General features: G+C 47.7%; 3 protein-coding genes and 1 long non-coding RNA gene across 6 annotated transcripts in view; 2 read left to right on the forward strand and 2 right to left on the reverse strand.

Moving 5' to 3' along the window:
* eif2b3 (eukaryotic translation initiation factor 2B, subunit 3 gamma) overlaps positions 1 to 3,655 on the forward strand; it is a 45,087-nt gene extending 41,432 nt beyond the window's left edge. For both annotated transcript variants that reach the window (XM_064341686.1, XM_064341685.1), the window contains one exon: positions 3,430 to 3,655. In XM_064341686.1, coding sequence (XP_064197756.1) covers positions 3,430 to 3,482 — 53 coding nt within the window. In that variant the 3' untranslated portion in view covers positions 3,483 to 3,655. The remainder of the gene's footprint in view (positions 1 to 3,429) is intronic.
* Positions 3,656 to 12,944: 9,289 nt separating this feature from the next.
* ptch2 (patched 2) lies at positions 12,945 to 53,639 on the forward strand. The gene is made up of 22 exons (XM_064341687.1): positions 12,945 to 13,535; positions 16,534 to 16,726; positions 29,479 to 29,668; positions 29,779 to 29,848; positions 30,073 to 30,164; positions 33,814 to 34,009; positions 34,494 to 34,615; positions 35,686 to 35,833; positions 36,743 to 36,874; positions 37,188 to 37,343; positions 37,444 to 37,536; positions 37,840 to 37,965; positions 38,764 to 38,882; positions 39,080 to 39,849; positions 41,172 to 41,314; positions 41,447 to 41,627; positions 42,089 to 42,369; positions 44,313 to 44,450; positions 44,809 to 44,951; positions 49,540 to 49,948; positions 50,234 to 50,768; positions 51,166 to 53,639. Exons 1-22 carry the CDS (start codon positions 13,389 to 13,391, stop codon positions 51,198 to 51,200), a joined length of 4,419 nt encoding a protein of 1,472 aa, XP_064197757.1. The 5' UTR covers positions 12,945 to 13,388; the 3' UTR covers positions 51,201 to 53,639.
* Positions 53,640 to 66,911: 13,272 nt separating this feature from the next.
* kif2c (kinesin family member 2C) lies at positions 66,912 to 79,391 on the reverse strand. 2 transcript variants are annotated; one of them, XM_064341688.1, is made up of 22 exons: positions 79,185 to 79,390; positions 78,072 to 78,166; positions 77,670 to 77,762; positions 77,488 to 77,536; positions 77,284 to 77,322; positions 76,208 to 76,315; positions 75,666 to 75,791; positions 75,458 to 75,558; positions 74,902 to 74,997; positions 74,687 to 74,741; positions 74,396 to 74,558; positions 74,069 to 74,159; positions 73,913 to 73,976; positions 73,730 to 73,821; positions 72,071 to 72,213; positions 71,353 to 71,557; positions 70,297 to 70,407; positions 69,744 to 69,811; positions 69,341 to 69,461; positions 68,206 to 68,289; positions 67,593 to 67,686; positions 66,912 to 67,123 (listed from the first exon to the last, which is right to left on the reverse strand). In XM_064341688.1, exons 1-22 carry the CDS (start codon positions 79,258 to 79,260, stop codon positions 67,050 to 67,052), a joined length of 2,148 nt encoding a protein of 715 aa, XP_064197758.1. In that variant the 5' UTR covers positions 79,261 to 79,390; the 3' UTR covers positions 66,912 to 67,049. The 2 variants fall into 2 exon arrangements, with proteins under 2 accessions (XP_064197758.1, XP_064197759.1); XM_064341689.1 differs by lacking the exon at positions 77,284 to 77,322 and having other exon boundaries at positions 79,185 to 79,391.
* An 18,958-nt stretch (positions 79,392 to 98,349) lies between these two features.
* Positions 98,350 to 110,000, reverse strand: part of LOC135258294 (uncharacterized) — a 19,798-nt gene continuing 8,147 nt past the window's right edge. Inside the window, exons 2-3 of the long non-coding RNA XR_010330947.1 lie at positions 105,165 to 105,216; positions 98,350 to 98,963 (exon numbers count right to left, since the gene is read on the reverse strand). This is a non-coding gene — a long non-coding RNA (uncharacterized LOC135258294). The remainder of the gene's footprint in view (positions 98,964 to 105,164; positions 105,217 to 110,000) is intronic.

The raw sequence follows: 110,000 nt of genomic DNA on the forward strand, positions 1-110,000 counted from the left end.
GGTCTGGAGATGATTACCCAGGCACACAACCTCATTGGAACATCTCCCCAAAAATCCCCAATCACCCGGGGGACCCCCCCCCCCCACGGCCTGCTGTTCCAAGCACACCCCGAATCAAAGGCGAACCCCGTTTTTTATTAGCGCTCTGGAGGAGCGGGTCTGCCAGCTCCGGGGTGGTGTGCGGAGAGGAGGCGGCCTGTTATTATAAAAGCATTCATTTCGATACTGCGATGGATTTCGCTGGGTTTCGTCCCGAAATAGTGCTGAGAATTGAAATTTTCCGCCCGCTTTTAATGTGGTGCTGTAAGAGGAACATGTCGGTTTGTTTTAAAAAGGACCAGCAGTTTGATCAAGGGGGGCGGGGGGGGGGGGGGATGTAAAACCGAATTAAAATGCTGTGGTGACTCTTAGACTTGGGTGGGTTTGTGGAAGATAAGGTTTGGCGTACTGTCGGCTGCCTCCAGTGCGAGTTTAGGAGATTTTAAATTCGTTGTAAATAACGCGTACCACCTTTTCTCTTTTGCTGTCAATTGTTGTCCAACAGCCGAGTGAACTCACCCTGCTTTATGCAAATGTTGTTTTTTATGGCCAGATAATTACTGGCAGATGTGTCGCTGGGGTTTTTAATTGGGGTTGACAGGGCCTTTTCTCTCTCCAGACTGCAGTTTGCATCAACCCCATTGGGCAGAATGCACGAGAGGCGTTCATTTCACCGTGTGATTATCATTCGAGAGAACCAAACCTCTGCTGAACGGCGAAGTGTTAAATCAACTCTTAGAGAGTACATTTGGTCCCAGTTTGACTCATATGTACTCTGTTGGAGTTGAATTAACACTGGACACATGTTACTGCGTGGGCTCTAGCGTTCATCTTCTGGTATACTGTAAGAGCTACACTGGTCCCTTGCTCAGTGGCTGAACACAGGCTTGCTGGGTCTCGCTACAGCTATAGACAGGCAAAACGCAGTAGGCTCAAGGCAGTGGCCAGTCCATCAGCTAGGGCTGCGGCTGTTAGCCGTTACCATGACGATAACCGGGCTCATCCACTTGCGGCTAGGTGGTTTTAAGTCGAACCGAGTCACATCAGTAGTACGTTCCTAAGTGATTGGCAGGTGTCCCCAGGCTAGCAGCTGACAGTAAGCGAGTGATTCTCCTCTGAACTGTGATAGCTCTCCTGTAGTACTGCAGGAAAGGGCATGCAGTGAGGGTAACAGACTGTGGCTTGTTCAGTAGTGACTGAGCGTGTACATACAGTGGGGTCTACTTGGTGCCTGTCCCGTTAGAACACTGTACACTGGTTGTCTGCTGCTCGGACGATAAATTTCGAAACCAGAACACCCAGAGTCCAGTATTGCCCAACTTTATTTTTCGAAGCAAGTTATATTGCTTATTTGCTTTGCCGCTGACCTTATTCGGAGTGAATCTGAAATGCATTCTGCCCGTTTTATGACCCGTGTCTCCAGCTGGGCTGGGGTCGAATACGGCACTCGAGGGACCCGAACGGCAGTGTCCCGTCGAGGATTCGAACACGCAAACCTCAGGTGCGCGGCCCGCCACCTTCTGGTTGCGCGGCACCGGCCCATCGCTCCCCGTTAGCCGGGCGGGGTGTCGTCCCCCACGGGCCAGAGCGCGGTCCCTTTCCCCAGGACCCCCCGAACCCACGCTCTAGTGTGCAGCGCCCCCCCCTCCCTCCCCTCCCCCCCTGCTGCCGGATAGGGGCCGGGCTCCCCCGCTGGTAAACGCATTAGGCCTCTCCGCGGGACGGAGGGATGGGAACTTCCGCCGGAGACCACCCCGGAGGGCGGGCCGCGAGGGCAGCCCCACGGCGCAGCTCCACGGGGCAGCCCCACGGCGCAGCTCCACGGGGCAGCCCTCGCACGCGCGCGCCCAGCGACAGGCGCGCCGCGCAGGTGCGAGCAGGGCCGGGAGCTTTCTCCGCACGGTGTCTGCCTCTGCTAGCCCTGTTCTTGTCTCATTTCGCCCCCTACTTGCTCCCTCCTCTTTTCTCTCCCTGTCCTTTCTCATCCTCATTTATCTCTCTATTTCTCTCCTCTTTTTTTCCCCCTCCATCTCCTTCTCGCTCTCCCTCCCCCTCTCTCTTTCTGTCCCTCTCCCCCTTTCTCTCTCTCCCTCTCCCTCCTTCTCCCTCTCCCTCTCTCCCTCTCTCCCCCTCTCTCTTTCTCTGGAGGTGAACTCCCCATTCTCCCGTCGCTCCACACTCGATGTATCTCTCCTTTAAAATGCAGAAGCGGCCTTTTGTCCGGATCCCTTTTCACTGGGATGCGTGTTGTTTACACGGGACAAGAAAGCCTCCCTCCCGGCTTAATGCAGCCTGTGTGTCTTTCTCCAGGGGATTACTAGCTCGCGTCCTTATGATTATTACTGTTATCATTTTCAATGGACTGTTGGACTGGTTGTGCGCGTGTGTGTGTGAGTACATGTCTGTGCGTGCGTGTGCGTGTGCGCGTGTGTGTGCGTGTGTGTGTGTGTGTGTGTGTGCGTGCGAGTGTGTGTGCGTGTGTGTGTGTGCCATTGTTTCCAGGTCTTTTGTGGTCACGTGTCTGTCGACAGTGTTGAGAGAAAGAGAGGAAAAAGCAGAGCCATGTTGTCTTCCAGTGTCCAGAATGGATTGTGGTTTGTGAAGCTACGCTTACGAAATGAATTTAATCGCATAAACGCGTAACTAAGGGGATATGTTTGCCGTTGCTACGGGAAGGGTTGTTGAAGCAAGCCCTGAAAATCTTCAAGTGAGAGAGTGAGGCAACTGTGTCTTATGAGCTATATTTGAAGTCAGTCTCCTTATACTTTTGATCCCAGAAGCAATTATAGCTTTAGGACCAAAATTAATACTCTGAATTGCATACAGGGAGGGTTGTATCGAGGGGAAAAAGAGAAGTGACTACATATCCAAATACCTACATCTGGGCTGCCCAACCTGTTCCTGGAGATCTGCTGTCCTGTAGGCTTCCATTTCAACCCTAACTTGGTGCACCCAATTCTACTAATTAGCAGCTCAATTGGATGAGGTGTGCTGAATATGACAAAAAAGATTGGCAGTGAGGTGAGAGAGTATTGCTAATTTCACGATTTGCCACTGAGGCAAGACAATTTCACCTGTCAAGCAAAAAGTAACTTGACACTAATATTTTCTAGTTTCTAGAAGAAAAAAAAAAGAATGAAATACTTTTTTTGCTTTGTTCGGGTTGGAGTGAAAACCTACAGGACGGTAAGATCTCCAGCAACAGACTTGGGCAGCCCTGGGCCTAGATAAAGATTAGCAACAGGAAGGCGAGCGTTCTCATTGGCCGACGGTTTGACGGTCTGTGGTTTTTGCAGAGATGCTGTGCGGCGTCGGGCTCCAGAGTGAGGACTCCAGGGCACTTAGCGATAAACGAGCTAACGCTAACGTTGCCTTTTCCCTCCCCTCCAGCTGAAAGAACCAATGAGGTCATCGTTGGAAGTGACCAGCTGATGGAGATCTAGATGCGCCCAGAATGCACCTGAGCGACGCGGAAGCTTCCGGAGTGGAGTCTGAGCACCTGCCGGCCACAGTGAGGGCCCTGTAGTCATGGACACTCATCCCCGTCAGCCTCTCTATTTTTTTTTTTTTTTATATATAAGGTGTCCAAATAAAAGCAGATTTATTTATCTCAAAATTACTTTTCTTAGTTCTTTCTTTCTTCTGTTATTAATGTAACAGATGTGCAGTAGAGCTGTCTGCGATTTGACGGAAAGCAGTTTTTTTTTTTCCCAGGCGGTCCTGTTCATCTGAACCGTTCTCCGCGTGAACACCGCCTGTCAGTCAGAGCTAGCTGTGCTGCTGCTAGGATCGGGCAACCACAATGGAGCTCATTTTATTTGTTCTTTGTGCGCACACACACTCACACACACACACAAACACGCACACACTCACATGCCCGCACAGACTTGCGTATGCAACACACAAACGCACACACACACACTCACACACACACACACAAACACGCACACACACACGTGCAGGTACACACTCTCATACACACACACACATGCCCGCACAGACTTGCGTATGCAACACACAAACGCACACACAAACACACGCACACAAACGTAGAACAGCCTTTGAAATATTTCTCCTCTGCAGACCCACACACACACCCTTACGCACACACAACCCCCACACACAGACACACACAGACACACACACACACACACACTCAGACGCACGCAGACACGTACTCTCACGTGCGAGTGCATACACACACACACACACACGCGCGCGCACACACAAACACACACACACACTGAACTGGAGCGACGGACCACCCAGCGAGATCTCAACAAGAAACAGCGATCCCTCCCTCCCACTTTTACAAAATGCTAGAAAGGAGTCTACTTTTTTTTTTTTTTTTTTTTTTTTCTGTCTCTAGATTTATGGCATTCCTTCCCCTGCGCAACTCTTAAATTACAGGTCTGAGGTTCCTTAGTCACGAAAGAAGCCGTCGGAGGAAGATGCTCTGCTCGCGTAATTGTGTGATTTACAGTGCCCGCTTCGTATTGTTTCAGCGCCGGGCAGGACGCCGGTGTCATCTGCAGCATAATCGCCACCCTTTCTTTTTCTCCCTTTTCCTTTTGTTTTTTTTTGTTGTCATCATTAGCAGCAGCTTGAAATAATTACCCCAAAGTTCCTTTCTTTCTGTCCCTTTTTCTTTCTTCCCTTTTCTTTTCTTTTCTCTCGTTTTAATCGAGAAAATTTAATCGAGTTTCCTCATTTTAGTTTATTTAACCTTTTTCGCACCACTGTGGGAAATGTTACCCTTTTCCCAGCTCACATAAAAAAAACAATCATTTAAAAAGTCTTCTTATGAACCCCATTTTTTTTTTTCTTTCAGAATGTCTACAATGTAATATTCTTTTATAGCTTCCCCCCCTCTCTTCCTGAGTCCAGTGTGCAGACTACATGTGTTCATTTTTAAAATGATTGCTTGGCTCACTAACAGATTTGTAACGGTAGATTATTTGTCTGAAATATTATAAGAGGATATATGGTCTGCTTGTGTGTCCTTTGCCACAAGCATCTGAGAAAAGAAAGTTCCCTCTTTTCCTAGAAATTGGGAGGACTGAAATCTGCGATGGCCATTTGGAAACGCGCTCCCGCGACTGCGAAAGCGAGCGAAGAGCTCGGTAAACATCTGGTGGCCGCCGTAATCCAATTTAACAAGTCCCGAGCGTGCTATCTGATTTGAAATCGTAGAAAGAGAGACCCGACCGGAGACGTTCAGATCCGAGACAGAATCGTGCGCTTCGAGTCAAATTAATTAGCGTCTGATTTGCGTTCCGCACGACCTGCAGCGGAGAATTACGCGTTCGGTAATTCCTGTAAACAGAGGAAAATTGGACGGTCGTAGCTGCTGTTTGGATTGGGGCTGAGTCTTCGTGCTACGGGATGTATGTATTCTTCTCTTTTAACTTGTCCCAGAAACGCTGGTCGCAGTCTGGATTTTCCTCTTCGGGCGCAGGGGCGGGGGGGGGGGGGGAGAAATGGCGTTCCCGAGGAGACGCGACCCCCACCTTGCGCGTTCCGCTGCGGCCGCCGTCGGCCCCCCGTTGTTTTCGCCGCAAGTCGGCGACCATTTTTGCCCCCCCCCCCCTTTCGAAAGGCGCGCCGGCTTCCTGCTTCCCCCCCGACCCCGCCCCCCTCTACGCTCGTCGTCTCGAACCCGTCCCGTCGCGCTCGTGTTTTGGTAGGGGCGCGCGTGTTTAGACGGGGTGTCGCGGGACGCGGGGCCTAGGGGGGGGCGATTCGGAGCGCCGTGTTGAGTGTCGCTCCGCGCTCGGACCGAACGTGACAGATGCGCCTGTCCTCCAGCGCCGGGGGTCAGGTGTCAGCCGGCCGATCGTATATCAGCCCCGGCTGCGTCCGGCCCGGGCCCGGAGTGGGCTTCCAGGCCCTGTTTGTGAGTGCGCTGGGGTCACACACGCACCCCCCCACCCCCACCCCCCGGTCATTTGGCATATCGGACGTGATGCTCGTCGTCTTTCGGTTGGGTCTGACGACGGCCCCGGAAATCCACACCAGCCGTGAAATTTATGGATTCGTTTAGGGGGTTTTGATCTCACTCCAGCTAATCAGGGTCGTGCTCAGCACATTTTGTTTGCGAGGCTTAGGACATTATCCTGATGAGCCGGTGCCTGTTTGTGTGTGTGTGTGTGTGTGTGCGCATGTGCGTGTGTGTGCGTGCGCATGTGCGTGTGTGTGCGTGTGCATGTGTGTATGCGCGTTTGTGTGTGTTTGTGCGCATGTGCGTGTGTGTGCGTGCATTTGTGTGCATGTGTGTGTATGTGTGTGCTTGTGTGCGTGCGTGTGTGTGCGTGCATGTGTGTGTGCGTGTGTGCACATATGTTTGCTGTTTGTTGGTGTGTGTGTGCGCATGCGTCTGTATGTGTGTGTGTGTGTGTGTGTGCGCGGGTGCATTTGTGTGTGTGTGTGTGTGTGCATGTGCATGTGTGTTTATGTGTGTGCCTGTGTGCGTGCGTGTGTGTGCGTGCATGTGTGTGTGCGTGTGCACATATGTTTGCTGTTTGTGGGTGTGTGTGTGCGCATGCGTCTGTATGTGTTTGTGTTTGTTTGTGTGTTTGGGGCTGTATTTTTGGGTGTGTGTGTGTGTGTTTGTGTCTATGCATTTGTGTGCGCGCGTGTGTATCCAGCTTCTCTCTCTCTTTTTTTTTTTTTTTTTAACGCCGCACTTAAGACACGGACAGATCTCGGTGACGTGAAAATCCAGCTCACTCAAAATGAAGATGCTAATGTTTATTGCCGGCGGCTAAATGCGTCTTGACTGGCAGTTACTGTAAGGAGCGTAAGTGCCGAGGTGCTTATGAAGCTCGGGGTGCAGTAAATCACCGGGACAGTGATATAAATACGCTTCTGGAGGCCGGCCAAATGGCTCTGCCACCAGCTATAAAGCGGGCTAGCCTGTCTGCTCGTTCTGCCCTGGGGGGGTGTTGGGGGTGGGGGGGGGGGTGGGGGTCAGGCTGACCAACTGACAGGCAGGGGGAAAAGTTCCAGGGAAAGAAGCTAAAGGATTGTGCCCCCTTGCTGTGGGTGTGGGTGGGTGGTGGGGTTGGGGGGAGGGTTTGTGGGGGGGGGGGGTGGTTTGGTCGACGACGGGTGGGGGGTCCGAGCCCGGAGGGCGGAACGTGCAGGGTGAGAGGCTGGGTGGCCCACCCAAGTGGCGGGGAACCTGCGTGTTTGCTGCTGACCCCTGCACATTAACAGAACACTTCCTCAATTTGTCTTCTGTGTTCTTGCGCCACAAACTAATTTCCTCTCTTTCCCACTGGCTTTTAAGGCTCTGTGTGTCCGTCCCACCCCCCACACACCCCACCACCTCCCCCGCCCCCCCCCCCACACACACACACACACACACACACACACTTTCTTTCAAGGCTTTTTGGAGCATCTTGCTTACTGCAACCCAACAAAGGGGCTGGGAGCCAGAGGGCACAGTGTGGGGTAATAACTTCCAGAAGAACTCCGATGCTGGAGCTCCAGCTCCACACTCTCGCCTGCTTTTTCAGCTGAGCATGCTGGGATGTCCCCGCCGGTCCGTCTCTCTCTCTTGTCATCATGCCGGACCGCGTCGGTTAAAACGCGGTCAGTGCCTCTGATTGCGACCGTGAGAATTTTTTTTTTTTTTTTTTTTTTTAATTGAGGGTAACTTTCATTTTGGGTCTCCCCTCCAATGTCTCAGTGGGACGGAGAAAGCTTTTGTATTAATGTTTTGACAAGGTGAAGGTATTAAGTACCCGTGCTGCATGTTGCCTTTAAACCATGGTTGAACCGTGTTTTCACCTTGTGTGGTGCCGTTTTCCCCCGGAGAAAGGTTATTACCTTAAATAACCTGTAATTAGTCAACTGCATTGGTAAATTTATTGCATTCAAGCTGCATAAATCACCTATGATAAGAAAATCAACTGAGCAGCTTAAAGTATGCCAATGAGACGACGCATGGACATTCGATGTACACAGTTAAAAATGACATTTTCAGCATTTACATTTTCTTTCTGGATATTAGTACAGCCTTTCTCTTAACATCCTCATCTTTCAGTTGTTTTTTTTTAAACTGTATATGAAACCACAGAGCTGCAATAATAAGTACACCAACGCATTTTGCAACCATGTTTCACGACCACTCAGATTTATGAATCTTTGACAATCTGGGCCATTTCATTTGCCTTTTCTTCAGCCCAATGTTTGCAAATGGTGTGGTTTGTTTTAAGTACATTTCCTGTAACACAATTACTGACCCGTTCCTTTGTAGCTGTGTGTATCTGCTCTGGACCCTAGGGAGGGTTTGTCAGCATTGTGCGGACGAGTATATTTCCTGGTGGTGGTGCTGAGGAATTTTTCTAATGAAAAATTTCTGGTGATCTAGAGATTACTCTCCACCCATAATGATCCCACAAATTACTTATTCTGTTCTTTCCAGATCAAGATATAGTAACCAATGTCCACTTCCAGTCAAATTTGGAGGGGGAAAAACTTTGAGTCGGTCTTGTGTGGTTTTCCACCTTTAGGTGGGAAATGCTTAAAACAGTATGTTCTGTACAGAAATCTTTCTCCTCTTATTGAAGTGTAGCTTTGATCACCGCCTGTCTCGTGATTTTTGACAATGTTTTGATGGAAAGGTGAGTAGATTTTATGTTTTTTTTTTTTCCTCGTTTCCAAAGTTGAAACTACACAAGATGATTGATTGTATTTTTTTGCGGTTTCCCTTTTCGCCAGACACTAATTTCTTTGCAAGAACAGATTATTTATTGTTCTAAATGACGGTGGCCATGAATTTATTCGCTTCGATAATACTTTAAAAGCTTGTTTTGAATTGCACAGCTGCTTTCCCTCAGCGGAAACGACCACAACAATTCCGGTAATACAAATAACAGAATCACTTCAGTGCAAATACTGCACAAGCTGCATAGTTAAACATAACAAAGCATCTTTCCTATTGCCCTGAACGTAATCACAGTGCGTGGAAAACCAATATTCTGTACCGATCTAATGTGATTCTAAACCTGCTGGCATTGATCTTAGCACAATAAATCAAAGAACAGATAAACGAATGAATAAATATGTAAGTTCCTCGTGGAACACCCCAAAGACAAAGGGCCCTGATTTTGTTCTACCACCTGCTAGCACTGGTCCAACAATACCTCCGCAACAGAGGAACAAACAAAGACGCCCGAAAATGTCTTTAAGGGACCCCATTCATTACGGTGACAAAAGGGGGGGGGGGCAGAGAAATACATTATCATAATTAATCTTATCTCTGGCCGTGGGTGGCAGGCCCTTTCCTTCACAGACTGTCGGACCTTCACAAAGCCTACATGTACACTTGCCATTGTGCTATACGGCACTTTGTGGGGGGGGGGGTGCTTGTGACAGAGAGGCTCTCCCTAGTGCCCTTTTTAAAATAGATATATATTAAAATAGAAACTCAGAAGTCCATTTGAATAAAGCCTTGACTTCCTTCTGTTTGCTTAGGCATTTTTTTGTGATTGCAACCTCCTCCCCTCCATGGATTTTCCACCGTACACACAAGTGATGTGCAGTATTTTTCTTCTGTTGTATATGTTTATATGTAGCCCTAGCACGTGCTATTGGAGATGATTAGGGTGTCCCTATATGAAGCGCTGGTCCCCAAGCCTAGACCTGGCCACCTATGACGGCTTTGCAACAGCGATTTCTCAGTAAATAAGGGATTGGTATGGTAATGTAAATGGACTGTTAATAGCGCTTTTACCAGCGCTTTACTGATGCTTCTGCCAGAGCAGTGGTTAGGTAGGCGCTAGGACACTTCAACATGCCGCGGGTTGACGCAACCTCGCTGCAACAAGTCTACTCTGAGCTAGTCGCATATGTCGGATTGAGCTGATAACAGAATGCTAATCTTTATCTGACACCCCTGCATTCAATCTGCTATGCATTCTTAATTGCATAAATTTGGCGTTTTTGGTGGTGCACGTGCGTCTTTTGTCTTGTTGATGGTGAATAAACTGGTATTCAACATGCTTTTGCAACAGGTTTACCCCCTTCATCGGGTTTGGGTAGTCTAGTTAATTTTATCCATTTTAGCATTTCCATTAATCCTGTCGAACACAAATAATTAGAAGCTCACGCATGTACTTTTTCGACTCTGTGTTGGGAGTGTTTTGTGACCTTGATAGCTGCACAATCTGTTTCACTACATGGACACTGGATGACCTGGTTTTCGGACAAATCATTTTGTGAGGGCATATGCCAAATTCATTTGTAATACTGCATGTAAGTGTAGTTATTCTGTTTTTCTATACATGTCCGTCATTTGTCTTGTTATTCATGAAATAGTTATTTCTAACTAATGCTCAATCCAGATTTGTGTGATTACCTAAGCTTTTTGAGACTTTAGGTTTCTCTCAGTTTGGTAGATGTGTGGTCAAAGTTTCTTTTTTGTCAATTTCTTCAAGTGTTTCATAAAATGTAATAATATATCAATACATGGAAAGTTTTTTTATTCCATAAAGCAGCAACAAAAAAGAACACTTGATGGCCTTGTATGTATTTATTTTTAATGTAAAACATCAAAGAGAACGAAAGGGGTGGTCTTGGGTGATCGGACTGCGACTAATTTGCAACGAGACCACAAACATGGGGATTTACCTAAACTGAAAACAATACCCTTGTATTTTTATGCGCTTTCATCTGGTTTGATCAATTGCAGTGATTCCGAACGGTACGAAAAAGCGACCCAAGACGTCATTCCCTATCTGGGATCTAGCTGGGGGTGTTCATTCAAACCCCACCCCCTCTTTTTTTTCTTTTTGGTGGGAGGGGTACAATAAATAAACTTGGCCAGAACAGCTCCGCTGTTGCGTGATGGGTGAGCGCGAGAGCCGTTCCGTGTTTTGCGATTTCACATACAGAAACGGGGCCGCGGCAGCATCGGTTTATGTTTGCAGGCCGCGTGATGGCAGATTTCTGGACAACGCATGGTCATCTCCCCGGTTTATTTACCCAAGGCCTCCAGACCTCGGCCCAGACCTCCCTCAGTTTGTTAGGCTTAAAGGGGCCCCCTTTACCACACAGGGCAATTCTTCACATTCCACATTAGCTCCAATTTCCAGCTGCCTTTTTCCTCCTCGAATTAAACAAATTGAGATTTCAGAGACGTGGGGTGGCGCATGCTCTGTGAAGAATATTAAACCCGTCATTGGGAAGAGTACAATTAACGTTTCCCCCATCAAAAGTAAGCTATTTACAGTAAAGCTTTTTGAATATCTTAGCGTGTAAGCTTTAGCCTATTTTCCCACTGGCAAGAGAGGTTGTTTTGCATGTGTTTGCATTATCTGAATCGAAACGAGCAGATCGGATTAATAAACAAAGAGGAAATGTGTAGACTGTGTGTGTGTGTGCGCGCGCGCGTGCGTGCGTGTGTTGAAAATGTAGTATTCGAATTACATAATTCACACAGTGCAGATAAAATATGATACTACTTGGCTTACAGTTATGTATTTGTAAAATATGTGGTCTCTGTGCGCCGTGGACATCTGAAGTATGCCTAAAACAGATTTATCTAGGAAAAAAATGGACAGTGACTGCACCACCCACTGGTGGGTTAGCCTCGACTGATACTGTTTCTCTGAGCTGGTTCCAGACTTCTTAAAGGGGTGTGATATAATACATTTAAATAATTGTTGGAAAAACATAAAATGTTAATTCGTCTCGTTATCTGAAATCATAGCACACTCTAAATGGTGACCCAATTTGATAAATCACTATGCATATTGGGACCAAAAAAAAAAAACTTGGCATGAAATATGTCTTACGTTCTTATAATGAAACCCCTTTAAAAAGCGCTTTAAAACACTAGTGACATGTATCAGTCATGTGAACTCCAAACATGACTGATACGTTCCTTGACTGAGATCCAGTTCTGAGATCAATACACGAAGAGTTACATGATGTTTCTCTGAAACAGTACTATATTGGGCAACTATGACAGCTGGAACAATTGACTACCTGGGAATTGTAACGGAGTAGTCTAGACCCATTAGAGGCAATTAATGCCCAGTGGGGGTACAGTTTCCCTGTGATAATTCTATAGTACTGTACCACACATGCTGCCATACTGCTGTGCAGGCAAACAGCACCACGGTGCCATTTGAGTTCAAATGTAGGGGATATTCTCCGTGACAACTAGACCTCGGTAATTGTAAGTGTAAATAATCCTATAAAAGGGAACCGTGGATGCAGGTCTGGTTAATCCTTTGCTATTTGCGATAGAGCGGACCCCACCTGCGAAACGTGCACTTTCTGGTAAATGAAGTGACAACACGAGCCTTTTGGTAGATCAAATTTGTTATCGTATATGTTAAATTAAATTAGCCTCTATTTGAGGGGGGGAAATCTTCAGAAGTGTAGACTGCATTTCGTCTCACCGTGTACATATCCATTTACTCACTTAAAATGTAGTACAATTTAAAAAGTACACACGATAGCCTATAACGAAATAATTAAGAATTTTCTGCCAGCGTTGAACATAGGTTCATGCTCCTCGCGCGAATAAGCTGGATGTATGGTGTATTTTCAGTCCTAAAGAAATGTAACTTTTTTTCTAATTCTTCGTGTAGAAGTTATTTTATAGACTTCGACATAACGCGCGGATAAATTGTGCTGTGTTTTTTTTTTTTTTTTTAAATTCACTTTTGTTTTCTATCAGTTTGCGGAACGTAAAAGAATATTGCAGGATCTGTTGTATCAATAGATGGTATGTGCGATTGCTTCTTAAAAAGCGACTTGGAGCATTTGGAAATGTGCAGAGCAGGGCAGCAGTGTGCTCGGTTTATTGAAAGAGTTCCTCTCTCTGACGCCCCCTCGCTCTCCCCCTCCCCTCGATGATTTGAAGGACTGCCTGGGTGGTCTCCCTCTCTCTCCACTTTGGCGAGCTGTTGCTTAGCAGCTAATAATAGGAGATGTTTGCAAAGTAATTTGCCTCTTCCTTGGCCAATGAGAACCAGAGCACTTTTCCATCAAACCACCCTTTTCAGGATTTGCAAAGGGGCTCTCTTCTCCAAATGTTACTGCAACGGGATCAGAAGCAGACTTAGAGATCTGCTCGAGACTTTCCTCTGGTTTAAAACTTTGTTTTACAAGCTATCAGGACGAATGAAAACTGAAGGATCTATCAGGATTTGGACACATAATGTTGGGATGGAGTTGCAAGACTTTGGCTCAAGGAAAGACTAGAAAATATTCTTTAAACTTTTACCCGCTGGATGCGCTTGTTCTTCTTGGATTATTATTTCTATTGCTGAATTCGCAGCGTTTGTTCTTCATCGCTTTCTTGTGCGCTTCGTTTTGTTGTTTGGACTATGGCCTCGGATCCCAGAGTCCCAGGGGCCGGTGTTTTTGGAGATTTACCCCCAAGTTATACGCGTTCCCCGCCGGCCGCGAACTCGGATCTGCTCCGGAGACCCAGTTACTGCCACGCTGCTTTCGCATTAAAACAGATTTCTAAGGTGACAAAACACTTCTCTTGGAAACACTGAACAAAGTAGCCTATTTAGTTATATATTATTGTATATGCTTTCCGAGCCGAGCACGTGAGAAGAAGCGTTTTAATTTCGTATTTTGAAAATGTGATTAACTGTTAAAAATGATGAAGTAGCTAAATGGTTTGCCTGGGAAGTCCGTGAATGTCATAGCATGTCTCTGTTCGGTTATAACGTGTTTAAGCTTTTCTCCCACATACGTTAGACGTTAGTTCACCTCAATATTCAGTGCTTTCAGACTTTTTCCCACAACTGTTAACTTGGCGGAATAATACGGTGTAAAACGCGTACACGCTTCTTTCGCACCGGTAATGGAAGTTTTTCCTACAGTTTTAACTTGGACTTGTTTAGATGGCAATAACTACACTGTGCGTAGTAGCATTGAAACACATTCCGATGTTTTCTTTGCATTTGTCAATAATGCTATTTGTATTTTAAATTTGAAAGAAAAAAACGGCAGATTCCTTAGAAGCCTGTATCGTATTTTTGAAGATGTGGTGGGTCTTACTGAGGAATTCACTGATTAAGTTTTATCTGACAAAGCATCAATGAAGCGCAGGAACCTTTTGGATATGTGTCAAAACTGCCGAGTGAAATAGAAATCCATGTTCCTGTAGTTCACTGTACCAGAAACAGCGTTCAGAATTGTTTTGGTCATCTGAGTACAACTGTAGGCTACATTTAAATATATCAGGACACAGTTTACTTGTCTGTTGATAAGTACTCTATTTTTTGAATAATTGGAAATGGCTGAGTACGGCGACATGAGGTGCACTGAAACTTAAAGTAAAGGTTAGAAATTTAACTGAGGAGAATTTATATCGTAATATAACATTATGCATTACGGCTAACTCCGTATTGCATTGTGTTACAACTCACACAGACACAGAGTGGTGTGTTTATGGAAAAATGTAATCACCTTCAAATAATAACACGTGAGCTTCTACTGACAATATCGTCACCACTGAAATCAACCGCCGTAAAATGTTCGACACACTACACAGTCAGGTGAATTTTCAAACAATTTCATTTTGACGTTCAGTGTTAAAACAAACCGTGAATGGCCATTGGGTTCAATGGCAGTCATGACCAGACAGTTAATTAAAGTGACCTAGTTTCGGTGTACTTACTGATCTGACGACCAGGGACAGATATAAGTAACCAAGAGGAATAGACAATTGGCTGCATTGGCATCTCTCAGTGGTTGTTCGTTTTAAGAAGTCTGGTGAAGCTTGGGAGGTAAATAGACATCAAAGACTGGGGCCTATAGTCATGGACAGAGCACAATGCAAGGCATAGATTTGGGATGATGTAAACTGAAAAACTGGCCGGCTTCATCTTCCGGCAGTATCGATGATTTCTAGTACTGTAACCCTTTGAACATGTATCAGTGGCGGGAAGTTGTCCTCAGAAGGTCTCAAATCCAAACCAAAATGCACTCTGTATGATCCCGGTTGGGTCAGGCCTCTACATCCCGCACAGTAGACCATCGGAAGTCGGAGGTTTTTCCTCGCGCAGAATCAACCTCTGTGGTTCCCCTGGTCTACTGTAAGAAAGAAGGATGTTATAAAAACCTGTGGAACACCCTTTCTGATCTGAAAAAGTTGACGTTCTGAATGTCAACTGCGTTAAATTCCAGTTGGAATTTGGAATATCTGGAGACATCTTCCTCTTACTTCACTGTGGTGATGCTCATTTGTACTGTGTACAAGGAAGGCTCTTGAGCTTGTTTCGAAGATAGTGTAAAAAAGTAAAAGTGCTGTCCAGTTTGGAAATCTGGATAGAATACAGTTAGAGATCCTGTCAGGCTGTCAAGCTGCTGGAGATTTTCAGGTGATGGCCCTGGAGACGAGAGACTAGAATGGATGAAAAATGAGCAGACTTTCATGCGGCAGCCACAGATGCCGTGCAAACCGATCTATCGTTAGGCTTCATCACTCCACATCTCGTAAATGGTTAATCCCGTTCAAGAGCTCGCATCACCCTGGCCAGATTCCTGTCATAATGTGATGAGTGTGAAGTGAGAGATCAATTGAGTCATAGTCTGCAAAAAAAGCAAAGAAAAATCTGTGGACTGACAATGCCATGGAAAAACAGATTCTTTTCCTGACTTTTCACATGAGTGTTTAACTTTATCAAACCAAATTAAATAGGAAAAAGAGAAAAAAAACATATCAATATCAAAAAGTTATCATTTAATAACTGAGAATTGTCATATAGGTCAGGAAGGCGAAATGGAGGTAAAAATATTTTCAGATAGACAAGCAATTTCTTTAGACTCTCTGGAGGAGCCACGGGTGTGTTACTGTGGAGTAATGACGTAATTCCAGTTGATTGGCAGTTCTAGTTCAGAGTAAGCCATGGATTTGAGCTTCTCTCCATGAATATAGCCCACACTGTGCAGAGATAGTACCAGCTCTTCTAGAGCACGAACAATGGCAGAAGACCTTCAAAAATTGTGTCGTGTGACCAGTAATGGCGAAATACATAGGCTATGTTGAGTGTAATATATTTTCAAAAAGAACAGTCTCTTTTCAAACATTCTAACAATGTCAGAAGTTACATTAGAGCATGGCAGCTCAACTCTCATGCAGACACTCACAATAGGTGAATGCATTTTTTTTGTGTCTTCTTTGGGGGTGGGGGCTGGTACATGTGTAGACACTGTAGGGGTCAAGCTCTCTGTTCCAGAAAACAAAATAGCTATTAATGCTAACATTCGTGTTTTTTATGTTTAAGAAGGTTTAAGTAGCCTATTTTGGTAAGGAGAAGAGATGTATGTGTGTTCATATGGAAAGCATATGGACTGCACACATTGTTTATAATGAAGGGCTTCAGTGTATTTGCCTGCCACAAAGACGACCAGCGTGTTTTTCTCCAATAACACCCCGGCGCATATTTGTGTGTTTTTCCTCCTTCCCCTTCACAACCCCCCCCCCCAACACCCCTACTCCGGCTCTCTCAGGGGAAGGCCGTGGGGCAGAAGGCCCCGTTGTGGATTCGGGCCCGGTTCCAGGCCCTGCTCTTTTCTCTGGGGTGTCAGATCCAGCGGCACTGCGGTAAAGTCCTGTTCGTCGGCCTGCTGGTGTTCGGCGCCCTGTCGGTGGGCCTGCGGGTCGCCGCCATCGAGACGGACATCGAGCAGCTCTGGGTGGAAGGTGAGTCCGTCAGCATCGGTTTCTGCGATTGGGTGGCATGGTGGTGGTGGTGGGTGGGTGGGTGGGGGGGGGGGGGGTGTTGCTTGGTTGGTTGGGGTTGTGGTGAGGAACAGGCCTGCGCACTTTATGCCATCAAGGTGGGGGGCCAGGAAAGACACAGGATGCCATCTTAGTTAATCTGTGCTTGTGGTCTTTTTTTAGGGAGTGTGGTGGGTGGCTGGGTGCCTGGGTGGGTGGATGGGGGGGGTAAGAGTTAACCATTTGTCATTGGTGGTCAAGTTGTCAATCACTTTCTTGTCAAGTTGCAAAATGTGGGCTGTCATGCTTGATCTTTGTCAATGGTTGGAATTTTTTAAAAATTATAATAATTTTCGTGAAAGAACAAAAATATAATAATTCTTTACAGTATACACGATGGCTTTTTTTTGTCTTGTTGGATAACAAGTCCTCTGGGATATGTAGTTGTTTGGTTTCGGTGGCTCAGGTATTCCGTATCTTATTTTTTCCCTTGCACATGCATGCCTTCTCTTGTTCTCTGGTCGGCTTGTATTGTTTGTGGCGGCTCTTCTCTCCCTTTCTCTCTCTCTCTCTCTCTCTCTCTCCCCCCCTCTCTCGCACTCATTCTCCGTCTCTCTCACACACACACACACTCTCTCACTCATTCTCTCTCTCCCTCTGTCTCTCACTCTACTTTTCATTCATTCTCATTCATTCATTCATTTATTTATTTATTTATTTATTATTTTTTATTTGACGTCCGTCTCTGTTCGTCTCCCTTATCTGCGCTCTTTCCGGGCAGGCCGGGGCTGACGGGTTTTATTTGGTTTTCACACTGCCGAATTCCTTCTAAGCCCCCCAGGCTTTCGGCGTGCTCCTGATCCCAGGAGCAGATGGGCTCTGTGAATCGTTAGCCATCTTTGAGGCCCTGACCCAACCCCCCGCCCCCACCACCACCCCCCTCCCCTCCCCTTAACCCCCCCCTCCCCCTTTTCCCTCCCTGTGTGGTCCTCAACTATTCTTGGATTCCATTCAACAATAAAGGCACCCCCTTTCTTTAACAAAAAAAAAAGCAGTGAATGCCGCTGAAGTTTACCCACCTGTTTTGCACACACTAAAAGAGTCACAGCAGTTGTAACATAAACAGACCTTCGTTTTTTTTTTTTTTGTTTGTTTTTTTAAAAATCTTCCCTGCCGCATTTTGCTGTTTATTTAAATCTTAACCCTTTTGCCGGGGTAAAGCAGAAAGGGGCTCGTCGTTTGTCTGCCTGCCGGAGTTTTATTTTAAAATGTCAGCGCGCCCGTCGCCGTGCCCCTGAAAACTTGTTTTTTGTTATTTTTTTGTAGGTTAGTTAGTGGTTTGCGCTGTTTTGGTCTGGTTGTTCGGCGGTCCGTCCTTTGCCTGTCTCGTACGCGCCTGGCGGGCTTTCGTGCCTCTCCTCCCTGGCAGCAACGTCGACGGAGAGTTAAGGGTCTCGGGTGAGGGAAACATTCAGATGCGGCTGCAGGAATTGTGTGTTGTTTTAAAGCGGACGTCGGCCGAGGAAATCCGAGGACAACACGAGAAATAGCTGAAAAGGGACGCTGTGCCTTTAAGAGGCAGGCCCTTGGTTTCTAAAGTTTCTGCCTGCGTTGTTTCCCCCAATAGCCCATTGACAAAGCTGCTCAAAGCTGAATGGAGAGTAAGTGGTTTGGTAACAAGAAGAGGTTAGTTCTCACACACACACACACACACACACACGCACACACACACACGCATGCACACAAACACGCATACACACACTCGCATGCGAAAAAGGGTGATATATTCTCTTAGGGGAGTCTGAAAAGCAAGTTGTTGTACATATAAATTCTGCACTACAAAGTGTGAATGTAAGACTTTCTTCTGAAGTACCGAAAGCAATTCATTAGCAATTAATTTGCTCTGTACAGTGTCATACAAAGACAAGCTTTGCTTGTTTTCTGCGCATATTTAGGAAGTGTTTGAGGCCTTCAACCTGGCTATTTCTTTGAGCTTTGAAGTGCTTAAAAACTCAAAAGTTACCTGAGCAATTATTACTTTTCTAGTCAAACACACTGCTTGGGGATTTGGCTAACGTCGAGAGTGTCATGAGCATAAATGTGGTTACTTCATTACTCTTAATAATATAAGCCACATGCTATTGCTAATAAACGAGGAATTCACACTGCTTGCATTTGCAGATTTACATCTAGTACTTGGTGTGATCTTGCCTTCATCATTAAATACTTCATTAGGCTTTGAACATACGCTTCTGACAGTGACTAACACTGAGGTGGATGCAGTCGGGCCCCTTACAGTGAGTGGATAAGGGGTTTTTGATGACATTCCTGTTCAGTGAATCCAGTCAGCATGAGTGCAAACCCTGACCAGACCTTCTGACCAGGCCTGAGTGTGGTGGCTTTGCGTTTTTTGGAGGTGTCGGAGGGAACGGGTTGGCCGTTTATCGCGTGTCCACTGAATTTTTCGGCTCCGTTTCCTGTTTTTTTTGCCCCCCCGCTCTCCGCGCGACACTTCTGAGGTGGTTCGGTCGGTGCACAAGGTGGAGTCGCTCGCGCCCCCCAGCTGTGGTTTTCGGGAGCATATGCCCCCGTCACATTCGCAGAAGGCCACATTTGCCCATTTCGCCCCCCCACTGTCTCAGCCGCCATCACGCTCGCCATCCAGCGTTGATGCTCGGCGTGTGAAGCAAGACCACCAGGATATTTTTTAAATTGCTTCCTTCTAGCCCCCCCCCAATACGACGCGTGAACCGCAGGAACAGGCCGGCGGAGACGCCAATGTTGTTGTTCTTTAGCACCACTGCGGAGATACTTTTGATCCCAACCAACACCATCGTAGTTTGGCAACTGTGTGTCTTCTTTTTTGGTTTTGTTTTGTTTGGTTTTTTGTTTTTGTTTTTTTTTTGGGGGGGGGGGGGGGGGGGCAGAGGGGTGGGGGAGTCCAGTGACTGGGAGGGCGTCTAAAAACAGGGAGCGTCCTATGCGACCGAGTCCTTGTCTCTGGCTGGGAACATGGCAGTCCTGTTCTTTCCAGCCAGCGTTGCGGGCTTGAATTTTTTAATTGGGTACAGCTTGTTGCTCGCGGAAGGAATTCCACCCGGATGATGTGTGTTTTTTCTGTTTTTTTTTCGTTGTTTGTGGCAGTTCAGTTTTGAGCCTTCCCCCCCTGTAAACATTGTGGCATGGAGTACGCGCGGTTAAGGGGAAAAAAGCGGGGGGGGGGGCGGTGTTTGGGGTAGAAAACGGGACGGTTTTTTGGGGCGACGAGGGGTGAGAATCAAGGACACAGAGAAAGAATTTGCGGGGCTGCAAGGATGAATGGACAGAGTTTTGGGGAGAATGGGACTCTAAACGTATTGTCTAGAGGAAGAAAAGAGGAAGAAAGAGGAGTGTGGGGGAGTGAGAGAGAGAGAGAGAGTGCTGGGGAGAAATGATAGGGCCTAGCCTTCCACATTGGGCTACTAAATGCGACAAATTGTGTCTCTCGTCCCAGGACACATTATATTAGGACATCACACTCTCTTTGGTACCTGGAATGCCGGAGGCACACTGACAAATCAGGCATGGGAAAATAGACTGTGCGACTTCAAGGCATGAACAGTGGAGCATCTTCTGGATTGCTGGTGTTGTTTTGATAATAGTAGTGGCCTGCTCTGGATAGGTTGCTGTAATTGAAAAGATACTGGGGAAAAAAACTGAAAGAAAATCAGTTGATACATGTGCTTTGTCAAGATCAGGAAGAGTCAGCACCCCCCCCCCCCCAAGCTCCTGGTCCATCCCTGGGCCCAGGTCTGTGACATTGCTTCAATGTCACGGAGATTCATATGGGAATTTCTGCTTCCCTGCATGTCTTGGGGGGGTGGGGGTATTTCATATTGACAAACTGCCAATCAGAAGAGGAGCACAATATTTATCCACCTCTACATCTGATGGATTTTGAAAAATGGAAGAGTAGCTAGATCTGGGGTTCTGAGAGCTGAGAAAAGATGAAGGGAATGGCTGAACTTTTTTCGAGCTGGGAATGAGTGCTAATTTACATTGGTTCACTATAGGAGAAAAAATGGCTGAATAGTTTGGGAACATTAAACAAGTCTTTATTTCTGTACAAACAAAAGCAAGTATCAGATGAAATTTAGCAAATAAGTAGGTCATTAAAAGACTGACAAAAATCCAAACGTTAACAAAGAAACTCTTTCAGCAATGAATTAAAATGTTTTTTTTATTGCCAGTTTAGTACATATTTTACTGATTAATTTTTCTTCTTCTACGTTTTCGTAGTCTCTTTTTTATTTTTTTTTGCTTGCGTGAGGTGAGCTTGACAGGAATGTACACACGGGCAAGCTGAGTAAATACTCCGCGAGGTGGACGACGATGTGTTGGTAGTAGGCCTCTGTGTGTTTTATAATGAGACTGTGTCGTAGAAGAAAGAGAGAAGAGGCCCTCTCTTCCTTTCATGCACATACAGACCGCATGAATGGAGGGCTCCATCCCTCCATCTGGAGGGCTCCGAGCACCTTTCCGTGCAGAAGGGCCTGGAACAAGCCCCGGCCTTTTTTTTTCGGAGGGAAAACCTGCAGATACGTCGGCCTGCGATCGCAGCCAGGTCGTCCGAACAACAAAAAAAAACAAAAAAAAAAAGAATGAAAAAAAAGAAAAGCGAAGTAAATGCAATAATTCATTAAAAAATACACAGTCTTCCAGTGCGGGCCCCGACAGAAGAGAAAGAAAGCTCTATGAAGCATTATTGGAGGTGAATGGCAAACCACAGGGCCCCAGCTACATAAATAAACTCTAACTGCCGAGGCACAGACCTCACCAGCAGAAAGAACAAACAAGACCAGAGTCAGCCTGGGTCAGATGAAAATGTTTATTTCACCACCCCCACCCCCCTCTCCCCCCCCCCCCCTCCACCCCTCCACCCCTCCTCCCCTCCTCATTCCCCACCATCACAACTGCAGCCCAGCCCCCACCCCCTCCCCAGTCCTCCAGAGGTATGGCTAGGCTAGTTCAAAAAATATACTTAGCCAGCTTCACATTTTTGGAAAACGAATTGAGTCTGAACGTGGGACGGTTCGGTTCAGCACTGACCATGTCTCCCGCACTGTTAGCTGTCCAAATTTGCTGTGTTCTGTTCTCTACAGTTCTCTGTGTAGATTAACCTCTTGAGAAAGACATTGCCCAGTTGAATCCTATGGAAAGGTACTATAAACATTGAAGCATAGGATTTTTGGGAATTAATTTATGTATCATACATTGTAACATATTTATTTTCCATGGGTAAATGCCTGTTGTATGTGGAGGTGAAACTGTTAGCAGATTAGCGTGCATCAGCTTACTCTTGATGAGTTCGCTTTCCTGCATTTGCTGATTGTTTCAAAACATCGACATATGAGATTTTTTTTAAATATGAGATTTTTTTCCTAAACCTCCCCACTCCCCCCATCCCCCCCAAAAAAAGAAAAAAAAACTGTTTTCACATCTTATGGAAAGCTCTGTTGCGCCCATTTTGACAGTTTTTATTTCCTGCGAAGAAAGATCGTTCGCTTTGGTTCGCGTCAAATAAAGCGACACCAGTCACCTTTTTGGGTAGGATTTTGCCCGTTTTTCCCCTCTGCACCATTTGCCCCCTCCAAAAAAAAAAAAAAGAGAGAAGGAAGAAAAACATTTTCTTGGTGCTCCGGGGAGAAAAAAAAAAAAAAACAGCCCTTGGGCTCAATAAATTCATTTCTGGTCTGAATGAAACCAGCAATGTGGAAAAATTTTGCCTTTCACCAAGGGATGAATGTATGTTTCAACCACACATTAAGCTGCATTAACAGCCACTGGAGTGCCTAATGTGACCATTTTTCACAGCAGCCAACACTGGGGATGATTAGCATAATTAGTACAGGCAAGGCTATACATATGGAAATGGTCAGTGCCTAAATGCCAACACCAGTGGAAATTTATGTCAACGCTGACAGAAGTATCAGGTCTGAATAGGTCCTGACCGAACAGTATTTTTTGTTTTAATTTTATATTTCGTCTTGTTTTTTTTTTTCAACTTAACCATACCACTTTTCCCTAACATAAATGTCTAAATTCATCTTATTTTGAATTGTTTATTTCTTTATTTGTTCTTTTTTTCTTGGATGGGGTCAAATTCTCCAACCTTCCCAGTAATTGAGTCTTTTTCTCTCTTCTTCTTTCACCCTCTTGTTTAGTCTCTCTCTTTCTCTCTCTCTCATCCTCTGACACACACACACACACACACATACATGCGCGTACACATACAGTAATGCTACGGCTGAGGTATAGAACCAACCCCCACCCCCCCACAACCACACCCCCCACCCTACACCCCCAAAAAACCCAACTCCTGTTTTGCATAGTTTCATTTGTTAAGAAAAAGGCTCCTTTTGCTTTTGTTGTTTCACTTTATTTGTTCCCCTTGTTTGTTGGGGAAACATCTGAAAGACATTCAGGAGGGGAATGACAAAAGCCCACATTCATTCTCCAGCAGTCTGAGTTCTTTCTGTGGGGTGCTGAGGTGGAATCCCATCTGCCACTTAATTCTGCTGAGACAGGGAGGTGCGGCTGGTAGTAGGGGGGGCACTGCAGCAGCGAGCGGGGCGCTAAAAGATTTATTTTAAAAGAGTGTTTTTTTGCTGTGCAAGGGCCAAATCTTTCCCCCTCTTGTTTTTGTAATGTGTTCCTGAAAGTGTTTCCAGGGAGGCCTGATTTTCTTTAAGGATGACAAAAGCTGGGGTGGGGGGGGGCTGGGGGGAGGAGGAGGGGGAGTGGGTGGTGTAAAGGATAAGATGAATGGGGTTGGGTGGGGTGGGGTGGGGTGGGGTGGGCTGGTTGGGGGTGTTACAGGTCCCAATCTATAGAGCTGGACTAATGTAACTTTTTATGCGTGTGCTCTGTGTGTGTGTTTGTGTCTGTGTGTGTGTGTGTGTGTGTGCACGTATATATGTATGTGTGTGTGCGCGTGTGCATGCATGTGAGTGTGCATATGCGTGTGCATGCGTGCGTGTGTGGGTGCGTGAGTATGTGTGTGCGTGCATGTGAGTGTGCATATGCGTGTGCATGCGTGCGTGCGTGCGTGGGTGCGTGAGTATGCGTGTGCGTGCGTGGGTGCGCGAGTATGCGTGTGCGTGCGTGGGTGTGTGGGTGCGTGAGTATGCGCGTGCGTGCGTGGGTGCGTGAGTATGCGTGTGCGTGCGTGGGTGCGTGAGTATGCGTGTGCGTGCGTGCGTGCGTGGGTGCGTGAGTATGCGCGTGCGTGCGTGTGTGGGTGCGTGAGTATGCGTGTGCGTGTGCGTGTGTGGGTGCGTGAGTATGCGTGTGTGTGCGTGGGTGCGTGCCTGCATGCAAGCGTGTGCCCGCGCGTGTGTCTCAGTGCATATCCCTGCTCTGTTGTGCTCCGGCGGCTGAAACAGGTAAAAGGGGTGGGGACTAAAAGGGCCCTTCTTTCAGGACTCTCTCTAGTGCCACTTCCTCCAGAGCCGCATGGGTTCTTTCAGTGGCCTCTTAATCCAGCTAATCTGGCCCACAACACTGCCAAGGTGGCCGGGGGCCCCGCGGAGCGCACCGGGGCCCGCAGCTGGCTGGTGCGCTCCGGCCCCGGGCCCCGGGCCCCGAGCTCAACCCGCCAACGTGTCATCGTCATCATTATCATCCCCTGTCCGGAGCCCGGTGGGGTGGGGAAGGGGCTTTGACCAAAAGGCAAAGGGGTTTCTGGGGAGGAAGGGGGTGGGGGTCTGCTCCTCTCTAGGGTGCGGGGGCCGTGCCCGTGAGGTTGATTGATTGGTCCTGGGGTGACCCGCCAGGCGGAGTGCGCGGGGCGGGACGGCGGTAGATATCGCGCACCGGCCCGCTTTGATCTGCCTCCGCGAGCAAACTCCCCGTCTCTGGGATTGATTAAGACGGCCTTTCAGCGGCACTTTCGGCCGAATGAAATTGACCGTCGGCTCAAATTGATTAGCGTCGGTGTAGGTGGAAAATAACTCCAGTGGGTGTGTGTGTGGGAAGTGGGGTGTGGGGGGACGGGGGGGGACGGGGGGGTCTGGTATCGCTAATTAATAACATGCTTCATTTCTTTCCACGAAACTTGCCACAAAATAATGACTAGTCTTCACAAGTCATTTGCTTGTATGACTTGTAGAAAAAACAACTTTGTGGTGCCATAACGCTAATATTCCTATTTTAGTGCCAAACCGATGCATTTTTTAAAACTTTTTCAGAGCGGGGTAATGACCATAGAATCTTGATTCAATATTAGTGTGCCCCAGTACTGAAGTGTAGCCAAGGAAAATTCCTATTACAGCTCTCTATTGCATGTCTGTCTGTGTAATTCCAATAGCGTATGAAATCCCACATCTAATTTGATATTTCCAGTCGAATTTCACGCGCCTTGGCAGCGCACTGTAACAGAGGAAGTTCAGCGAATGGGAAAATTGGAAATTCAGAAGCGCCCGAGCATGAAGAAGAAGAAGAAGAAGAAGAAGAAAAAGAAGGCCACCTTTTCCAGTACTTTTTTTAAAGATGTCTGTCGTGTCGTGGGTACGGGCGCGCTGAAAGGGCGACGGAAAAGAGGGAGAGAGACGGGTGCGGGGTGCTTGTGAGAGGGAGAGGGTTTCCATGTGAGGTGCAGAGAAAGGGGGGAGGGGGGGGAGAGAGAGAGAGGGAGCAGGCTGGACATGAGGGAGATTGGAGTTGACAGGGTCCAGCGGTGGCCTGACACAGAGGAGCGGGGGCCAACATCTCCGTGCTTAATTACATGTCACTTTCCATGCTGCCCACCCCCCGGCACCCCCTGATTTCGGCCCGGCCTGTTCCTGGGTGGGAAAGCCCCCCCGCCTCCTCCTGAAACCTGCTACCATTGTCTCCGCCCCAAAGACCAGACCCTGGACCTCAGACGGAGATGGAGAAGGGGACGGGGGACAGGGACGGGGACTCCAGCCTCAGGCTGGGAGGGTGTTCATTCGGGAGGAGGAGGGGGGGGACGCCCGCGCCCCCGTAAAGGCCCCCGAGCGACCACCCTCCTTTGTGTCCCCCCCGCGGCCCGTTTTTTCGACTCCTAACCCAGTTCCTCCTGTCCCCTTCCTGCTCGCCCGGAAAAATGAGCTGGAACCAAATCGTGGTTAATTGGCCTGTGATGGTGATGTCACCCTCAGGGTTGTGAAGAGAGGTTAAAGGGGAACAGGGGAGGGGTTGCTTTGGGAGGGAAAGGGGAGGAGGAGGTGGGGGGCTCGCGATAATGTCTGCCTAGATGACTGTGTGAGATAATGGTCTGCATCGCAGCCCTGCACACGCTCTCTCTACACCGGCAGCTCCCAGATCAAACGGCCATTTTTTAAATCCAGAAGAAGTGTCCGGAACCGAGGAAGGGGCATTACAAAAAAAAAAAAAAAGAAAAAAAAACATCTTAAAGGGGCAGCTCTCCGTACACGACCTCTTCCTGCGCTTCTGTCGATCGCAGTCAGCGCGTCCTCGCCAACAAATCTCGCCTCGCGCCCGAAGAGACAAGCCGTAAAAAACCCCGACGCGTCTTTTTTAAAAAAGTCTTCCTTCTTCTTCTACTACTACTTTTTTTTCTCCCCCCCCCCCCCGTGTGCTTCCCTCGCTTTCAAACTGTGTTTGGGTGCCTGTCTCTTTAAACGTGAGGGGGAGTAACCGCAGGGGGAGCTGGCCGCCGCACACCCATCTGGAGAGTGGATGAGCAGAGCCTGAGTGGCGGGGGCCGCCGTATGGGTGGTCCAGATGGGAGGAACGAGACACAAATAGCTGTAATTTACTTCAGGAGCCCTGTAATTACAGGCCCAGAGACTGAAACGCAGTTCCTACACATGCCCGAATGCATTAAAATGGCGAGCGTCGGTGCCGGGGGATCGGGAGAGAAACGCCGCTTTTGGACGCGCGGATGTGTGCGTTTGACGGGGACCTGCGGAGGTCCTCGCGCCGAATCGGGCGGGGTCGTACGACCGGGTACCGGACGTGTGAAGTTTAAAGCCCCCCCCCCCGGCACGCGTTTGAATGTCTGTTCATATGAGACCTTTTGTAGCGTGTTTTATATGCCCCCCCCCCTAAAAAAACTTGTGAATTTGCTCTAAAATGACTTTACATCTGACTGGACGTCCCGTCTTTACGAAGAAAAGGGAGGCTGTGCTCGACCTCGCCCCTCTCTCTCTCTCTGCTTTTTGGTGTGAGCGTGTTTCTGGACTGCGGCTGCAACGGGCTGGAGTGTTGCGCAGCCGCTAATTATTATGAAATGTGTCTGCGTAACATGTTTAAACTGGGGGAAAAAGTGTGTGTGGGGGGGGGGGGGGGGGTGGGGGGGACCTGACAGGATAGAGTTGGAGAAGCCATCGCGACTGGGGCTGTGTAATCCTTTGGAAGAAAGTGGGCCGCTTCTGACCGAGGCCAAATGGGAGTTGTAGTTTTTTTTTTTTTTTTTTGGGGGGGGGGAGTTAAAAAAATAATTATGGGGTGTGGGGGGAGGAGGTGTTGTTTTAAATGGGTCCGTAGCTCTGTGTGTGCCACTGTACGCTCCAGTTAGAACCTTCCATCTGAAGGGCCGGGAGAACAGAGCTGGCGGTGGGGGAGGGGGGGGGGTTCGTCAATTAGGGGAGCCGGGAGGGTTGTGGGGTGCAGCGGGCCGCTCCGGGGCTGTCCTGCGGGGGCCCCCGGGTCCCCGCCATTCCGCGCGGCGCGTTTCATGTGTCTTTGCCGTGCCCGCAGATAGCCCTCTCGCTCTTTTCAGGCCGCCCCCACCCCGCCCCCCCGCCCCCCCCTCGTTAATTAGGGGGCTGGACTCCGCTGCTTCCTCTCGGGACTTTGATGCTTTTCATCCCGGGCCCCGCATACCACATCAACGGGGCTCCGGGACCTCGTTCACTCCGCCCCCCCCAAAACGCCCCCCCCCCCCCCCACACACACACACCCTACCGTCGTCGCCCGTCCCTCGCTGCCTTTTTTTTACCTGCCGTGTGCGCGCGGCGGTCGAACTCCGGGGTGCCGGTCCAGCCCCCTTGTCCCGTCCCTAGGGAGAGTGTTTCGGCGTGCCTCTCTAAAACCCCTCCCCCCCCCGCCGCTGGGAAACGGAGCCCCGGGCGGGGCGGAGAGCGCAGGTGGTGCTGGGTGCCCAGCGGGGCGCGGGCACAGGGGGGCAGCGTGGAGGAGGCTTTCCCAGACGAGACACATCTGTTCTGCAGGAGGAAGCCGGTGGAGAGGCTTTGACTCATTCTCCTTGGCCAGACTCGCGCGTCTGAAGTGCCTTCAAAAACCGAGCTGGCGAAGCCTGGCGCGAGGCTGTGTGAGCATGTGTGTGTGTGTGTGTGTGCGTGTGTGTGTGTGTGACTTTGTGTGTGTGTGTGACTGTGTATGTGTGTGTTTGTGCATGTGTGTGTGCGTGTGTCTGTGTGTGTGCGTGCGGGTGTGTGTGTCTGTGTGCGTGTGTAGGTATGTAAACAGGCCACTTTTACCTGCTAGCAGATATTTGGGGTGTACAGTATAGTCTACTGTATTTCCCCACGAGCCAGCGTTATGTTTTGCCTGTCTACTGTCTCTCTCCCTCCTCCTTCGCAATCTCTCTCCCTCTCTCTTTCTCTCTCTCTCTCTCGCTCTCTCTCTCTCTCTGCTGTGGGTCTCGTTTTCTCTGGACTTCAGCCAGGGGTGCTGTGGTTTGTAGGAAGTTGCAGAATCAGTGGGAGAGGGAAAGGATGTGTGTGTGTGCCTGTGTGTGTGTGTTTATGTGTGCCTGCTTGTGTATGTCTGCCTGTGTGTGTGTGTGTGTGTGTGTGTGCCTGTGCATGTGTGTGTGTCTCTGTGTGTATGTGTGCCTGCTTGTGCGTGTCTGCCTCTGTAAGTGTGCATGTGTGTGTGCGTGCCTGTGTGTGTGTGTGTTTGTGAATGCGCTTGTGTTTGTATTTGTGTGCATGGGAGCGGGAGGGGCTTTACAAATGACTATGTAACTTTATAAGTCAACCTCCTTTGCATAATTATTACCCAGCTTGCAGTAATCCTGCAAATCCTTGAGAGCTGGGTTTGGAAATTTGAGCAGCATGTGCACTGAAAGCCAGCAGTGGCTGCTCTCCGGAGTGACTGCGCTGCGGGGTCTGACTGGCATGGGAGGGTTTGGAGTGTGCTGCTCCTTTCCCATCAGGTGGAAAGACTGGCTCACCGACCAGTTTCCTTTCGCCCCTGGAGCGGGACCATCCTTCCCACCGAGAACCTCTCCACATGACACCCAAATGGAATATTAGCAACAGGATGGGATTTGCATCCCCCCCCCCCCCCCGCTCCTCCCCCAACCTCTTTTTTTTGGCTTCGACTCCACTTTCTCCGCCCTGCTCCCTGTTTCATAATGAACCAATAACCTGGAGGAGCTGAAGAAAATGTAGTGCCTGTGATGTGCATAATCAAAACCGCTTGATCGTGAAGGTCCCTGCAGGGGATAAACCAACTTGTGCTGAAATGGTTGTGAGCTGACTGCAGTTACAACAAACCTTGTGTGTGATTGTTTATTGATTTATATATGTATGGGGATTGGAAAAAACAAGAACCTTGAAATGACATCTCTCTTTCTGTCTCTCCCTCTCTCCCTCTCTCTCTTTCTCTCTCTCTCCCTCTCTCTCCCTCTCTCTCTCTGCCCCTCTCTCGCTCTCTCTCTCTGCCCCTCTCTCCCTCTCTCTCTCTCTCTCTCTCTCTCTCTCTCTCTGCCCCTCTCTCCCTCTCTCTCTCACACACAGCGGGTAGTCGCGTTAGCCGCGAGCTGCGCTACACCAAGGAGAAGCAGGGCGAGGAGGCCGTGTTCACCTCTCAGATGCTCATCCAGACCTCCAGGCAGGAAGGCACCAACATTCTTACCCAGGAGGCTTTGCTGCAGCACCTGGAGGCGGCGCTGGCCGCCAGCAAGGTCCAGGTCTCCCTGTACGGAAAGTACGTCCCCCATTTTTAAACTCGCGGAAATGTGTGTACGGTTAAGTGAACATTGGAGCTGGACAGGAAGGTTCTAATAAATAACAATGTCCTCCCCCTTTTAATTTAAGGTCATGGGATCTGAACAAAATCTGCTTCAAATCCGGCGTACCCATCATCGAGAATATCATGATCGAAAGGGTGAGCTACCGTACATTTCTGCATGTGTGCGTGTGTTTTGTTTTTTTGTTTTTTATTTGGAGAAACGTTTAGTATCTTGTTAGTGGAGAACACAGTTGTTTCTGATAGAGCACCTTTGGTATTGCTGATGTGCTTTAGGTTGAGTTGTGATTTTTGGGAGGTACGGTTGTGTGACCTGCCGCTGCCGAAGCCTCACTCGTTTTTTTTTCGTTCTTCTTCTCCAGATGATTGACAGGCTATTTCCCTGCATGATCATCACTCCTCTGGACTGCTTCTGGGAGGGCGCCAAGCTCCAGGGAGGCTCCGCCTACTTGCCGTAAGTTCCCCCGCGTTGTCGCGGTACGTTGTCGCGTTGTGTTGTCGCGTTGTGTTGTCGCGTTGTGTTGTTGCGTTACGTTGTCGCGTTACGTTGTCGCGTTACCTAGCTGCGTAGCGCTCAGTGGTCAGTAAGTCTGTGGCGTGGTTGGCCTGGCGGGGTTAGTTGTACGGTTGGACCCTGGTACTTCCTGGCTCGGGGCCGGCACCAGAGAAGTGCCCGCTGGTTTGGGCCCAGTTGAGTGGGTAGTGGCAGCCCGCGTGCTGAATCTCCCTTGCTGGTTGGCACATGCTCCCGTGGTAAGGGGCCTCGATTTCTCACCAAGCAACAGGGCCGCCACTCCGGAAAATTGGGTTGTTTTTTTTTTTTTTTTTTTTTTTAGAATGAGGACTCATTTTGGGTTGTGCATAAGACGAGGCCTACCTTAGCCACGGCCTGTGTGTGAGTCCCGTCGCCACGCCAACCGGCCAGCTCACCAGGCCTGCCACTGTGCCCCCTACTACACCCACCACCCCCCCCCCCCCAAAAAAAAAAAAAAAAATTTGCCAGGGGAAGGCCCTCATGGAAAGGGGACAGGGAGAGGGAGGGAGGGCGGGGATGGTTGCTGGTGTGTGGGGGGGGGGTGGGGGGTTGGGCATTTGGTTCAGACAATGGTAAGCATTCTTTCAGTTTACGAGTGAGTGTCCATCAGTGAGGGGGCCCGGGAGGGGTGTGGGGGGGTGTGGGGGGGTGGTGGTGGGGGAGGCAGCTTTGTCAGCGACGGGTAACACCACATTCTCATGGTAATCGGCAGGGCTCAGAGCTGTAAGTGTCCCAACAAATAAAATAGGCATTATTCAAACCGCGGGCCCTATAGAAGGGAGGATAAGAAATTAAGAGCGCAGTTTGGTTATGCAAGGCCCTCGGTCGCATCGAACGGTTCCCCCCCCCCCTCCTCAAAGTGCCGCTCGTTTGCGAAAGCGGAATGCTGGCCCGAAAAACAAAATATCATTACGTAAACGCGCTTGTCCGCACGCCCGCGACGCAGACTCAGGCGTGCGTGCGATAAGCAGCGTCTTCAGCAGGAAAATACGGGCGGAAACGGACGGGACGCTCTCGCGCGCTGGCTAGCCTTCCTCACGCCGAGTTCTTTTTTTGAGCAGGAAAAATGCGTAGGTGTCTGATACATCTCCCGCCCCGTCCCGTCCCGTGACTCCGTCCTGCGCGGGATTCGGTGAGGGCGAGAGTGAGAGCGAGGTGTCTTTTCCGATCGAAAAGATTCCTCCGGTCACACGTTGGCGTAAGATTCGGAGGGTGCCGAAACAGGGGGCGTTGTAAAATGCGGGCGCTGTTTGTTTGTGTGTCGCCGTCGCTGAAGGGAGAGCCGCGATCGGCCGCGCTCTCTGAAGCCAAACGTCCCCGCTAGCTTCCGCTTCAGTTCAGCTGAGAGAGAGAGAGAGAGAGAGAGAGAGAGGGTGAGAGAGAGAGGGAGAGAGAGGGGGAGAGAGAGAGAGAGAGAGAGAGGGTGAGGGTGAGAGAGAGCGAGAGAGAGCAAGAGAGGGTGAGAGAGAGAGAGAGAGAGAGAGGGGGCGAGAGAGAGAGAGGGTGAGAGAGAGAGAGAGAGCGAGGGCGAGAGAGGGTGAGAGAGAGAGAGAGAACTTCAGAGAACAAAGAGCAGCAATCTATGGAAAAACAAAAGGGCCGAGGCTGGCTCACTCAAGCAAACAGGAGCAGATAAAGGCCGGTCTCTTCGCCCGCAGGACCCGGGTGCTTGGTATGTGGGAATGGGAGAGAACCAGCTTTATCTGAAGCCAGTCTTCATGAATTATTGGAGTCGGATTCTGCCCAGATTCGGGACAGCTTTTCTGTGGTCCTTTTTTGCACCCCCCTCCCTCCCTTCCTCCCTCTCCCGACCGTTTTAAGTAGCCTCCCAGGACAAAATCGTTTTCACTCACACTCAGATATATATATTTTTTTCTCCTCGTGAATATATGTTTTATTTTTCAAGACACATATATGTTGTTTTATTTATTTAGGATGCTTCAAAAGTGATGTGCTGTCATATTATGACATCAAGCGTTTGTTGCTTAAAATGTGGAAATACACATGGGTTCGAGAATGGCAATGTGATTTATTCATCGTGGAAGTTGGTGGTAAATTTTAACTTAGCGGTAGAGTTGTGTGTTAGTAATTTCGGGAGGCAGATATATCTGTGTGTGTGTGTGGGGGGGGGGGGTAAGAACACCTCGTCCCAACTCACACACACCCCCCACCCCCCACCCCCCCCCAACAGACGACTGAGAGGGCAATGTGAGGTCAAACAACTTGCCCTGCTAAACGGGGTCAGGCACAGCGTTTGCATCGGCATGCCGCACTCAAAGATGGCCGCTCTTCATAAACAAAAAGAAGAACAAAAACAACCTAGCTAGCTAGCGTAGTTAGCCATGCATTAAACACGCACATTTATGTTTAAAAACCACGACATGGCCGTCTATAATTTGTAAGGGCAAACTAGGTTACGTTTGTTTTGCACGGTTTTTAATTAAAAAAAAAAAAAAAAAATAGAATCTAATATGAGGGGAAAGGAAGCGGTAGCGAGGGGGAAACTGGGAAATTTACGGCTAACTGTTCTTTGTAAGTGTGAGAGAAAAAGTACAAAAGGATTACAGATGAAGAGATTAATGGTTTAACGTCCCTTTGGTGGAGAGTTGTAACTGGCCAGGTGGGGAGGGGGGAACGGGAGGGGGGGTGGGGCATCGGGGGCCGTTTCACGAAATCCAGGGTGAACGGCTGAAGGGCGTTTTGGATTTTTGCCCGAGTAATCACGTTTCTGAACCTGGCGTATGGCGTCGGAAACGCAGCTCGCTACCGGCGTCTCCTGCTCGGGGAACGGCCGAGCTCGGCGACAAAAAAAAAACCCTGCCGTGTTTCACCAGCGCAACTGCGCAGGCGTTTCGTGGCAGAATCTGCGCAGCCGAACTGCGCTGTCGCCTGACAACTGGTTATCACCCTGCTGCCCGCATTATTGCTTTTGCCTCGAAGTAAATGACACATTTAATGTTGGCGGGTGTTCCCAGGCTAGTAGGGCCAGCCCCTGAAAGGGTTTGTAAACACCCCCTCCACTGAACAGTACGAGGGCTGCTTCTCGCCCCCCCTCGCCCCCCTCCCCCCCCAGCGCCTGCCCGCTAACCCCCCCCCCCGGCCCGACCCGCGGCGGAGGAGCCCTATCAAGATGTTTGCGAGGCGGAGGTAATCGTCATGACTCCGTGCGCGGAGTTAAGAGGCGGGGGCGAGCGGCCTGGCGGCGGCCCGCCTCGCCCGCGCATTGTGGCCGCGTGTAACAGGATAATAACGCCACTTTAAAAAAGCGGCATCTGCTGCTGCTGGCTGGCTGGGAGACCAAACAACCCCTGGGGAACGCTGGGGGTTGGGGGGGGGGTGCGGGGGGGGCATTAGGGGCGGTGTCGGGGGGTGGGGGGTTTAAAGCAACTAGGGGAGAGCTGGGGGGGGGCGAAAGAGACGCGGGCCACCAGCTGAACTCCGGCGCGCGGCTACACCTCGCTAGCGCGTGAGCGGGAGCTTTGCTCGCGGGACCCGATTGGACGGCGCGCAGCCACGCCCCGGCTCCGGCTGACCGAGCCCTCCTCTCTCTCCGCTCCGGCCTCTGCAGGGGGATGCCCGACATCCAGTGGATGAACCTGGACCCGCTGAAGCTGATGGAGGAGCTCAGCCAGTTCACCTCCCTGGAGGGCTTCCGCGAGATGCTGGAGAAGGCCCAGGTGGGCCACGCCTACATGAGCCGCCCCTGCCTGGACCCCGACGACCCCGACTGCCCCCAGAGCGCCCCCAACAAGGAGCTGCGCCAGGTACGGCCCCTCCGCACACACCAAACACGCTCTCTGAAGGTGGAAAAACAGGGCAGGGAACGTGTGCGCGAACAAACACTAGCGTCTACTAGCACTGACTATCATCCATTAGCATCTATTAGCATTAACATGCTACAGCGCAAGTCTCCTTATGGTAAGCGATTATGGTCGCGTCTGCACAGGCTAACCACGTAACGCCCACGATGCAGTTCTTCTTCTATGCCAGGGCTGCTCAACCATGTTCCTGGAGATCGACTGACATAATCTGGCACACCTGATTCTGCTAATTAGCAGGTTGACGAGAGATCTAGACGCTGAATGAGGGGTGCTTTCTTAGGGTTTGGAGCGGACTTACCTCTTCTCCGGGTGCAGCACGATGGCGGAACGGGGCTTTTGTGTGGCCTGTTCACAGCCTGACGTTTAACTTCCCCTTCCCCTGCCCCTGCCCCTGCTCCTGCTCCTGCCCCTGCTCCTCCTCTCACAGAGCCCAGACATCGCCCAGGAGCTGCGTGGTGGTTGCCACGGCTTCTCCAAGAAGTTCATGCACTGGCAGGAGGAGCTGATCCTCGGCGGCAGGGCCAAGGACTCCCAGGATGCATTGCTGAGGTGAGCAGGGGAAGGGGTGGGGGGGTGAAGCGGGGGGAGTGGGCGGCGACTCTGACGGGGGCCGGGGAGAGAGAGAGAGAGGGCTCCTCCTGACTCCTAATAACCTCACACATCCAAGGAATTCCTTGCATGAAGCAGGATCAGTTTCCACCTCTGACCCCCGCATAGGATAGACCAATTAAACATGATGGACAGCCACATTAACCGTGGCCTGATTTGTTTTGGAGAACGGGGGAAAAAAACAGGGAGCTTCTCTTCTTGGGGAGAAAAAGAAGAGAAAAAAATAAAATGACCAGGAAGCATTTTTAAAAAAAAACTTATGTGCATGCAAACATTGCATAAGCTTTACTGAAACAGGGGGAAGATATCTTGTTCGAAAGGGTCTAAAAACACGCCCAGTAAAAAGTCCAGCAGTGTAATCCCACTCCTGGGCTTCCCTAAGTATTTTGAATTCTTGTTTTAATTTAAAACCACTGCAGAAAGGAATAGAGTGACAATCTTGGGGCTTTGCCCAGATCTTGACCCTGGCAAATCTCAGTGGATGTGATACAATCCTTTACAACTGGCCATGAAAAGCCACAAACATTACTGTGATATGATTTATTATAATCTTTGCTCAGGACTTTTTTTTTTCTTTTTTCTTTTTTTCAAACTAAGCCACCCAGAATATGTGCCAAACTCGTGAGTAGACCATCTGTTGATGCGTATTAAAACGAGAGCACCTGCTTTAACCCGTAGACCACAAGTGCTTGCACACATGTGGGTGTGTGTGCACTCAGAAGGGAAGACAATACAGTGCAGCTTAGGTATTCACATTAATCCGTTTACATGGGAACTGGTTTGAATCTTTCACTGGGAATCTGTGTCGTTCTTAATTGAGCTGTTTGTATTGTATGTGCATCGTATGCCGGCCTGTTCACGGCAGATCATGTGTACGCGGGCTGGGGGCGGGGCTGCCGGCGGCCATGTTTTTTTTCTTTAAAAAAAAAAAAAAAAAAAGTTGGAACCCGACTCTTCGTGTGGCCGTGGTCTCACTGTGGCTGTCGATTTTTTTGTTACCCCCCCCTCAGTGCCGAAGCCCTCCAGACCATGTACCTCCTCATGAGCCCCAAGCAACTGTACGAGCACTTTAAGGACGACTACGAGATCCACGACATCAACTGGAACCAGGAGAAGGCCACCGCCATCCTGGAGTCCTGGCAGCGCAAGTTCGTGGAGGTACGCTTGACCCCGCCCCGTCCCCCCCGGAGCGGAGGAGCCCTTACCTGCCACGAGCGTGGGCCGTCCCGCTGACAGGCCTATTTTGGCGAGGATCAGGGGGTGGGGTGGTGGTGGGGGGGGGGAGAGCACGGCTCTGTCTGAATTCCATCAATCCGCAGCTGCCTTGTAAATGGAGTCTGCCGAAGAGGCCACTGACAGACTCCCAGTTATAGGAACAAGCTGTTTTTGTGATAGCTGACACCCAGCCTGCAGACTGAAGGGGGGAGACCCACAGTGCCTCCAGCAATGCCCGCTTGGAAAAGCATGGGGTGGGGGGGGTGGGGGTGAGGGGTGGAGGGGTAAGGGAGAAGAGGGGCGGGGGTTAGTTGGGTTGGAGAGTCACTGGAAAAACAAAGTGCAGGGTGTTTCGCTCCCCTAAGGTTGTCGGCCATTCATGGTGCTGATGGAAGGGCTCAGGAGACCATGTGATCTCATTTGATCCCCCTGCCCTTTGACCTTTGGCATCTGTGGTCATTATTTCTGGGTTGTCAGGCTTCACGAGGGCTCGGGGCTACCTCGCTGGTGTGCAGCTCGCCAAAAATGTATACACAGAGTCAGGAGGGGATGTGCCAGGCCAATGAATAATTCACTGTTTGTTTGAATTGTCAGCAGAGTAACTCAAGATGTTTCTGAGTGCAGCGATTTGGGCTATGCGTAGCAACGATGCTAATGCACGCCACGCGATAAATTATGCCTGTTTAAGAGGCTGCACAGAGAAAAAAAAACAGTAACAAAAGACCAATGGCTTGTAAAACTAGGATACGTTGCACGGAGGCACGTGATTGGTTGGTACGCGTGGCATGTGGTTTGGAGGGAGCGGGGCGGTTCGGTTTTCGCGTTCTGATCCACCGCGACCCCGTCCTGCAGGTGGTGCACCAGAGCATCCCCGAGAACTCCACCCAGAGCATCCACGCCTTCTCCACCACCACCCTCAACGACATCATGAAGTCCTTCTCCGACGTCAGCGTCATCCGCGTGGCCGGCGGCTACCTGCTCATGGTAAGCGGCACGTCCACTTCCTCTTCCTGAAGCCGTCTGATTGGCCGCTGCCCTTTCCCAGGCCTGTGATGATTTGCATTGCTAATGTAAATGCTAATGAAAATGAACATTCTAGTTATACGCATTATTATTATTATTATTATTATTATTATTATAATAATAATTAAGTAGTAGTAGAAGTAGTAGTAGTAGTAGTAGCACTAGTAGTAGCAGTAGTAGTAAAACCAGTAGTAAATGCTCTATCCTGGTGTTCAGTGGTCAGACCTCACCATATCTTATTTCTCTCTCTCTCTCTCTCTCTCTCTCCGCACAGCTGGCCTACGCCTGTGTGACCATGCTGCGCTGGGACTGCGCCAAGTCCCAGGGGGCCGTGGGGCTGGCGGGAGTGCTGCTGGTGGCGCTGTCCGTGGCAGCTGGCCTCGGCCTGTGCTCCCTCCTGGGCCTGTCCTTCAACGCGGCCACCACGCAGGTACTGCCGCAGGCCCCGCCCACAGGCTTCCCACAATGCCCCGGCGCCCTGGTTCCAGCTCTAACCCCCCGTTTCCCCAATGCCTTTACCCCCTCCTCAGGTGCTGCCCTTCCTGGCTCTGGGGATCGGCGTGGACGACATGTTCCTGCTGGCTCACTCCTTCACCGAGACGGGCTCCAACATCCCCTTCAAGGCAAGAACGCCGCCGTTAGCATCGCAGGCTAACCGCTAATGACGCTAATGCGCACTCGCTCACTCCTCACTTCGCTGCCCCCCCAGCCCTGACATCACTTTCGCTCCCGCTGGACATATTTCTCACTCACACCCAGTGTAGGGTTTCAGGGGTAAGGGACACGGCTGGAGCACGAGTACTGAACTCCGAGCTGGAACCCGCAACCCCCCGATTCCCAGGCCACCCCTGTTGCTCTGTAATGAAGCCATGTGTGTGCCCCCTCTGAACTCTGGGTGTTCCTCTCCTCCCCCCCCCCCCCCTCAGGAGCGGACGGGTGACTGCCTGCGTCGGACGGGTACCAGCGTGGCCCTAACCTCCATCAACAACATGATCGCCTTCTTCATGGCAGCCCTGGTGCCCATCCCAGCCCTGCGAGCCTTCTCCCTGCAGGTACCCGTCTTAACCCGCCGTGCCCCCCCCCCCCCCCCCCCCCCACGCCCCTCCCAGAGTGGGGGGGCGCCAGTCCCACGCCAGGACCCAGACGGCTTTGATGAAGAGCGTTATTTAGAAAAGCCCTCGCTTTTTTTTGTTCTTTTTTATCACTCTCTCCACCTATGCCGGTGGGGTAGGCTCCCTCCCTCCCTTCCTCCCTCTCTCACTCCCTCCATCCCTCCCTCCCTCCAGCCCGCACCCAGGCAACTCAGGTGGGGAGGGGAAGAAGTAATCAAACTGGGGGGAATATATCAGTATATCACAGAGCCGTCAGCCTCTCTCTCTGTGATCTCCCCGCTGCTCTCTGGGTGGTCCGGGTTCTGATGATACCGAATATAATGTGGGCCTGGGGGGGGTGAGGGGGGGGCGGGGGTGTAGTGGGCCTCTGCCAGCCTCCTTCAGGGTCGGGGCAGCCATGGGACTCCCCTCTCCGCCGATTGTTCCTTGTTGACGGTTTCGGGAGGGGGTGCAGGGGGAGGGCTGGGGAGAGGTTTGGAGGCGCGGGGTGGGGGGTGGGGGGAGGGGCGGTGATTTAGAGCTGCTTTTTAAGTTTGCGAGATTCAATCGACGGCACTAAAACAGTGAGGGAGCCCGAATACGGACGCCTTCTTTGTCAAGTTCAGGCCCGACTGGGGAACCAAGGTCTGGGGCACGCTGGCGCTAAAAAACTATGTCTTTCCCTCTCTCCCTCTCTCTCTCCCTCCCTCCCTCTCTCCCTCTCTCTCCCTCCCTCTCTCTGGGATTGGTCCCCACCAGGCTGCCATAATCGTGGTGTTCAACTTCGCCATGGTGCTGCTCATCTTTCCCGCCATCCTGAGTTTGGACCTACACCGCAGAGAGGACAAGAGACTGGACATCCTGTGCTGTCTCTACAGGTAACGCTCATACCCGTAGGGGTCTGTGGATGCAGAATGGCCCATTGTCAACCCCTTATCCTGACTGAGATTTGTGTCAGAGTCATGTGACTTTTTGGTGATGTCACAAGTGCCACTCTATCTATGTGTAGTTTGAAATTGGTGTGAGAATGGCCATAAATTGACCTCTGAACTCCTCTACCTTCCTCCAATGGCAGCCCGTGTTCTTCCCGGGTCATCCAGATCCAGCCCCAGGAGTTCTCCGATGCCAACGACAACCACACGTACCCGGCGACGTCGCCCTCGTACGCGGGCCCCACCATCACCACCAGCACGCAGATCACCACCACGGTGCAGGCCTTCACGCAGTGCGACGCGGCCGGCCAGCACATCGTCACCATCCTGCCGCCCACCTCCCAGATCTCCACCAGCGCCCCCTCCGTCCTGGTGCCCCCGCCCGCCGCCGCCGCCCCCTCCTCGCCCTCCTCCGCCTCCTCCCCGGACCCCTATGGCTCCCAGATCTTCGGCCCCTCCAGCTCCACCCGCGACCTCCTGGCCCAGGTGGACGAGACCAAGGAGGGGCGCGAGTGCGTGCCCCTGCCCTTCTTCCGCTGGAACCTGTCGGACTTCGCCCGGGAGAAGTACGCCCCCCTGCTGCTCAAGCCCGAGACCAAGGCCGTGGTGCTGGTTCTGTTCGTGGCCCTCCTGGGCCTCAGCCTCTACGGGACCACCATGGTCCACGACGGCCTCTACCTGACGGACATCGTGCCCCGCGACACCAAGGAGTACGACTTCATCTCGGCCCAGTTCCAGTACTTCTCCTTCTACAACATGTACCTGGTGACCATGGGCGGCTTCGACTACGGCAAGAACCAGCGGCAGCTTCTGCAGCTGCACAACGCCTTCAACTCCGTCAAGTACGTGGTGCGAGACAGCGACCAGCGGCTGCCCCGGATGTGGCTGCACTACTTTCAAGACTGGCTGAGAGGTAAGGCCATACCCGTTCATAATTGTATACGTACGTTTATTAGCACTAGCTTAGCATTAGCATGTGTCTCCACACTCTCAGAAAGTACAAATTGGTACACAAAGTACCAAATGTGCTTGTACTAGAATGTACAAAACTGTACCTAAGATGCACAGTGACAAGCGATTGTACCTTTCTAGGTACTGAATGGTACCTTTTTTTCTGAGAGTGCATACTTCAAATTAAGCACGTAATTGATAGTACACTGTTTTTAATACGCACACACACACACACACACAGTCATATACATCCATTCCTTCCATTCATTATAACAGTAGAATGATTCTTTATTTAATAACAGGAAGTCGGGGTGACAGAAAGGGGTACATATTGCCTCCTTTGCTGGAGGACCCTGTGGATTTTGACTGCTGTCAGCTGCCCCCGGGGTTGGGATTGTGTTTGAGTCTCAGCGTTGGGCCTGTCGGGTTGACTGGCGTGTTCACCTTCAGCGCTCGGGTGAAGAGGGGAGGTTTTTTTTGGGGGTGGGTTGTGGGGGGGAGCAGGCAGTGAAAGTTCACCCTGCCACACTGCTCCCCCAGGCTGTGTCAAGGATCAAGGAGGGCTAGAGGTTGTCTTTGTCACCTCTTGGCCTCTTCCCCAGGGCTAGGGGAAGGAAAGACTTGGGGGGCGGGGCAGTTGATGTGCGTTGGGGAGGGGTCGGGAATCAAGGTGAAACAAGGGAGAGCAACAGGGCCTGGAGAGAGAAACAGGGGAATTCTCCAGCCAACAGGGATACTGGCCTGACATGAAAGACTCTTCTCCTCTTCCCTCCTCATTTGATTTTATTTCTTTTTTTTTCTGGGGGGGTTTCCCTGTAATTATGGAATGGCTGGAAACTGTTTTTCAACCGCACTAGACTTTGTAATTTAAAGAAGAAAGGCTTTCCTGTTTTATATCTCCGTGGCCCACACGCATGATGTGTGTGTGTGTGTGTGTGTGTGTGTGTGTTTGTGTTTGTGTGAGCATGCGTGTGTGTGTGTGTGTGTGTGTGTGTTTGTGTGAGCATGTGTGTGTGTGTGTGTGTGTGTGTGTGTGTGTGTGTGTTTGTGTGAGCATGTGTGTGTGTGTGTGCATGTGCTGTTTGAGGTCGAAGGCTGGTTTTGAGGCTTGCTCAGAAACATTTGGGTTAACGGTCATGGAGCTGCTGGGAAACTCACATCGCTCCCGGGGGAACGCCCTCTCTCTCTGGGAGCTCCCCGAAGGCCTGTTTAATTAGCCGGATGCCCCAGGACGTCCTGCCACCTCCCACAGTCACCCATGACCCATAATGCATCTCTCTCCAGGCCTGCAGACCGCGTTCGACGCCGACTGGGCGGCGGGCCGCATCACCTGGGACAGCTACCGCAACGGCACGGAAGACGGCGTGCTGGCCTACAAGCTGCTCATCCAGACCGGCTCCAAGAAGGACCCCTTCAACTTCAGCCAGGTGCGTACCCCTAGTCCCGCCCCCGTCGCCGCCCTCCTCCACGGCCCCTCTTCCTGGTCTGCACGCCCCGCCCCGCCCCACCCCACCCCGCCCCTCTCCGCCTGACCTCACTTCCTCCTCCCCTCCGCGTAGCTGACCACGCGTCGCCTGGTGGACGAGGAGGGCCTGGTGCACCCGGACATCTTCTACATCTACCTGACCGTCTGGGTCAGCAACGACCCGCTGGGGTACGCCGCCTCCCAGGCCAACTTCTACCCGCACCCCCGCGAGTGGATCCACGACAAGTACGACACCACCGGGGAGAACCTGCGCAGTGAGTAACCGCGGGCAACCGCTCCCTTCTTACCGCTTGAGGCCTGCTTCCTCAGTACTCACAGTTCCGCCAATTCCTTCGATGTAAGGTGCCCTAATCAATCTATTAACGGAAGTGCATACGCCTGGCGTCTGTCTTAATTATTATGAGCCCACCCGGACGAGAAATTCTGCTAGCACTGGTTCTCAGTCAGGAGAAGACGCAGCAACTCACAGTTAAAAATAAATGAGTTATTAAGTTTGCAGAGATTTTAGTTGATAAGAATTAAAGCAATATGCTATGATAAACCATGTTATTTCAGAACTTCAAACCGTGTTATTTCAGGACATCAAACTATGTTATTTCAGAACATCAAACTTGTTATGTGTTCGCTTGTGTTGGAAACTACCCGGCTGTCTGGTACAGTATGTAATAATCCGCTGATTTCTGTTCTGCACCTCCCTCCCCCCTTCCCCCCACAGTCCCTGCAGCCGAGCCCCTGGAGTTTGCCCAGTTCCCCTTCTACCTGAACGGCCTGAGGCAGACGTCGGACTTCATCGAGGCCATCGAGTGCGTGCGCTCCATCTGCGAGGAGTTCGCCCGCAAGGGCGTGCCCAACTACCCCAACGGCTACCCCTTCCTGTTCTGGGAGCAGTACATCGGCCTGCGCCACTGGTTCCTGCTGGCCGTCAGCGTGGTGCTGGCCTGCACCTTCCTGGTGTGCGCCGTGCTGCTGCTCAACCCCTGGACCGCTGGCGTCATCGTGAGTAACGCACCCCCCCTCCCCACCCCCCCCAGCCCCGCAGCGCGCACACAGCTCAATAACCCCGCCACGGAGTTCTTTTCTCTTTGGGGAGGGCTGTGGCGGGTTGGCCGGAGGACGCTGCTCTGCTGCTGCTGCTGCCGCCCCCCAACCCCCCCTTCCCCGCTACCCCCCCCCTCCTCTCTGCCCCCCTCTCCCCCCTCCCTTTTGTCATTCTAATCCGAGCTGCCAGGGCTTAGAAAAGGAAATGCAAAGGACCGGCAAAGCTTCCCGGAGGCTTTACCTCCAACCGCCTTTGTCAAAAATTGGGGACAGGACGGATCGGGCCGTCGCGACCTTGGCCTGCTAAACCCATCCATCAGGAGCCGGGGGGGAGTGGGTGGCGGATGGGTGGGTTTCGCTGGGGGGGGGGGGGGGGGGGGTTGGGTGGGTTTGGGGTGTGGTGGGGGGGGTTCCGTGTCAGCCCAGCGGCTGGAAACATTTCACACAGCGGCTGTTGCAGGGGGAACAACCATGGTCCGCGAGGGGGGGGGGGGTCCCGGCTTGGGGGGACGGCGTGGGACTTTTAGGGTGACTGCCCAGCGGCAAGGGTGGAGGTGGGGGACTGGCGATAACGGGGTGGTGTGGGGGGGGGGGTATGGTGGCGATAACGGGGTGGCGGGGGGGGGGACGCGGCGGGTTCTCGGCCCGTGTTTGGGGAAAATGGGGGCCGTGAGTAAGACGGCACAAACAGCTTTCCCGTACAGAGGCAGATCCGTTCCGGGCCTAAGCGTGCATTGTCACGTCGCCTTTCTAAGCCGTGTCCTCTGCAGTTTCATAGCCTATATGTGGCCGCAATAAAATGGGTTTTAACATTTCCAATTTAGCCGTGACCGAATGGGGACCCCTGCCGACATCAAAGAGCGAGCGAGGCCGGGGACTCTCACAACTCCCCTCTCTCTCTTTTCCTAAAATAAAACAGAGAGGGTTTTTTTTTCCCTATTTTTTTTTTTTTTTTTTAAAGAAGTACATTAGTGGTTGAAAGGATGTCAAGAGAGGGACAGCAGAGCAGAGCACAGAAATGAGGGCCCATATTGTCTTTTGTTTGACAGTGTCAGTCATTTCCCCCGGGCCTGAAAGCGGGGGGTGGGGTGGGGGGGGGACAGGGGTTAGCAGGTGAGGGGGGTAACTCGATGCTGTGCAGATGACAGTGGCATCCTGACTGCTTGGTCGCGGCCCCTTGTGTGCGCGCGGTCCGCGGTGCCGTCAGGACAGGGGCCATTTCCATGTAAATAGGGCCCGGAGAGGCAGAGAGAAAAGGGCTAAAAGCAGACCCATAAAAAAAGGGGGGGAAAAACACTGCCTGCAGTCTGCTTTTCAGACCTGTGGCCTCCTTTTACAGTCCGTCTTTGAGAGGATGTCACCCTGCCACTGCTGGAGCTAACTCTTTCTCTCTCTCTCTCTCTCTCACTCTCTCTCTCTCTTGCACTCCCTTTCTCTCTCCCTCTCTCTTTCTCTCTCTCTAGCTCTTTCTGTCTAACTCTCTCTTCCTTTCTCTCTCCCTCTCTTTCTCTCTCTCTTGCACTCCCTTTCTCTCCCTCTCTCTTTCGCTCTCTCTCTCTCTCTCTTGCACTCCCTTTCTCTCTCCCTCTCTCTTTCGCTCTCTCTCTTTCTCTCTCTCATACATACACACACATATGTGCGCACGCACGCACACACACACACACACGCACACCCGCTTTAATGTAGCAACACACACTTTAAACAGAAAGTGCTTTGTGTAGCCGCTGCGGGCCTCATTCCAGCGGTAGGAAGTGCTTTAAGTGCGCTGCATTTCGGCGGCGGTAATGAGCGCTGAGAGAGTAATGGTTCTCAGATACCAACGTGAGGAGGAGGAGGGAGGAGGAGGAGCGAGCGGCCGGCTCGTTGCGATCGCGGCTAACCCACTGCTCTCGTCCCGCCAGGTCTTCATCTTGGCGATGATGACGGTGGAGCTCTTCGGCATCATGGGACTCATCGGCATCAAGCTGAGCGCCATCCCCGTGGTCATCCTCATCGCCTCCGTGGGCATCGGGGTGGAGTTCACCGTCCACGTCGCTCTGGTACGCTCCCCGCCCCCCAAAATGCCCCGCCCCTCTTACACAGACAGTCCTATCAGGGCTGTTAGTGCGAGAGACACCTGAGAATTCCTCTGTTCTGTAACTTCAGAGTTAGCTCACCATTGAATAGGAATGGGCAGCAATGCAATGTGAATATATGGATTTATAATGATAAATATCACTGCGGTATATATTCTTAAAAAAATATATTCCAATATCTGATGGTGACAGACATTCATATGTACACATATATTGTGCAGTGTGGCGGTATCTCTGTGATGTATTTTATTGGAGTATGTTTTTCGGCGGGGGTTCCCCGAGTTCCCCGAGCGTTGGCTGACTGACCCGCTGCGCTCCGCAGGGCTTCCTGACGGCGATCGGGAACAGGAACCTGCGCTCGGTGGTGGCGCTGGAGCACATGTTCGCGCCCGTGATGGACGGCGCCATCTCCACGCTGCTGGGCGTGCTCATGCTGGCTGGGTCCGAGTTCGACTTCATCATGAGGTGAGTCTTAAACCCCGCCCCCCCCCTTCCTGCCGCCGCCCCCCTACGGAGGGGGACGCGTCGCACCGCGTCTGCGCCGCTCCCTAACGACGGGCCCTGACGACAGGACCCTGACGCCCAGGCAGTTGTCGGGTTCATCGTGGGGGGCGGAGGGGTGAGGTTTTTGGGGGTGCAGGTGGGAATGCGTGCCCCCGTTTCCACCCCGCCCCACCTGTCCCTGTCACTCCACACACCCCCCCCCCCACACACACACACCCCCACCCCCCAACCCTCCCATGCACTCACGACAAATGGAGAAAACATTATGGGTGTGTAGCAGCTGCTAGTAAACACAACTGCGTTACTGCCTGGGCAGACACACACACACACACACACACACACACAGGATCTGTTGGTCTTACAGCCTCCGGTTCAGACGCTTTCCAGAGCCCACAGAAAGAGCCCAGGCTCCGCCCCTCCCTCGGTTTGAACTGGTCAGCCGAGCTCCTGCCACCAGGCCTCGTACCCCTTTTCCTGCACCGCTAAAAACAAATTCCTCCACGGGAGAGAAATGGCGGGGTTGGGAGGGGGAACCACCACGTACAGAAAAAGAAAAAGCGGCCGTGCTTTCCAGCCGAAACCCCCGGTTCATCCGGGCCCCGGACCACAGCCTTGAGGGCGGCCCTCGCTGACACAGAGCCCTCACTTAAAAGCGCCGTTCGGTCAGAGGAGCAGGGCTTCGAGAAAAATAAATAAAAAGCTTTAAAAAAATAAACAAATGCAGCCGGGGTGGCGTCCTGGCAACTCCAACCGCCATTCTCACAGCCAGCGACTTCACCCAGGAGGTGAAATGATAGGTTCCCCCTTTCATTCGGCAAGAGACAAAGGAAGACGAGGAGGAGGAGGAGGAGGAGGAGGAAGGAGGAAGGCAGGGTGGTGGGAGGGGTGTGGGAGGGAGAAGGGGTTGGGGGGGGGGCAAGGCCTTAGTGGGAGGAGGAGGGTGGTGGTGAGGGTCTGGCTGGAAATCGGGGTGGGGGCTGCAGCCTCACACCAGGGCATTCACGCTGGGAGGTCCTGTTTAGATGTGGGGGGGTGAGGGGGGGGGGGGGAAACGGTCCCTCTAGCAGGGGAGTAGCATAAATACTGTGCTGTAAACATCTCCTCACTGTGGCACATGGAATAAACAGCTGAACATGCTCAGCATCCCCTCTCCCAAACCAGCCCCCAACCCTCCCTCCGCACCCCCTACTCCGAATGGAAAAGATTACAGTTTATATAAACAACAGAATTCCTAACACTCGGCCTCCTTTGGAGGTCTAACCCCAACCAGGGCCCGCGGATAGTTTAGGTTTTTCCCCCCTTAAATAAATCACGCTCCACTTTCGGAATGTTGACTTAGTAAAATAAACAAGCGACTTTTTTTTTCTTTCTTTCTTTCTTTCTTTCTTTCTTTTTCACGTACATTGGATAGTCGGAGCGTGGGCCTCTCTGTCTAAATAAAAGGAAGTGGACTCGGGCCCGAACCAGAGGTGGCTGCTGCGTCTGCTCCTCCCTCCCCCCCGGTCTCTCCCTCGCCCCGGCCTGCTCTTTAAAGAGCTGAAGTTGTGCTGGGGGACGGGGGCTACGGGTCTTCATTTTGAAGTGGAGGCTTAGAATTTGCCCAAATGGCTTTTTTTTTTTTTTTAAGGGTGGGGGGAGGGGAGGGGAGGGAGGGGTAGGGGGGGAGTTTTGTTGAAACAGATTGCCCTCGCCGTGCCGGGTTTTCAAAGCGCTGCGGCCCACACTGCATTCTGAGACTGCAAACAGTTGAATGGGAAACATCACAAAAAAACGGCAGTCTGAAGTGGGGGCCTGTATGGCTTTGTTAATGAGGCAGGCAGAGGGAGGGAGGGAGAGAGAGAGGGAGGGAGGGAGCTGGAGGGGAGGAGGGAAAGAGAGAATGCCTGGTACTCAGCAGAAGAGGGCCTCCGCTCGGCCTTGCGGCTTCCATCGCGTGACTTTCGGGACCTCCGTCCCGCGCTTCTCCCGCTCGCCGTGGCTCCCCGCTCAAATTTACGCCCAGGACTGGCGGGGTGGGCGGGCTTCCGGGGCCCGACCGCAAAACTAGCGTCAAAAAGGGCTTTTTGGGGGCAGCCCAGTTTGACAGGAGCACTTTCCTGTTCACCGCGTTCTGCTTGGCGAGAAAGAAAAGATGAAAACTACTTTAAAATACCTTTTACTACGGCTTATCAAGAAAATACTAGATTTTTGCACCAAAAAAATAGTTCTGGTTCAGCGTAGATTTTTGTGGCGCTCAAACCTGTGAGGCTAACAGAGCCCAGCGGTTCGTATCCCTGACTATTAATGGTGCGATTAACCCATGGCCAGCCTTCACAACAGATTCTGCCCTTATTTTCCTTAACATGATTGTTTTCATATTATATTTTCCCATAAATCCGAGTCGGATAAATGGTGGATTTCGCTTGGGTAAACAGATAGCCTCACCGTCTGTGGAGACAAAGTCAGACAAGCCAACAGGCGGCAGTTTCCATTACGTTGGTAGGGGGAAATGTTACAACCAGATGTGTACAACATGTAGCCTTTTTTTTTTCTTCTCTTCAACGTCCACATTGGTGTTGCTCAAGTCTTCCGGAGAGCGACACGAATGCTTTCGAAGGAGGTGAGCCACGAGAACTTTCTGGAATGCTGGGAGTTTTTTTTTTTTCTCCCCACCCCTTTCCTTGTTTTTTTTTCTGGCCCCCCAACCCCCTGCCCCTCAGCCCCTCAGCCCCCAGCCCTCCCCTCCCCTCCACCTCACGGAGCCCTGAACCACAGTTAAAAGAGCTGGGAGCCTCTCTTTCATGTAGGCGCTCTGGTGCAGGCCTCTCTAATTTCCTCGTGCGCTCTCTTTCTTGTGGCCGAGAAGCGGCCCCGTTTCCAGAGCTCCGAACGAGGAGCGCAGAGAACCGGGGCCCTAAATTACAGCCCTGCGCTCCATTACAGAGCGCAGCGCGGCGCCGCGTGACTCATCCACCGGGTCGCACGGCCGCCGACAGCCCCTCGCTGGTCCCACAGAAGGGCCATCTCTCCACCGGGATCCCGGGGGCTTTTGATGGATGAAAGAGAACTGGCCCTCAGCAACGAAACCGTTGGCCGGAAGACCGCCGGGACATGTGTAGAAAACATGTTTTGTTTTGCAAGGATTTTTTTTTTTGGGGGGGGGGGGGGGGGTAGGGTCGCGGCACCGGAAAACGCGCGGCCTCGGGCACTGTAGAGCGCGGGCAGCACGCTCACTCTTCCGCTCGCCGACACGCGACGCGATGGCGATGGCGGGCGAAGCGGTTGGCGTACACCTCTGTCGAGCCAGGCGGTGTGATTATTGAATGGCGGATCACAGAGTCGCAGAGCGGTGTCAACAGCCTGTCTTCTGGAGTAAACTTATCTCTAATCTGATTGGGTGAGGAGTCGGGACTCATCCGCCCCGTTGGTGAGATGTAAACACTAGGAAACGGAGACCCTCCACAATCGCAGTCCCCTTCGCAAACCGAGAGGCCGTTACTCAGTTTGAAAACTGAAGTGTGAGGTTCTTGGATTGCCAGGCGTCGTCGTGCGTATTCTGTCACAAATGGTCACAGTGCAGGCGTCCTAAGGAGGCGTGTGCCCTCGTTCACCGGACGGCTTTTGGGTCGGAGCCATCTTGCCCGGCACGTTGCCGCCCGCGCGCCTCAAAGCTGTTTTGCAGGGGTTCACCGAAGGTACGCTCGAGGAACGGCCGGGTGTAAAAGTCCTCTGAATCTTTTCGACGGGCTGTTTTGGGGGGGGGGGGGCTGGTGAAAGCTGTGAGGTCAGAGCCAGGCTCAGCATGGACGCGTAGTAGGCCCCCCCCGCCCTGCAGAGACCGGGGCCCGGGGCCTGTCTGCTGTCAGCAGGGCGGTGCGTCACCATGTCGTGAGCTGAAACAGGACCTCCACCAGGTCGGACATTAATCTGTGGAGGAGAGCACTGTGTTAGCCAGGAGGCGGAAGGTGCGTCCCCCCCCCCACCACCACCACCACCACACCCCACCCCCACTACTACCCTTGTGTAGACCGGAGGGGGAGGGGGAGGGGGAGGGGGAGGTTGGGGGGGGGCGCTAGTGTGTAGGATCTGCTCGCTAATGTAAACACATATTTTCAGGAAGTGGCGGTCCTGCGGTGATAGATGAGGGCTCCCAGAGGGAGACCGTGCGCTGCCGAACTGGAGCCCAGGAATTCCTCCGGCCTGTCAGGCCGCCAGCGCAGGGGACGCGGGGAGAGGAGGGGAAACGGAGGGGAAAAAGGGGAAGAGAGTAGGGCCCAGGGCCTGGAAGCAGAAAGTCCGGAGGGGGTCACGCGGGAGTCAGGGGCGGGTCAGAGGAATGCTACGAGTCTGGCTGCGTCACCCGCCCTACCTTTGTTTTGTTTTTTTACGTGTTGCTCTGGGGAGTTGTTTTTTCCCCCCGAATGGCCGTCGGTAACCTTGTCGTATCCTCGGTGTAACGTTGGCGTAACCTTGACATAACCTTGGCAAACCTTGTCATAACCTTAACATAACCTTGTCGTAACCTTGGCATAACCTTGTTGTAACCTTGGCATTTTTTTTCCATGCGCAGGTACTTTTTCGCCGTCCTCGCCATCCTGACGCTCCTGGGGGTCCTGAACGGCCTTGTCCTGCTGCCCGTCCTCCTGTCCATCATGGGCCCCCCCGCCGAGGTCACGCCCGCCGACAACGGCAGCCGCCTGCCCACGCCGTCCCCGGAGCCCCTCCCGCCGCCCATGAATCACCACGGCTACTACGGCGGCCGCTACCCCCCGCCGCCGCAGGGACCCCGCCGCCACGCCTTCTCCGAGTCGGAGGACTCCTCCGAGTACTACTCCGAGACCACCACCGCCGCGTCGGGCCTGGCAGACGAGGAGTACAAGCACCGCGACCGCAGCGCCTACCTGGCGGCCTCCACGCCCCCGCCCACGTCCCACATCCTGCTGGAGGCCAGCAAGAACCCCAGCTTCCCCAAACTCACGGTACGGTCTCGTCCCCCCCTATCAACCGTCAACATCCCTCCTCACACAGTCCGGTCCTCTGCGCTAACCTCGCTCCTTATCGTCTGAAGTCGTCGAGCTTCTTGGCGCGGCCATTTTAAAAACGGTGCCATAATGGTGTCCTTTGTAGTCGCTGTTCTGTGGTTTGTTCGGAGCGGCCGCGCCGTTGACTGTGATCAAAAAGTGAACGTAAGCTGAAATGATCTGCGCCACCTGGTTCCCCTTTTGAGGAAAATAAAGCGTCTTGTGTCTGTGCCTCTCTCGCAGGTGGTAAAGCCATACAGCGAAAACCCGAACGTCGCCACCAGGAAAGAGCATCTAAATGGAGCCGGTCAGCCCACCGTCACCTCCGTCAGCTCTCAGATTGCCCGATGGGATAAAAAGCAGGATTACACCCAGGACCAGGGACCCAAGAGGCAACATTTACCCAGCGACAGACCTCAGGGTCCCGGCAGGACTAATCACTGTGGCCCCAGGCCTCAGTACAGTAGCAGGCCGCATCATAACAGGACTACGATGCCGGGCTACAATGCGGGAACCAGAGTTCAGGGGCCCGGTAGTGCCGTCACTATGGTTACCGCCACCGCCTCGGTGACGGTGGCCGTGCACCCCAGCTTGCCGGGGTCCTACAGGGGTTACACGCACGAGGGGTTCGACGACAGCGAATCGGACTGTTTCGAGGAAACGCTGGGGACGTCGCAGGCCCGCGGGAAAGCCGCCGACAATTCCAAGAGGAGCACCTTGGAGCTCCAAGACCTGGAATGTGAGGAGAAGAGGCAGCATCCCACTGAGCAGGCTCTAGGTAAGCCAGCTTGCACTACTTTATGGGGGTGGGGAAAAAAAAATCCACTAATGCAGTCATTTGAATCAAGTCTTGGATTTGGACCATGGACTCAGAGTCTTGGATTAAGACCACATCTGCCTAATTGGGTCTGGTGCGATACGTAGCTTCTCTGTGAAGTCCAGTGCCGTGCCTTCGGTCCAAGACAAACAGAGTCGTACAGGCAGCGGTCAGGGTGGGAGGAGGGAGGGAGGGAGGGAGGGAGAGGGTGTAAATAGTTCTGAAAGGATGATAATATCTTCACAGCTCCGCACTAGCTCAACTTGTCGGCTCTCGCCTTCGCCAGTGTAAACAGGGTCTCCGCTTTCACAAGGGCTCGCCGAACCTGACCCCCCCCCCCCCCACTTTTCTTTTTCAGGTGGCCCACGGAACCAGGCAGCCAAAGACCGCTAGGCCCCCCTCGTCTGGAACCCATCTCTGGCTGCCCGATTCGAAAGTCCTGGTCCCCCAACTCTTTTCTCAATGAACTGTATATAGACCTCACACAAACAAAAGGATTTATTTTAAAAAATATTAAAAGTTCTTGTTTTAAGAATATATATATATATAAATATATATTTTAATACTAAAAAAAGAGGGAAAAGCTATTTAAAAGAGTACTGTATAACTTGTGTATTCTGTTATGTAAAAGTCAGATAATGTATAAGTGGTTTTTGGAGAACTCCTTCCTTGTATAGATTAAGAGATGTGTAATATGTAAAAAACGTTCAGAAAAGTGAATTGGTATAATGATAATAGTTTATTGAAAATAAGGTCAGTGTTTGTTTTTTCGCTGCTACTCTGAAAGAACTGAAATTATTTGCCTTGAAATTATGCAGTACCCCCTTCCCCTTGACGCAAGTTACGAAAAATAACATCGGATTAGTTCTATTTCTCTGACATCGCATTCTGATAAGGGGGCGCTTCTGACAAAGATGGCGTCTCGTTTACTCACAAATGGTAGAACCTCGACTCAGACAGTCCCATCCTCAGACTCTGTTTGCGTTTTGCAAACCTACAGTTTCCAAGTGTCTGCGTGGCCCTTTCCTTGCTGTGTTTCTGGGGTGCTTTGGTCTCTCAGATAACGAGGTGTTTTGTGGTGTTTCTTAGCAGACCCCTCTCTTTACACACGTTACAAGAGCATCCAGTGTGTCCTTTTCAGTTTCCTTTGCTCATTAGTTTGTAAGATGTGTCCTGGATAAGAATTAAACACCTAAATGGAATAGCTTGAAAATTATACTCAGATCTCAAATCCTAAAAAAAATAAAATAAATAATAATAATAATAATAATAATAAACTCTGTAGGACAGATAAGGATTCTGGTTCTAAAAAAAAAAAAGTTTCCCCTTGGGTGTGGTTAGCTTGTTCCATTTCAAGCAGGGATCCTTTCTTGTATTCAGTACAACTGTTTTCCTGTGCACCCAGAAATGTAAAAGCTATGTCAGAATACCAGCATGTGATTTGCCGTGGGTTCTGAAGGCGTGAAGTGATGCTGTTTTAATGCGGCAAGGGCACCACCGTGTATTGTAGTTCTCAATGTGTCTGTTACAAGATTTCACTTTTTGATTTACTGTACCTCTGGGGATTTCTTAGTACCATCCACCGCGACTGTTCATTGTCCTGTTGAAAAGTTCGACCCATTCATTCGCAGTCTGCATTTTGTTTTACTTGAAGAAGCTGTGAGATAAGGAATTGTTCTAGTATCTAAGCTGTATTTTGGGTGAAGTCAGTTTGTTACCTTTTTTTTTTTTTCCTGTTTTGAGTAGGGGGTGGTTATGATGAATGCAGTGTTCACCCAATTTTATATTCAAAGGGAATTTAACAACAACAAAAAAATTAAAGGGAGGTTTTTTGTTAACACTTGTTGGCTGCTTTAGGGCTGTGGTACATATTACTACTGTCCTGTGCAATTGTGAGCAAGCTATTCTTTTTAAAATTTTTTTTTTTTTTTTTGGTCAGGCTGGCACAAGGGCAACTTGTGATGTCAAATAGGGGGGCTTGCGCCTCCAGGCCAGAAGGGTGCTCTTCTCTGTTCCTTTATAGTCAGTTTAGGCTTTGCCAGTATTTCTGTGTTTGAATTTTTCATTTTTTTATTTATACCTTTCTTTGTCTCAAGCAAAAAAAAAAAAAAAAAAAGAAAAGAAAAAAATGTAATGGTTCACTATTGGTCACATCACTGCCAGTTTAAATGCAGGGAAATGTATTTGATTTAAATGGCAGCTTGTGTTCCTGTTCACACAAACAAGCGGAGATGAGAAATAATGTAGCTACTGTACATTCTGGAAGAACAAATCAAAAAACAACCCACATCCACTGCTTAAAAACATCAGTATGTAAGTGGTAGGAGAGGGGATTTTTTTTTTTTTGAGGGGGGAGGGGTCATTCTGCATTGGGTTGTAGTTTTATTTCAAATGTTTGTCATGCCATATAAATTATTTATATAAAATTTTTATTTTTGTAGTTTGTACAGATGTTAGCCGCCAGACTGAAGTTTTATTTTTAAAGAGTAAATATATATTATATATAATTATATCTATTTGTTGCTGGGGTTTTTTTCGGGAGGGGATGGGGGGGGGGAGTGGGGGGGAGGGTGTTGCTGTCGGAACAGGTGACCCTTTCGTTTGGAGAAAACCGTACACTTGGAATATGAAGGAGAGGTGCGACTGATGCTGTCCGCCATGTTTTGTTTCCTGGCCTTTCCTTCTTCATGTGATAGTCTGAAGTATCTCTTTTGTCAATGTCTAAAACACTGTGACTGCAGACAACTGTTCAAGAAAACCCTCGTGTGACCATCATTTTCCTTCACCTTTTATAGGAATTGAACTAACAAAATAAATTGAATGAAAAAATTTTGAACCTGACTCTTTTTGTCTTTCCTTTCAAAAACGAAAAAAAAAAGTGGATTGTCCTGCTGCTGCTACAGTTAGGAGTCCTGCTACGGCTTAATGTAATTGGTGATCTTCTGTTTTCTGCCTGCGTTCTGTTTTCTCTATGGGGAAGTGGAGCACTTACTAAGTGACCACAAAGCCGATAAAATCTCGGCCGCTCAGAGGGCAAAGCTGGGTCACTGCTGAGAGCCGCAGAAAAGGGATTTTGGTCAGTGTTCCGCATTTTTTCACCACTGGTCTCGGTGACTCTGTACGCACACTGCTCCAAACAGAAATAAGGGCTAATTGAGCTGTTAAAAATACTGAACCGATCGTGGGATCGCTCGACAGAAAATATTACACCGCTCCAGATGACTGAGACAAATGTAGTGAAGGGAGTTTTTTTTTTTTTTTAATCAGTTGGGCTCCTTAAATGAACGATTGCCACGTGGATTAGCAGCCGGTATAACTGAAGAGGGTTCTTGGGAAGCGGAGTTTTGTGAAGTGACTCCCAGCTCCTCGCGTGTGAAGTCTGTTCCCCGGGTCTCAGGTGTGAAGCCGTAACGTAGGGAAAGGGGAAGTGGGCGGACCGGGGCAGGTATTGTTTAAGTGGTAAACGACTGTTTGCTCTAGTAAACGGAGCTTTTTTTTAACGCCACCCCCCCTGCTCCCCAGCTTTATCGGTTTGTTGACGAAACCGGCGCGTACGCGCAGGGCGAGACTGAGGGAGGCGGGGGGGGTCCCCGAGCTTCCTGCTGCGGGGGTTACGGCCGCAGGCCCGCCGTCCCGCCACGGCAGGCCCACCTATTAAGATGAAAGGCGGGCGCAGTAAATTCCAGCGCTTCCCACAACAATGTCTCAGGTGTCAGCTACCTTGGGCCCGGGCAGGAACCCGATACGCCTGCACCCTTTTGAAGTCACTGCCATGCCCAAACAGTGAAGGGGGGAAGGGGGGGGGGTGAGGTGAGGAAGGAGGAGATGAGAGGACACACCCTCTCCTTCCCCTCCCAGACCTCAGGGTACCTCAATGTTGACACACAACCACAGTGCAAAAAGGCAAAGGTAAGTCAATCTTAACGGGTACTTAAATCTTATATTTAAAATAAAATAATACTACAAGACAAAAATAATTCCAAAAAGGTGAGACAGTTTGACTCATTTAAAAAATTTGCCAGTGGGGTAAGACAATTTCATTTAACAAACAAAAACTTAAAACATACTATTTTCTTTTTAAGTTAAAAAAAATAATAATTTCAGTCTCATTGCAAGTCTGTCTAAAACGCATGTTAGGACAGACTTTTTTGCAGTGAATAAGCTTATGTTGCTTGCACAGAATCTCAAGTTGAGACACAGCAAAACACTTTGTGAAAGGAGGAGAGGCAAAAACAAAATGAAACGCGATTCAATGCATTTCACACCACCTGAAGGGATTTTTGTCCTGTTTGTATTTTAAACATCAAAACCCCTTGGCACACACCTGAAAGGCAAACTCTTTATTTTACCACAGAATTATCACTAATTTATTACAATCGAGATAACGCTCAAGATACTTTCATGTATTTAAAATTTATTTAAAAGGTTAAAAAGGCCTCAGGCTTCTCTCTCTACGGATTAGGCACCAAACAGCTAACAACAGATAAGAATATATGAAACATCACTCATTTTATATCAAACAAAATTCATTTCATCCAGAGCATCAATTAAATTCAGTCTGAAAAAAAATCAGTTCATTTTTAACTTTCGCTAGCCTAAGCAGTAGCCTCACCCGACCTCCAAGATGGCTGCAGTTTCTACTCCTTTTAATCTTCACAGACCCATATGGTCCAAATGGTCACTCATAGTGACCAGTCTACGCAACAAAAATTTACAGATATGATTCAATTTGCATCATTTATGAGCATTGTATGTTAGCCGCTGAAAAAGGTATCCACGTTACTGGAGTGAGGAGGGATGCCATCCCTAAGAAAGCCAGTGTGTGTCCTCAGACCACACGACAAACACCTGGACAATCCCCGCCCCGGCCCTGCCAGTGCTGTGGAGGACAGCCTGAGAAACCCAAAGAGTAAGCAGTGCTGTGTGTTCACCGAGGGCTGCCATGAGTGGAGCATAAACAGAATTTCGTGTAAACCCTCCAGCTTCCCAATCTGAGTACCCGAGGATGCCCATCCCCCGACCCGTCCAGTGGCCACCTCGCCCTCGCACCATGTCGAGATGGCTCCCCCCGCCCCACCCAGAGACCCACAGGCGGCTGGGGGACGAAGCTCTCGCTGTGGGGCGCAGCGGCTGTACCCGGTTAGCACAGACGCTAACGCTGCTTCCTGGATCACCACCCATTCACCACAGGCTTATTCTGTTCCGCCTTCAACATTATTCTCTCCCCCTAAATGAATAATAATGAAAAAAAAGCACACACACACACACTTAGGACTGTCTCGCCAAACCAGGGATTCAGTTTCACCAGCGCAAACAAATCTGATGGCATTTATTACCACAGCCTGTCTGTCTGGCCATAGGAAACAGAGCTTTTTATTTGGATATCAGTACCAGGGCATGAGAGCCAGCTGCATCACTTCCACTGGCAGTTCAGCAAGGCGTTTGTTGGCTTGACATTCCGAGAATGTTTTTTTTTTTTTTTTTTTTTTTGAGGCTGTACCAACGTTTAACCCATTTTGCAGACGTTGCAGAAACACGGTCGATGTGAGAACGCGCGAGGCCGGCCCCTTTATCCTCAAACTATCCTCTTAACGACCCGGCTTTCCGTAACGGGGGTGACGTAAGGATCGCTGTGTCGTTGTAGCTGTTCGGTGTAACCAATGGCAACACAGTGCGATTTCGCAAATGTGGGGCTGTAAAGCTATAGAACCGCCATTATAAAATGCACTATATATTTACATATATTGGGGAAAGTAGGTATGCGTATTCCTAGTTGCTCCCGAGCATAGATGCAGGACCTTCAATTTCCAGTAAATTTCCGGTATTTTCTTTGTTTTATTAAGGGCAGAAATGTGGGACATTCCCCCTGTGCTGAGAAGCTACGAGAAGCTTCAGTGGAGGTCTGGAGGGGGGGGGGGGAGAGGGGGCTGGATGATTCATTTCCGGGGAAAAGCGTGGATAGAGTTTTAGGAAACCGGCACGGCTGGGTCACGACTTCCTGCGGACGCCGATGACGCCGTGCGCTGGAGGAAGGGAGCGAGATGGCCGAGGTGATACCGGGCGCAGCTCATTCAAGGCCCCCGTTTGGCAGGACTCGGGGCGAAGGGTGCCAAGACTGAGAGTGGCACTTCGCTGAGCTGAATGGGGGGTCCATTTGGCCAGTCTTTTCTTTTTCCCCTCGCCCCGTTCGTTTCTCTGAACTTTATCAACAGAGATTAAGGCTGGAGTTTGAAAAGAGAGAGCGAGGGATGTTTTTTTTTTTTTGGGGGGGGGGGAGGGTGCAGCGTGTGTGTGTTGAGGGGAGGGTTCTCTAGGGAGGAGAAGCAGCAGTTGGCACTAGCTGAAAGACCTTATCCTTTTTTAAACAGAGAGCGATGTGTGGGTGAGATAACAGATGACATCTCCAACAACAGACAGCTCAATCTAGGTGGTAAAAATCAGGACAAACCAGCTCTTTTCACGGCAGGGCTCAGGGGGGAAAGAAGTGGGAAGAGGACAAAGGAGCCAACACATGATCCTCGCCGCTGTCATCCTGGGTGGTCAAGGGATGAGCAGCCATTGTTGTGAAAATTCAATAGGGCTGATTAGTGTGTGTGCGTGTATGTGTGCCGCATGTCTGGTGTGTGTATCTGTGTGTGCGCGCACATGTGTGGTGTGTGTGTGTGCGTGTGTGTATGCGCACGCGCGCGTGTGCATGTGTGGTGTGTGCACATGGGTGGTGTGTGTGTATGTGTGTGCGCATGCATGTGTGGTGTGTGTGAATGTGTGTGTGAGCGTGTGTGTGTGTGTGTGGTGTGTGTATGTGTGTGTGTGCGTGTGTGATGTCTGTGTATGGTTGCCCAAGAGTGGTAGAAGCGTTTAGATAATTTAGAATATTTTTTTTGCCTAACTTTTAGATTAGCACATCGAAGTGAAACAATGTGTGGCTTTGACATTTGACACTTTCGTGTGACACACAAAGTTTGAATGACCACATTCTCTTCAGAGGGTAGGATGAAAAAACACAGAGCCAACTTACATGAAATAATTAAGGCAACATTGGGGATTGGGGAGCATTGCTTTGGAAAAGAGCTTGTTTAATTTGCGTGTGCTAGGAATGTTTGTTGTGACTTGAATTTTTGTGCGTTGAAAACATTTTTTGTCAAGATACCATTTCTTTTTGTACGATGTTTGTTATGAGTAACTGATAATAATAATAATAATGCATATTAATGCATGAACCGTATTTTTGTCGTATTTGTAAATAAATTATGGCTAATATTTTCAACGGGTTATTGTATACACTTTAGACCTACTAATTGTATGTCAGTAGATGATCTATAGGCCTAGATCATCTGCAAGTTAGCTACAGTAGCCTAGTTAAAAAGTAGTTAACACAAGAAATTCCACTGCAATCAATTTTAGCGTTGACACTTTAAGAAAATAAATAAATCTGCCAACAGGAAATCCATATGGCTCCCCCTTCATGTTTTTTCTTAAAAATATATTTTGAACACCTACTTAAATGGCCATAAACGGTCAAACTGACCATCATTTATCTTGCTTATATGCTTGATTTTTTGATCGCTGAGTGTACCGTTGTTGCAAAAGGACTCCACATAGTACCCAGCTGCAGCCCCACAAGCCCCTGGCAACAGCAGCCTGGGGTTTTAGGGCCTACCTTATAGTCATGTAGCCATGCAGTCATGAATAGGGTTGGGTACTGAAACCCGACAGCACTATGGTTTCCATATGACCAGTACCTACCAGATTGAATTGCAATGCAGATTAAACGCAAACGTAAAAATGCCAAAAGCAAAACTGTCTAAGGTGTGGCTGTGTTTTACCCAGATGGATTCAAACAATGGAACTTGCCTTTGCAATAAAAAAAAAAGTTGTTCTTTAATGTCGTTGTTTGCTCGTTATTTGAAAGAACTTTCAGGACTGCCGTTGAGGACAGGCAGGTTCTGTGCCCATTTTGTCTGTCTGTCCGAGTATCCTGCAATTGGCTACTTTGATCAGATGTTGCTAATTGGCAGAATATGTAGCTCAGTGTCCAATGGGGAGAATTACCGATTGCGGTACTAAAGCATGTCTGATGATGAAATCTGAATTATGTGTGCTCATGAGGTCAGAATGTACAGAAGTTAACGTTCTGCAGGGCTGAGAGTCACTGGTCATCGTGGTTATTTCTGTAGAAAAGGGCCAACATTCTTGGTGCTATACAGGTATGGGCCATGCCCCGCCAAGCTGTAACTTGGCGGATGGAATACCTGCTGCCATCCCAATATGCTGTTGGTGGCAGGCGTGAATTCAAAAGCTATGCATTTACCATGAATACACTGAAAGTGCTGTCTGTCTGGACCACTCACATTACAATAGCGAGAGCTGGCAAGCTAAAAGTAGCTACTGACAGATGGTATAATTTATGAAGAAACTTAATTTGCATGTGAGAGCACTTGCTGAACTGCCTTGAGACTTCAGCAAATTGCATTACAATGAATTCAGTTAGCGAGCAGACGCTAACTTATCCAGAGCGAATTAGTGCAGTGCCTGCGTTCTACAGTCAGAAAAACAGTTAGCTGGCTAGCTAATCCGTTTTCAATGTCTGTTGACATTGGCTAAACAGATAGGGTAGCAAGCTACTGTGTGAAACAGTAAACCCTTCCACACTGGTATTGCCAGACATGCTAAGCTAATTTCAATAATGGCATATTAGTAATATTTTCTGCTGGTACTATTTCTCTACATACTGATTTTTTTTTTTTTTTAAAGCATTTTCTTTATCATGAAAATAGAATGTCATGGACCAAAATCTATCCATTTAATCAGTGGGTTTATTCAACCAATTACGGTAATCAATACTAATATAGCAAGATGCAGGCAGTGGTGTATGGACATCCTAAGGTTTCTAACTGCTGTTGCACTCAGTCAGTTGAAAAAAAAAAAACAACCCACCCTAAAGTAATCTTTCAGACCATACCTTATCAGTATACTTTTATAGCACTGTTAGGTTACCCTCTATTGGCAGTTACAAGTGCTCCCACGCGCAAATTCAGTTTCTTCATAAATTCTACAATCCTAAATGACTGCAATTACCTCTGTTGGGATAAGGATTTCGTCATGTGAATTGAGACCACGAGGCCAGTTATTCATTGCATCTGTAACAAAAATTGTTCTTAGCATTTTTATGAGGAGAGATAAAACAGCACGTGTTTTGGTATTACGGCTCCTGAGCCTGCTGTCATTACATGTTCGTATGAAATATATATTTGAAATGCCTTACCAGGTGGTCGAAAATCGTGCTCTCGTTTTGAATAATCAACTTTACGTTTGGGGAGAAACATTTCCGCGTAGGCTATCCAAAGGTTTATTTGGTCATCCACAAGGCAAGCCCACGATATACCGCACGTGACAAGTATAAGGTTGTATCTTTGTGCCCTTGCATAGGCTGCACCATACATCAGACAGAAACTCCAATCAGTACTGACTTCACTCCAACGAAGGGAGTGGAAATCAATATTTATAAAATATCCTTCAAACTAACAAATGTGTTCGCAATTTGCAGGCCCACTTTGAGCAAGGGGAACAATATGAATTTTCAGGCAGGCCAGGCTTAGTGTAAACATGTTTTAAATAAACAGGAACTAGCTTAATGCCGTTTTAATTGGTTCATTCTGGCCCGCGATGTTTACAGAAGGGCCAAAGCATGAGCTCGTAATGCAAACCCAGTGTTTAGAAGTGAGCTGTTTGGTTTCAAACAATAACAGTTTCAATGCCAGCCGCATTGGGGGCGCATTGTGTCTCTACGGGGCCTCTTTTTGGCAACGGAGATCGTGTTCTGTGCGAGCTGCGCACCACACCTCATTGCTCAAAAAACAGACGCCGTTCTGAAATTAAGGGGGAAGTATAATCACGAGGTGATGCGCACTGCATTGCATTCTGAAGCAAAGAAAGCACGCGCGCTGTAATTAAACGCACGCAACCGGCAAAAAAGGCGAACGCGGGCGTAGCCTATCGCAGGCTGGCAGCACTCATCTGATGTGGCCAGTGCAACATGTCGCCTGGCACACCAAGCTCCAACACATATGCACGTGCGTGATTGCTCCGTCCAGAAATAGAAAGGAACAGACCCCTAAATGAGTATTAACGGCATTTTGGAAAACCTCAATCATCCGTGCCTGCATGAACACATTTTCCGGCCTCAGCACAATAGTTACTGTGATGATGATGATGATAATAATAATACTACTACTAATAATATTACATCATATTGATACAGAGCCTTTTATCTCAATGAGGAATTATGTAAATGCGACGTTTATTATTATCATTGTCATTATTATTATTATTAGTGCAGTGTAGTAACAGTGTAGGTCTGGAAACTCTCTGCATCGCCCTCCAAATTGCAGCACCCACCTGCACTTATTAAACTTGAGTAAGAAAGGACTATACACCTCCACTGATGAACTACAGGCAAAAGGAAAACACCATGAATAAGAAAATTAAGATTGCTTACTTTCCTCTGCAACAAATGTTTGTGTTTACTGGATCTCAGAATTCACGTGTCTATTCTTCTCCGTAAGGTAAATAGACTCCAAGGCTGGCCCCAAAAAAGCAAACGTACAAATTTTCCCTTGTGATGAGGTCTGTTTGCAGTCAGGTTCTGTTTATTTGCAGTGACAGTATGTGGCCACCAGGTGGTGCCATGCAGGCAAAAAGCAAGAGGAATCCTGGAAGAGACCCCACCACCGACGAACCACATGTTGAATTTGTTCATCAGCGAGGATGGAGACACATAGGCTCGCTTCAACTCTCAGAGCCGCTCAGTGAGATAGAGTCATTCCGTAGTACGGAATTTTCCAGAGCACCCCCTAAAGCAAACGAAAACAAAAACATAGACTTTGACCGTTCTGGCTCCTTCTCGTTTCTTTCCTTCCCCCCCCCCCCCCCTCTCTCTCTCTCTCCTTTTCATTTATAACTTGAGACCAAAAATGACTTTGGGCTGGAGACAGTAATTGCTCGGAACTGCGAGTGTTGTGGGAATCCTGCCCTCGCACAGACAGCGGAGATGTTAACAATTACAACACGGCGCTAGGGTGTGCTTCCCGTGGAGACCGCGGGGGAGACTGGCGGGGGGGGGGGGGCAAGAAATCCCAAACAAAATCACTGTCATCGCCTCGATCCATCACCGCCACTGAGTGGCCAGCGCTCCCCGCCTTCCCCCGCCAACGCGTTTACTGTCCCGGGGCTGGACTCGGGGCCTGGGGCCGGGGCCGGGCCCCCCCCGGATCCCACGCTGCATTAAACACGTGGGGGCCGCTTGGCTGAAGGCCCCGCTCAGAAAGGTGCAGATGTATTTCGTATTAAACGGGGGGGGGAAGGAATTCGGCTTCGGTTTGGTGGCAGGACACATTTCTGTCTGCTCTCCGAGCGTGAAAACGAACGGCAGAACATGTGTTTGTGTGCATAACGTGGATTTTTATATATATACACAGTGTGTGTGTGTATATACCGTGCGCATATGTACATGTATGATATATGATAAATATATATACGGAAGGGTGAGAGAGAGAAATAGAAAGACACAGGGTGGGATTAAGGCTGAGCGATTCCTCATCACCAGTGGCAGCTGCTGAACAGATGATGGGAGATTATCTGTACTCTATAATCATCATCATCATCCAGGAAACTATTTTTTTTATTGTTTGAGTATGATGTACCGGCACGCCATTTTCAACCGAGATCGCCCAATTAGTACGTCTCTCCGTCTAACTTACTTCCATCCGAGGCAGCATTTTCTCTGTGTAATTCACACAAAATCGTTTCAGTTTTTCAGAATTTTGTGATTGAAAAAGAAAAGAAAACCTACGAGGCATAAGTAAGAATTTCCAAGACTCCGGCCCGCATACCTGTTCACGCATCTGTGATTGTTTACATACATTACCTACCCCTTCATTTATAGATGCGGTTGCACCTGTGTTGACTTGCCTCCTGGCTTGACACACTGAGAACGCGCATTGCTTCAGGACCTCATCAAACAGGACCCGCTCGACTGGGAAACCCCAGACCCTGGGGAGAGGGGGACAGATCTACAGCAGAGCGCTACCATGGAGCTAGTTCAGTTTCGAATACGAACACACGCTCAGAAATATGAATGAGGACAGGGTAATTATGTTCAGAGGCCCACGAGGACTCCTCAGACCACGATAGTGCCGTTAATTGCAGATGAGCGATTTTCTCCTTCCTGAAGAGCCTGACATGCATTATGCACCAGTACAGAAGCAGGTGAAGCTGTTTTGTGAACGATCACATGGGCTCTGTTTGAGGGAGTACAATAGACATTTGTTTAAAATTTTCAGTACAAAAAAAGAATTATCTGACAGTAAGCATACAAAATAAAGATTTCACTTGTGCATAACTTAAAGCTGCATGCTGCCGGTACCTAGTAAATGTCAAATGTATCACTTAATTCAAAACGGCATTGTTCAAGTCTCTGTTTCTATCTGCGGAAATATTCATTCAAACTCTTTTATCCATGGCACAACACGTATTCGGGTCAGAGGTCGTTCAACATGCACAACATAACGGGGCTGACGTTATGTAGGAGTGAAGTATGTTATAGTGAAAAAGTCATTGTACTTACAGTATGGCTCTTTGGTTGTGCGCTTTGACTGCCCCCTGGTGGCTATAATGCATAATGACTAGCAACTTGGGGAAGGAAAAAAAAAAACATAGCAATTGCCAGAGGCAGCGCAACAGGGGTGGGGAATTGAGGCACAGTTGTGCAGGAAATGTGCTTATTGGCCATGCTTGCATGTCTTTCCCGACCAATATGCGCGAAACATTACACAGTCAATACAAATGTGTTTTCACAACAGAAAACGTTGCTGATGCATGTCTTCCTAATACACAGGGACAAAACAAGCAGGAAACAGATTGTCTTGTTTGCAAAAACCTACACCCCCGCGGGCTTTTGAACAAACCAAAATAGCTGCAATATGCATTTAGCGAGGACATTTCAAACATGTTCACGTGATTACCTTCCCCTTTCAAACATTTAATTGTACACATACGCTCCTGTGATTGATTTGGCCTGTGCGCACATTCAAACAGAAGCGAGCCCCCACACCCCCATCATCAGGGTCAATTTTGGATCTGTTGGACTGCAGGGCACTTCTCGAGGCTGGCGTAGGCCCACAACGCCGTGGGTCTAGGTGTCGACAGATACGAGCGCAAGTTCAGTTACTGCGCTCGCGGTGTTCAGTTGAGCGGCGGGGTGGGGGCGGCGGTGGTGGGGGTGCAGAGAGGGAGAGAAGCACGGAAAAGAAAAACACGGGGTCTCGCGCTCTCCCCCCCCGTCGGCTCGCTGGGTGGTTTGTCTGTTTATTTAGTCTGTGGAGGTGATGGGAACAGAGCAGCGGCCGCTGCCAATTTTCTTTGCGCTGAGAAAATATTCATGCGGACAGCTGGAATCCAGGGAGCAGAGTCAAACAGTCTCGCGGCCAACAGATACAAGCCCTCTCGCATGAAACGCATTTCCAGATCGAGAAAACCAGAGCCTGCTCCTACGTCTGTTCCCTTTGAATCCGGCGAGATAATTAAAGTGTTGGAAAGAGGAAGAAACTTGGGCTTGTCGTCAGTCTCGTTTAGCGCACTTACAGATATCATCCTCAGTGCTGCCAGGGGATCTTTTTAAAAACCTGACAGAGATGTGAGCACCTCTGACAGTTAAGATCTGCTAAAACAGCAACGGTAGCATCACATAGACAGCAACTGAGGCCCGAGCCAGGACCCACCCAGCAAACGCAAAATGTTCTCACAATGTTACTGGAATGTTTGTCAATCTTATGACATCGCCACTACACGGCGGTTAACGTTGGTGAGGACATTTGTGTGTGAGCTGGGCAGGGTCCTCCTCAGTCAACGCTTTATAGTGCATTGCATTGTGGTGGGAGTATGCCGTCTAGTTGGCCAAGTCTGAAAGCCTGCGAGCCTTACGGTATCTTCCTGTGTGGATGTGGGAGAGAGTTTACATAATCCAGACACAAGCTGACTTAAGTTTTATGGATTTATGGTCTTAAACATCCTACACATGTGTAACACGTCTCTTAGCGGCAAGTAAAATAAATGCATTCGCCGGAATTGCAGTTTTCCTTCGCGTACATCCTGTTAACCATTTCAACCTGCCAATAAAAAAATACAAAAAACTGATTACTAGGGCCCCAGCAGTGCAATCTTGTGTGCGCCGAGGACCAGTGTGGGCGCAGGCGTTTGTGGTGGACAAGATGGGGGACGCCCTGGTATACTTTCTCGCGGCCAAGCAATGACTTCACACTTTTGCGTCGGTGTCAGTGATCTCAGATGAAGGCCAGATGAGATAGGCACGAAATGGACCGCACCGCATTTCTCACGGGATTCAGCGTCTGATAGAAGAGCTCTGGTGAAAAATGCCAACCTTAAGAGACGGCGGTTCAGGCAAGGATTATCAGATTAGCGCTGTTAGCTTGCAAGTGGTTTGTAGGCTAGCCTTTAAAGCACTGTTTGGAATCTGGGAACTCTGTACACATGCAAGAACAAAAAAGAAAAAAATTGCATTCCTTTGTAGCTACCATGTTCAATGGAGGGAATTAATTTAAGTTGACATTTATGGAACATATTTGGTTATTTGGTTCCCTTCAGTCTCAAAAAAAAGAAGAAAAAATATGCACGGCAACAATTGTATACTCATAAAAAATGATTAATTTGGTTTGTTTGTCAAAACACCATTTATATATTCTAGAAATTGAATCAGTATGTCATTTTTAAGCAGATTGCATTAATTTCATTCACACTAGTTAACTTCCCACCCTCATATTGTTCATTTTCCCACTGAAGAACCACTTAGACAAAAGGAATTTCAAGTGAATGCTCTGTCCTGTAAAATTCATATGAATCCTAATGCGAAATGTAACAGATGCCAAAGAAAGCCTATGCATTCAAATCCAGTATGAGGAAACTGGTTAGATACATAAAACAGCCTATTAGTTCGTTCGGTTGGGGGTCGCTAGTCTGTTTTCTGCTTTTGGTAGATTCGATACTACGGCATGCTTTTGACTTTATGTTCCTAGCTAAGATTGTTTTAACACTGTTTTAATGCAACTGCTCAGCTCGGCGAGGTTTTTATGTAAATGGTTAATAGGGTTGTTGAGCATAGTATCGTTCCTTACTACAATAGCTTCGCTTTACGATAGCCTGGCATTGATTCAGTGAATTATCTGGCAGCAGATTTCTACCTCAGCAGTCAGCGGGATTACAGCCACTGCGGTCCTCGCATGCCGACAGATGACAAATTGAGAACAATGCGCATAACTCCACGCAATAAAAGCGGAGCAACGTGTTACGGGCGGACAAAGCCCAGTTTATTCCCGCGCCCGAGTTTCCTTGTTAACAATTATTGACTCGCGCGATTTCAAAAGAAAGTAAACACGCGCGAGGGAAGGGAAAGGAAAGGCGACGGAGACGAAGTGTTCCGCGGCGCGCAAGCTCGTGAGAATCGGCAGACTGGCGGTTGGGTGGGTGGGTGGGTGGGGTGAAGGGTATACCACCCACCGTGACGGGGGCCAGAGCGGCTCTCATAGGAAACAGTTGTGTTGCGAGGCCTCACACAGAGATGTGGGGCCACCCAGTTGACGGCAGAATCTGTTTATTTTTATCCTTTGGGGAAAATTGTTCTGTGCTAGCTGTTTATTAGGGCTTTGATTTGTCATATGTCAGCTCTTTTTTCTCGAGGCGAAAGAGTATGCCCAGCTTCAGCTTGTGTATGAGAGAGGTTTGGGGGTATAGAGGGAGGGGCAGAGAGAGAATTTGGGATGAGAGACCGCACAGAAGGCCGGGCAGAGGGGCTTACTGCCCCCTATCCTCCAGCTGTCCCTCACTGATGTCATGATGTTAGAATGCAGCACTATGAGGGTGTATGTAAGTCTGCATAGTCAGGTTCCCATTTAATTTGGGTTAAACTGCAAGTTAATTGGAAAGGAACGCTGGAGGGGGAAAAAAGCTTTGGCCATCGTATTTAGAATGACCAACTCCAAAGACCACTCAAACTCTATTTTTAAAAATAACTTTTACAAGGGACAAAGGCCGTAATCAACTCCGCGAAAAAGCAAACTTTATTAAACGTGTACAAACATTAAAAGGGCACCGCCACTGCACTGCTGCTTCCATGAAAATGTTTCAGTTTCTTACAGAGCTGAAACGGTTAAGAGCATTTTAAAATTTCTTTCAGAGATGCGCCTTCTTGGGCATCCTTGCCAGCTCCTCAGTCTTCACTGCCGCTTGCAAAGCCTGGAAGCAATCTGCAGGCATTGGGAAAGCAGGGTCACACCAGCGTTATATTTAATATCATGCCATCAACCAGTGAAAAGCAAAGCTATTAACTGACACTGGCATGGCACCATGTATGCAAACATGCAGTTCAGTGATTCGTTATCTTTTTTTTTGGAGAATATATGAATAGATTTTACTCACTATGTGACAATCATCGCACAAGCTGCCATAACCCGAATGCCAAATGCAGCTTGCAGTGTTAGTACTGCAAGATTAATCAAATTTAACTACATGATCACCGCCAATGAAACCTAACCAATGGTCTTTTTTATTGCACAACTAAAACTGAAGAATTAGCCTTTGAACCTAGAGAGCTTTTTATAGAGGGTGTAACACTTTGCTTTATTGCTTTTCAATTTAGCAGGGATCGTTTGCGTAATCTACAACCATACCGTGTCCTATTCACCTCCCCCCACCCCCCCCTGAAATGAAACATACCCTGTAGTGTCATCACATGATCCGCGAGCTCCGCCAGGACGGCGTTCATGCTGTGCGTCGGCTCCTCGATAGCGTTCGCGATTTCTCTGCCCCTCTGCGAAGGCGAAAGCAAAGCGAGAGAGTCCACGCCGTCAAAAAGGACGGATTACACGCCTGCAGGTACAGACTGCAACGAACCACAAACATGTACACGCAGGGCCTCATTTACTGAGACCTTTAGCATGCGCAAGACATTTTGGCACACGCAAAACCTATAATACGACCAATGACTGCTCATGGTATTTGTTTTGTACCAATCACTGGTTATTATTTTTGCGTGTGCTAAAAGGTTTTTATAAATCTTAGTAAATAAGGCCCTCAGAGACTACAACTGATCAACGGTTAAAAGACTACAAAGCAGTATGCACTATAGAGTGGCTAACCATTTAAAAGAATCCTTAATAGTCAAATACAGAAGTCATAATTAATTCATCAAAACAAATGAACCATATGCATGCAATAACTACAGAGAACCTCATGGGCAGATAAAGTGTAGAGTTAAGAAAAGTGCGGCTGGCGTGGAGTTGTTTTAGTGGAGTAAAGATGAGAGGCGGGGCTGTATGCAGGTACGCACGTGCAAAACCTCGCATACTCTGTCCTCCATCTGCGTCACCTGGGACACCGCCTCGTACACGCTGGTCATCGGCACCAGGGTGTGCTGGAAACGGGAGACAGGCCGTTAGCATTGTGGCCAGTCACCTGCCCATTAAGTGACCATGGATTCTAGGTCGAGGAACGCATCCCATAATATGAACACAGCTGCCCGGCACCCTCACCCTTTTTTAAATTTTTATAAATACCGACACTGACATCTGTCCAGAAATACCTTGTGAAATTTACATGGATTATACAGACTTGTTAGCAGTTAGCTTTCTTCCATCTCTGCTCACAGCAACAGCGCCCCCTAGAGGAGAGATCCAGGTTCCACAGCTGAGAATGTCACTGCATTTCTCCCGCTCGGCTGTGGAAACTGAGCTCATCGCTGGAGTCAGGCACGGAGCTCTGGCTGAGACAAGCTCGGTGTGTAGTGCAGTAGAGCTGGCCCTAGGGTTTCAGAGGCCCTTAAACAAATTTTTTTGTGGCCCCAAAGTGCTCCAAAAAATAAAATAAAAACAGAAAATAAATAAAAACTTGAATAGTGTGGTCCTAGGATGGTTGTGGGCCCTGAACAAAGGCAGTGTTCAGGCCAGCGGTCGGCTCTGGTGAGCAGCCCCGGCATTATTTATATAATAAATAAATGAAATAGACTAAAAATTCCAACAGGATTGTTCCCCGTATGGGTGTGCTTAATTCAGAGTACGTTGCATTTTACCAGTTTTATACAGTATGATTTTACCAGTGTGCAGTAGTTCAGCGTGTGCACCTGGCTCTCAGATATGATAGTCTAATTATTCACTGCAACCTCCAAAGGACACCAATAACAGCAGGGGTGGGCAAGGAGGACTGCACCCGTTCCAAGACTTCACTATAACACCCGCACGTAATTAGTCCCAATTTATGCAAATTACCATTTTACCTGTATTTAATTGACAGGCTAGTGAATGAAAACTGTGTGTGTCCATATATTAAATGTTTTATTCTATAATCTGCAAGTGACCTGGTGCTTGTGTGTGCAGATAATTAGCTGGTTTAGCCGGGGTAAAGAGGGAGGGTTCACACAACCGCAGGACGGCTGCGAGCGCGGAAACGCGCAGACGCCTTCCGCTCACGTTTTTCGTCAGGCTTTCATCATCATCGTCGTCGTCGTCGTCATCGTCATCCACCTCCATTTCAGACTTCTTATCGGAATCAGAATCGTTTCCGGTCGTGGCCGTGTTGAGCTCCTTGACTCTGTGAAATACAGCGTTAGTCTGCACACAGCAGCTTAAACGCTGGGTCAGGCATAACAATTCCACCGCACATGACTCATATGCAAACAGTCTTAATGTGAGCTATTTACACTGAAAAAAATTAAATACACTGCAAAAACAACAAATTTTTTTTAAAATAACAGACCTGATGGCACACTGAAATAAATTATCAAATATCTTTATAGCGAAAAAAAAAAAAAAAAACTCCAATTAGTTATTAAAAAATAAATGAAATAAAAAGATAAAAACGGTGGGCTCTTGCCTGTCGGCGTATCGGAGTGTGTTCAGAGTGTAATCACAGGAGGCCATCCCAGGGGAGATCATGGCAATCTGGAAAAGCCAACGGTGGGTCAACACTGGAGAATCTCAGGGTTAGAGCTTTTCTTATTCCACTGCGTACAACTGATTTTAACACCGCTTCTGAGCAACACTAAAATGGCCACCTTGAAGTACAGGCAAACACCCAGTCCTGCTAAAGACATGAACAGTGTCACCTTTACAGCGCCCCCCACAGGCCAGTTACTGCATACCCTACAGCAGACATTTAAACTATACATGTATAGCTGTATTATTTCTATTATTATTAAAAATGCATTATTTCTATTCATATTAGAATATTATAAAATGCATGTAATACATTTAAAAGTACTAGTCTAATGTGTGTGCAAATTAAATTTGGATACATGACTACAGGTTAATCCGCATGTGCTTTGAGCAAAGGGTTGCTGAAGCGGAGGGGTAACTTCACCTCCAGTGCACAGGCTAGCGGCTCGTTCATTCACAGAACGGGTCGTGTCCCCTGGCAGCAGACTCACCATGCAGGTCCGAGAGTTCTCCCCGATGAAGGAGTCCCTCAGCACCTGGGTCAGCTTGCTCATCCTGAAGGGGATGTGATCGCTGTTCTTCCCCAGGGAGCGGATGCATTCCTGACCGGGAAAAACCGGGAATTCTGTCAAACGGGAGCGAGCGCCCGCGACGCGTCCCATAGCGCCATTCGCACATCACCCATCGCCCTTTCAAATCACCAACCGGATTTCGATACGCTTCCCTAAAATCGAAACTGACCCCGACCCTGCTGATATCCAGAGTACCCAGCTAACACCAAACGTTCTCACAATGCTGTTGCCAGGTAGTTGCAATGATACAACGCTGACAAAACACCGCAGTAACACTGCGGGAACGTTTTGTGTTAGCAGAGTAGTTCCCACCCTCGTTATGGCCCGTGGGTCGAGCCCGAACTGGGATGCTCGAGATTTTAAGATTCTGAACCGGGACAAAAGGCCGCCGGCCCGTTCCGAGCGCAGCCGCACTCCTGTGCAGGTTCCCGCCCAATGTACCAGGGCCTGGGACAGCTTTAGCGCACGCTGCCACGGCGGCTACCAGCGGCTACCTTCAGCGCCAGGGCCTGAGACCGCTATAGAGCACGCTGCCATGGCGACGAGCGGCTACCTTCAGCGCCAGGGCCTGAGACCACTATAGAGCACGCTGCCACGGCGACCAGCAGCTACCTTCAGCGCCAGGGCCTGAGACCGCTATAGCACACGCTGCCACGGCGGCTACCAGCGGCTACCTTCAGTGCCAGGGCCTGAGACCGCTATAGCGCATGCTGCCACGGCGACGAGCGGCTACCTTCAGCGCCAGGGCCTGAGACCGCTATAGCACACGCTGCCACGGCGGCTACCAGCGGCTACCTTCAGTGCCAGGGCCTGAGACCGCTATAGCGCATGCTGCCACGGCGACGAGCGGCTACCTTCAGCGCCAGGGCCTGAGTCCGCTATAGCGCACGCTGCCATGGCGACGAGCGGCTACCTTCAGCGCCAGGGCCAGAGACCGCTATAGCGCCTGCTGCCACGACGGATACCAGCGGCTACCTTCAGCGCCAGGAGGCTGCGGTTGATCTCGGCCGTCTCCACCAGGGTCTGCCGGTCGTTGCTGCTGACGTCGGTGCCGCGCTCGTTCCCGGCGAGGTCCACCAGCGAGAACTTGCCGTGCAGCCGGTTCTTCTGCCGCAGGACGATCTGCAGCACCGCGTGCGAGCGCGACGAGTTGGAGTTGGCGAACGTCTGACCGGACGTCCTGCCGGAAGAGAACTCGGTGAGCGTCACGCGGCCGGATTTCACCAAAATCACCGCGCCATTTCCTGGTCGGTTACTGCAGCCACTCTCTTCAAAGTGATTTTGCTACGCGAGAATCTCGAGACGTTGTGAAAACACATTTCACCATTTTGCCTTTATGAAGATGTACCGCTAGAGAGTGAAGGTACAATGGCAGCTTATAGCTATAATGTTCAAATGTGACCAAAGTAAGGCTTTCATCAAAACTGTAGTGTTATTCATAGTTCAGAAAAAATAACAGGTCATAAAATAGGGTTCATAAAAATTGTATATTACTAGGTAGTATTCCAAATATTGCCAGCCTTCTCTATAGAAAAATGTACCTTAACCCTTAATGAACAATGAACATTCTAATGCTGGTGTAACAATCACTACAGGTAATTGAAAGCAACGGAGTTGCAGAACACTGACTTCAAAGAGTAGGTTTTTTAAACGGGTTGGAACTGGTCGTAGCCGGCGGCGCGTATCGGCGTACCTGCACGCGCTCCCCATGTCAATCAGCCTGATGACGTCGCCGGGAGACGAAACGTTCACCTCCTGCAGGCCGACCACCTGGACCTGCTGCTTCCCGTCCTCCAGAACGCGGAGCTTGGCCTTCTTATTCAGCAGGTCGAACACCTGCCGCGGGCAGAGAGAAAAGGAAAAGGGTTAACTTCACACGGGAACAGGCCACACACTGCCCGGCCAGTACTTAGCATGTCTGGCAGTTAGCGGCACGGCTCGCAAGGCCGGTGTGGGCCCAGGCACCCATTAGTCGTGAGCCTAGATGGGCTGAATCTGAATGGTCTTTTGTCATTTACTCTCATGCGCTAATGCTAGCTGCCACCAGCGCCAGTTATCTCTCCTCGCTTGCATATGCAGTACGCATGAAAACAGAATAATGCAGGACGATACATTTGAATGGCGTAGTTGCAACATTAAAGGCTTTTACTTGTATGATGAAAACAGCAAACCACTTTTTCCCCCCCACAAATAATTATTTTAAATGTGTAGTTATATGTGCAACAGTAGATCTTCTAGAATAGATTACATTTTCTGACAGAACATTTTAAATGATAGACACTTTATTAAAAAAACAAAATAAAATTCTAAGCGAAAAATTTACACAATGGAAAGAAACTGCAAACAAGTACACTTTCATCCAAAAAAGGCGGTCGTGTTTAGGTAAATTCTAATAACGAGCACCGTTTCGATGCGGAAAGAAGAATGTTACAATGTAGCGTGTGTGGTCTCCTTTTGGTTTCCATATGTATTTATTTTTGTTATTTCCAAATAATGGCTGAAAGGAGGGAAGCGACCCACAGACGCCAGGTATGGCTGCACTCCCAGAGCTGAACACAAACTTACATTATCGGTCAAAGTTATTTTATAAGGCAGTCGTTTATACAGCATATAACTAAATATTTATACCAGTCGACCTTTGTCTTACGGTATTAAGTTTAAGTGCACAGTGTGCTCAGTGATAATTACACCCATAATAGAAGGTGCCAGAAGCTTACTTTCAGTTTTATGTTTCCAGTGAGCAAAACTTGAGATCCTGTGTGTAAGTATGAGGAAAATAACCTCAGAGTGAAGGACAGATCTTAAAAAAATAAATGTAAATGTAAGAATGTAAATATCTCCCTCAAGAGGTAGAAAAAGTGTGTGATGTACACTAGACGGGTAACAAAGATTGTCTGGACCATCAATTAAATCCAGAAACTGTTCTGGCAACGCAAGGGGAACAATCCAAGAAACCGAAGACGAGTGAAAATAACTAGTCAACTAGCTGCACTATAGGCGGGGATTCTCAATAGTTTAGTAGTGTTATTAAGCCGTGACTTAACAGGTCTTATTCAGATAAGTAACCCTTGACTTGGTTGTGTGATGATTGCACTATTACAACTAGTTACATACTGTTATTATTAAAACTATTATTAAACTATATTATTGTCATGAATAATCATAATGAATTTATTTTCATTATCTTTATTTTTTTTATTTATTTAATATGTTTTCCTCTCCCTGCTTTTACCTCAATTGCCAGTCTTTTTGTATTCAGCATTTTATAATTGGGAGAATATCCCACCCCTCCCATTCTCATAAATTAATGACTTATCTAATTCAGTTTAAGTGCCGGAACATTCTGCCTCACCTTGCCATTGTAGATTTCGAAAAATGTGACGTGGGCCTCCAGGCCCATGCTGGCGTACCTCCTCTGCTCCAGGAGAGTGAACACATCCTGAGCTGTTAGGAGAGTGGGAAGGACAGGAGACAGGTGAGTGAAAGGCTGGTGTGTGTGTCTGTGTTTGAGCAGAGAACAGCAAAGCACACTTGCCTGCCAGAGCGTAGATTCCCTTTGAGCTGTTTTGGTTTTTCCCAGAAAAATCCCCTCCCATCGTCTGCAAGGTAAAGAGAGCAGAAAAGGGTGAAATGGAAGCTTTTTGAAAGTTTACAGGAAAATGGCCGCCGCGTGCAGCTGTTTGGGACTCACGTGGGTCTTCCCGCTTCCGGTTTGGCCGTAAGCGAAACACGTCGCCACCCCTCCTTCAAAAATGGTCTGGACCAGCGGCTTGGCGGTGAGCCTAGCGGTAAGGTGAAGAAACAAACAAAAGTAGCACGCGGCGCATTGTGTATGTGCTAAATGAAGCGAGTTCAGAGTGCTTCCTCAGACAAAATAAATGTTATGGTAAAAGTGGCATACAGTACTACAGCTAAAGATCACTAACAATACTCAGCTGAACATCAGAGGGTAAAGTATGCCGATTTTTGTTCTGACCAATGAGAAGGTAGCAGCCAATAATTGTGAAGGAAAAGTCACCTGTAAACGATGTCATTGGTTGTCGTTTCATCAAAGGAGTAGTCGAATTTGAAGAGCTGGTTCTCCAGGTACTTGGTGAGATCCACTTTTTGCTTCGGCTCGTGCAGAAGCAGAACCCCTTTCCCCGGAACAGTTACCACGTCAATCTCTTTCCGGGCCACCTCTGAGAAGAACATACAGTACGCTTATGAAACCCCACACAGCTCGCCTTGGTAGCATTCAAAAGCCATCAAGTACAAATGCAGTCAAAGGACACGTCAACTTCTTAAAAGTTTAACCTTGGCTCCGTACCTTTCTTGTTGAGTGGGCGCTTGCGGACGCACACACAGATTCTGTGATCCTCAGACTGCGGGGAAAAGGTTGCCGTGTCAACGCTTAATTTTTTACACGTTCGTCAGTCTCGAGTACAGAGGGAGCGTTACAGGTGAACAGCGAGAGGACGGATGGAATTATCAGTGCGGTAGACCGGAGCCTTCGGCCTCCAGAGGTTCCGCGTGGGCACTTACAGGATCTGACAGAGAGATGGGCACCACCTCCAGGGACTCCCTGTACTCCTCGATCATCTTGTAGAACTGCCAGTGAGGGCGGTTCATGTCGCCCGCCTAAAAGCAACGTGCACACGGTGGGCATTGAGATAAATCACTCAGTTAAAGAAAGAAAATGCACGAGACAAATTAATGCCTAACCATGCGCGGGGGGGGGGGGTTAAACTTTCTAAAAATGGGACACCATTACATTAAATTTATTTAGCAGACACTTTTATCCAAAGCGACGTACAAAAGTGCATATCTAGGTCATTGGAACAACTACAAAACACAAGGTACAATACTCATTTCGTACAGTTATTCATAGCCAAGAACACAGTCCAGTTCACGCAGTGAACATTGTTCTGACCTAGGTCAGAACTAGGTCAAATTAGGGGCAAGTACAAGCTACAACACTAGGATAATAATACAAATTACAATGAGTGCTGGAATGGAGGTACATGTAACACGAGTGGAATAATTTCATCACCCCTGCACCCCGCCCCCCCCCCCCAAAAAGCGTGGACAGCTCACTGACGTTTCCTCGCTTGGGCTGCAGTTCCGTGTTCTTCGCCAGGGACGCCCGCCTCTTGTTCTGAGTCTTTTCGGCTTCCGGGGCCACGCCCGCCTTCCGCCGGGCTGGAAAAACAGAAACGGCTTCAGCGGAGGCATGTCCCCCTCGCGACCCCCCCCCAATCCGACCTCGCTCGCCAAATTCCCCCGCGGCGTAACCGACGACGACGTACCAGAGCTGACGGAGGGCCCGCCCCTGGCCGCGGGTACCTCGGTCTCCATGACGACTTCGTTGACCCGCGGCAGGAAGGAGGACGGCGTGGCGAGGCCTTTCTTCATCTTCCGCAGGTTACGCGAGCCTGGGGAGGGAAAATGAGCAGCAACCCCCCGGGGGCTCTTTCTACAGGCAGCTAAGCACGCACCAGCAATCCTGGCAACTACGAAAAGACTCTGATTCTGGGGTGATTTTATTCATTAGTCTCTTTTTTTTTTAATCAAAATGAATGTATTGATTCCCCTTAATATTACAGCATGCATGCTGTACATGTATGTACATGCAGCATGTACGCATGCACTCAGACACTGTGACAGGTGTTATATGAATGGCACAGATGACCCCATTCTGCAGTCCCATAACCCAGAAGCACCATGAGGTTGTAGCTGATGTGCGGGTCGAACCACTACTGGTCCATAACCTCAGAAGTGCTCTGAGGTTTTTGTCTGGTCATTCCAGACCGAGACCGTAGGAATCGGTCTCTACGGAAACGCCACTGACCTGGCCCGTCCAGCAGAGACGCGGGCTTCTCAGGTACGAGGGCGTCATCGTCAGGGGAGGGGGGCAGCAGCTGAGCGATTGTCCTCCGCGCAAACGACTTCCTGTAGACTGAGGACGACTGACACGTCAGCATCGGCGGCTCGCGGCGGGAACAGGCAAACCTGGGTCACGCTCAACTCGCAACCCGCCTGGAAGACCAGAGAGGCCCGCCCTCGACAACAAGGCTGCCCAATCCTGTTCCAGGAGATCTACCCGCCCCTTGGGTTCTCATTTCAACCCGGAATTGACACACCCGATTCAACCAATCAGCTGCTCAACAAGGCCTCTTGTTCTTGAATAAGTTGTGCTTTGTTAGGGCTGGAGTGAAAACCCACAGCAGTGGTTCCCAAATCTCTCATTGTGGACCCCCCCAGCCAGACAAAAGTAATACAACTAGTTAAGTCCTTGATCAGTTCCATCAGGTGTGCCTGAGATGGAACACATCAAATAGCTGGACCCAGCTGGGGGTAACTGAGGAGAGGTTTGGGAACAACCGACCTGCGGGACCCCAAGATCTCCAGGAACGAGGTTGGGCACCAGATCAATAGGCGCCAAACTGAAAGGGCCAAGTACGAAACGAACACCGTGGAGCTGACTGCCCTCGGGGGGTTTGGAGTCGCCCATTAGCCACACGGCCAACGCGAAACATTCTTGCAATCTCCAAGAATTTTGCATGCGAGCCAGATAATTTGGGATAAAAATCACAGTTACATTGGGTTTAGTGCCGTAGCACTGTGCCAGCACCCGTGCAAGATGGTAGCAACGCAAATCTGTGACATCACCAAACGAGCATTAAAATAAAGGGGGGGGGGGGGGTTGGGAGATGAGGAAACAGAAACCGGGAGGAAGCAGAGTGGATGATTTTTTGCTGGGAAGCTAAATTTATGCTAGTACAGCGAGGGTACGGGAAGCCAGTGGTTACAGATGCGGAAGAGAGAAGACCCGGTCTTCACCCCCTACATCAGGCAAGATTGTGGGATTTAAGACAGGTGCTAATCAGCGAGATGCATTTTTACTTCACAGCACGTGCATCGTACCCGAATCTGACACCTCAGTAGGATGAGCTCCAGTGGTCGCTTTGAAAAGGGGAAAAAATACATTACGAACCATTTACGAGATTGAAAAAAAAATGTAAGTAAATGGTGAGGCAATACTTTTATTTGCCAAATGGAAAATTAAAATGTAGTGCTGCTCTATAAATAATCTGAGCAGGCTAAAAAGACCATGTTAAAGACACTTACTTTCAGGCGGAGCAGGAATTCTCGATGAACGAAGCCTGATTTCAGATTTCTAGAAAGAAATACAAATTAATACCCAACAGGCCTCTACCTGCACCATACCAATACCGTGCAGTTTCAAATGTAATATTCATAAAGGTCAAAATAAGCATGCAGTATTATATAAAGTTGTAATGTTCACCAACATTTGGCCGGGTTGGCACTGGCTCAGGCTTACTGGATGACTTCAGGTACTCAACAAATTCTCTGTTGAGGTTACACAGCTCATTGATTCCAACCTGTGGAAGGTAGTAGGTGGTCATGTCAGTGTGATTTACGAAACCAGTAAGCAATTTCTGGTAGTATAATGTGCAAACAGCCACAGAAAAATACTAATTTAGGATGTACATGGAAAGAATGTACTTAATTCTACATTTTTGTTAAAAGTTCATTTGGGAATAAGCCTGAAACAATATCTATGCCAGGTCTCACTTGGGGTGTTCATTTCTAATTGCATGTATGAATATTGTATTTATGTGCATGAACACCAACTGTCGCAGTAAAAATGCAAATATAAAATACATAGGTCTTGTATGCAGTTCTCTTACCTCTTTTCCTTTAGTTTCATTGTTTTCTTGCCATTCCACAGACACAGCGTATTTCTCCGGGTGGATAGCCTTGAGAGTTGCGGCATGTACCCGGCCTAACGTCACACAAGACAAGTGGGAACCGTTGTAAACAGAAACAAGCTGCCAAGTGTTGTTGCTAAAGCAGTGTTTTCAGAAGCAGTGGCTGACTGACTGCTAACCTAACTGTTCAACATACTTCAGTGGTATTTGACTACCTACCACTAGATAACAACATTGAAATAGTCAGTCATAACAACTAAATAGTCAGGAACACTTTTTTGTTGTTGTTTTTAAATGGTGTGACAACTACTTTTAGGTAACGTGAAGGCATAGCATTACCGCAAGGTATCTCCACAAAGAAGCTCATTATTAGCTTTTATGAAGCAGAGCACCGGTGAGATTACCTTGCAAACATTAGCGAACAGTTACTAGTCTAGCTAACGTTCACTACATTTTAGAGTTCCTCGAGCACATTGCTTTTCATACAAGTTAGATACGATTCGTTATACAGCTGGATATTTCACTTAGCAAAGTAATCCCGGTTAGGTAGCCAAGTGCCTTGCTCAAAGGTCACGTTAATTACTCAAACCCGCTACCGTTAGATACAGTTCCCGAACCATTTCAAATGGCTTTGGTAGCTAGCTTGCCAAGTTCAAAACTGGGTGTATGTTTGTTTTCGTTACAACCACAAATGCAATCCAAAATTTTAGGACTTTAGGACTATAATAGTTATGCTGTCTAATCTCATTGATTAGTAACGTAATTTGGGTATAAATCTAGCTATAAATGTACTTGGTTTTCAAACTCTCTGAAGGTAGCTATAACGTTACTGTAACGTCGTTAGACTGATGAAGTTCTGCAAATGTAGGCAGTTAGTAATAGGGAAAGAACGACAGTGCCAGTAAGGTGGTTGCCATTAAGAAAGCAGCGATTATATGAAATACCAGGCTGTGACATAAATTAATGAACCAGCTTGCTGTAGCTCTGCTTTCGTGCAAGAATCCACAAACAATATAGTCTAGCTGGTAATTTACTAGACAGCTAGCTGGCTAACTAGCTATCTGTATATCAAATGCTTACTTATAACCTTACCATCGCTGCGACTGATCTTGACTGAATGTCCAATTGGTTGTCCATTTGAAAGGAGTTCCAAAACTGACAAATCCATTCTAAAAGAGCGCTTAACGAGATAACTTTAAAACTTTGATGCTATATTCATATAACATTCATACCACACACACCAAATAGCGAATGCAACCGCCAAACTTTTAAAAGACGTCAGCGGAAATACTACTAGGGGAGTCGGGAAGGTCTATATTTACCACAGGGGAACCTGGGAGGTGAAGTGCATAGGCTATTTCCATGCCGTCTGTGATTGCAAACCTTTTGACACAACCTAATTAGCAATATTGTCCGTAAATTCATCTAATTAAAAAGAGAACGATCAAACACAACACATGAAAAATTTATATGCAATATTCTTTTAAATTTTTCTAAGGTAGTCAGGATGATTTCACGACAAATTGGTCGTATATTTCAACAGCTGCAGATTTACTTCTAAATAGGCAGATGTGTTTTAATAGTTTGTTCTATCGCACCGCGGTAATTTATCATATCTATATCTAATATGAGACAGAACATAGATGAGAAGACAAACTATTCCCAGTATTTTGCATGAGTTAATATTTCCATAGACTATATTATTATTATTATTATTATTTCTCTGGGGAAAGGCTGAACTACATGTTTACACCCTGCTCAGGTTGTATGAGGTGTCAATGAGGTAGTTTCGCATTGTCCCACATGGTGGCAGTATAACATTCTGTGAATTTTCTGTATTGCACCAAAGGGCTTGGCAAGGGTTAGATGTTTGGGTAAATTTTCTTTCCTTTTTCCGGACCATAGATTTGCACCAATTAAAATCTGGTTAATTTTTAAATAAATAATATATTTACTTAAAATCAAGCTTCATTTTCCCAGTCATTCTGACTGAATATAACATTACTGTAGTGGTGGCAAAAAAAAAAAAATGAATACAGGCTGGTAGGTTATTGGCATAAATCCTCATTTTATTATTTAGACCCAAGAGGACTCACACATGCGCATGCATGTGAAAATTATTATTTTTTGGATTCATATCCTCTAGTGTTGGCTGTTTTTCAATTAGCCATCTGCTTGCTGACGGCCATAAAAATATTCAACATACTTTAAATTCGATGAAAAAAAAAAAGAAAAATCACATGCTAAAACGCAGTGTTTCAGTTCATACCAATGAAGGCACGTTTAAATAAATAAAAAAAATGTAAAATGCACCAAGCAAAATTCTGCAGAACAGAGATGCAGGAGAAGGAGAACTATTTTAAGCAATGCATACTAACTCCCATTGACTGCAGTTGTCCATCAGACATGCACATCTCCTAATTTTTTATTCATATTCTTGCTTTGGCCTAAACATAATATCATTCTGAACGAGGTTTATAGATAATGTGATTATGTGTGTATGTGTGTGCGTCTGCGGGGGGGGGGGGGGGGGGGGGGGGATTGCATGAGAGAAGAGGAATTATTATAATTACATTTTATGACTGCACAAGAGAACCTGTTCACTCCCCGAGCGTCCTTGTCTGACACAGCAGTGAGTGCAATGAGTGACATCTGCTGTAGACATAAATACCTGGGCGGCTCAACCAAACCGCCCCTCCCTCCAGCACTGTTCTTTTCACTTTTGTAATAGAACTGCACAGTAAACCGATGGCATGAGAAAAGGGGGATTATTATTATTATTACTTTTTGTAGCTACACCAGAGAATCTGTTGACTCCTCCGGTGTCCTTGTCTGACACAGCAGTAAATGCGGTGAGTGACATCTGCTGTGGACATAAAGATCTGGACGGCTCAACCAAACCGCCCCCCTCCCTCCAGCTCTTGTTCTTCATACGGGAGATGTAAACTGTGAACTGGGCACGGCAAACAAACTGGCAGGGACGAAAACAGGATGATTAACACTGTCGAAACAAGGTTACGTGATTCATTCAGAGAAAATGCTGGACTGGGGGCTCTGGTAGGCAGGGTCCAACTGAAAAGCGAAGGAGTGTATGGTAGTGCTGGATGGTACTATGTGGTTACACGGAGATTCTGATGTATGACACTGGTTCTTGTTTTAATTTCTATTTTCAGAGTTGAATTAGTTGAATATGAGTAGGGCTTGGCATTGGTAAGAGCTCACCTTTCACATAGTAAAATGCCCAGTGTTTAAACCAACTCTGTTAGAGTACATTTGATCTCTCTTGGGCTCATATCAACTCTTGTGACTTAATTAACACAAAAAAGTTTACTGTGCGGTTCTATTACAAAAGTGAATATGTTAGTTTCCATGGTTACTGTCTTAGAGGAAGGTAACGTTGTTTCTGTGCAGAGTATTCATGGCCTCTCTTAATTTAGTATAGATTAAATTAAAAATAATTGGAAAGGTGGTTGAGCTGATAGTGATATCATACAAATGGCATCAAGAATTAGGACTAGAAGGACTGCTTCACACAAATCTTTAGCCTTAAAGACATAATAAATTAGAATTAAACTTCTAAAATGTATTTACAAACTCTAATTTGTACATTGAATATAATAAGCAAGCAGATGGCTGCGCAAGTAATACTATCAAAGTATTTTTCACAGTTGAAGTTAACAGTTATTGTATTTGCATATTTAGCATGTTTTATACTAATTCAAAGTTTTATTGTAAGATTTCAGGAAGTGAAGTTTCATGAAAAAACAATCGAAGAAACGAAGGAAAGCATATTCCATACATTACTAAACATGCATTAGCCTCTCCAAACTAATCAAAGCCAGCTGTTTTACACATGACAGTACTTGCACCATCTTGCGGTAATAGTTTGATACTTTGAATCCTGTTTATTAAATTTAAAAATAAAATACAACAATAAGCAGTTAAATTTTTTTACTAAGTGTTATGTCGAAAACGATGCAGTGGCGTACAGGAGGCCTATCAGGCTACACGTAATGGTGGGTAGGCTAGCTCAACCGCAACTCCCCCTGCCACCACCGGTTCCCTTCCTCAACCAACAAGCGTAAACAAACTATCTCCCTGGACACTGCCTAGATCATTAGCAAGAGGTGGCCCTGGGATGTGGGTATGGAGGTGGGGGTCAACTTCCTGGCAAGTGGGCGAGTGCCGTCTCTCATTAACGGGCCTGTTCAGAGAGAGCTAGCTGCGTCCGGGCGAGACAAACAAGACCACGCAGGGAAACACAAACGGGAGTCACGGACATCGCAGGGCGGAATCAAAACAAGCAAGCGCCTCTGGAATACCCAGCTGGCCCCCAGGATAGAAACCAGATGGCAGCGGGGTTTTCTGCGAGCGGTTGGAAAGAGCAACACGGAGCATAGGTGAATAAAAGTTATTTTTCACCGTGGGTAGGCTGCGCCGCGCACAGAGTAACGTGCGAATAGACGAATGTGTCCAATAAAGCAATTGCGCTCAGCCAAAAAAAAAAAAAAAAGAAAAAATTTGAAAAAAAACAAAAGTACAAGGCTGTTATTGTCTCGTGTAACTCCTGTTTCAGGGCCCCAGCAGAGGAACAGATGCTGCTGATATTACATGAACTTGGTACAGTTCAATTATGGGTTTTTTTTTTTTTGTTTGATGATGATGGTATGACTAATAATACCCATGGCTTCACTGTGTAACACTGTGACACTGTAACAAGTTCACAGGCCGTAATGATTGCGTTTACCACAGCCAGGACACAGCTGATTGGTCTCTAGCAGTGCAACGCATCGCCGTACGGCCAATGGAGGGAGGGGGCGGGGCTCTGTCGCAGAACATGACGCTGAGAGGCCCCCGGTGCTTCCCGAATTACAGGGCGAGGTCAAAAAACTCCAAACCTCCTCGTAGCCCACGCGCTAGCTAATCGCCCCCGCCCGCTGCACCGGGACGGCGGCGGAGGCCCGTGTTCGTCCCGTCGGCCCCGCGGGAGTCACCCCAGCGAAATCGGCGTGCTGTTTTTCATTACAGCCGCCGCCACGACCGCGGCGCGCCTGACGGGTACGGGGAAATGTTCCGCGCCGGAGGAGGAGGGGGAGGGGGGGGGGGGTTTACCCAGCATGCCGCTCGCGCTTCAACAGAAGCGGTGAGCGGAGCGAGGCGTGACTCATACCCTCTGAGTCAGACCGAGCGAAAAATGTGAAGATGAAATCCCGCCGCGACCACACCCGTGTTTCGGCCTTCGTTGATCTCTGCACCGGTGCAGCCAGCAGATCTTTACCGTCACTCTCACCGCATGATCGTTCAGCAGTTCTCTGAGGTAGATGAAAACAAATACACATTTTCGTTCCGTTTTCTATTTGTTTAGAACAAAACCCCCCCCTCCCCCAGCGTTGTCAATAGTGCCTCTCTAGTTGCTGCTACACCACCCTCGCCGTAATACAACGACGACTTCAGCTGAAACACATGCACTCCTTCGATGCTCTGAATCGCTAGCCAGTTAGCGCTTTTACACACTACGGGCCTCACACTGCAGCCAGAGAACTGAGGCATATCTCTCAGTAATAAGACCTGGTAGTCTCTGGGTGTCTGGCAAAGTGAGAACTACGGCAACAGTAACCGTAGAAACCTGGCTAAATAAAACCCAGCGAATGTGTCCCACCTTTGCCCCCTCCTGAACCTAGCGGGCAAACAACCTAGCGAGGACCCGCCTGTATTGCTAATACTTATAATTTTATTATAAACCAAGTTCCATTGGTTTACATTATGTCGGTTCAGCAACAATACGCAAGACCTTAATTATTAATTACAAAAACTACAAGAACAGATATATGATCATCATTATTCAAAACCATGATTAGTCTAATCACACTACCATAAGGATCTAATTACACACTGAGATAATTTCGAAATAACCAAAGAGCACGTGTGTGTGTCCGCGCACATGCTATGTGTGTGTGTGCGTGTGTGTGTGTGTGTATGTATGTGCAGTGGGGGAGATTTACAGAAGAGAGAATTACAGTAATCAAGACAAGGAATAACTATACCCCAGAAAATGACTTCAGAGCCATAAGATAAAGAGAGTGACTCACTGTAGCACTAGAGCAAACGAGGAAGCATCTAGAGTGGCTCCTAGATTTTTATCTGGCAAAAAAAAAAAAAAATACTGAAGGAAGAAGCAGCAGAATGCAATAAATAAATAAACAATAAAGCACAGAGAGACAAGCCAGGTTGGAAGAGTTGTTTCTTAAGTGTTGGAAATGTGTTCTACAGAAGTCTAAATGGTAGACACACTGAAATCCCTGAGGCAATAGGCTACAAGAAATTGGCGGGAGGGAAAATGGAGAAATGTCTGTTCACCGGCTGCAGTGACATGACAGTTGGCTCATGAATGCCAGGAGAGGAATCAAACTAGGAAGGAGTAACAGAGAGAAAATCAAAGCAGACTCTGTCCACTTTGAGTATATATGCATATGAGTCCACCAGTGGTTTCTCTCTTTTTTGAGACTCTGCAAACTGTTGTACTTAATATACCCAGTTTCTGTGCCGTTCTTTTCAATGAATTATTCTATCTTCTCAGCATATAGATTAGTTTATTTTCAGTGACAGTTATGGTAGCGATCTTCACCATGGTGTATAACTTCTAACTCCAGTTGTAATCTCCAGGGGATGAAAACAAAGGCTAACTAAGATTAGACACTTTCTGCTCTTTTCTGTGTGAACTGTCCATGCAAAAGGAAACACTCAAGCAAAAGTTAACACCTGTCAGTCATCTGTTAACTGCACAGCTGAAAATGGGAGGACTCTTCACAAAATTGGTTCTGTAAAATGGTAAAACATATACACGTGTACTGTATACACCATGAAATACAAGTTGGTTATTTGTACTTTTGTCTCGTATTAATTTTTTGACCTCAAATCCAATCCTTAAGTACATAGCAAAATAACAAATTTCACTCCACCATAACCATACTTTTGCAAGGCACTGTATACATTTAGATAGGCAGCGCATACATTGAATTGCATAGCATAGCATGGTGCCAATTTATAAATGAAATGGAAGAAGTAAGTGAAATTAATTGAATCTGTAGCATTTGCATAAGCAGCAGACCAATAAATAGTATGCAGATGTTGTTTTTCATTAGCCTCTTAAACAGGGAACAGTCACGCTGAGCAAACAACCTCCGACTTGAGTGACAGAAGATAGCGAGCAACGTTCTCAATGAAAACAACCGTCCTCGGGAATGAAAAAAAGGTCACTTTAAGGCTTCAGGCTTTTACTTTCTCCATTGGCTTGAAGTAAACTTACAGAAACTTCTTGATGACAAAAACATTCTGGGGCTGGATTCGATTAACATTCATCCTTGAATTTATCAAAGTAAATACATTCAAGTCTTTGTTTTGTTCTTCACTGAAATGAACGTTGCCAAAGTGTACTTGAGAATTAAAAGGCACTTAAATACACTTGTCAATTAAGGAAAATGTTGAATGGATCCTGGCCTTATTGAAATTAAAGTTCATGTCTTTACTATTATACATTTTTTGCATTATATTTGTCTGTATTTGTCAGCTATTTCCAATTTTTTTTTTTTTTTAGAATTAAATGTGATCTATATTAATCATCCATCCATTTATTATGTATACCCGCTTATCCTGGGTAGGGTCGTGGGGGGTACTGGAGTTTATCCCAGCGTGCGTTGGGCGAGAGGCAGGAGTACACTTACACTCACACACCTATGAGCAATTTAGAGACTCCAATTAGCCTACCTGCATGTCTTTGGACTGTGTGAGAAAATCGGAGGAGACCCACACAGACACAGAGAGAACGTGCAAAGACCTTCTTGCTGTACTGCGACAGTGCCCATCTAGATTAATCAGCTTTTTTGAAATTATAGTACCATAGATACATTCTTATGCTTAAAGCCTTGTCCCACGCAGTTTAAACATGCTTCAGTCATGGCCTTTATACTGTTAAATAAAAACATTTTAATTCCCCAGTTTATGTTGTGTAAGGTTTGGAGAATCAAGTTTTTTTTAATTCTTTCTGTCAAAAGGGCATCATTTTCTTTGAATTAATACTGTGTTGAGTTAATACTGAGTATCCTATCATGTACCCTTTAAAGTACATTTTATTATACATTTGCAAACATTAGGCAGTGATGTCACAACATAATGAATCAAGAATAAGTCATTCTAAAGATATATCTCTATTGCAACACAGTTTATTTTCCCGGTCCACGCCAGCACCAGGCATGTATTTCAGTGAGACCCATGTGCCCCGACAAAGATCACCATGGTCAAAAAATAATTTTGTGTTTTGCTCCGATAGCATGTGGGTATCCATTATGTCCAGTGAATTAATTTGTAGCATGATGGAAAGTTGTAAAGTTGTGTTTTAATGGTGAGTGTTCAAACTTTCCAGTTAATTGCAGAGCAAACAGAGCTATGGTATTAGGACTAGACCATGCTGAACATTCAAGGTATCAGCATCAAAACATGCCAGAACCATTTTGACATATTACACAAGAAAAATATACTTTCTAACACCTTAAAAAAAGGATGTTTTTTTCCAGAAAAAAAAAAAAAATCTGTGAAAACACAAGCTACAAATTATGTCTGGGACGAGAGGGCAGGGAGGCGAGAAAAAAAACCCTGATGTGAGAACAGCTGGCTGCCGAGGAGTTTGTGCAGCTTCCAGCACTTTCCGAAGGCTGGGTTCAGCTGGCCGGTTTTCCTTTTACAGAACCCTGTCGGTCTTTTTAAAAAAAGGAAAAGGACGTCTTTAGACGCTTCTTTCATCGAAACGCAGACTCTCCTGAAGGTGAACTCTTCCCGACTGTCCAGGCGCATCCGGTGATGTAACGCATCGTAATCTCATTTAGGAGGAGTGGGGGGGGGGCGCTTTTTGTGACCATGAAAGGCCGCGTTTGTTCTTTCATTAGGGCCCCGCTCTCACTGGGCGAGGAGCGGCGGTTGGCGGATTGAAAAGGAGCCCTGTGTCTGCTACGCGGGCACCGAGGGCCCGCTCCAACCGCCAGGAAAACCTCTTCAGAGTGGCCGGGGGCCCTGGTGCGATTAGCGGGGCCGGGGCCCGGCGGAGGCGCGGGCTGCGCGCTGGAGCGGGAGCCCCTCTGGAGACACGCGGCTCGCCGACCGCTGGGACTCTGGAGCCGCTCCCAACGCTCGCGCTGAGAGCGTCTGCGGGAGACGCTCAGCCCGGACCAACTGGGAGAGAGCGAGAGAGAGAGAGAGAGAGAGAGAGAGAGAGAGAGAGAGAGAGCACAGTTTGAGAGAGAGAGAGAGAGAGCGGACTTTCGGAGAGACAGAGACAAAGAGAGCAGTGGATGAGGGAGAAAGACAGAGAACAGGAGTTGAGAGATATAGAGAGAGCACAGTTTGAGAGAGAGAGAGCGAGAGAGAGAGAGAGAGCCGTATCTGAGGGAAAAAGATGGAGAGAACATAGAGACAGAGAGAGCACAGTTTGAGAGACAGAGAACAGGGGCTGAGAGAAACAAATTATTTTTTTATGCAGATAGTATAGTTGAAATTTTTACGCACGTGAATTTCAAGTCCTATATAATAAGGTTGCTTTGTGTTGCATGGACTCAAAGGGGGCTTGAGCCTATCCCAGCATGCCTCGGGTGAGAGGCAGGAAATACACCCTGGACAGGTCACCAATCAATAATTCTCAAAATAACTAAAAAAATTTTAGTTGCTGAAGGGTTGCAGCCGTTATGTTCATTGAATGGGGTTGTGCTGGAAAGTGTAGACAGGTTGTCAGAACTGTGTGAGAATGAAACCTCCTCCCTGTCTTACCGTCCCAGTGCTTTGCAAATGATTTTATATCCTAGTTTCATTCAAATCTTTACCCAAAGGCCAGCTGCTGGTACGTGTGCTGACACGAAATAAAGAAATAGGTCCATTTTTTAATTGCAAATTTTGCGAAGCTGGCACCGAATCAACAGCCAACGTATTAATGTTCACCTTTAGGCTCTCTGGATTGCCGTGTGCATCATGAAACTGCATTGAAAGCAGGAATTCACAACATTGACCTCCACCCTCTATTTAACATACACAAGTCATTTTAGAGACTCTGTGCGAGCTGCAGACTGAGAGCGAATAGAATAGGTTTAGATTTCACTACATTACTGCGAACGGGATTCTCCTATGGAGAATCAAACCAGACAGTCAAATGGGGATTAAATGTACTCAACACGAGAACATTTTTACTGTGTACCAGAAGAAACCGTTTGGAAAGCTGCTCAGCCTGAGCTGAACACGCCTTTTTGATTTAATAACCACTTTTAGTGATATGCCACAGAGGTATGTTTCTTATGAAACAATGATCCTTGACTTCAACCAACATTTAACTTGCGTGGATGTAAAAAAAAAAAATACATTTCAAAAATTACTTAGCGCCATCATCACTTATAAAAATGCATTGTGGGTTAGATTGAGGCCTCAGTCAGACCTTAGGCTGTTAGTCAAATTCTCTGTTTCAAAAGCTTTCAAAAGAAATAGGTGCACATGACCAGCAATAAGCTCCTGAATATCAGAAATACCCACCTCCTCCAGATGTTTGCACTTCAGAAATAGGGGTCCTTCTGTTTAATTGCATCACTTTGGTTCAAAGGTTAAACGACTAATTTGTTTTCAGTTAACACTTGAATCAGAAAAAGAGGAACTGGATATTATAACCGAAGAAGTAGTATTAACATTCTCGTTATGGCGTACATGTGCATGTAATGTCCTGATTAATTTAGATTGGAATTAAAAGATTATCTCCTTGGAGCTTCCTGAAGTTAATGGAAAGCTTCACCATGCCTTAATTGTGTCCACATTTTTGCTCAGTTACTGCTTGTCATTCATTCTAAAATTAAGTCTAAAATGTTATGGCCATTTTAACTTTACTGTCTGCTTATGGTCATAAGTGCAATAGTTGCATGTGCTTCTCTTCCTCGCATTGGCATATGAATGACAAGGTAAAATATCATTATTTTGGCATTTCAAATACAAATGATCGAAAGGAGCAAATGTTACCAATTTTTATCCAAGTAATTGACTTGGCCCTTTTTTACCCAGTGAGCAAAAACCAGAATCGAGACATCTAGACCAGCAGATATTTCTAGACTGAGAGATGTTTTTATGTAAACGGACTGTTAACGCCAATATAGCTCCGGTTTTACCAAGATATATCCTGACTACGTCCTAGTTGGCTAGAAAACTTTCGCATTTTAACTAAAATTGGCTGAGTTTTCACCTGAACGTCTAGACAAAGTTTTGCTGACTTTTCACCGACTTTTCACAACAAAAATGTTCTCTGGGGTAGATTCTGGCAAAAAAAGAAGTTAAAATTGCGACTAACTGGCTGAGGTACTGTGTAATGTCATCAGGAAAGCAGTCCTAAAAGGCTGAAGGTTACTGTCAATATAACTGAAAATTGTGGCTTGGGAAAGATCTTTTGAGCACATTCGTAGGCAGTCCTTATTATTAAATTAGGTACACTCTACATCTGCACTGAGTTTCACAAACCACAAAGCCAGCAGCTGCACGTCAGAGGTTCCATCTTGACAGGAGTTGACTTCCATGAACAACGTCACCAGAGACAGCAACCAATGCGCTCGCAACGTGCAAATTTCTCCTCTTTCACACACAGGGCTAATTTTGATTCAGATTGGTGGCGGCTATTTAGGAAAACTTTGAGCTGGCTCGAAGCAGCTCTGATTGGTCAAAGGCTGGACAGACAGTAATGGTTCCAACTGACATGGATATGTGAGGCTGGGCTGGTGTGGCAGCTGTACTGTATCTATGGTGCATGATCTAATGATTTATTGGATAATAACATAATGGCAGAATTAGTAATAACGGAGTTAAATGACTCCGCCAAGGTGACAAGGCTGCCAGCATTTTGCAATAAAGGCTGAAGGACCTCAACTTAAATTTGTTCTCATGAAACCCGATTTGTTCAAAGTGTGACGCAGGCACATTACGCAATCAAAAGCTACAATAAAATAGTGCTAATCCAGGACCGACTTTTCTCTTTCTGAAATCAAAATGAGTGTGTTTGTCTGATCTTACATCGATCAATGCCATGGCATCCTCAATTCCCTGTACACTTAGCGCAATAAGTGACATGAATTATGAAGTCTGAGTGCTTAAATAGACATCTAAAAATTTGTTTATGTTTTTGTTTTGGTGTAATAAAATAGATAACAAGAAACTGAGATTCATTGGATTCACACCCTTCGCAATTAAATGTATTTTTTCTTTCCCCTCTTCACAAACATAGTTTAGTTCAGCAAGTTCAGCAATCAATCAAACTGACTTGCCAAACTTACTATGAAGAAAAAGTTAAGGGAGTCAAATTTGGGACAAATTTTGATTAAATCCAGACCTGGTTCTGAGAGCCAGGGCATTGTGACTGTACCGTACCGTACCCTGCCGTACCCCAAAAATCCCCTGATGGGTGGATTCACTGCTGTATTGACCAGAGATTCCCTGCCACAAGCCAGAAACCTCGCACCCATTCTGGGGACAGGGTGGGACTTCAGCTCAGTACAGGATGTTCAGCAATGTCAGGAGATGAAGGTGAATCAACAAGACAAGACTAGTGCCTAATTACATCAATTTACTTGTGAAATGTAATCCTGTGCAGTTAACATGACAGTCAGATAAAGAGGTATTCAAAATGTCTGATGTGACTCCACGCTTAACAACATTTCATACACGAGCACATTCACGTGAATGATTTGTGTATTAAACACGTGGTCGCTGATTCCTGGATTCACTCAATATTTTTTCTCAAAGGAAAAATTTACCCCTTTTTATTAAATGTACGTGCTGGTACGTATGGTTATTGTGGTAGAAATGTAACAGGTTAGATTCAATCAATAGCTTGATTCCTCGTCATAAATGATAAAATTTTACTTTTAAGAATTCTGTTGTCCTCAGTGGGGCGACACGGTGGTGCAGTGGGTAGCACTGTTGCCTCACAGCAAGAAGGTCCTTGGTTCGCCTTTCTGTGAGGAGTTTGCATGTTCTCCCCGGGTCCGCGTGGGTTTTCTCCAGGTACTCCGGTTTCCTCCCACAGTCCAAAGATGCAGTTTAGTTTCATTGGAGACTTTCATTTCTCCCAGATATGTTTATGTGTGAGTGAATGGTGTGTGTGCCCTGCGATGGACAGGCAAACTGTCCAGGGTGTATTTCCACCTCTCGCCCAATGCATGCTGGGATAGGCTCCAGGACCCTCCGTGACCCTGACCAGGAATACGTGGGTATAGATAATAGATGGATGATATTGTCCTTAGAAAAAAATGCCAGTGTAATACTATTCACATTAAGCATTTCATAGACATTACAGAAAACGAGACCATAGTGCACTAACTATGGGAGCTTCATGCAAGAAATGTGTCCATCCACTGTCATCCAAGATAAGGCTCAAAACATAGGAACAGCGTATTGACATGCCAACAGCCCTTTGTTAAGGCTAAACATTCAATACATTTTTATGTGCTCGCTCTTCAATCACTTATTTTTAAAAAATTCCATTGCATTTGGTTTGGGGGGGGGGGGGAGATCCATAATTACATTAAGCCACATACACTGCAGTGCCACTTACCAGTGTATTTTTAGGCTTAGTGTACAGTTGATTCTGTACTGATAATACCGTGAGGCCTGTTGTACAGTCACAATTGCAGATACACTGAAAATTGCATCAGTGTGCTCTTTGATTTAAACAAGAACGTCCGATGGATAATTCTATTCGATGGAACCTTTGAAGGGTAGGGCCGAGACGTAAACATCAAAGGGCACAGAGAGGGATTTCCAGCTCTGTGTGTGAGTGAAAGGCATGTGTTTTCAATGAAGGGCCTCGTACTACGCTGTGTCTGAGCGCTCGCCTCACTCCGCTAAGCTTCCCCCAGGTTATTTGACTGTTGCCGTACTTTGCTGGACGCCGTAATCCCAAGCTTTGTGGAAGGATGTGTGGAACTCAAGCTTGGAAAAAAAAAAAGGTGGATACAATAGTGTATAACGCAGCCACTCTTTTGTAAACACGAATTAAGAGGACATCTGATGTCAATCAGGTGACGTCTATCCTCCCCTTATTTCTGACTCAGAAATGTATAAATAGCGACTGGATTGGACAGCTGAGAGCCTGTACAGAGTGAGGCAGATCCTTTCCAACTCTGAATCGGGGGAGGATTTAAAAAAAAAAAGCTTTGCCACATGTGCTGTTTTAAATAACCATGCAAAACGTATGCCCCTGAGATGGCTCTGTGGTGTACAGAGGAAAAATTCAGTTATTTTTCCGGTAGCCTTTTCGGAGGGAGAGATAGCGAGCCGCCTGAGCCCTGCAGGCATTCCAGGACGGTTATAAGCGGCCAGCGCTCGTGTACAATTCAAAATGGACGCCCACTCCACCTACCAACTGCTCAGACACAGAAATCACTCTGTTCTTTGTTTCTGACTCAGCTCTAATCCTTTGTCATTTTCTCCATTCCGAATCTAACCTCCTCTCATTCTGAAGGTTCCGTCCTCTGCTCGCTGAGACCCGCTTTTGCGTCTCTTCTGATGTTTGATCTTTTAAAATAAATTGCTCAGAAACAATTCTTTGATTCAAGGACAGGACATGGAGGAAACCTAATTTGTGACCGCGGATCTTGTTCCAGAACATTTAAAAAAAAAAATGTTTTGTGGCATAACCCCATCTGTCGCAGCATAAAACAAACACTGGGAAGACTCTCTTTATTTTTTGACCAGCTCCCACTTCAATGCCTCAGGTACACGAACAAAAACATCCTTATAGGATAAAACCACGTAATACAAGATTTAAAATAATTACATGTAGGATTCTGTGGGATCTGTGAATAGCCCTACTGGTCATTTACTTAAGATCAGGTGCAGTGACTGGTGGGGGGGAAGGGGGTGGATGTATTGGTGGGTGAGGGTGAGGATTCGGGCAGCAAAAGCCCAGAGGGAAGCTGGGTTAAGTAAAGAGTGAGAACTGGAGATCTGGGAGTCGACAAATTTGACTGTGGTTCCGTGAACCAGGAAGCAATGTGGAATTCATTACACCTTCCTCAAAGCTGCCACTGTCCGGAGTCAAAGAGCTAGCTACTGGGTGGGGGGGTGGGGGGTGGGAGGGGGGGGCATCCCATGAGGCTCTCCAATAACCGCTCCCCATGTCAGCAGAAAACATTTACGAATCATGGGCTGCACTGCTGGTTCAGCCAATATGGCTGCCGCAGCACTGGTCTACAGTATCAACACTAATTCCTTCAGAGAGTCTGAAGTTGAAAACATTCTCGGAGTGAAAGGCTGCGGGCATTCTCTGAACAGAACAGCTGTCAGCTTCCCCACCGGCACTTCTAGACTTGGAGGAAAAACTTATTACAAACACAACTGTAGGAAATTTCTGTGCTTCCTACCACTATATTTAAAAATACATTTTTAAAGTACCAAGGGTGTTTCCTAAAGACAATATGCTGTTGAAGATGGCAAGTGTTTTAAAATCAGCCAAAATAAGTCCATTAACTTATAGTTGTGTAGTCTGTGTTTGGTACCTCAGATGAAACCACTTTATATTAAAAATATCTATTAACTTCTAGGAAGTCCAGAAACTGTACAAGTAATTCCCTGCTTTAACTGGAATTTGCATATGAAGTAGCAATCGGCCACAGCTTATCTTCCGCTTGTTGCAGGTTTCGGTTTTTTTCCCTCCATTTTGAGGTCGATTTTGGTTACGTGTGGCGCTCGCTGATTGGACTAAACTCGTTAGTCAGAATCTGTTTCATCTGTGGCTGGCCCAAATGGTATTTAAGCAAGTCTGGCACCTCAGTTGGAGGTGAAATGCTGTGAATGTTGAAACACACATTACCAGGCTCATTGGCAAGCAGCCAGAAGCCTACATTTTTGTGGTTTCACTGCTTTGGTTTGGTCACAATATTTTGATGCTCTCTGACTTTTTTTATCAGTTTTTTTATAGGTTTTAAAGTTTGTTTATTTTAGGGGCAAATGCAGTCGGCATCCATCGCGGGTGACATTTAGGACCCTTTTAACACTTGCTATGTGACTCTGTTGGCACTCCATGGGAGCTTTTTCAGAACCTTTTCGAAATCCCTTTAGTTTTGGATTTGATGTTGAACTAAGTGACCTTTTTTTTTTTTTTAGCTTGCCGTGGGTTGAGCAACTAATATGTATGTTTATTTCTCTTGAGGAGTGTAACGCACCCAATAACCATAGGTGCCCACCCTTTAACTTTTCTGTTTGCTGATTCGTTTGGAAACTGAAATGATAAGTTGACTGGCTTTTTTTTGGTGGAGTTAAGTTTAAGGGGGGGATTTAAGTTTAAAGTTTTATTGAAAATTCCAGCTAAGACCCGCTGGGATTCTAAGATAGTTTAACATGGTGTTTTTGACACTTTTAGCAAGCCTCTAGCTAGTCTGTGGCTGATCAAAGCTGGTCTCTAGCTGGACAAATTAAAGCTTTGGTTAAGCTGGTGGTCAAACTGGTGGACTTGCTGACTGCACACGCTGGTCAGCTGGCGAGCAGCCGGATGATCAGCTAAAACTGTTCAAAAACCCAGTTTAAACCGGCTTTACCAGCTTTGGGCTGGTTTAAGCAGGAACTTTTCAGCAGGGATGAAATGTGTACATATTTGTTTTTCTCTATTCACGCAGTCACAAGACACACGCGCAGCGAGCATTTGGGTTCCGTTCCCAGGTGTGATCCAGCTCTTTTGTCTGAGAGCCCTCAAGGCACTTACGCTGCACTAATCGCCGACGTGGCCGCGCAAAAAAGGCCAGAAACGAAGTGTCTGGGGAGAGCACGTAATCGCATTAAGCCCTCCATTAGCCCGAGACCGCCGCTCCCGCGCCGCGCTCCGCTGATCGAACACGCCGCGTTCCGAATTCACCTCTGACACCCGCCCGTTTAGCAGGGGACCCGTCGCCGGTTTCCTCCCGGAGTCATTGGGAGTCCTTTTGAAAGCCGGCGCTGAGAGCCCAAATGCTCCCCCCCCCCCCCCCTCGCCCCACCCGTGCGGCGGAGAGAGCCTGTTTTCCATCAACGTCTGAATATTTTTTCTGGGTCGCCGTCGAACGAAGAGCTCGTGGGTAAACCCGGGGCTGCGGTATCCAGATGGGCCCGGCCTTCCTTCGAGCGCGCGTTCCTCTCGCTGTCCAATCCCCGACTGCGGAAATGCAGAACACTGGGTAGATGGGTCCGATAAGCCCCCCGCGCTCCAATGCTTCGACTTCTCAAAAAAAAAAAACGGGCCTCTCCTCTCCGGGGTGGGTGAACCACACTCGACGTCCTCCCATGCTAATCGCTACCAGGTTTTAGCGTTCTCATTTTGGGTCCGGTCTGAGGCACATGTGTGCTCTGATGTGTTTTGGCTGTACCAGTGCTTTATCTGCATATTAAAAAGAGAAAAATACCAAGCATGAGCCGTTCAATGCAAAACATTATTCGAAACCTACAAGCAAACTTGGAATGTGCACAAAGTTTGTGAGGCGTTTTTTTTTTTTTCTTTTAAATGCAAAGCTGGACGATTTGCTATTCAGGTGTGGTGGTGAATGCGATGCTACGCTGAGTGGTATTGATCTCACATTGAGTGCCCCTGTACTAGCACGGCAAAAAGACAGGTTGGCCCCCTCGGAGTGCATTTGTCCCGTTTTTTGGGGTACTGGGATGGGGTACATCACGACCAAAGCCCATTAAAACCCTCGTTCCGCACGTGTGGCAGAGAGAAACCCGAAAGCCATTTTCATTTCCTGTGGGGTGGATCTCCCACTTCAATAAAGACATCGCAAATTGCACCTTCTCCATCCGCTCGTGAGTCGGGAAACGTGACCTTCGCCCTCGGATCGCATGACAGATGAACGCGGTGGGCTCGGAGGCGCAGGACATTGAAACACCAGGCACTCCATGTTGACTTTTCCAGTCTCAGGAGACACCGAGCCGCGGAATAACCTAGCCTACCGTAAAATTAATGTTGTCGTTTCAGAAGCTCTGGAAATGTAATTAGTTCGTTTCTGCATACGATTTTTTTTAAAAATCGTTTCGTAGTTGTTTTGGCAGAGGCGTACGGGACACGTACGGACTAACATTAATTTAGTAAAAATAAACCTATAAACCTATATATTCCTGGAGGAGGCGATGTGTAGAAATGTGTAGAAATTCAAGGCGCAGAGCACTTTCACGGTTCATTTTAAACGGATTAAACTGTGTTTATAATGTGAGTCAAATATTGCCACCATACGGACTCACCGGTTTATTAGTGTAGAAACACAGTTTAATAATGGCGCTCTGCGTCAAACACACAGCAGTTTGTAATTGGTGGGCGAGTCCAGGTTCAAACGGGATCTTGGGTTTGAGGCAAACAAGACAGGACTGTAAAAAAAATACACAAGGGATAAAATGAGTAATGTCCACCAATTTAACTGTTACACACCCAATGTGTGCTTAACACACCCTAAATTGATAGGTGTGTCCAGACATAAAAGTTCTGTACAGTACCTCGCTCAGTTATCATACCCTTGAAGGCAGAGGAGGGAACTTTCTCTCTCACACACACACACACACACACACACACGCACATGCACAGCCTGCCCTTGATAACCCTCTGCTGCATCAAACGAAGATCAGGAAAGACGATATCTTCACCGCTGCCGCTGCGCAATTCAGTTCCAAAGTTCTGTCCCGCTTCCAGCGAACGGCCGTCGAGTTGCTCAACAGGGAAACTTCATAGCTTCGCCCATTCAAAGGAAGAGTTTGGCTAGCGGTCTCGTTACTCGGAAACAAAGGGCGGATTGTCGTCGCCTCCTCTCCCTTCTCTTTAAGCACAAACGGCTGGCGGGATGAGGGAACGGTCGCATGCGACGGGTCCCGTGAGGATCTTGAAGTTTTGCCTCGCCGCAGCGCATCCAGTCCCTGGAGATTCGAAAGACCTTGAGCTGGTCGTGCGCATTGTGAAGTTACTGTGACTCCCCTGCATTTGGCAAACGCTTGAAAATGTCCACTGATGTGATGTTCAAGACATATAGCGAGCGGCATGTGTAACATGCCACCATGCAGCACCACGGTAGACGTACTATGAAGATGTTAAATTTTGTGAATTTAAGGTCAACTGAACTGTATATCTTTGATTTTTTTAAATTTGTTACAGCTTACATACAACATGCAAATGCAAACCTTTTGTCAGAAATGTGACCCCCCAGTATACTGCTGTTTCAATGGGACAATGAATTTGCGCATTTTGTGTGTGTGTTTTTTTTTTGTTGTTGTTGTTGTTGTTTTTATATTCAACAAAACCATATAGGCAAAAAGATATAAAATACAAAAAATGAACAACAAATGGAAAACAAGAACCAAATTTACACTGCTTTAGTCACTCCTCATTTTCTAAAAATTTCAGATGGCTCAGTTTGACCCAAACTGAACACACTGGTTGCTACTATCATGGCTGGAAACCCCTGTTTATACGTGAGGCTCCTCAATCTCATTTCTGAATCAATCCTAAAATTACCTTTGAGAGAAATTATTTATTGCCATGTAATGGCATGGTGATGGATAATATGTCTTCAGGAGGTATAGCTGGATCTCTGACTCCAAAAACAAAAGTAAGAAAATCTACAGATTTCATACAGAGCAGGATCTGTCTCATACAAATATCTGATATATCTGGCAGTAGAGTTCTTAAAAATATTTTACAAATGAAAAGCATTTAGATCACATGGTACTGGACGCATCAGGACGATGTACTAATATTGCATGTACTGGGGTACGGATAAATGCCATGTTAAATATAAATTGATTGTTCCTTGCTGGTAATGCATTTGGAAAAGCTCTGCTCCGATAATCTGCTTAGAAGACAAATGACAAGAGCAGTGCTCCACCAAGAATCCTTCAAGTGACAAGCCACTCCTTCAGTGGTGTGGGTATCCCTGGGCAACGTGATGGGTCACTGCTGATTGGATGGCTTGGGCTGATTCGCTCGTCTCTAGGGGCAGAACTCCGGTTCCTGCTGAACTGAGCCAGTGCTCATTACATCAACTGTTATCAGCTCAGTAGGCACAGGAGGTTGAACCCAATCCTGATGATCCTGCCCCCCGCCACAGGGGGGCGCTCCAGAGTGGATGGCGTGGACAGCTGCAACACAGGCTTCAATCTTTCACCCAGGAGTTTTGATGGGTGAGGCTAAACTTAGGCACTCACTTTAATGCACAAATGTTGAATTTTAAGACCTATGAAACACACACACACACACACGCATACTAACTTAATCATATACAAATACAGTCGCACATGCACACTCAATAACACCAAGCAAAGGCTGATATGAGTGCCATCAAAATTTCCCAAATAAACAAATGCATCATTCTAAATACATTGAGATGCTTTGTGTCACAGCAGATGTGTAAATTATCACAGTAGAGCAATATGCAGTACTTTAAAGATTTATTGGTACGTTTGACATGAATGAAAATGGGAACATTGATCATCATTTCGCAAATTACACATCTTTCTTCAACCATGTTCTTGGGAACAGAAATGACCAATGAACATAGTGAATTATTTTTTTTAATAAACTAAATGAAATCCGTACAATTCATTTATTTAACTTTGGCGTAATTGTTTATGGCAGCCCCTTTATTTGAAGGACAAAAGAGTAGCTTTTTTCCAAATAATATTGTGAAAAAACTGGGAATTAAATGATTGATGTAAAATGGCTACATGGCTAGGTAACTCATGATGGATAACAACATAGCCCTGGAAAAGGTTGAAAGTCACAGGAAGACATTACCTGAAATGATTTCGATCTTCAGATGTCGTCTCAGGATGGATTCACCTCTGTGTGCCGGCTATGCATATCTGCAGTGTGAGAAGATGGAGAAGACTAAACAAATACAGGTTTTATGTGAGGACACTGAACAAATTAAGTAGACAGGGTGCAGATGTGCTTCTTGAATAACTGCCAAATCCAATAGTGCTATAACGCCTAAAGAGATCCTGATTAAATGTTTTCCATAATCCAAATGATAGTGTTGACACTTCACAAGTTTGCAATAATAAAATAAAAAATGTCACCTCATTTTTGCTAAGGATTATTTTCATCCTTATGCCACTGTGAATGACAATACCAAACAGTCTGACAAGACAAAATTGTATTGCTCTGTTTTGGAAATGTCCTTTCATCTGCACTTATGCAGATTAAATGTTGTAAGTAATTCAGTATGTGCAGATGCTGTGATTCTAACGCAACCAAGGATTTTTGTATTTCTGATATTTGCGCAGAATGTCCAAGGTCCCAAGTTATAACGCCATGTTGAACAGAGGTGGAGTTTTTTTGTGACCACTGGGCATCCTGATAGAACCTTTCATGTGGTGGCAGTATGAATGCCACCCAAATTATCCAGCCCCTCTGGGCAGGGGTGGGTTTGAATTGGGGGGCGGGGGGGGCGCTTAACGCATCCTCTACCATTCACCACCATGACTACCCCTCTGTCGTTTGTTGCCGTGCCCACTCCCCTCTGCCAGTCATCGCCATGGCCACCCCTCCGCTGTCGCAACCCCTCTGCCGTCGCCAAGCAAGTGCTTCTGAGGAGCGGAACTTAGCCACTGTGAACACGGACATTCCCATATCTGTTCACGGAGCAAGCCAAGTCCTGCACCTCAGGAAACTCTGGCGCCAAGTCATCCGATCCAGATGTCGTCCTCCTCCTCCTCCTCTTCCTCCTCACTTGTAGGCCACCCATGTCTGTGTGGTTGCCTTTTCAAAGAAACCCAGGAGCTTACAGATATTGGTCTGTGTCGAGTTACACGCAGTCACTAGGAGAACGCAAGTTGGCAAAGACGAATTGGGACGTCGAAATCCACCCCCACGTGCTCGTCCCGATTCAAGATTGAGGGGTTTTGTTGAGAGAGGGGTTTAGTGGCCCTCTTAGGAGAGAGAGTGGAGCGTCTACGAAAGAAGAAAACACGTGCACAGGGGTGTTTGGTAGCCAGAGAGAACGGAGGGAATACTGGTCTAATCAATTCCACTAAAGCACTCAATGGGCACTTTTATGCGCAACTATAATATTTTTACGAGTCAGATAAATTACCCCCCATTCATACTCTGTCCTTTAAACTTTCTGTAAGGTTTTTTTTCTTTCTTTCTTCTTGCTGTTGCCGCTTAATTGTGAATTTACAATAGGCATAAGGAATGATAACTATAACCTTGTGTGTATAATGAAGATGTTGAACATATGGAACATAAAATTCAAGTAATGATTTGGATAATATGAACTGATTGGCACCAATTTCAACACAAAACACGTGTATTTTTACAATCATACCTGAAGTATAATAGCAGATTTTTTGTTGTTAATGGCACAGCTCTTTATAGGCTGCAATTTTACAATTACACCACAAAATTGAATGGGTATAAAAAGCTCTCAAAAGATTTTTTTAAAAATTTGACCAATAAGCTAAAAGCACAATGTGCATGTGCAATTGTAAACACAACACAAACTTGGCTTTTTTGAATACAAACAAATGCGAATACAAAGCAAATACGAAATCCTCTTGGTCACTGGCCTTTCCTACTGCGAAGCTGACAGGAAGAAAGGCTGAAAAATCTGAAATTTGACCTTGGCTTGCACAAAATGAAAGCACATAGAGGTTCTGCTCTGTCCAAAGCAGCACAGAAATTAGGCGAATACATCACGGGGTACAGGGTCACACACACAGATACCTGTGCAACAAAAAAAAATTCTGATTAAACCAGGATAAGCACTACTCTCATGCTTTTCCCTGTTCTTTCCAGGTGGGGTTAATGGCTTTTTCAGGGGGGACGAGGACCATCTTAAGAGGAACCAGCCGTGTGTGAGATCCAGCATCCAAAAACACACTTTGATTTATGGTCACGGCTCTGCTGTATATTTCTCAGCCTACGGAGGAGGCCGGTTTCAGGACAGTCTTAGGGCCTTCGCGCATAATATTTACGATTACCCGGGTCTGATAACGTTAAATGGGAGAAGACTTCGAAAACCAAAATGTCAAGCTGATGTTCAGTCCTGGCACCAGGAAATCCTGCCGTTGAAAAAGGCACAAAATTCAAACAGGACGGAGGACGGAGTTCCCCCCAAACACCCATACGGGCCGGCTTCCTATTTCTGACACATTTCATTGTGCGTCTCTGAATTTTAGATATATAAAAACCGAAGTTTTTCCTTTTTTCACCCGGTCTGTTATCAGTCCCCTTGTGAAAACAGTATTGTTCTCTTTGGAAGGAACAATCACACAGCAGAAACTCTCCAGCATGCTGGGCTCCAGCCAGTGGTTTCTTTCACCTCAATACAAAACAGGAAGTATCTCAACACAGAGAAAATATGCCAAACTAAATACTTAAGTGTACACCAGTCATCCATTATGAAGTCGATCTCCACAAAATATGGAACAGCTCTGCGGGCCCTTCTGAGTGGACTCAGTCTTATCGTTCGCCCACTCTTCTGGCTACACTAAATAGCTATAGTCATCTTCGTTGTTAAGAGCAAGTGCTTGAGGAAGAAGAAGCTAAGTATCCTTATATCATGATAAGCAGTGACTAAATACACAAAACAAAAAGTCCCCGTTTCCTACACGCAAGCAGCTAGCCTACCATCGCGCCAGGGTGGAAACTCGAATTGTGAGAGGCTGTGACACATAAAGGAAATGTTTTTCTTTTGTTTTTTCAAAACAGAAACGGGATTCTGCCTCAAGTCAGCGAGCCACTGAAAAAGAGAAAAGAGAAACGCCTGACCACCAATTACAGTTAGTCGCCGTGAGTATCTTCCCCAAACAGAAGGTCTCATGAATTACTTTCTCGTCAGTTCCCTCTTGCTGGATGAACTTGAGTAGGATAAGTCTACGATCAGTCCAGTCTAAGTTTGGTGTGTAAGCCCTTGACTAGGATTTTAAGTTTGTACGCATGACAGGGTGAGGAAAGTTGGGTGGTGATGAGTGGTCAAGGCACCTAAGAGGGTGACTGCAGTTTGGGTGGCGGGGGGTAGGGGGGTTGGGGCTGTGGATTGCAGCTGGTTGGAAATCCCTGGCAATGTGATTTAATGACATAAACCCAAATCACTCTGCCAGGAATCCCTCCAGCTGCCCCATAGAGAGAGGGAGAGAGCGAGGGATGGAAGGAGAAAGTGAACTGGTAGAAGTGAGAGCGACATTAATACATTTGGTAATTGTCTGAATTTGAGCACACACAGGAACACACTCCTTGATGGATGGAATAGGGTGTATGACTATCAGTGTTCCATTCATAATTCATAATTCATAATTCATGACTGCCCCACAATCTCCTCGCTGGTACTTGGTCTCCATGAATAGGCCTGATCCACAAAATAAACAAGTCTTTTTGCCACAATTTCATCATCAAAGTATTGAATCAAAGCACTGCGTGATTCATCGCCAGTCATGTTTCCAGGGTAGATTGCATCATCTGGTTGTAGTTTGAATTGTACTGCTTTTTAAAAAAAAACAATTGGTCACTGATAAATGGGACAGAACTTCTTCAAAGCTTTGCCAAGGCTGCAGCTAAAGGGTTAAACTCTGCACCTTGGAACATTCCTAGCACCATCATTAGCACACATCCCCCCCTGCCACCAAGTCCAAGGTAATTAAAAGAAGCTGATGAGAGACAGACAGCTATTGAGGGAGTGGTGTGCTGGCAACCATTCACAGCCGATCAATCAAATTTATTAGCTGTGGAAGATGCAAGCTCAAGTCTCAATTGCGTTCTGACAGGCCCCCACAATAAACTCTCGGAAGGGCGTCAGTCTGTGTCTCATGCAAATGGCCGCTCTTTCTCCAGTTCCCCTTTGTCGCCCTTAGACCTGCGAACCGAAAGTGAACAAAGCAGAGGCCGAGAGCCTCGCACTGTAAACAATGAGGAGGACAATGCGAGGGGTTACGAACGAAGATGTGAAGATCCAGGGCGACCTGTATCGCGAAGCAGGGTTACTGGGTCGGCTGGATAACTGCGCTGAGTAAGATCCAGAGGCCTCCCGAATCTGGAACGTGGACTAAAGTAAGAAGCTCTGTTCTGGGTTTTACTCAGCGCAGTTATCCAGCTAACTCAATAATCTTGCCTCGTGATGCAGGCTCAGAAGTGCTATGTTTGATAAAGATTAAGGCGCGTATTAAAATAAATAAATAAATAAATAAACTCCCACATTTGGTATGGACATCATTTAAATTTATTTAATATTTAGTCAGTCCAAATAATTAAAAATGGTCTAGAAGTGTTTGTTTTTATTTTTTCATAACTCTGGATTTAATTCATTCAACGTTTTCTTGGACCAACCAAATTGCAGCACCGTGTCAGGGTTCGTGAGTTAATGATCTTATACTGAGCTTAATGAGCTTATTTGCGGAAATGTAAAAAAAACAAAATATTTTTCAAAAAGCTGCCTTTCGCCCGCGAGCTGATATCGAGCGGCAGCGCTGCCCTCGCTGATCTCGTCTTCATTAAGACGACTGCGGAGCGCCAGCGTTTTAATGGAGCGCTCAGGCCCCACAGGGCAGGCAGGAAGTCGCAGATATGCGCCTGAACAGGTGGCTCTATTAGAGCAGCCACTGCAGCGGCATGACCCCCGCGCACCTGGGAGTCCGCCTCCAGATGAAAGGCGGCCGGCCAGACTTTGGGAAGGGGGGCGGGGTCGCGTCTCGGCTGGGGCGGACATTTTGTCGCCGCGCCCGGGACGCCGGCGGACTCTGGAGTGCCACCAGGAGCCGTGTTAAGGTGCGTCGTCGCACCTGGGGACACCCTGCTCTGCCCAAAGTTGAAGGGGCGATGTGAAGGCGCATTGCCTTGGAATGCGAGTAAGGCACAGTCGATATACAGAAAGATATTTCATTTTCTGACCGTTATGTGGAAAAAGACAGCCCGCTCTTGCTCGCAGTGTAAAATAGCATTACAGCACATGTTGCTAACTGCAAGCAATTTTTCACTGTATTCATTCACAAACATAATGATGCAAATGGAAAATAGCATGACAAGCTGCACAGCTGACCCCTGCTCTTTTGCTGCATAAGATAGACAGTTTTATATCTCTAGTTTCGAGAATGTTTGCGTCACCAAAATGCATTTGTTCACACTAAAAGTACATCACAGACTGTAGACCATATCGGCAATGCAAAAAATAAAAAATAAAATAAAGAAATAAATCCATTCAGATTGGATTCTCTGCAAAACCTTTTTTCTACATTTGCTGCAGGGAGGTTCCATGGAAAGCATGAAGTGCTAGTCTTTGTGCCCTCCACTGTGGAGTGTTTAATGATTAGTCATATATAAAACCAAATTCAAATGAACCTCCACTATGAAAAGCTATGCAAAGTACCGCAATGTAGAACAATGTGAATGAGCATCTCCGAAGTAAATGACAGTTTTTATTTTTTATAATTTATTTTGAAATTACATTTTCACTTTGGATTGGAGATTTTTTAATTTTGGTACTTATCAGCCTCTGTATTTCTTTGGCTGAAAGTCTAAATATGCGTATAACCTTATTACGATCACAATATCATCACAAGCTTGCTGTTATTAATGATTATAATGGGTCAGAAGGGTTAATGTACTGTAGTTCTGAGAGCAGGCATTATATAGATGGAGTAGCACTTTCACTATGCTCTTAAAATACAGGAATTATCCTCATCAAATGGAAACACAAGCATAGCCCTTTACTTTATTAAGGTCTTTGGGTGTTCAGACATGTACTAGGATCTTTGTGTTTCAGAACTTCTTGAATGGTGAAACATCATAAGTATTATTATTATATTCCCAAAGGATCCTGACCTGTCCTTTTTAAGTGGAAAATTGCAAACTTTGTGCGCTGTTGTGAAAGTCAAAATTTGTTCACAGTGCACATAATCATTAGCGTGTAACATGAAATGAATTATTTTTCACATACCTCAGCCTTTTGCGCTTTGAGTTAGCAGCTAGGGATACAATTTCAAAGGCCTTAGAGGTCCTTGACTTCTCGTCTGTATGGGAAGCAATCAATTACACGACAACAAACTCTCATTATTTGTAGGTAAACTCACCAGAGACCAGCGCCAATCAAGCAACCAAGTCCTCCCAAATGGCTGAAATGTCCTAAACAAAGAGGAGATATTTTTTTAATTTCACTCATTTGCCAGAGTTGAAGTCAATAGACAATACCATAGATACAAATGCCCATATGACTCGGACAACAGGAATTTGTATTAAATTCATGCAACAGCACAATCAATGTGTGTACAACCTGAAGGCACATTCTTGGTTTCACAGAGGTGCTAAATTTAGAGTCTGTATATTTATAAGCAAACCAGAATAATAATGGTCTACGTGTTCACCTTTTATGACCCATTGTAAAAAACCCAATGTATCCCAGAGGGAAACGCTTTGAAGTCTGAGGTGACCACTTGACTTGTTGTGTTGTGAAGTGTTTACATACTCAACACAAAGGGTGGCATTCAAGAAAGGTAGGCCCCTTATACACATAACCAAACTGCTAAAACTGACAGGGTCATGTGATTGGGTATGACAGAAGGGAAAACGAGGACCTAGTTACATATGAGCAGGACGGAAAACATTTCTTAGCCAGAAAGCTACACTAAGACACAATGTTGTTGTACTGTAAATAAGCCTAAGACTTTGACCTATTTTTCACGATACCAGGACTTTAAAAAATTTCCAAGTTGGAACCAAACGGTTACTTTCCAGATGTAGAACCCAGCAGCCAATAAGGGCCTTTCTAAATATTTATGCCCTTTCAGTCAATATGGCTCAGCAGGAAATAAGCAAGCAGAATCCAGTATAAACAATCGTCCTGTGTAGTCAACGCTATACAGTATGGTTTTAACTTTGGCTATCAGAGCGGCCTTTTTATAGCCCTCCGGTATCCCAGAAGCACTGCATATTTTTATAAAAGGGCAGGAAATGCGAAACAGAGGGGGGAGGGGGGTGACAAAAGGCGAAGGCAGTAGAAAAGGCTAAAGTGTGAGGTACGCCAGAACGCTGCTCAAATGCTCGGTTCCTCTCAAGCTGTGCAAATCATATCCATACAGAGCACTGTCAGCACAGCTACGGCTGTGTCTTCTTAACCCTTGAACGTGTGACATCACAAATACGTGATCAGAATGTTCATAACTGAACGTTCTAATGCTGACGTAACAATCACTGCTGGTAATTGGAACCAACGGAATTATAGAACACTGACTTGGAATTCTGAAAAAAAAATAATTCCAAAAAAACGGCCTCTTCAAAGGGCTAAATAAAAGAAGTGAAAAGGCAAGAACTCCATTTGTGCTGAAGTCAGTCGTGTCTCTCAACACCTCTGCTGACACCTGCTTCGGCTGACCTCAGAGCAAGAGGTCAGGGGACAAATGGGCGTAGGAAGCGGCTCAAAGTCCTCCGACATGAGGCCCTCCTCTAAAGCAGGCCTGAAAGGAGAGGGGTGTCGGGGCAACGTCGGAGAAACAGAAAACAGGTGGCCAACACAAGGCAGCCGGACTGTTTCACTCCACAAGCCTGACATTTTAATACGCGTAATTATAGATATCCAGCTCATGAGCTTGACAGGACTGAAAACAGCACGTAATTGTAATAGCAACCGTCAAATAACAAATACTGATTGCTTATACTTATGTTTTCAAATATAATAAAGACCTAAATGCTCCTACGGTGACATAAACAATTATGCGCAATCAGTGAATCTGAAATAATACTAATAATGGGCTAGGCCTGATGTAGTCATTTAAAATGAAATTCATTTTATTTTTCACAGTCTACAAAGTATTTTATGTTGACAAACACAATATGCACGCAATATACTGTCCACAAGACCAAGAAAAGAAGTACTATTTGGCCATATGAAGAAAACAGCTCTATTTATGTATTATAAGTGATTAAAATGTTTTTGAATGCCGTTTGGGGCTGACAGATGGAAACGCGGGCCTGCTCACCGCACAGACTGACGATCCGCTTCCTGAACTCCGCCTCGCAATTAGCATTTAGCAGCCAGGTCGCAGAGCCCTTTGAATTCCTGCCTTTCAATGTAGCGTTACGCGCCCTTTCCTTCCCCCCCCCCGGAGTGATGGAGCGCTCGGGGGGGGGGGCTCGCCGAGGCGCTCCGCCGCTGCTGATTGACTCCGCCATCACGGGGAACGTTCGGCCAAACTGCCGCAATTAACCCCCGCTCTCCCCGGCAGACCCCTGCCGCGCGCCCCCCTCCCCCTCCCGACACCTGTGGCTGGAAAACGGCGGGAGCTTCGCTTTAGCAGAGTCTGAGGTCAGGGACGACGCGCGCCCCCCCCGCCGCTCCCCGCTGACACACTAATGGCCGGCGGGGGGGAAGGGGGCCAAGCGCACGCACACCTCGCTGCCCTCTGAGATATCGGATCCCCCACCTTACCTCGTCCTTTGTGTTCTGCGGCTCTGGGTCCCTCGGCAAATTCACCTGACATCACCGCGGAAACCCCATACCTGCTGGACGGCGGCCAGGGCGCTGGGCGCCGGAGCCACAGAGCGATGGCAGGACGCTGTGTTCCTCCCCCCTGGAGCGTTTCTCATTCCCTTTTTTTAGGGGGTCGCCTCGCTGGTGTCCAGCAAGTGCGCCGTTTCCGTGGTGATGTCAGATGAATCGCACTCGAGGGATGCCACTCTCGATTATCACAGTGCTTCCTCATTCGCTGCCAGAACCAACATTCTAATCACCAAGTTTGGAGCACACGGGATGCTGACGAATTCTAATGTGACACCCAGTCACACGGGAGCCTTTCGAACCGCAGCCTTATCCTAGAGGGTGGTTCGGCAAAAGGGGGTTAGCCGCAAATGCGCTTTAGGCGGGAAGCCTACGCTACGCGTGGTTGGTGGTGAGTTACGGCAGGCTAGACCCTCCAGTAAACCCATTATCAGTACTGACAGAGACCATTCAGCACTCTCCGACAGGCGATTCATCTGGCAGGCTGCGAGGACATCGGCGATGAAATTTGCCGGGAGGAAGGACGGCCGCTTTCACGTCTCTCGCAGTCGGGCTACGGCGGGGTGCCAAACTCCGGTCCCGGAGCGCGGCGGTTTCTGCTGCTTTTCCGCCGTGTTTCGGCAGGAGTAATTGGCTGAGGAGTCCACACACCTTTTTTCTCAAGGCCTTAATTGGCTACAGATGGAAAGGAAACCACAAATACCTGGAGACACCGCAGCCCTCCAGGACTGGAGTGTGACACCCCTGGGCTAGACTGTAGACCTGAATTTGTGGCCTGTGCCATATTTTTGCTGAGCAATTACCATGCAATATATCCTAAAAAAAACCAAACCATACAACATTAATTTCATACCAATGCAATTTCAATTCAAAGGCATTCTATAATGATTTATGAGATGCAGTCCAACTAAAAATAAATTAATTAATGTGCTATTTCAGAAATAATTGTGGTGTAGTTTTCTAAAGAAGCCAAAATAAGTCATAAAAATGTGTCCATACAAGCCCACATATTTGCAACAAATGTTTCCTGTGTGAATATTTATTTGCGAACAGCCGTAATTCAAATTTATACTGGTTCTTTAACACAAAGGGTATTCACACCTCCTATGCAGGGTTTCACTACCGCAGTTAAAGAGCTTTGTCACACTGCCTACACCCTTCTTCAACACTTCAGCACTGTTCCAACGCTGTGCGAGTGTGCAGATTTTGATGTATTCACACCGCAAGCCAACTTGGACGGAGTCACTCCAGACGTATTTCCTGAAATCTGTGCGTCCCGACCGCAGCAGCCTATGTGATCTCCGTGCCGGGAAACGCAGTTCAGGGTGGAAACTGTCATGAAACTGGAGAGTAGCTGAGACTAAGGATTTAGTATTAAACCTGACTGATATTACAGGGCAAAAGCCCAGAATAGCACTGTATATGAAAGGCCTCTCATTTGTTCCGTATTATTAAAGAGTGAGTCTCCCAGACATGTAATGAGCACAAAAAAAAAAGTATTACGCTTGCGTACAATTCAAAGTTAATGTAGAGCTTCGGTGAAAGTAATAATAGTGTCCTCCATTGTTCACTCTTCACTCCTCTGTCTGCTTTCATGATGGCTGCCATTAGCGAGTTTCAAACTGCCGGAGCATGTTCAAAATGGCTATCAGGGCTTATTCATTCAGCGCTGCTGCGTGCCCTAGTCTGGCTCGCTGCGATTGGACAGGCCTGGCGTCAATCAAACTTCGCTGGGCGGTTGTTTACTTCTCGTTAGGGGTTTATGCCAGCGCGCTCTCCCCCTCCCTCGTCTCCCACCCCGAACCCCCCCCCCTCCCCCTCCCCCTCCCCGAAAGATCATAAACAGTTTCCACAGATTTAGTCATCATGGCTAGACGGCTGGAGCACGTGCGTTTCGTCTGGGCCCCAGATCTGGGAGGAAAAGACCCTGCCAGGAAGGACAAAGGACCTGTGGTGCATTCTGGGGGAGCGCCGGGGCGGGCTCACCGAGCACCAGAGCTCAGATAAAGCCGAAAAATTTGGCCGGGAGCTTGAGGGAGGGCCGAAGGGACGAAGGAGGCAGGGCGGCCATGATGGCGACGCTGATAATCGCGGCTTTGAGGCAGGGGACAGGGCACAACTCACAAAAAAATAAATAAATAAATAAAAAAGGCACAAGCATGTGCTATAGATCAGAGCAACCGACCGACTGGCCAACATTTCCTCTTTAATACGCATACATGGAGGCGCTTTTAGGGAACCAGTTTCTCCATCAAAATACATTCCAGCAGTGGGAAAAAAAAAACGCCTTGTCGCAAAAAACTGCCATGCTAGACCAGAGTACTCAAACAATACAAAAGCAAGGCTCTGTACTTTGATTTTTCTTCCCCCTAAGGATGGATTTTACTGCAGAAAATGTTCTCTTTTATTATTATTT

This window comes from Anguilla rostrata, chromosome 6 (genome assembly GCF_018555375.3).
Source record: "Anguilla rostrata isolate EN2019 chromosome 6, ASM1855537v3, whole genome shotgun sequence".
NCBI lineage: Eukaryota > Metazoa > Chordata > Actinopteri > Anguilliformes > Anguillidae > Anguilla > Anguilla rostrata.

What these genes read in the sequence shown, in the direction of transcription:
- ptch2 (XM_064341687.1), top strand. Translation starts at nt 13,389, where the DNA reads ATGGCCTCGGATCCCAGAGTCCCAGGGGCCGGTGTTTTTGGAGATTTA. An exon ending in CATTAAAACAGATTTCTAAG is followed by an intron (nt 13,536 to 16,533) that starts GTGACAAAACAC and finishes CGGCTCTCTCAG; the next exon opens with GGGAAGGCCGTGGGGCAGAA. An exon ending in CCGGCGGCTACCTGCTCATG is followed by an intron (nt 36,875 to 37,187) that starts GTAAGCGGCACG and finishes CTCTCCGCACAG; the next exon opens with CTGGCCTACGCCTGTGTGAC.
- kif2c (XM_064341688.1), bottom strand. Translation starts at nt 79,260, where the DNA reads ATGGATTTGTCAGTTTTGGAACTCCTTTCAAATGGACAACCAATTGGA. An exon ending in CAAGATCAGTCGCAGCGATG is followed by an intron (nt 78,167 to 79,184) that starts GTAAGGTTATAA and finishes GTGTGACGTTAG; the next exon opens with GCCGGGTACATGCCGCAACT. An exon ending in TACTGAGGTGTCAGATTCGG is followed by an intron (nt 76,316 to 77,283) that starts GTACGATGCACG and finishes AGTCGTCCTCAG; the next exon opens with TCTACAGGAAGTCGTTTGCG.